General features: G+C 41.0%; 2 protein-coding genes across 2 annotated transcripts; one reads left to right on the plus strand and one right to left on the minus strand.

The window, feature by feature from the left end:
- The first annotated feature begins 2,698 nt into the window (after positions 1-2,698).
- sytl3 (synaptotagmin-like 3) lies at positions 2,699-22,329 on the plus strand. Its single transcript, XM_034161810.1, has 11 exons — positions 2,699-2,869; positions 4,430-4,645; positions 5,566-5,633; positions 7,231-7,282; positions 7,361-7,427; positions 7,520-7,595; positions 12,536-12,657; positions 18,179-18,298; positions 18,447-18,616; positions 21,850-21,952; positions 22,049-22,329. The coding sequence occupies exons 1-11, from the start codon at positions 2,772-2,774 to the stop codon at positions 22,220-22,222; spliced, it is 1,266 nt and encodes a 421-aa protein (XP_034017701.1). The 5' UTR covers positions 2,699-2,771; the 3' UTR covers positions 22,223-22,329.
- Positions 22,330-26,393: 4,064 nt separating this feature from the next.
- Positions 26,394-92,037, minus strand: ezrb (ezrin b). The gene is made up of 14 exons (XM_034161809.1): positions 91,928-92,037; positions 90,724-90,851; positions 79,983-80,066; positions 69,224-69,319; positions 64,373-64,647; positions 63,926-64,009; positions 63,626-63,772; positions 51,104-51,200; positions 50,431-50,594; positions 38,974-39,104; positions 37,183-37,343; positions 36,404-36,496; positions 35,457-35,705; positions 26,394-27,765 (listed from the first exon to the last, which is right to left on the minus strand). The coding sequence occupies exons 2-14, from the start codon at positions 90,733-90,735 to the stop codon at positions 27,598-27,600; spliced, it is 1,761 nt and encodes a 586-aa protein (XP_034017700.1). The 5' UTR covers positions 90,736-90,851; positions 91,928-92,037; the 3' UTR covers positions 26,394-27,597.
- Between the last annotated feature and the right edge of the window lie 23,914 nt (positions 92,038-115,951).

The following is a 115,951-nucleotide window of genomic DNA, read 5'->3' on the forward strand; positions in this document are numbered from 1 at the left end:
CTTTTATGTTCTCCAGAAGTGATTACTACAACGTTTTACTTTGTGGTTTACCACATAAAAAGTAAAGAAGAAAAAGTCTTCAGATGATTCAGAATACGGCTGCTGTTTTTTTTTTTTTTTTTTAACTAGAGCAAGAAGATTTGATTCAAAGGATTCAAAAGGATTCAAAAGAATTTTATTGTCATATGCACAAAGGAACATGTTCCCTGCACAATGAAATGTGTTTACTGCATTTAACCCATCCTAATTGCCAGTTAGGCACAGAAGTCGCCTTTAGGCGCCCGGGGACCAGCTCCAGATGTATATCCTGCCTTAGGTCAACAGCAGGGCTGAGCAAACCATGACCGGCCTCATGACGACAGACAACACACACATAACACACAACACACATAAGCCGGCCCGGTACATGAACACATATAAAAAGCACACACAAGGTAAAACTTGGGAAAGAAAAACCTTCATTGCTGCTGCATTGAATCACACAGCAGCAATGCAGGAAAAAACCCATCAGCACAATGAACAATGATCACACACAACAACAGGACGAGAGACGACGACCGAGATTTGTAAGAGTCCAGTTATCAGACAGAACACCCGGAGGCCGCCTTTAGGTGCCATCAACAGCCTTGCTCGTCCGTTCTGGAGGGAGGAAGGGCCCAGCCCTGAACACTCCACTGTCCACAGTCAACGTCAGAGCTGGAGAAGCTGAGGGCGGGGGAGACCAGGGGAGTGAGGCATGAGCGTTGTTCTTCTTCCAGGAGGTTTTTATCACAGCGGCCTTGAAGTGCAGCTGTGTTTTGGGAAGCTGAATGAAAATCCAGATTAGCAGACGCCTGAAAGATTCCACAGTCTGAGACAGAGTGGCTTTCAATACATCTGAATTAGGAGAGGAGATGTGGTCATTACTGACGATCAATGCGGTTTTCCGGTGCAGCCATCCTACCAGAGATGGTTTCCAATGCGCGGTTGACACCCGCCGACTGAGCTGACACTGCCCTTCCAATCGAGTCAATTATGTGGGGCAGCCTGGACGGGCCAATTATTGCCGCTTCCACTTTCTTAATTTTCCGGTAAACCAGCGCTATGCCCGCTCCACACAGCAGGAACCCGGTCACCACCGTGCCAAATATATACACATCTTCGACGTCCTCCACAGACAGCGTGTAAAGGCACATGACCTGCCATTTCCTCCAACTGTCCATCACGTAACCCATCACATGTGTCCCGGCAGGACAGGTCGGGTCCTCCGCTCCCGAGTGTCTTGTAGAAAAAAATAGTGTCAATTGCGTTCAGAGACCACTTTAAAAGATCCATTTTTGCTGTTTCCAGAAGAGCAAAGCTGGCAGCCTCACAGACAACACGCCACAGAAGCAGGAAAGATAAGCAGGGAGGGAGAAGAGAAAAATGCGACCGTCTCGGCCGAGAGCAAGGAGGCAAAAAAAAAAAAAAAAAAAATCATGTCATACATGATCATCATGATCATATCACACTTGCATTAGACTTCCTTCACTGGCTTCCTGTGAACTCATTTTAAGGTCTGTTGTTGAATTATACCCAATAAAACCATAAATGCAATTTTCTTTCATTCCAACTTTTCACGAGTTTAAATAAAATATTTAAGATTTCTTGTATGTATACAAAAGGTGTATTTGAAAATATTAACATTATTAATATAATGTTAAACTCCACGTTAGTGAGGATTTGACCTTGACCAAGATAATCCATCAACGAGGAGGTGTGGCATGTCAACATGCTGATTAAACAGCCTGATAATTGCACCAGTATGAAATAAAAGGCTAATAAAAATGTCCAGGTGATCTTGAAAAAAGGAAATCGTACCCTGAGGTCTCAGAATGCAGATTTACTCCATTTATCTGGTGAAAAACAAGTCAGCAGGACGTAGAGTGTTTGCTTATCTCACATCTAATTTGTGTCAGTTGAACTGAGGCAGGTACACGATAACTGCGAAACACAAAGAACAATTTCAATCCAAATCTGTGCATAGCCTCAGTGGACCGTCTTGTTGCAACATAGGTCATTTCAAGGTCGTTCACCTAGGATCAAGGTCAAATTGGTGGTCAATACATATCTCAGGAACTATATGAGATACTGAAACGACGTTTTCTGCACAGATTACAGTGGATAATATGCATATCAGACCTCTGGCACCAATAATATAATGTCAACTACATACTTTGTGAGTGTGGCTGATTTTTTCTTATGTCTCTGTTCCCACTTGGTCTGGGGACCTGCACTTAAATTTTGCTGTGATCCCAATGACTGATCTTTGGTAAATTTGATCTTGCTTGAGCAATTCCAGAACCCACCTAAAGTTTGATGAAACTTAGAGGATAGGAGGTGGCAAACTTAAATGATGATCTTTGACCCCATACTGTTTCTATAAGATCTTGTTAATGTAATGTTAATGTATCTTTGTTGTGTTTTTTTATATATATTATCAGGAGGCAGACATATCATTTAATGTATTAAAATTTGTGTTTGCATGTTCATTTTGAGGCTTTGTTGAGCCATGCCCACTGGCTGCCCAGCATGTCTCAGTGCGGTTGTGACGTGTGAAGCTGTGGAGACCCTGATCGGGAAGGTGATGCATCACCAGCCTGCAGTCTCTGTTTCAGCCACAGAGTGAAGAGGACGTCTGAGCCCTTGAGTGCAGTAAAAGGGAGGGAGGGAGGTGGACAGCAACAAAAAGACAGCGACCCACAGATGAGAGGACAGTCTGACAGACTCACACAGGCTGCTGCTGCCTGGAGATGGATTTAAGTTTCCTTCAAGCTCTGGAGAGAGAAAAAGTCCTGCAGGTTCTCCACAGAGACAAACAGCTGCGCGCTATTGAAGAGGACAGAATCAGGTAGGTCTATTTTTTTAAAATCACTTTGGCATCTGAAAATTCTGCTTAACCAAGCTGAATTTCAAAATTATACACTCAGACCCATACCTATTTGGACAGCAACACAATTTTTTGATCTTGGACTTAATTTTTCATCTATCATTAAGAAATACAGACAGTACTGGATGATAAATTATCAAGGAGGCTGGTGAGGGAAGCCACCCAAACAATTCTGAAGGAATTATAGGCTTCTGTGGTTGTGACTGGAGAAACGGAACTGTTATTACAGTAATGTAAACAATATGGGTGGATTCACTGATCGGAATAATTGTGCACCATTTGATGTAATGCACCTGTCTTGTACAATATGACATGCAAAATCAACTGTAGCACAAATGTATAACTTTACCACAACTTTTGGTGCCAGAGATGGCATGATATGGCTTTTTCATGTCTGATACTGATATTGATGGGATTTTCAGTATCTGCTGATAACAATATCAATTTGATACATTTTTTCCCTTGTCTTAAAGCCACTAATACATTTCTCTGGATGTCCTTTGCTAACCTAACCATCCAATAAAGCATCAACTCAAACTGTCAAGCAAATATTCTACTGCACTAACAGAAAACATACATAGCCCTCAACATGACTTGGATGTAAGACTGAAGACTTGGATTAGCTTGGATTTTTTGTTTGTTTATTTGTTTTGTTTGGGTTTTTTGTTTGTTTGTTTTGTTTTCAATTATCCAGCATTTTTTTTTCCAATTATCCAGCATTTTTTTCAATAATCCAACAATTTTAGCCAATATCATACTGATACTGATTCAGTATCAGTATAGGATTAGTGCACCAGTAATTGGCACTTCCAGAAAACCTCCCGGTGATGTCACAACAAGTCCAACAATGATAACAGATCCTCAGAACTGCAATACAAGATGATGACCAAAAGTCATGATTGCAGAGAAAAAAAAATATGAAAAAGCCTTCCACTGTTAAAGCAAAACTACGGCACAATGTCGGAAATTCAGTTTATCACCCTAGACTAGTGAGGGAAACCACCAAGACACCCTTCTGAGCCATCTAAGATTTTCTAAGGCTTGAACCAGGTTCCAAACTTTGACCTTCCATGATGCAGAAAAGTGTGACATTGCAATTGAAGTAACACACACACACATCTTCAAGCCCTTATCCAAGATCAGGTCGCAGGGGGGTGGAGCCTATCCCAGCAGTCATAGGTGTGAGGTGCGGTAACACCTTAGACAGGACGCCAGTCTGTCACAGGACCACATATAGACAGACAAACACATTCACACCCGCACACACACCTACAGACAATTTAGTTTCCAATCCACCTAACCTGCATGTCTTTGGATGTGGGAGGAAGCCGGAGCACCCGGAGGGAACCCACACAAACACGGGGAGAACATGCAAACTACACACAGAAAAGGCCACAGGTGGGAATCAAACCCATGATCTTCTCGCTGTGAGACATCAGTGCTAAACAATTTAAGCAACAGATTTGTTCAAAGAAAACGCACTGACACTCTAAGCTTTATTCTCTCCTGCTCTCCTGGTAGAAGAATGAAACATGAGCTGCTGGAGCTGAGAAGAAGCGGTACTCAGGGTTCTGTCAGGCAGTACGGCGAGCGGACCTGCGCCCGCTGCCAGAGGCAGCTGGGAAAGTTCTGCAACACAGGAGACGTCTGCAGAGGCTGCAGCCATCGGGTGTGCAAAGACTGCCGCATGGGCGTGGGAGCTGCAGGATGGCAATGCACCATCTGCCATGCTTACAGGTACAGAGACAACCGCACGCAGCGAGAACGCCACTCATGAAACATGCACACACACACACAAATTTACTGCAACTACTGAGATTCTGACTTTCAAAACTCTGTTTCCGGTTTGTACTTGCAAGATGAGTTTTACAACTCAGGCTGGTTTCCAGTGAACGTCCCCTTAATTCCCTTTTAACTTCCTCTTTAAGTTCAAAAATGCAACACCAAAAACCTCATCTCTGTCCAAGCTGCCTTAAAACTCTACAGAACACTGATCCCCTTTTACTGGAACTTGAGAAAAGTTTGATTGTTGGTCCATTATTTCACCGAGGTGCTTCAGCCAACTGGCACCAAACTTGCTGTATGCAAGTAGGTTAACCCCTGAATAAGAGGTTTGTTTTGATATTGATCAAGGTCATTGGGGTCAAAGGTCAAAACTGTGATTGATTTACTTCTTCATTTTTAATTCCAAGGCATTGCTCAAGCTTGAACCACCTCTGGTCAATCCTTTGGGTGTAAGTTAAAGTCGCCCTTATGGTCTTCATGGCCATTGAATCTTACAAAGTTTATGTAACTGAAAGATAGCAAGTTTGTCAGGTGTTCGATTATAACAGGGCGCTCTGGCTCTTCTTCCTCCATGTCCGCCGCGGTGGAGATCTCAGTACCCACTGAGACTGTTTAAGTCACTCAGAGACCCCAAGTTTCTATTTGCTCTGAGAAGACCCGGAATGAGTATTTGACCTTTGACCCTGTTGTTATGATCCCATGGCTCTACTGCAGTAGCAGGTCAACATAAGAATCAGTTTTTGACCTATTGATGGGTTTGTCTGTTGGGAATAATTTAGCACAAAAATCAACACTGTACGACCAGTCCAAAAATATGATAAGAGGTTTGTCCTGTTTTCTTTTTCCCTGAAAGTTATTTTTCATCTATACAGAAAGGTGAAGTTCAGGTCTGGAGACTGGTTCTTAGAAGAGCGAGGAAGGAAATTTCCTGTCACCACAGGTTAGTTTATAATACTTATTTATACTTTAATTATTAGCCAAGTGTAGGTCATGTGTGAGTGGGCACTGTTTACTGTATGTGCATGTGTGTGTGTGTGTGTGTGTGTGTGTGTGTGTGTGAGACTCAGAGTTTTGATCCAATTGGGACCAAACTTGGTGTAATGATAGAGGGCAAGTCAGGAACAAAGTACTTTGATCCTGAGACAAATCAGTTAAACTTCAAGGTCACATGCCAAGGTCAAACCTTTGTCCCAAAGCCTATTTTATATAAATATATTGCTTTAAAATACATCTATGGTTGTCCTTTCAAGGTCCCACTCAGAATGGCTATTTTGAGGAACTGGCTAAAAATACACTTACTATGAAAGACTAATCATAAATCAATTAACCATTAATAGCATATTATCAATATAATAGTAAATCGTCAATAAATCATAATATGTCACTTTTCTAGTCCTTCACAGCTAGATTGTGTAGATGGTCACTCTAAAACAATAAATTCTTTAATCTTGTAGGTTACTGTATAAACAATAGCTTAATGAGGATGAAGTGATGAGTTTGTGGTGACTTTTGATGCACCAGATTGATTGCAGAAGCAGTTTTGTTTGGTCTCTTTAATATCCTATAGACATGTCTGCCACCTGCAGAAAAGGTTCTAATGGCTGTCATATATCAGAATCAGAATCGGATTTATTGCCAAGTAAGTTCTCACATACAAGGAATTTGAACTGGTGACATTGGTGCATAAACATGTTGGTGCTAAGAAAAGGAAAAACACTTCTGTAAAAAGTAATTGTTGCATAAACAACAATAAAAAAGAAAAGGAAAAATAATTCTGTAAGATGTAAAGGAGACAAATAGACGAATAAACAAATAGGCAAAACTATGTTCACTGTCAAATAAATATAACAGTGGAATGGGGCTGTGCAAAGGCATGCAGATGTACAGTACCTTTTCAGTGCAGGGATGATTAATTAATCTGTACTTTGTGGGGGTGGGGGGGCAGGGTAAATGGGGGTCTCTGGCATTATTTATAAGCTGCAGACAGAAAGAAGCTGTTTTTGTGTCTTGACATTTTAGTCCTGATGGACCTCAGCCGTTTGCCAGAGGGGAGGGTGACAAAAAGTTTGTGTCCTGGGTGAGAGGGATCGGCACTAATCTTCCTTGCTCGCCTCAGGGCCCTGGAGGTGTACAGGTCCTGTAGGGATAGCAGATTGCAGTCTATCACCTTCTCTGCTGTGGGAATGATACGCTACAGTGAACACAATTTATAATATGTGTAACTACAAAAGAACATAAATTGGGTGTGCACAACGCAATAACTATGAGGTGCTGAAAAATCCCACATGTTCTAAACAACATGCAAATGAAAGTTCAAACCCCACCGTTTGTATGGACCATTCATTCATAATCACTTATGGGCATAAATGTACATAAGATGCTTTAACAAGCTCACCACAACAACCAACATAAAACTATAAATGAACAGAATAATAAAATAATTTATTGTTACAGTAATCCAAAAATCCTTTTGCAGTCCTGTGCCTTCTGTTTTGTCATGGTGGAAATGTCATTTATTAGAATTTTGTATTTCACAGACAGATATGAAACGGTTGGGGAGATGTTATTAAAAACATACAGCGTGCTAAGGTATGATAACACTTTACACCACGTTGTTTGTTGTGTATGCATTTTGCTTTAACTAACGTGTTTTCTTGTATATCGCAGTGTTATATCAGTCATACCCCCCACTCCTCCATCACATTCTGACTATCAGTACCTGAGCAGATCTGGGGTAAACAAACACACAAACAAACAGACATAACACTGCATCTATTTCACCTATGAAAGTACAAAGTGCAAATAATGTTGTGTTTTGTTTGGCAGGATTTTAAAAGTGCAAAGCCTTTGACCTTATCTATGGAAGATTTGGTTACTTCCTTCACCAACCATCTTAATAGGCGTAAGTCTCGCACAGTTCATTTTAGTTTATACTTCAACTACTGATCACACAAACTGTTATGTCATTACAATCTGGATTATTACTCAAAGCAGAGATAGTGAATAAAGCTGGGTTTTTCCAGTTATCCTGGATGAATTTATCCTGACTTCCCTTTATGAATTACAATGGATTCATTCTCATTTAATATTTTTTAATGCTTCCTCTTCTATGTTGATTGTAAGCTGCAGTTTAATTTCATTTGTTCATTTAATTATTTATGGATGTCTTGATCACCATCTGATCTTGATGCTAGTGCTACATTCAGAAACTTCAGAAATTTGTAAAGACCTGACATAAAAACCCCTACTTCCAGAAAAAGTGCATTCATGAGATTACCTTGGACACAAATATGGATAAACTACTTAGCCTATCACAGTAGAGCTAGGCTAACATTATCATTTGTGCTAAATTACATCATCAACAATGTTTTTATCTATGTCTGGTGCTGGTAACCTAATTAATTGTGTGTAGAATGTGAATATATTCCATATACCTGGAAAGTTTTATTAAAATTTCATTTTAAAGATGCATTTTCAACATTAGTAACATTGTTGTCTCAGCCGTCACAAACATGGCTGCCTTGGCGGCATCAACACAGATACCTGGGGTTGCTCAATTTTCTCAGGCGTTTCTGAATGAAAATTCCAACCCGATGGAGCATTCAAAGCATTCTTCCCCGACCTAGAAGTTGGAATCTCTGAATGTCCGCGGATTTTGAACACAGCATAAACCTTATTGGGTACCTCCATGTTTACGCTCCAACATACTAAATCATCAGCTGTTTAGGTTTATTCTTCAGTATTTTACAACCCCTCAAAAAAAGCCCAAACTAAATTAGTACCATAAAAGTTAGCAGTTAGCGGTTAGCAGTAGCTTTAGCTGGATATTTGAGCTGTTTATCGGTTTAGTGTTATCACAGGTACCGTTTTCATTAGTGGACTGGTGGTTAGAAAAGCTAACTTTTAGGTTATCTGTGCCTACCACTGTAAGCCAGGTGAATCAGCGTAGAAAATACATTTAATTTGAAAACTGGAACATTGAAATGCTAACTTTACATCAACCTAGATATCCACATTAGATATTCATTATAATATTCAACTTATTATACGAGGGCTGTCAATAAAGTAACGGTCCTTTTTATTTTTTTCAAAAACTATATGGATTTCATTCATATGTTTTTACGTCAGACATGCTTGAACCCTCGTGCGCATGCGTGAGTTTTTCCACGCCTGTCGGTGACGTCATTCGCCTGTGAGCACTCCTTGTGGGAGGAGTCGTCCAGCCCCTCGTCGGAATTCCTTTGTCTGCGAAGTTGCTGAGAGACTGGCGCGTTGTTTGATCAAAATTTTTTCTAAACGTGTGAGACACATCGAAGTGGACACGGTTCGAAAAATTAAGCTGGTTTTCAGTGAAAATTTTAACGGCTGATGAGAGATTTTGAGGTGAGACTGTCGCTTTAAGGACTTTTCACGGTGCGAGACGTCGCGCAGCGCTCTCAGGCGGCGTCATCAGCCTGTTCAAGCTGAAAACCTCCACATTTCAGGCTCTATTGATCCAGGACGTCGTGAGAGAACAGAGAAGTTTCAGAAGAAGTCGGTTTCAGCATTTTATCCGGATATTCCACTGTTAAAGGAGATGTTTTTAATGAAAGACGTGCGGACGGGTCCGCGCGTCGGGACGCAGCCGGCGCGACGCTCCGCCACAGGAAAAACACCTCTGTTGGAAGCCTTAAGGACAAGTTGGAACATGTCCTGCCTGTTAAACAATTTCTCATATACTCACTCCACTGAAAGCCATCAAAAGCCGCCTGGATTTTACAAATGGTTATCAACACGGAGGTGTTTTTCCTGTGCCGCCGCACCGCGTCGGCTGCGTCCCGACGCGCGGATCCGTCCGCACGTCTTTCATTAAAAAAATCTCCTTTAACAGTGGAATATCCGGATAAAATGCTGAAACCGACTTCTTCTGAAACTTCTCTGTTCTCTCACGACGTCCTGGATCAATAGAGCCTGAAATGTGGAGGTTTTCAGCTTGAACAGGCTGATGACGCCGCCTGAGAGCGCTGCGCGACGTCTCGCACCGTGAAAAGTCCTTAAAGCGACAGTCTCACCTCAAAATCTCTCATCAGCCGTTAAAATTTTCACTGAAAACCAGCTTAATTTTTCGAACCGTGTCCACTTCGATGTGTCTCACAGGTTTAGAAAAAATTTTGATCAAACAAAGCGCCAGTCTCTCAGCAACTTCGCAGACAAAGGAATTCCGACGAGGGGCTGGATGACTCCTCCCACAAGGAGTGCTCACAGGCGAATGACGTCACCGACAGGCGTGGAAAAACTCACGCATGCGCACGAGGGTTCAAGCATGTCTGACGTAAAAACATATGAATGAAATCCATATAGTTTTTGAAAAAAATAAAAAGGACCGTTACTTTATTGACAGCCCTCGTAATACTGTAAATGTTAAAATCAACCAGTAACACATCTGCTGCTTTGTGTAAATAAATACACAAATAGGATTTTCACAGAAATTAAATATTAGAAATAGATCAAACTACAGGTCAGGTACATATCCACATTTTGACGGTGCATTAATGCACCATCAAACACTGGTGATGGTGTAACACTGACGTTGTTACACCATCTACAGATTGACGTTGAACCCCACTCAACACTGCGTTGATTGTCACAAACATCAGATAAAACGTTACAGTTTGTGTAGAATGGTGTATTTTGATCATTGGTGCAATGTCAGAGGAAACCATTGAGCATCGTTATTTGTGTTATCTTGCATTTCTAAATTCTGCCTTTGTGAAATAGCCCGTTGAAATCAGCCTCGATTTACCAAACTTGCATGTTGAAATAGCCACAGAGGAAACGTGACAAACATCCTCTGACTTCTTCAAGCTGCTTCTGCCAGCAACAGTTGAACGAACCGACTTACGTCGATAACCAGCTTTAAAATCAGCACATATTCCCAAGAAACTCCAGATACTACATCTTCTCATCTGTGCCCTGTTATAGATTCTATGTGATTGTTTTGTCAGGAATCTTTTTAATGGTTATTACATATTACATATTCCATATTGGATATTACATCCTTGAAATGCTGCCTGGTGGCTGTAGGGGTTTTTTCTGCCTGCTGAACCCCACCCGATAGTTTTATGTCATGAGTAAACTCAAAGACTGACAGGAGATGGACCTAAAAATTAAGTTACCTAAGTATTAAAAAGATATCTACACTGATGAACAGAGTCAACTAAGACAGCACTGGGGTCTTGAAGCAAAACGTCACATCATGCACCGCTGCAAACAAGAGTCTTGACATTAAAGCCCCATTTACACATAGACGGTAAGAGCTCCCGGAAGCGTCCCGGAAGTTTTTGGCCGTCTTAAGGATCACACGCCGTTATTAACGCTGGCACTAGGGGGCGTGGCTTAGTTCCAGCTTTACCGGGAATCGTCGAAAAAATTATTCAACATGTCGAATAATTCTGGGAGTGCTGCTGGAGAATTCACGTGACGACGGAGACAACGCAAACAACAGCGTTTGATACTTTTTAATCACTGTTTCATCCTGCCCCTTCCTGTAGTGCCGCAGTTTACACCGCCGTAATTGGCAGCCGGTGTTGTATCCCTAATCAACGGCATGTAAAACAGCGATAGAGCCCACATCGGTATCCTCAAGGGCGTTTTAACCGGCGACAGAGGCAGACAGAACGGCGGCGCTAGCGGTTAACGGCATTCCAAACGGCCGATAGGTGGCCGTCAATATAAAAACGCTAGCGCGCTGCATGCAGGCCTCTCACTCGCGGCCAGCTCCAGATATTTTTGCAGAGAAGCTCCAGTATGCCTCCTAAAAGAAAATTGGCAGCGGCAAGGACTTACCAAGAGGTCTGGTTCAGAAGCAGAGGGTAGCCCTGTGGTGGAGGGGGGAAAGGAAGAAGAAGAAAAGGCTGAGGATGATCTCCCTCCCCCTGAAGTGACAGAGGCTTCAGCCTATTATACTCTGGGGGCGGTGCCTATATGCAAAAGTTCCTGGAGTAACGCAGGATTTGCCTGGATAAATCCAGGGGTTCACAGGGCATTATCGGCGGCAACAGAACACCGCCGTTCTCACGCGCATCTTAACCTGCGATTGTAAAGGATAGAACTGGGTATTAACCCCGTTGCCTGACGTGTGCTGGATGTTACGGCGTCAAAACGTAGCTTTATTCGGTGGATTTAGCTGCATTTTATTTGCGTATTTGCGGATAGTACGGCGGCCAAAGCGCCGGCGAAATGCTCCGCCCCTTTCCACCGCGAAAACAGACGGAACTACTGCGAACTTCGGTCTACGTACTGCCCGCCCACAAAACCGTCTATGTGTAAACTAGGCTTAAAGTTAGGTTGTTCTTAACCCTGCACTCAGCCTGCCCCCAGGTGGGTGGATCTTGCCCTGCTGTGTGGATCAGTCGAGCTATGTGATTGGCTGCAAAGGGTGGTGCATTGACGTGGTAAGCGGGTGACATGATCACGTTGTTATGTTCAAGCAGTATGTGTCATCAGAACTTTGTGATGAATGTGTTTGTGTCAGCGTGATAAGCAATAACAGAACATTTCATGGTGCCGAGGTTTGTCCCAGACAGATATGAAGCACTTGGTTTTATCAGTTCAGACTGTACGCAAATGATGACATTTGGGCTTCTGTCATGACTGTTCATAAAACACTCAGGTCAAATCCAGTTTGTCACATTAAGTGGTCTGAGGACATTTGGACATGCGTCATGGAACATTCCAACATGGCGACTGCGTGAACTAATGTACACAATCAAGGTCTTCTTGTATTCTTGACTATGAAGTGAATGTAACATATATAATGCCCCTTTTATTGACCTGTGCTTGACATCTCTTTTCTCATTCCAGAGATTTCCACATCTCAGGATGACATGCGAGGAGACCAACTGAATGACAACAAAAGCAGGAGGCAGCAGGAGTACAGCACCCAAAAAAGCCTCTCAGACACAGATATCAGTAAATCGATCCAGGTAAGTCAGTCTCAGCCTGGGCGTTTGATATCTTCAAATGTCCTATGAAAATGGGAGACGAACCCACTCTACTGTTTAAAACCACCTACCAGTCATATCAGGCACATCTGCTTTGTTTGCATGTAGACATAGTCAAGAAGATCTGCTGAAGTTCCAATCAACAAGAGTTGATTTTAGTCATTTTGAGGGTGGTGTGGTTCTTCATTCCAGGTGTGGTGGTTTGAGTTTTTCAGAAACTGCTGATCTACTGGGATTTTCGAGCACAACCATCTGTGGTCTACAGAAAATGGTCAGAAAGAGAAGAACCATCCACTGAGCTGTGGCTCTCTGTGTAAAATTGGGGCCAGACTGGTTCTACTCGCATAACCAATTCAGACTCGGGCAATGAAAATGGAAAAAAATGTTGCCTGGTATAAATTTCTGCTGTGATATTCAGAAGGTAATTAGAATTCAGCTCAACAAAAGAGCACTGATCCATCCTGTGGCAGTAATATGGTTGTGTTGGTGTCTATTACAACCCCTGGCAAAAATTAAGGAATCACCGGCCTCGGAGGATGTTCATTCAGTTGTTAAATTTTGTAGAAAAAAAGCAGATCACAGACATGATACAAAACTAAAGTAATTTGAAATGGCAACTTTCTGGCTTTAAGAAACACTATAAGAAATCAAGAAAAAAAGATTGTGGCAGTCAGTAACGGTTACTTTTTTAGACCAAGCAGAGGAAAAAAATATGGAATCACTCAATTCTGAGGAAAAAATTATGGAATCATGAAAAACAAAAGAACGCTCCAACACATCACTAGTACAACCCCTGGCAAAAAATTATAGAATCACGGCCTCGGAGGATGTTCATTCAGTTGTTTAATTTTGTAGAAAAAAAGCAGATCACAGACATGACACAAAACTAATGTCATTTCAAATGGCAACTTTCTGGCTTTAAGAAACACTATAAGAAATCAAGAAAAAAGATTGTGGCAGTCAGTAACGGTTACTTTTTTAGACCAAGCAGAGGAAAAAAATATGGAATCACCCTGTAAATTTTCATCCCCAAAACTAACACCTGCATCATATCAGATCTGCTCGTTAGTCTGCATCTAAAAAGGAGTGATCACACCTTGGAGAGCTGTTGCACCAAGTGGACTGACATGAATCATGGCTCCAACACGAGAGATGTCAATTGAAACAAAGGAGAGGATTATCAAACTCTTAAAAGAGGGTAAATCATCACGCAATGTTGCAAAAGATGTTGGTTGTTCACAGTCAGCTGTGTCTAAACTCTGGACCAAATACAAAAATTGAAAAATGCACAACAAAACAAATGAGGAACGAATGGGAGGAAACTGGAGTCAACGTCTGTGACCGAACTGTAAGAAACCGCCTAAAGGAAATGGGATTTACATACAGAAAAGCTAAACAAAAGCCATCATTAACACCTAAACAGAAAAAAAACAAGGTTACAATGGGCTAAGGAAAAGCAATCGTGGACTGTGGATGACTGAATGAAAGTCATATTCAGTGATGGATCTCGAATCTGCATTGGGCAAGGTGATGATGCTGGAACTTCTGTTTGGTGCCTTTCCAATGAGATTTATAAAGATGACTGCCTGAAGAGAACATGTAAATTTCCACAGTCATTGATGATATGGGGCTGCATGTCAGGTAAAGGCACTGGGGAGATGGCTGTCATTACATCATCAATAAATGCACAAGTTTATGTTGATATTTTGGACAATTGAAAGGATGTTTGGGGATGATGAAATCATTTTTCAAGATGATAATGCATCTTGCCATAGAGCAAAAACTGCGAAAACATTCCTTGCAAAAAGACACATAGGGTCAATGTCAATGAGCAGATCTGATTTGATGCAGGTGTTAGTTTGGGGGATGAAAATTTACAGGGTGATTCCATAATATATTCCTCAGAATTGAGTGATTCCATATTTTTTTCCTCTGCTTGGTCTAAAAAAGTAACCGTTACTGACTGCCACAATCTTTTTTTCTTGATTTCTTATAGTGTTTCTTAAAGCCAGAAAGTTGCCATTTGAAATGACTTTAGTTTTGTGTCATGTCTGTGATCTGCTTTTTTTCTACAAAATTAAACAACTGAATGAACATCATCCGAGGCCGGTGATTCCATAATTTTTGCCAGGGGTTGTATTTTGTTGCACCACCTCTGGCTTTTATAACAGCTTGCAGTCTCTGAGGCATGGACTTAATGAGTGACAAACAGTACTCTTCATCAATCTGGCTCCAACTTTCTCTGATTGCTGTTGCCAGATCAGTTTTGCAGGTTGGAGCCTTGTCATGGACCATTTTCTTCAACTTCCACCAAAGTTATTAATTTTGGCAGGTCACTTTCTGTTCTCCCTCCAGCTCTCATAAATAACCAGTATGTAGAGCGGGTCCAGGAGTACAAATACTTGGGGACCATCATTGATGATAAATTGTGCTTTGAGCCCCAAGTGGATGCAGCTTGTAAAAAAGCCAACCAGCACATGTATTTTTTACGGAAGCTTCGGAACTTTCATGTGGGCACTTCTTTTATGAAAATATTTTATTCATGTTTTATCAAATCTATTTTAACCTTTTCTTATATTTGTTGGTTTGATTGTTTGTCCATCAAGCAGCGAAATCGTCTTATGGACATTATGAAGGTGTGCTGTAAAATCACCAGAGGTTCACTTAACGATCTTAATGAATATTTAAGGTCAGATGTTTTAAAAAAGCTAAGGCCATTATAGCTGACCCTGCTCATCCTCTTTGGCATGAGTTTTCACTGCTGCCATCTGGCCGCCGTTATGTTGTCCCTCGGTGTAGAACTAACAGGTTTAGAAAGTCCCTGATTCCAAATGCTATTCGCTATCTCAATGCACATTTGTAAATGTCTTAGTTGTAGTTGTACTGTTGTTATGTTGTTTGAGTTGTAATTACTGCTGCAAACAAATTGCCCCACGGGGACAATAAAGAAACCTTGAACCTTGAACCTTGAACCTTGAAAGATTTTCAATTGGATTAAGATCCAGACTATTTGCAGGCCATGACATTGACCCTATGTGTCCTTTTGCAAGGAATGTTTTCAGTTTTTGCTCTATGGCAAGATGCATTATCATCTTGAAAAATGATTTCATCATCCCCAAACATCCTTTCAATTGATGGGATAAGAAAAGTGTCCAAAATATCAACGTAAACTTGTGCATTTATTGATGATGTAATGACAGCCATCTCCCCAGTGCCTTTACCTGACATGCAGCCCCATATCATCAATGACTGTGGAAATTTACATGTTCTCTTCAGGCAGTCATCTTTATAAATCTCATTGGAACGGCACCAAACAAAAGTTCCAGCATCATCACCTTGCCCAATGCAGATTTGAGATTCATCACTGAATATGACTTTCATCCAGTCATCCATAGTCCACGATTGCTTTTCCTTAGCCCATTGTAACCTTGTTTTTTTCTGTTTAGGTCTTAATGATGGCTTTCGTTTAGCTTTTCTGTATGTAAATCCCATTTCCTTTAGGCGGTTTCTTACAGTTCGGTCACAGACGTTGACTCCAGTTTCCTCCCATTCGTTCCTTATTCGTTCCGTTGTGCATTTTTGATTTTTGAGACATATTGCTTTAAGTTTTCTGTCTTGATGCTTTGATGTCTTCCTTGGTCTACCAGTATGTTTGCCTTTAACAACCTTCCCATGTTGTTTGTATTTGGTCCAGAGTTTAGACACAGCTGACTGTGAACAACCAACATCTTTTGCAACATTGCGTGATGATTTACTCTCTTTTAAGAGTTTGATAATCCTCTCCTTTGTTTCAATTGACATCTCTCGTGTTGGAGCCATGATTCATGTCAGTCCACTTGGTGCAACAGCTCTCCAAGGTGTGATCACTCCTTTTTAGATGCAGACTAACGAGCAGATCTGATTTGATGCAGGTGTTAGTTTTGGGGATGAAAATTTACAGGGTGATTCCATAATTTTTTCTTCAGAATTGAGTGAGTCCATATTTTTTCCCTCTGCTTGGTCTAAAAAAGTAACCGTTACTGACTGCCACAATCTTTTTTCCTGATTTCTTATAGTGTTTCTTAAAGCCAGAAAGTTGCCATTTGAAATGACTTTAGTTTTGTGTCATGTCTGTGATCTGCTTTTTTTCTACAAAATTTAACAACTGAATGAGCATCCTCTGAGGCCGGTGATTCCATAATTTTTGCCAGGGGTTGTATATCAATATGGCTGGGTTTCCAGTACCTTGTTAGATCTATGCCATGATCCCCTTCGGAATGTAAGGCAGTTCTTAAGTCATTAACAGGTACAACCCAATGCTATGGAAGGGTATCTAATGAAGTGGGCAGTGGTAGCATCTTCTGGGTCTATCTGAGGTCCCCTCCTAGTTGGTTGTGTCTTGAGAAACCTCCAAATGGAGGGGTCCAGGAGGCATCCAATTCAGATGCGCAAATCACCCTGGTTCCCTTCAGTAGTTTCAGTTCTGCAAGTTTCTTTTTTCCAAGTCTCTAAGGTCTCGTATCCACCAATCACAGCCTTGATGGCTGATTAATTTCTGTGGAAGCCTCTGTGATGTTCAATATACAGTGGTGCCTGAAAGTTTGTGAATCCTTGAGATATTACACATTTGAATTTTGTAATGACATCAAATAAAAAAATAATATATTTTTGAAAATTAGGCTTCTGCCTATAAAATTTTCAAAAATTGCACCCTTTCAACTCAGTCAAAACTAATCTCTACAACATGATATGACCGAAATAAAAATATAAAATCCAAAAAAGAATCTGTCAAATTTTTACTCAAGAACGTGTTTGATTTTAATATTATTGCCTGCATCAAGGAGATAATATTTTCACTTTTATCTCTTTGACTGTTAGACTGTTAACATTTAACTCAAAAAGTTGTGAGGGGATGTTAATGAAATATGATGAGCAAATTGTAATGTCCTAGAAAAACAGGGGGAAATTTTTGTTTTCAGTAACCAATATGTGGCCTTGGTGTATGGAAGTAAATCTGTGCCATCAGAGTTTGAATTTGAATTTTTAAGGTTGATTTTTTTTTTTAACATAAAAATCAGACTTTTAAGTTGAATTTCTAAAGTTGAATTTGGTTAGCATAAAAAAACCTTCAATCTAAAAAAAAAAATTCAACCTAAAAAAAAATTCAACCCCCAAAAAATTCAACGTCAAAGATTTACTTCCATAAACGTTGGATGACTGAGACAGGGATCGATTGCTTCTCCCTGCTTTTCTGTTTTTTGAGGTTGAATTTTTTTTTTTTTTAGGTTGAATTTTTGAGGTTGAAATTTATTTGAGGTTGATTTTTTTTAGGTTGAAATTTTTGAGGTTGAATTTTTTTGAGGTTGAATATTTTGATGCTAAACAAATTCAACCTTAGAAATTCAACTTCAAACTGATTTTGATGATAAACACTTTCAACCTTAAAAATTCAAATTCAAACTCTGACGGCACAGATTTAATTCTATTTTGGTGCTTACTAAACAATGATCCAAACTCTTTCCAGCTCTGCAAAGGCTTCAGTCTTCCAAATCTATTCAAGAAAAACAAAGACAGTGACGGTGAAGGCTCCTCCACAGGGGCAGAAGAGGAAACTTTCAGTTCTGAGTATTCTGGAGGAAAGCGAGTGAGTAGATACTGACGTACTAACAGATAAAACATAAGATGACAGATTAGGAGGGTTCCAACCTTCTGAAATCCCCAGAGCTCAGCAAAGTTTATCAGAGTGTGGGTTATTTTTTGGCTTTTACCAATAAAATGTGTTGCTTTCTCAGGGCAGTAACAGCAGCATCAGCACCGACTGCAGCCTGTTTGACGGCATGAGTGTGACAGGAGAACTGGAGCTGGCCCTGGACTACAACACCAGCACCTCGTGTCTGGAGATCACAGTGGGAGCTGGCAGAAATCTCACTTGTGGAGACACCAAGAGGAAGAAGTGCCACCCGTAAGCACAGCGTATAGTTACCTCGCTTTCAGATCACTGGTCCCCAGAGGAAATATTCTGCACTTCCTACACAGCCCATCTGATTTGGATGCAATAAGGCTCAAATTAACGATATCAGGCTCCACTAAACCTGCATTAATTGATTCTTTTCACATTCGGTTTGCTGTGATTGACAGGTGTCACAAGCCAAAAGATGGTGACCAAATGTAAATTATATATATATATATATATATATATATATATATATATATATATATGTATATATATATGTATATATATATGTATATATATATGTATATATATATGTATATATATATGTATATATATATGTATATATATGTATATGTATATATGTATATATATATATATATATGTATATATTATTATTATTATTATTATTATTATTATTGTTGTATTTATATTGGGACTGGTTTACCCACTGCTGATACTTCAACATATACTTTTATTGTTCATTGTTCAATTAAGTTTGAAAAAACAACAAGGCTGTGTGTTAGCTGGTTTTGCTAACAGTAAACAAGCGTTTACTGTTAGCAAATCTTGTTCTTTAGCTAGCTTAGCAATACCTGATATTTATTTTGTCTGATATTGGATTTATACTTGCGTTTGCTACATAGCATACTGAAAAAGTTATTAATAAATTTTTAAAACTCAACAACAGAAAACAAACTGACTACAAAGTGGCTATCCATACATAGCCACATTAATAATTCCAAATTGTATTTGTATGTAGCACAGCGATGTTAGAGCTGGGGTTAGGGGTTGTGGTTAAGGATACGTAGCTGCTTCCATAACATATTTTAGGAATCTACGTATCAATTGCAAATACAGATACGTAAGCTTAATCAAGTGGCCTATATTGACCAATGAGAGAGACGCCATATACGAATAGATTTTCAGTATACGAATGTGGCTACTAGAGCTAACTCATAACACTGATACAAGTTTGATATAAATTATTATATCACAAACAAGCCAATTACCCTCCCCAGGGTGGGTTTGATTCAGAGAGTGAAACAAAAACTTCATCTTCACCAACAAAGCTATCAGCTCCCACCTATCCCGGATTCCATAGAAAAGCTGGGGTGCAACTAAAGGTGCCTCAAGAAGAAAGAGCTGCTACTACTACTACTACTACTACTACTGTTACTTGCAAAAATGTAGACGTAAAACATTCACAGGAAAAGGAAGAAGAGTATGACACATTTTCTGATGATGCAGCACAAAAGTGTCACAGGTATTAAAGGCACTGCGCTGCGGTGGTTTGAATCATATTTGTCTAATAGATTACAATTTGTTCATGTAAATGGGGAATCTTCTTCACAGACTAAGGTTAATTATGGAGTTCCACAAGGTTCTGTGCTAGGACCAATTTTATTCACTTTATACATGCTTCCCTTAGGCAGTATTATTAGACGGTATTGCTTAAATTTTCATTGTTACGCAGATGGTACCCAGCTTTATCTATCCATGAAGCCAGAGGACACACACCAATTAGCTAAACTGCAGGATTGTCTTACAGACATAAAGACATGGATGACCTCTAATTTCCTGCTTTTAAACTCAGATAAAACTGAAGTTATTGTACTTGGCCCCACAAATCTTAGAAACATGGTGTCTAACCAGATCCTTACTCTGGATGGCATTACCCTGACCTCTAGTAATACTGTGAGAAATCTTGGAGTCATTTTTGATCAGGATATGTCATTCAAAGCGCATATTAAACAAATATGTAGGACTGCTTTTTTGCATTTACGCAATATCTCTAAAATTAGAAAGGTCTTGTCTCAGAATGATGCTGAAAAACTAATTCATGCATTTATTTCCTCTAGGCTGGACTATTGTAATTCATTATTATCAGGTTGTCCTAAACGTTCCCTGAAAAGCCTTCAGTTAATTCAAAATGCTGCAGCTAGAGTACTGACAGGGACTAGAAGGAGAGAGCATATCTCACCCATATTGGCCGCGCTTCATTGGCTTCCTGTTAATTCTAGAATAGAATTTAAAATTCTTCTTCTTACTTATAAGGTTTTGAATAATCAGGTCCCATCTTATCTTAGGGACCTCATAGTACCATATCACCCCAATAGAGCGCTTTGCTCTCAGACTGCAGGCTTACTTGTAGTTCCTAGGGTTTGTAAGAGTAGAATGGGAGGCAGAGCCTTCAGCTTTCAGGCTCCTCTCCTGTGGAACCAGCTCCCAATTCAGATCAGGGAGACAGACACCCTCTCTACTTTTAAGATTAGGCTTAAAACTTTCCTTTTTGCTAAAGCTTATAGTTAGGGCTGGATCAGGTGACCCTGAACCATCCCTTAGTTATGCTGCTATAGACTTAGACTGCTGGGGGGTTCCCATGATGCACTGAGTGTTTCTTTCTCTTTTTGCTCTGTATGCACCACTCTGCATTTAATCATTAGTGATTGATCTCTGCCCCCCTCCACAGCATGTCTTTTTCCTGGTTCTCTCCCTCAGCCCCAACCAGTCCCAGCAGAAGACTGCCCCTCCCTGAGCCTGGTTCTGCTGGAGGTTTCTTCCTGTTAAAAGGGAGTTTTTCCTTCCCACTGTAGCCAAGTGCTTGCTCACAGGGGGTCGTTTTGACCGTTGGGGTTTTTACGTAATTATTGTATGGCCTTGCCTTACAATATAAAGCGCCTTGGGGCAACTGTTTGTTGTGATTTGGCGCTATATAAAAAAAATTGATTGATTGATTGATTGACTCCCCTTAATTTTGACTACTACTATTACTACCATTACTACTGTTACTTGCAAAAATGCAGAGGGAAAAAGCTCAAATGAAAAAGAAGAGAATAGATAAATATGACAGCATTTTTAGCACACTTGCCGATGATGATGCAGCACAAAAGTGTCTCTCCCCTTAAATACTACTATTACTACTAAAGTGCGCAATAGCCTATGTCGCCTATAGCCTATGAGGTGTCATTTGGACAGGAGAGGGACACACATATACATAGTGGTATGGTATCTGAAGAAACATGGCCCATTTTCTATATACTAATTTGCCATTTAGGTTACTAGTGTTAATTTGACAAACTTTACTTGGGTTATAAAGTAGCAAACTTTTCTTGTTTTTTTTTGTTTTTTGACTCACTGATGAAAAATTAGCAAACATCAAATGCTACACCATTAGCACAATGCTAGGTTGCCTAATTGCCATCAGTGGGCCTAACTTGTGTTTGCGTTGTCTTCATGTGTAGATGCGTTAGAGTCTGTCTTTTACCAGAAAAAAACAAGAACTGCAAACTGAAGACGACTGTGAAGAAAAACACCACTGATCCGGTTTATAATGAAGTTTTAAAGGTAAATTGTTTGTGAAACTACTCTGTTACTAATGGTGTTTTCTGTTAAAGTGTTTGTGTCAAATGCCTGATTTTATTTTATTTTATTTATTTTCAGTATCACATAGATCGCAACTTGTTGCATACAAAGAAGCTGCAGGCCTCCGTGTGGAATTCAGGAGCTCTGAAGAAGAAGGCGTTTCTCGGCGCGGTCCTCATCCCTTTGGACGGCTGGATATTTGAGGATCGGGCGCCCCACTGGTACCCGTTGTGTCCCAGGGTAAACTTTTAGATGAGACATGAGGAAACCCCTCACATGCCCTGTTGTCTGGAGGATGGTTTCAGTCGGCAGCTTACCCTCATCTTCTTGCTTGTAATTGTGGACAGTGTGGATGAGCAGCATGAAAACAACAATCGGCCAGAACGGACTTTGGATGAGCTCCTGCTGCTCAGCTCCCGCAAACGTTGTGGGCGCCCTCACAATAATTTGTTGGCTGTACCTAAATTCATGCAGAACGCTGCAAAAGGATAGCACTAATCGCAATTTAAATTTTGTTCTTTTTCCTCTAACTGTGGGGAGTTGGTATGTCCCAGGATTGGAGTGTATTTTCTTTAAGAACACTTGGGCCATCAGGAAGAAATACATCCTATATAGGCCCTGAGGCCAAACAGGCCGATGCCTCTCTGTACTCTAGCACGAAGCTGCTGATAGCCGACGGTATGCTAGTCCACCTCAGGTCACTTCTCCCTCCAATTAAACAAACGCACTCAGAGAGCCCATACTGCCACCAATGCCCAACAGTACCAAGCCTAATTGAGTTCCATAGTCCAATCTAGTCGACCACCCCTGCCTGAAAATGCCAATGTCCACCAGCTCACATGAATGAATAGACATTTATGCAATCCTGACCCTTTGATCCTGATCATTATCCTCACCCTCACCGCTTGCCTTTTTTGAGTTACCAGCAGATAGGCCACTAACCCTACGTTGTGGTGCAGCATCCGCCGGCATCGTCCATTTATTGCAATATCTCAAAAACTGTCTTTTTTTCTAATTTGGCAAGGGTGTAATATGGGTCATTGACATTGTTCCTGACTAAAAATCATATTCGTAGATTCGTTTGTTTGGAAATGGTGGCCATTCTTATAATGAAAATAGCCATTTTGAACACTTAAGGGCAATTTTCTCAAACACTGTCCGATAACTTTTTTTTTAATTTGTCAAGGGCATAATATGGGTCATTGACATATTTCTCATAAAAAATTATAGTCATAGATTCATTTGTTTGGAAATGGCAGCCATTTTAATGCAGAAAACAGCCTATTTGGGTATTTGGACCCAATTTTCTCAAAAACTGTCTGATAACTTTTCTTTTACTTTAACAAGGGCACAATATTGGTCATTGACATTGTTCCTGTCCCAAAAATATTTGTGTAGATTTGTTTGATTGGAAATGACATTTATTTTTATGCCAAAAATCGCCATTTTGACTTGAGCTTTAACTAAGCCGGTAACCCACGGGGCCCTTGGCACTCTAGTTTGTAATTGCTGACAGATAAGCCTAAACTTTAATCCTGATCATTCATCATTGATGCTGGTTTTTGTTCTAGATCAATGTGCTATATCCTGGTTTCTAATTGCTTTAATCTGTTATCTGGTTCAGAGGAGTTAGGATCAGAGATCAATAGCAGGATCAGATTAAAAGGAATCAGGATCAAAGATCAAAGGTATGCCATAATCCTTAATCTTCTAGACTGTGACCATATTTGGTTGAAAGATCAAAGGGAGCATTGGTGATTGATGACTGCTTTAATCCTGATCCTCACAGATCAAAATAGTGAATAGACTGCATTTATATAGCGCTTTTCCATCTGCACCAGATGCTCAAAGCACTTTACACATCAATGCCTCACATTCACACAGACACACAGATGTCAGGGTGCTGTCATGCAAGGTGCTCACTACACACCGGGAGCAACTAGGGGATTAAGGAACTTGCCCAAGGGCCCGTAGTGATTTTCTGGTCTGGCTGGGGTTTGAGCCGAGGATCATCTGGTCTCAAGGCCAACGCTTAACCACTAGAGCATCACCTCCCTGGGTTGATCAAAGGAAAGATGAGGATAAAAATAAGACTATCAAAGTGTTACATAATTTGACAAAGTTTGAATTTCTATTTATTTATTTTTATAGTAATCTGCTAATAGTTACCTGCTTCTGCTGCACAACCTTTTTCTCCATGACTGTGTGTGGGGGGTTTTAAACCAAAAAAGTAGCAAAGGACGGACTCACTGGTACAAAGACCTTGGACCTTATCATTCAAGTTACAGACTGTGTTCACAAATGGTTTTTTATGAGGATTCTGATCAGCACATAATGTGCCTGGAAAGCTTTGCTGAATGAGGAGTTGGCACCCAAACTCATTGAGGGTGTGTAATTTGTTATCTTGTTTTAATTTTATGTATATGTATTTTATTTGCGTATTTATTATTATTTTATTACTTTGCAGCACTTTGTATTTATGTGGTAAAAATATGATTTATGTGGTACAAAAATAATTTTATTATCATTATTAGTACGTATAATTCTGGACAGATCTCTTCAAGGGGAGAAGACGTCTGTCCAGGTCTGTTTTGCCATCACAAAATATTTGCTACCACAGATATATATGCAAGAAAGTAGCATGAGAGAGTAGGGCATTTTATGAGCTTGATCACAGATCTTTAGTTGCAGCTGTCTGGAAGGTATCAGTATTTGATTGTGGCATTTAATGCTGAAGGAAAATACATGTAAATTTAGTGGGGTTTAATGCCATCTAGTGGTCAGCTTGCAAATTGCAGTATGCCCTTACCAGTCACAGGTTTACGCCTTTCATGGTTTCGGTTTTGCTTTCACATGGGAGGAAGCCAGAGCACCCAGAGGGAACCCACGCAACAAGAACAGTTCACACAGAAAGAACCAGATCAGAACCAAACCCAGGAATGTTTTGCTGTTTGGCAGCAGTGCCAACCCCTAAACCACAGTGCTGCCCAATGTGGAAACTTTCATTTTATTTCACTTGTTAATATACAAGCACATCCATTGCTGCAATTCATTCCAAAAACACTTGGGGTGCTCAAGCATTTGACACTTTTTGTAATGCCACCATTCCTTCTTACAATGCTTAAAATACATTTTGGCATTAAGGATACCAGGGCATCCAGACGTGATTCAGATGTTCTTTTGTACCATTCATCCTGCAAACATGTCTCAGTGTGCAACAGCATGGGGTCATTGTTGCTTTTTTTTCATTTCAACCGAGATGTCTGAGTCCAAAGACGTCAGTGCAATTTCTGGACAAGGTTTGCACAGTAACGTTTTAAGTATTATTTGTGAATGCAGTTCCATATTGTAGTGCTTAAAGGTTTCCCAACATAATCCCTTGCCATGTGGTTATATCAGCTATTGATGCTTAGGCTTTAACTTTACACACAAATTCCTTAAATCGTGTAATGATATTGTGTACTGTAGAGGGAGAAATATGCAAATCCCCTACACTTTTTCTTTGAGAAGCACAGTTTTTAAACATTTCAATAATTTTCTCATATTTGTTGACAAACTGGAGATCCTCTCCCCAGCTTTGCTCCTCAAAGACTCAGCCTTAATTTTTAACTTCATTAATTCCAAAATTAACCCTGCTCCAACTTTTTTTTTTTTTAACTTGTCACAGGCCTTAAAGGCAGGAATTGATGTATATTAACAAAGGAAATGAAGTTAACCACAAAAACATCAAATATCTTGCATTCATACTGACATCAATGAAATAAAGTAAATGTAGTAATCGCTGCATTTTTTTGCATTTTCCATAGTGTCAACTTGGTCTGGTTTGGGGTTACATGCAGACCTAGGCTTTTGAAATGTAAGAATGACTAGCTCATTTCAAACTACAGCGCTTTTCAGCTGTAGTTTGAAGTTCACACACACACACAGGCTATTTTGAATTATTATATTTTGAGTTAGAAAGAAAATCTGTGTGTAAACCATGTCTCTCTCGCTCTCTGAGCCTATTCAGTCCATACCTTGCTTGAACACCTTCTTCCCCATTTTACTTTTGTGAATAAATTTATATGAAATCCTTTCCAGTTTCTGTATGATGGCATGACTGTAATTTGACTTCGAGAGCATAACTGATGTTAAACAATCAGAAAATAACTTGTGATTTAATTCATTTGTGGGAATGTGCTGTATCAGTGACAACCACACCTGCTCCTAATCCATCGCTAATTCAGCAGGTGACATACATGCAGACAGGCAACTCAAGGTTGCTTTTTGGAGAAATATTTAATTTTGGTAATTACAAGGTCATAGCATTTATTTTTGTTTGTTTTTGTAGTTACTGTTATTAACTCACTGCATATTACAGGGTCCATATCTAGAGTTTTTTCAAAGCCAAAGAAAAAAGTGTCATGACACAAGACAACATAGATCATAGGTTTTTTTTTATTTTTTATTTTTATTGCCAATATACTGACCACCTCTTTATAAAATCCTGTTTATATACAAATCAGGTTTGTGTGTCGATTACAGTGTCAGCAGATGCTGCTGCTATAGAGGAAGGACAGATGTTGCGGTTGTCTTGTCTGGGTCAGTCCTTTGCGAATATGCAGCACAAATCCCCCAATCTTAATCGCTTAACACTTACAAAAGCTGTAAAATATTTTTAACGACTGCATCATGGTTTAAAACTGAAGACCAGCTATCTGGGACTGATGAGCCAGAAACAAAGGCTATGTTGGAGAGTAAAACCACATAAGCTCATCTGTCAGTCAACAGTGACATGATGATGAAGATAAACACAATCGTCCCGTTCACCAAAGTGCTCTGAAGATTTTTCTCAAAACACCAATTACCAGAAAAAAGTACCTAAATAGAAATCTCCATGACTGATTTAGTAACAGCTACTGTGGCTGGATATTCTCTACAATAACAATAAAACAATAATTTACAATTAAATTTCTTTAATTTAGTAATCTAACAGAAAATGTAGGGAACATAAGAACTGCCAGTATAGAAAACCTCTGAAACACTTTAAACATCTTATTAGCACAAATATACAAACAGAGATGAAACACCCCTTTTTCATGTCCCATATACAATATAAATATTAATCTAGGCTTCATTTTGAACTGCTGTATAGCACTATACATAAATGGAAGTGTTCAGCACGTACTGGCACCCCTTTCTGATTGGCCGCTTTGAAACAACCTTTTCGCCGACACAACTAATAAGATGACAGAAAGAAACAAGGCGTTGATTACAGTCTATGTGCACATCAGAAAATAAAAAGATAATCTGACTAGTCCCACTACTTATCACACCCCTGGTTAAAACAATAATGATTTGGTCTGGATTGATCACTGAAAACTGACATAATAGAATCCACAAATAAGACTTAGAAAGAGGAAGGATTTGGCACTAAGAACTCCTCAGATGTTTTGCAGAGCTCTGCAGACCGCAGGACAAACTTATTATTACAGGTGTCTCTTTGGAGGCAATGTGCGCCTCCTGCCGCGCCTATACTGGTCCAGGTTATTCTGTATGATGTTGATGCATGTGTGAATCTGAGCGTGTGGTGATGTACGGGGGAGAGTTTGATTCGTGGCTGGTGGAGGCTAAATGCTGGACGGCGCTCATCGTAAGGATTCAAACTCGTCAATCCTCTGCTTGGTGTTGCCCATTCGGATCTGTCGCAGGGTCTTGTATTTGTCTCGCCCTTCCAGCAGGTTCTGCGTGTGAAGAATATCATTTTGGGTCTTCTTGGTGTCATCGCGTGCCTCGGCCAGTTCTGAACGCAGCATCTGATGGTGGAGAAGCAGGCAAGGCATGAGCTAGAACACCAAATTAATACCACAAATGGTGCAAATGACTGACGAGTCCCAATAGTGTCAGAGTCCTGTTCTGTGCGCGTGGTTGAATGACTTAGCCAAAGTGAGTGGTTGGCATTCTGACAAGATCTTGGATCTTTTGGGTTTTCTAAAAATTAACATTGAATCGGTGTGTAACTTTGCTAAAACAATGTCGGACTCTGTAGTTTTCTCTGGGCCCCTCCCCAATCGGACCGGGAGTGACATGTTTAGCCGCATGTTCTCCTTGAATTGCTGGCTGTCTGAGTGGTGTCCAAAAAATGAGGTGGGCTTCATAGATAATTGGCAAAGCTTCTGGGGAAAACCTGGTCTTGTTAGGAGAGACGGCATCCATCCCACTTTGGATGGAGCAGCTCTCATTTCTAGAAATCTGGCCAATTTTCTTAAATCCTCCAAACCGTGACTATCCAGGGTTGGGACCAGGAAGCATAGTTGTAATCTTACACACCTCTCTGCAGCTTCTCTCCCCCTGCCATCCCCTCATTACCCCATCCCCGTAGAGACGGTGCCTGCTCCCAGACCACCAATAACCAGCAAAAATCTATTTAAGCATAAAAATTCAAAAAGAAAAAATAATATAGCACCTTCAACTGCACCACAGACTAAAACAGTTAAATGTGGCCTATTAAACATTAGATCTCTCTCTTCTAAGTCCCTGTTAGTAAATGATATAATAATTGATCAACATATTGATTTATTCTGCCTTACAGAAACCTGGTTACAGCAGGATGAATATGTTAGTTTAAATGAGTCAACACCCCCGAGTCACACTAACTGTCAGAATGCTCGTAGCACGGGCCGAGGCGGAGGATTAGCAGCAATTCCATTCCAGCTTATTAATTAATCAAAAACCCAGACAGAGCTTTAATTCATTTGAAAGCTTGACTCTTAGTCTTGTCCATCCAAATTGGAAGTCCCAAAAAACAGTTTTATTTGTTATTATCTATCGTCCACCTGGTCGTTACTGTGAGTTTCTCTGTGAATTTTCAGACCTTTTGTCTGACTTAGTGCTTAGCTCAGATAATCAATCAATCAATCAATTTTTTTCATATAGCGCCAAATCACAACAAACAGTTGCCCCAAGGCGCTTTATATTGTAAGGCAAGGCCATACAATAATTATGTAAAACCCCAACGGTCAAAACGACCCCATGTGTGCAAGCACTTGGCTACAGTGGGAAGGAAAAACTCCCTTTTAACAGGAAGAAACCTCCAGCAGAACCAGGCTCAGGGAGGGGCAGTCTTCTGCTGGGACTGGTTGGGGCTGAGGGAGAGAACCAGGAAAAAGACATGCTGTGGAGGGGAGCAGAGATCGATCACTAATAATTAAATGCAGAGTGGTGCATACAGAGCAAAAAGAGAAAGAAACAGTGCATCATGGGAACCCCCCAGCAGTCTAAGTCTATAGCAGCATAACTAAGGGATGGTTCAGGGTCACCTGATCCAGCCCTAACTATAAGCTTTAGCAAAAAGGAAAGTTTTAAGCCTAATCTTAAAAGTAGAGAGGGTGTCTGTCTCCCTGATCTGAATTGGGAGCTGGTTCCACAGGAGAGGAGCCTGAAAGCTGAAGGCTCTGCCTCCCATTCTACTCTTACAAACCCTAGGAGCTACAAGTAAGCCTGCAGTCTGAGAGCGAAGCGCTCTATTGGGGTGATATGGTACTACGAGGTCCCTAAGATAAGATGGGACCTGATTATTCAAAACCTTATAAGTAAGAAGAAGAATTTTAAATTCTATTCTAGAATTAACAGGAAGCCAATGAAGAGAGGCCAATATGGGTGAGATATGCTCTCTCCTTCTAGTCCCCATTAGTACTCTAGCTGCAGCATTTTGAATTAACTGAAGGCTTTTCAGGGAACTTTTAGGACAACCTGATAATAATGAATTACAATAAGATTAAGATTTTGTTCTGACTTATGGTATGGAAATTGAAGACTTAACAGTATTCCCTGAAAACTCCCTTCTGTCTGATCATTTCTTAATAACATTTACATTTACTCTGGTGGACTACCCAGCAGTGGGGAATAAGTTTCATTACACTAGAAGTCTTTCAAAAAGTGCTGTAACTAGGTTTAAGGATATGATCCCTTCTTTATGTTCTCTAATGCCATATACCAACACAGTGCAGAGTAGCTACCTAAACTCTCCAACCTTACTTTTCTCTCAAAAATTCTTGAAAGGGTAGTTGTAAAACAGCTAACTGATCATCTGCAGAGGAATGGTCTATTTGAAGAGTTTCAGTCAGGTTTTAGAATTCATCATAGTACAGAAACAGCATTAGTGAAGGTTACAAATGATCTTCTTATGGCCTCGGACAGTGGACTCATCTCTGTGCTTGTTCTGTTAGACCTCAGTGCTGCTTTTGATACTGTTGACCATAAAATTTTATTACAGAGATTAGAGCATGCCATAGGTATTAAAGGCACTGCGCTGCGGTGGTTTGAATCATATTTGTCTAATAGATTACAATTTGTTCATGTAAATGGGGAATCTTCTTCACAGACTAAAGTTAATTATGGAGTTCCACAAGGTTCTGTGCTAGGACCAATTTTATTCACTTTATACATGCTTCCCTTAGGCAGTATTATTAGACGGTATTGCTTAAATTTTCATTGTTACGCAGATGATACCCAGCTTTATCTATCCATGAAGCCAGAGGACACACACCAATTAGCTAAACTGCAGGATTGTCTTACAGACATAAAGACATGGATGGCCTCTAATTTCCTGCTTTTAAACTCAGATAAAACTGAAGTTATTGTACTTGGCCCCACAAATCTTAGAAACATGGTGTCTAACCAGATCCTTACTCTGGATGGCATTACCCTGACCTCTAGTAATACTGTGAGAAATCTTGGAGTAATTTTTGATCAGGATATGTCATTCAAAGCGCATATTAAACAAATATGTAGGACTGCTTTTTTGCATTTACGCAATATCTCTAAAATCAGAAAGGTCTTGTCTCGGAGTTATGCTGAAAAACTAATTCATGCATTTATTTCCTCTAGGCTGGACTATTGTAATTCATTATTATCAGGTTGTCCTAAAAGTTCCTTAAAAAGCCTTCAGTTAATTCAAAATGCTGCAGCTAGAGTACTGACGGGGACTAGAAGGAGAGAGCATATCTCACCCATATTGGCCTCTCTTCATTGGCTTCCTGTTAATTCTAGAATAGAATTTAAAATTCTTCTTCTTACTTATGAGGTTTTGAATAATCAGGTCCCATCTTATCTTAGGGACCTCGTAGTACCATATCACCCCAATAGAGCGCTTCGCTCTCAGACTGCAGGCTTACTTGTAGTTCCTAGGGTTTGTAAGAGTAGAATGGGAGGCAGAGCCTTCAGCTTTCAGGCTCCTCTCCTGTGGAACCAGCTCCCAATTCAGATCAGGGAGACAGACACCCTCTCTACTTTTAAGATTAGGCTTAAAACTTTCCTTTTTGCTAAAGCTTATAGTTAGGGCTGGATCAGGTGACCCTGAACCATCCCTTAGTTATGCTGCTATAGACGTAGACTGCTGGGGGGTTCCCATGATGCACTGTTTCTTTCTCTTTTTGCTCTGTATGCACCACTCTGCATTTAATCATTAGTGATCGATCTCTGCTCCCCTCCACAGCATGTCTTTTTCCTGGTTCTCTCCCTCAGCCCCAACCAGTCCCAGCAGAAGACTGCCCCTCCCTGAGCCTGGTTCTGCTGGAGGTTTCTTCCTGTTAAAAGGGAGTTTTTCCTTCCCACTGTAGCCAAGTGCTTGCTCACAGGGGGTCGTTTTGACCGTTGGGGTTTTACATAATTATTGTATGGCCTTGCCTTACAATATAAAGCGCCTTGGGGCAACTGTTTGTTGTGATTTGGCGCTATATAAAAAAATTGATTGATTGATTGAAGTGAGATAGAGTATCTCATCAATAGTTTTACATCCTCATTGAAGACAACTTTGGATGCTGTAGCTCCTCTGAAAAAGAGAGCTTTAAATCAGAAGTGCCTGACTCCGTGGTATAACTCACAAACTCGCAGCTTAAAGCAGATAACCCGTAAGTTGGAGAGGAATTGGCGTCTCACTAATTTAGAAGATCTTCACTTAACCTGGAAAAAGAGTCTGTTGCTCTATAAAAAAGCCCTCCGTAAAGCTAGGACATCTTACTACTCATCACTAATTGAAGAAAATAAGAACAACCCCAGGTTTCTTTTCAGCACTGTAGCCACGCTGACAAAGAGTCAGAGCTCTACTGAGCCGAGTATTCCTTTAACTTTAACTAGTAATGACTTCATGACTTTCTTTGCTAATAAAATTTTAACTATTAGAGAAAAAATTACTCATAACCATCCCAAAGACGTATTGTTATCTTTGGCTGCTTTCAGTGATGCCGGTATTTGGTTAGACTCTTTCTCTCAGATTGTTCTGTCTGAGTTATTTTCATTAGTTACTTCCTCCAAACCATCAACATGTCTATTAGACCCCATTCCTACCAGGCTGCTCAAGGAAGCCCTACCTAGTGATGGCAATTTCGAGGCCTCATGAACCAATGAGCCACTTCAACACAACTGGCTGAAAATCGACACACTGCTTCGAGGCATTTGATACAGTTTGAAGGGTGACATCTGCTGGATTGTTTTGAGAATTACCCTGAGCGAGTGCTGTGACAAATGTTTGCAGTAATTCATGACTGATGTGGTTTGTCCTTGAAAAATACTAATAAAAAATGTCATCTTCATTATTGTGTCTTTCTTAATGTAATAAATATTCCTTACAGATGTACACATACTGGTTATGAAAACCTTTATTGTAGACTATATGTAGATTCATCAGTCCTCAATATCTGGATGGAATGTGACGGGAAAAGTGAGAAAGATGTGCTTCTGCAACTTGTGCTTATGATACTGTAATTTGTAAATTAGAATAGAGGGGATAGGAGACGGTGATTATGCAACTATCAACAATTTTTATTAAAAAAAAGAATAATTTCAACAGTGCTGGGCTTTAATCGGCTCCTCTTCTGCCTCTCCAGCTTTGGAGAAGACCCGCTCGCCAAAATCACAGCTCTTCAGTCACTCAGCTCAGTCTCTGATCTACCTATGAATATATAGTCTAACCTATAACCTATGTTGATGTACTGTGTGGATAAATGTTGTATATGAATAAATGCCTGTTGTGTGTGGTGTGTGTCTGTCTATGTTAGGTCCTATGTGTATGTAGCTAACTATACTAAATGAACTCTAAACTAGACCTAAATATAAACTAATGCTGTCCCTGTCACGGAGTAATTGGCAATAACACTGTCGCTAGCAGTCTCCTCCTCTCACAAACCCACAGTTTGTGCCGCGATTCAGATCTCATTTAAATACTTGGCGGGTCGTATTGACACGCCCAGATTATTCGACTTTCCTGTGAAGCTCGACACGTGGTGTGACATAACGAGGCCTCGCTCGCAGTGGTCACGTGATGGGGGGCGTGCTCGAAACGCTGCTCACCGACACTTCTGGTTCACAAAGCTCGATGCTGTGTCGAGCAGACTGACTCGAGCTTAACATCACTAGCCCTACCATTATTTAATGGTTCCATCTTAAATATGATCAATCTATCTTTATTAGTTGGCTATGTACCACAGGCTTTTAAGGTGGCAGTAATTAAACCATTACTTAAAAAGCCATCACTTGACCCAGCTATCTTAGATAATTATAGGCCAATCTCCAACCTTCCTTTTCTCTCAAAAATTCTTGAAAGGGTAGTTGTAAAACAGCTAACTGATCATCTGCAGAGGAATGGTCTATTTGAAGAGTTTCAGTCAGGTTTTAGAATTCATCATAGTACAGAAACAGCATTAGTGAAGGTTACAAATGATCTTCTTATGGCCTCAGACAGTGGACTCATCTCTGTGCTTGTTCTGTTAGACCTCAGTGCTGCTTTTGATACTGTTGACCATAAAATTTTATTACAGAGATTAGAGCATGCCATAGGTATTAAAGGCACTGCGCTGGTTTGAATCATATTTATCTAATAGATTACAATTTGTTCATGTAAATGGGGAATCTTCTTCACAGACTAAGGTTAATTATGGAGTTCCACAAGGTTCTGTGCTAGGACCAATTTTACTCACTTTATACATGCTTCCCTTAGGCAGTATTATTAGACGGCATTGCTTAAATTTTCATTGTTACGCAGATGATACCCAGCTGTATCTATCCATGAAGCCAGAGGACACACACCAATTAGCTAAACTGCAGGATTGTCTTACAGACATAAAGACATGGATGACCTCTAATTTCCTGCTTTTAAACTCAGATAAAACTGAAGTTATTGTACTTGGCCCCACAAATCTTAGAAACATGGTGTCTAACCAGATCCTTACTCTGGATGGCATTACCCTGACCTCTAGTAATACTGTGAGAAATCTTGGAGTCATTTTTGATCAGGATATGTCATTCAAAGCGCATATTAAACAAATATGTAGGACTGCTTTTTTGCATTTACGCAATATCTCTAAAATTAGAAAGGTCTTGTCTCAGAGTGATGCTGAAAAACTAATTCATGCATTTATTTCCTCTAGGCTGGACTATTGTAATTCATTATTATCAGGTTGTCCTAAAAGTTCCCTGAAAAGCCTTCAGTTAATTCAAAATGCTGCAGCTAGAGTACTAACGGGGACTAGAAGGAGAGAGCATATCTCACCCATATTGGCCTCTCTTCATTGGCTTCCTGTTAATTCTAGAATAGAATTTAAAATTCTTCTTCTTACTTATAAGGTTTTGAATAATCAGGTCCCATCTTATCTTAGGGACCTCATAGTACCATATCACCCCAATAGAGCGCTTCGCTCTCAGACTGCAGGCTTACTTGTAGTTCCTAGGGTTTGTAAGAGTAGAATGGGAGGCAGAGCCTTCAGCTTTCAGGCTCCTCTCCTGTGGAACCAGCTCCCAATTCAGATCAGGGAGGCAGACACCCTCTCTACTTTTAAGATTAGGCTTAAAACTTTCCTTTTTGCTAAAGCTTATAGTTAGGGCTGGATCAGGTGACCCTGAACCATCCCTTAGTTATGCTGCTATAGAGTTAGACTGCTGGGGGGTTCCCATGATGAACTGTTTCTTTCTCTTTTTGCTCTGTATGCACCACTCTGCATTTAATCATTAGTGACTGATCTCTGCTCCCCTCCACAGCATGTCTTTTTCCTGGTTCTCTCCCTCAGCCCCAACCAGTTCCAGCAGAAGACTGCCCCTCCCTGAGCCTGGTTCTGCTGGAGGTTTCTTCCTGTTAAAAGGGAGTTTTTCCTTCCCACTGTCGCCAAGTGCTTGCTCACAGGGGGTCGTTTTGACCGTTGGGGTTTTTACGTAATTATTGTATGGCCTTGCCTTACAATATAAAGCGCCTTGGGGCAACTGTTTGTTGTGATTTGGCGCTATATAAATAAAATTGATTGATTGATTGATTGATTGACATGCTGGATTGGTTGTCTCAACAACATATGCAGAAGATGTTTTGAGTGAAATGTGTGGAATCTGTACTCTTCTGCAGACATTAGGTGCAGCTTCATACTTCACAGCGATCGCGGCGGTTTGTGAGAGGATACTGAGCGCCTCTTTGGTGTCATGCGGCATTGTACGTGATTTCATGACCACACACTGTTTTACTCACATTTAGCTGTTGCTGGACACGCTCGTTCTTCTGGGCTTCAGTCAGGCGCTCCTCCTCTTTGCGGTGATCGTTGATGCCCTCTGTCTGCAGCTCGGCGCTGTGCGTGCTGTTGTTCTCCTCGCTGTCGCTGTTGTAGTCCATGTTTTCGTACATGGCGGGAGGTGGGGGTGGAGGAGGTAGCGCAGGCACACTCATCACATTATGCAGTTCCGCCTTGGTCTTTAACAAGTCCTCCTGGGCCTCGTGAGCCTGGATGCAACAGAAAAAGGCATTTTGCATGTGAACCTTAGAGTAGATTCTTTATACATTAGCATCAGTGGGCAATTTAACGGTGTGATTATATTTAGATATAAGCAGACAACGACAACGCTATTTTCATATTCTCCATGTTATAGACACATTTAAAGAACACAACCATTGATTGATTATGTAACAACAAAACATATACCAGTACTTGAATTGTAAATGCATGCCATGCATACAGTACAACATTGTTCAGTTGTAAATGGGCTGTTGCATAGCAAAGTTGATAATTATTCATACTTTATATTTTACATTCACCTTCGAAGACTCTATTTTTATGTAACAACAACAACAAAAAAATACACATTCAAATTAGAAATACATTTACGACTGTTTAAGGAGTGAGAGTCCCCAACAGAGACTACGTGGAGAATGTAGAAATGAAAACAATGACGACCCTGTACTAGTGCACACCTAAAGACATGTTTGCAGGAAGAATGGGACAAAATAACATCTGAAATGCTTCACTGGTTGGTGTCCTCAATGACACAATGTCTTAAGTGTTGTGAGAAGGAATGGCGACATTACAACATGTTAAATGCTTGAGCGTCCCCTTTTCTTGGAATGTGCATGTGGGGTTGCAAAATTAGAATGAAGAACGTTAGAGAAAATGGGCACGAGTAGACATTTCGGTTCATGCTCACCTTCATCTGCCATGTGCTGGCCTCCTCCTCTTTGCGTTTCCTGGCGTCCTCCAGCATGGCGATCTTGGCTGTGTGCTCAGCCAGCTCTGCAGCCTGACACCAAACAACAGGACAAAAACCAATTCAAGAACTCTAATTTACTAGTTAGCCAAACTCAGCTACCACTGGAAATTAAGACTGGTTTTGTTCTGTAAAGTGAAATATTCTGTGTGCTTATTTTAGGGTTTTTTGGGGGGTAAAGACAGGTTTCCTATGTAGAGCATTGTTTCTGGTCAGTGCAATGATGTGATTTAAAAGTGCTCTAAAAATGTGGATCATAGTCATCTTGCAAGGACATCAGCATCACCACACACCACTGTCCAGTGACCTCATGACTCCAGTAGCTCTTTTCAAGCACCTCTCAGACAAGTTTCACCTCCTAGAATCCTTTTGAAATTACTCATGAGAGCAATTATTCTGTGAGTGACTGAGGGTGACAGGGTGGTTAGTTTAAAAGAAATCAATGTGTCCAGCTGGACTCCACAAAGTAGTTTTGTCTGGGGTTGCGGTAAACAGGTATCACTGACTGCTCCAGTCTACAATGTGCCTGGTACCAAATAGACAAAATAACAGTGTACTGTGAGCACCTGTCTGAAAACTACATCCTGCATAATGATGCTGCTGAACATGTGTTCTGATGAATGCAAGTTGACGAGGGTGAACTGAGATACTGTACATGACAGAACTGAAACGTTAGCTTGAAGTTCTACAACTATGGATAGTTTCAAAGAAATCCTGACCAACTGCTCCTCAGTCTTCCTCTGGTTCTCGGCCACGCGGGCCAGCTCCTCTTTAGCCCGTAGAGCTTCCTGGCGGTCTGCCTCCAAGCGAGCCGCATCTTCCTCAGCCCTCCTCCTCTCCTCTTCCAGTATTTTAGCTCTTTCATACTGTTCCTCCAAATCTGAAAACCACAGATGAAAGGTACAGACAAATTTATGACACCGGGATTAAATGTTCTCCATTGCTGTGTCAGATTTCATCAGTTGGGCTCCAGTAAGGCCACATATGAGACTGATGCACAGCTGAAAAAATAAATAAATAAATAAAACAGGGATCTCACAGTCTAATTGCTGGGTGATGTGGGTACTACTATAGACATTAGTACTGCACAATTAACAACATTTTCATAGTAACCACATGAGCATGTGTGATGAAGATATCGCAAAAGTCAATGAATAAGAAAAATCATTTTATTTTCACCCAGTATCACACAAGGTGAGTGAATTTTCACTCAGGAAAAAAGTATATTAGCTACGTTAGCAGCTAATATAATCACAATTCACCATTTCAAAATGAGCAAATATTTGCACAAAAACAACAAAGTTTATCAGTTTGAACATTAAATATCTTGTCTTTGTGGTGTATTCAATTGAATATCAGTTGAAGAGGATTTGCAAATCATTGTATTCTGTTTTTATTTACATTTTACACAACATCCCAACTTCATTGGAATTGGGGTTGTATGTATATGTGCTCCCCTCTAGCTGCCACCTTATCGTGGTGGGGGAGTTTGCGTACCCGGATGATCCTAGGAGCTATGTTGTCGGGGGCTTTGTGCTCCCTGTAGGGTCTCCCAAGGCAAACAGGTCCTAGGTGATGGGTCAGACTAAGGGCAGCTCAGAACCTCCATGACCAGTGAAAGATCAAGGGCCGAGACATCGCCCGGTATGGCGGAGCCGGGGTCCCACCCTGGAGCCAGGCCTGGGGTTGGGGCTCGCGCGTGAGCGCCTGGTGGTCGGGCCTTAGCCCATGGGGCCCGGCCGGAGTCAGCCCGAAGGAGCAACGTGGGCCCGCCCTCCTGTGGGTTCACCACCTGCAGAGGGGGCCATGGGGGTCGGGTGCAGAGAGGACTGGGTGGCGGTCGAGGGCGGGCGGCTTTGCTTGAGCTGCTGCCCCCGCAACCCGACTCCGGATAAAGCGGAAGAAAATGGATGGATGGATGGATGGATGGATATGTGATTTTTTTTTTTAGGTTTTTTATTATTATTATTAATAAATTTGTAGTTTGAGGAAATAAATTAATTTCATCCATTTTGGAATAAGGCTGGAACATAACAAAATGCTGAAAAAGTAAAGCACTGTGAATACTTTCCGGATGCACTGTATACGTTTTGTTCCTCTTCATGCTGAATTTTTGGAGTGGTAATACTCCGGGGCAACAGACTGGAAAATACGGTACATATTTAAGTCCTCGTAGAAATGCTACTGTGGGAAAACAAACTGAATAAAGGGAAAAGTATGATATATTTACATGTTAGTCCCTGATGTGAGCAAAAAAAAAAAAAAAAAAAGTACAGATGTGAAAGCCCCGTAAAATATGGCAAGTTACATTTAAGGATTATTTCGGTTCCTATTTCAAACAACCAGCCTTCATCCACTTCATGGATTTACAACGCATCACATCACATTCGGCCACCTGGCCATTAGCTTTCTGATATCATCGTATAAACATACAAATTCTAGCTGTTGGTACATGGAAACGTGCCCCCTGTGTGAAGGAAGAAACGCTGAAATAAAGCCATTCCCTTTACCTTTCTCTGCCTTCTTGGTCTGCTGCTGAAAGTCATAGAGTCTCATCATCAGGTTTTTCTTCTCCCGCTCCATCTCCTCCTTCTCTCTCTCAATGGCCTCCCTTTTCTGCCTCTCTTTTTCCAGCTGGGCCCTGAAGATAACACACAGCTGCCGTGAACCACAGAGACAGCCGATATGGGTGATGTGTGCTAAAGGTGCACTAACGAGAGACGTCTGGTGTGCACGCTTCAAAGCAACAACTGTGCGGCCACTCACAGTTAGGCAGGCAAATACGCACTCAGGAGGAGTCACCATGTTTGAATATTTTATATATACATACATATATATATATATATATATATATATATATATATATATATATATATATATATACATACTCAACAAAAATATGAATGCAACACTTTTGGTTTTGCTCCCATTTTGTATGAGATGAACTCAAAGATCTAAAACTTTTTCCACATACACAATATCACCAATTCCCTCAAATATTGTTCACAAACCAGTCGAAATCTGTGATAGTGAGCACTTCTCCTTTGCTGAGATAATCCATCCCACCTCACAGGTGTGCCATATCAAGATGCTGATTAGACACCATGATTAGTGCACAGGTGTGCCTTAGACTGCCCACAATAAAAGGCCACTCTGAAAGGTGCAGTTTTGTTTTATTGGGGGGGGATACCAGTCAGTATCTGGTGTGACCACCATTTGCCTCATGCAGTGCAACACATCTCCTTCGCATCATCCGTGAAGAGAACACCTCTCCAACGTGCCAAATGCCAGCGAATGTGAGCATTTGCCCACTCAAGTCGGTTACGACGACGAACTGGAGCCAGGTCGAGACCCTGATGAGGACTACGAGCATGCAGATGAGCTTCCCTGAGACAGTTTCTGACAGTTTGTGCAGAAATTCTTTGGTTATGCAAACCGATTGTTCCAGCAGCTGTCCGAGTGGCTGGTCTCAGACGATCGTGGAGGTGAACATGCTGGATGTGGAGGTCCTGGGCTGGTGTGGTTACACGTGGTCTGCGGTTGTGAGGCTGGTTGGATGTACAGCCAAATTCTCTGAAACGCCTTTGGAGATGGCTTATGGTAGAGACATGAACATTCAATACACGAGCAACAGTTCTGGTTGACATTCCTGCTGTCAGCATGCCAATTGCACGCTCCCTCAAATCTTGCGACATCTGTGGCATTGTGCTGTGTGATAAAACTGCACCTTTCAGAGTGGCCTTTTATTGTGGGCAGTCTAAGGCACACCTGTACACTAATCATGGTGTCTAATCAGCATCTTGATATGGCACACCTGTGAGGTGGGATGGATTATCTCAGCAAAGGAGAAGTGCTCACTATCAATCAATCAATCAATCAACTTTTTTCTTGTATAGCGCCAAATCACAACAAACAGTTGCCCCAAGGCGCTCCACATTGCAAGGCAAGGCCATACAATAATTATGAAACACAGTCTACGTCTAAAGCAACATAACCAAGGGATGGTCCAGGGTCACCCGATCCAGCCCTAACTATAAGCCTTAGCGAAAAGGAAAGTTTTAAGCCTAATCTTAAAAGTAGAGAGGGTATCTGTCTCCCTGATCTGAATTGGGAGCTGGTTCCACAGGAGAGGAGCCTGAAAGCTGAAGGCTCTGCCTCCCATTCTACTCTTACAAACCCTAGGAACTACAAGTAAGCCCGCAGTCTGAGAGCGAAGCGCTCTAATGGGGTAATATGGTACTATGAGGTCCCTAAGATAAGATGGGACCTGATTATTCAAAACCTTATAAGTAAGAAGAAGAATTTTAAATTCTATTCTAGCATTAACAGGAAGCCAATGAAGGGAGGCCAACACGGGTGAGATATGCTCTCTCCTGCTAGTCCCCGTCAGTACTCTAGCTGCAGCATTCTGAACCAACTGAAGGCTTTTTAGGGAACTTTTAGGACAACCTGATAATAATGAATTACAATAGTCCAGCCTAGAGGAAACAAATGCATGAATTAGTTTTTCAGCATCACTCTGAGACAAGACCTTTCTGATTTTAGAGATATTGCGTAAATGCAAAAAGGCAGTCCTACATATTTGTTTAATATGCGCTTTGAATGACATATCCTGATCAAAAATAACTCCAAGATTTCTCACAGTATTACTAGAGATCAGGGAAATGCCATCCAGAGTAACGATCTGGTTAGACACCATGCTTCTAAGATTTGTGGGGCCAAGTACAATAACTTCAGTTTTATCTGAGTTTAAAAGCAGGAAATTAGAGGTCATCCATGTCTTTATGTCTGTAAGACAATCCTGCAGTTTAGCTAATTGGTGCGTATCCTCTGGCTTCATGGATAGATAAAGCTGGGTATCATCTGCGTAACAATGAAAATTTAAGCAATACCGTCTAATAATACTGCCCAAGGGAAGCATGTATAAAGTGAATAAAATTGGTCCTAGCACAGAACCTTGTGGAACTCCATAATTAACTTTAGTCTGTGAAGAAGATTCCCCATTTACATGAACAAACTGTAATCTATTAGACAAATATGATTCAAACCACCGCAGCGCAATGCCTTTAATACCTATGACATGCTCTAATCTCTGTAATAAAATTTTATGGTCAACAGTATCAAAAGCAGCACTGAGGTCCAACAGAACAAGCACAGAGATAAGTCCACTGTCCGAAGCCATAAGAAGATCATTTGTAACCTTCACTAATGCTGTTTCTGTACTATGATGAATTCTAAAACCTGACTGAAACTCTTCAAATAGACCATTCCTCTGCAGGTGATCAGTTAGCTGTTTTACAACTACCCTCTCAAGAATCTTTGAGAGAAAAGGAAGGTTGGAGATTGGCCTATAATTAGCTAAGATAGCTGGGTCAAGTGATGGCTTTTTAAGTAATGGTTTAATTACTGCCACCTTAAAGGCCTGTGGTACATAACCAACTAACAAAGATAGATTGATCATATTTAAGATTGAAGCATTAAATAATGGTAGGACTTCCTTGAGCAGCCTGGCAGGAATGGGGTCTAATAAGCATGTTGATGGTTTGGATGAAGTAACTAATGAAAATAACTCAGACAGAACAATCGGAGAGAAAGAGTCTAACCAAATACCGGCATCACTGAAAGCAGCCAAAGATAACGATACATCTTTGGGATGGTTATGAGTAATTTTTTCTCTAATAGTCAAAATTTTGTTAGCAAAGAAAGTCATGAAGTCATTACTAGTTAAAGTTAATGGAATACTCAGCTCAATAGAGCTCTGACTCTTTGTCAGCCTGGCTACAGTGCTGAAAAGAAACCTGGGGTTGTTCTTATTTTCTTCAATTAGTGATGAGTAGAAAGATGTCCTAGCTTCACGAAGGGCTTTCTTATAGAGCAACAAACTCTTTTTCCAGGCTAAGTGAAGATCTTCTAAATTAGTGAGACGCCATTTCCTCTCCAACTTACGGGTTATCTGCTTTAAGCTACGAGTTTGTGAGTTATACCACGGAGTCAGACACTTCTGATTTAAAGCTCTCTTTTTCAGAGGAGCTACAGCATCCAAAGTTGTCTTCAATGAGGATGTAAAACTATTGACAAGATACTCTAACTCCCTTACAGAGTTTAGGTAGCTACTCTGCTCTGTGTTGGTATATGACATTAGAGAACATAAAGAAGGAATCATATCCTTAAACCTAGTTACAGCGCTTTCTGAAAGACTTCTAGTGTAATGAAACTTATTCCCCACTGCAGGGTAGTCCATCAGGGTAAATGTAAATGTTATTAAAAAATGATCAGACAAAAGGGAGTTTTCAGGGAATACTGTTAAGTCTTCTATTTCCATACCATAAGTCAGAACAAGATCTAAAATATGATTAAAGTGGTGGGTGGACTCATTTACTTTTTGAGCAAAGCCGATAGAGTCTAATAATAGATTAAATGCAGTGTTGAGGCTGTCATTCTCAGCATCTGTGTGGATGTTAAAATCGCCCACTATAATTATCTTATCTGAGCTAAGCACTAAGTCAGACAAAAGGTCTGAAAATTCACAGAGAAACTCACAGTAACGACCAGGTGGACGATAGATAATAACAAATAAAACTGGTTTTTGGGACTTCCAATTTGGATGGACAAGACTAAGATACAAGCTTTCAAATGAATTAAAGCTCTGTCTAGGTTTTTGATTAATTAATAAGCTGGAATGGAAGATTGCTGCTAATCCTCCGCCCCGGCCCGTGCTACGAGCATTCTGACAGTTAGTGATCACAGATCACAGATTTCGACTGGTTTGTGAACATTTAAAACATCAGGTAGATGGCATAAGCATTCGGATTGGCCAAATTGCCAATTTGGTACATTCTTAAAAAGAATGAATGCATTGGCCAGCAAAAGCAACACCAAAAGGCCTGCAAGACAACTAAACTGGATGATGGTAGAACTCTCTCTTTAATGAAGCAAAACCTTCTTCAGATCATCTGATCAAGTCAAGAACATTCTGGAGGAGGTAGGTGTATGACTGGTGAAGTCTACAATCATGAATGCAAATACAGAGTTTACGACAGTGTGCAAATGACTGTTAACACTTGAGAGCAAGAAGACCAGATTAGACTTTCGTAGAAAAAACAGAAAAAAAAAAGCCTGCTCAGTTCTGGAGCAAGACTCTTTGGACAGATGAAACCAAGATTAACTGGTACCAGATTGACAGTAAGAGAAGAGTCTGAAGAAGGAAAGGATCACCTCATGATCCAACATGGTGGAAGCAGTGTTATGGCATTGATATGTATGTATGCCAGTGGAACTGGATCAGTGGTATTCATTGATATATCTTTGCATAGTAGCATAATGAATGCTGAAGTCAAAGTGCATGGGTTTCAGACTCCAGGGAGACATTAAATGCAAAGGATTTTCTTATATTACGTATCATATCCAAACTGTATTGGGAAGTGAGGACTGGGTGTCTTCAATATCAAGTCTCTGAATGGGTACCATTGGAATTAGTGGTGGATGATATGGCAGTAAAAATCCACAAGTCAGAGCTCTATTGAGCTGAGTATTCCATTAACTTTAACTAGTAATGACTTCATGACTTTCTTTGCTAACAAAATTTTAACTATTAGAGAAAAAATTACTCATAACCATCCCAAAGACATTTCGTTATCTTTGGCTGCTTTCAGTGATGCTGGTATTTGGTTAGACTCTTTCTCTCCGATTGTTCTGAGTTATTTTCATTAGTTACTTCATCCAAACCATCAACATGTTTATTAGACCCCATTCCTACCAGGTTGCTCAAGGAAGCCCTACCATTCATGTACAATTCATCATAGTACAGAAACAGCATTAGTGAAGGTTACAAATGATCTTCTTATGGCCTCGGACAGTGGACTCATCTCTGTGCTTGTTCTGTTAGACCTCAGTGCTGCTCTTGATACTGTTGACCATAAAATTTTATTACAGAGATTAGAGCATGCCATAGGTATTAAAGGCACTGCGCTGCGGTGGTTTGAATCATATTTGTCTAATAGATTACAATTTGTTCATGTGAATGGGGAATCTTCTTCACAGACTAAAGTTAATTATGGAGTTCCACAAGGTTCTGTGCTAGGACCAATTTTATTCACTTTATACATGCTTCCCTTAGGCAGTATTATTAGACGGTATTGCTTAAATTTTCATTGTTACGCAGATGATACCCAGCTTTATCTATCCATGAAGCCAGAGGACACACACCAATTAGCTAAACTGCCGGATTGTCTTACAGACACAAAGACATGGATGATCTCTAATTTCCTGCTTTTAAACTCAGATAAAACTGAAGTTATTGTACTTGGCCCCACAAATCTTAGAAACATGGTGTCTAACCAGATCCTTACTCTGGATGGCATTACCCTGACCTCTAGTAATACTGTGAGAAATCTTGGAGTCATTTTTGATCAGGATATGTCATTCAAAGCGCATATTAAACAAATATGTAGGACTGATTTTTTGCATTTACGCAATATCTCTAAAATCAGAAAGGTCTTGTCTCAGAGTGATGCTGAAAAACTAATTCATGCATTTATTTCCTCTAGGCTGGACTATTGTAATTCATTATTATCAGGTTGTCCTAAAAGTTCCCTAAAAAGCCTTCAGTTAATTCAAAATGCTGCAGCTAGAGTACTGACGAGGACTAGAAGGAGAGAGCATATCTCACCCATATTGGCCGCTCTTCATTGGCTTCTTGTTAATTCTAGAATAGAATTTAAAATTCTTCTTCTTACTTATAAGGTTTTGAATAATCAGGTCCCATCTTATCTTAGGGACCTCGTAGTACCATATCACCCCAATAGAGCGCTTCGCTCTCAGACTGCAGGCTTACTTGTAGTTCCTAGGGTTTGTAAGAGTAGAATGGGAGGCAGAGCCTTCAGCTTTCAGGCTCCTCTCCTGTGGAACCAGCTCCCAATTCAGATCAGGGAGACAGACACCCTCTCTACTTTTAAGATTAGGCTTAAAACTTTCCTTTTTGCTAAAGCTTATAGTTAGGGCTGGATCAGGTGACCCTGAACCATCCCTTAGTTATGCTGCTATAGACTTAGACTGCTGGGGGGGTTCCCATGATGCACTGTTTCTTTCTCTTTTTGCTCTGTATGCACCACTCTGCATTTAATCATTAGTGATCGATCTCTGCTCCCCTCCACAGCATGTCTTTTTCCTGGTTCTCTCCCTCAGCCCCAACCAGTCCCAGCAGAAGACTGCCCCTCCCTGAGCCTGGTTCTGCTGGAGGTTTCTTCCTGTTAAAAGGGAGTTTTTCCTTCCCACTGTAGCCAAATGCTTGCTCACAGGGGGTCGTTTTGACCGTTGGGGTTTTACATAATTATTGTATGGCCTTGCCTTACAATATAAAGCGCCTTGGGGCAACTGTTTGTTGTGATTTGGCGCTATATAAAAAAATTGATTGATTGAAGTTTAATGCAACTGCTTTTCATGTTGGGTTTTTAAAACTATTTTGTAAATCAATCAACAGTACAACCAAACTTTTTTCTGCTTAAAATAAATTAAAAAATTAAATAAAATACAAAGTGACAAAACAAAATAAAGAGTAACTGACAATTTAAGACAACCTTGTTGAAAAGATTTAACTCAAGTGTGCAATTCAGCAAAGTCTGAACGTTTGACAAAATGGTTCACACGGTCCGGACTTGTATTCAAATCCATACTCTGTGTTTGACAAATGCTGTCATCAGATTTGTTTGTTTTGGCCATGTGGTTTCTGGCTGTCTGTGCTGACACGCTCATGTGGGATGACTCACCGTTTAACTCTTCCTCGTTCTTTCTTATGAGCAGGGTTAGAAAGGTTTGTCATGTCTGATGTGCGAGCCTCATTTCTGAAATATCTGCAAACAACTATCCTTTGCACCGTTTCTGCTTTGTTAAATCTAGGTTACTTATTACTGATGCCATTTTTTTTTCTTAAAGGAACCACCTTCTGCATTTTGAGAACCATACCACTTCTTGCACCAGCTGTATCGCCGTCAATGAAATTCACAAAAAAAAAAAAAAAAAAACAACAACCTGATGTGGGCCAATTTCAGCATGCGGGCGGGGATGATAAACTAATGTTCTTTTTTTGTTTGTTTGTTTTTTTTAAATGGGGTCTTACATGTTTGGACGGTATGCCAAATGAGGAGGTGAAGAAACAGAAGGCAGACAGGATTAAGTTTGACATGAGAAGGTGGGATGATGGAATTATTGGCAGAGGAGTTTTTTTCTATGTCCAAAAAGACATTTCAGCCATTTTTTTTACGGACTGCTTGCTCCCGCATCAGTAAAGACTCCACCACCTTATATCTTCTGTAAAATGATGTGTAGACATTACCTCAGGTTTTATTGATCCAGTCCACAAAGATACTTCACTAATACTCTGTGGAAAAGTTTTCCGCCATTTATCTCAAGTATGGAGGCACTTACAGAGACATTTGGAAGACAATCAATCCTTGCTGTGGTAATTTCACCTCTTAATATAAAAGTAATCCTGTTTGAGTAAGGCTTAAGCTGTAGAACTGCAGCTGATGGAATGTTCAATATAGCGCAATACTAAAGATCTCTGAAGGCAGATTATGCAGACATTTTAATTGTTCATGGTCTAATATCATCATACTTGGAATGACGTTTTAGCAAATGAATAGTTACTTTGTTGCTTAGGGAGACGAAGGCAACATAAACTACATGCAGTGTGATGGAATGACCGCTATGACATTTTGGCTATGTGGTACATTTCTCCAGGCACGATCAGTGTTGAACATCCAAGCACCTGAAACAAACCAAGGGAGTTTGTCCGTGCATCGACTGGCTGTGGCACATGGATGTGTACTTTCAAGAGGCAGGAACAGACTGGTTGTCTCCCCTTGAGGTGGTTTAGCAGTGTGGTGGATGTAGCGGCACAAGGCCTGCTCACTGTGCAACAACAGGAGCAATCCATGAAGAACGGCTCATAAAAGGCGACATGCTTGGAAAACCTAGTGTAACTGTTTTAATATGCCTAATTTTACAAGAATATTGTAAATAGGCATATGGTAATAAAAATACTGAATATGATATTACAGTGCTAATAACAACCGATAATGATTCTTCACAGTTGCAGTAATTGCAACTGGTGGTGCAGGGCTGCTCAAGTTGGTGGGTGCGTTCAGATAGTACTCCTCTGCGTCCCACTGCACTACAAGGTGCATTTAATTATCTTACTCATTTTACTCAATTTGCATGTGTGTTCCAGCATACATTTCCAGCCATGACTCTGTTAGGTTGCTGCAGCAACAACAACCTGACAGCCTTCCCGAGGAATAATTTGATTTTAAAGAGGTTTCTTTCAGGTTCTCATCACAAACCATCTTGTAACTGCATTTGTGCACAGGCCAAGACTCCCAGAGATACTGGAAGCTAGTGTGAGTGTGCATATCTGCATACGCACGTATGCATCCATTAGTCGGAGTTAAAATCCTTCTATATCTGGTATTTACTGTGCTGTCAGTTTGCTGTTACATCACTGTTTGAACAGCTGTACAGAACAGACACCGACCAAACAGCTGTAGCTGAGACCTGATGTGATATTCTTAAATACACACCGACTCATCATTGTAAGCAAATGTAATATTTTGCAGAGTTAACGGGTATCTCAGTTTTTCTTTAAAAAAAAAATTAAAAAAAATCCAGTTTCAACCTCAATTTAACTACAATGGATAAATATAGTTTATCTCTGACTTTCAGCCTTCTGTCAATAAATTTGTTCATGATGTAAACTGAGTTATGTAGTAAGTCTAACTTTAATGTATCCTCCTTTAAATGATGTTTCATCTTGTCATAGTATGAGGTGTTCCAAGTACAGGGGTGTTGCTGAGCCAGCTGGTGCTTCATGGTGTTTCCAAAATGAGTAAATTAAAAATAAAATGAAAACGGAGAAAAAAAAAAGGAGTAGTAATAAGGAGAACAAGGGTGAAAATAGTGTAATGGCTTGATGAAGAGGTGTTTGGCCTTTATTAAAGGTATGAGGAACCAGAATGTGTTGGACTGATGTATTCACACACCTAAATAGTTTGTGGTTGCAGCAGGAGGAAGACGTCCTGATTGCTGAGATCTTCTGTCAGATACCGTTCTCCCTTTGCTTTCGATGGAAGGAAGATTGCAGTTCTGTGTAACCTATACTGCTGACTTTCAACCATAAAAGAAGTTTTCTGATTTTCAGGCTCTCAAGGCCAAATCAACACTTTGACCCCTCAAAGCACCCCAGGCCTGGGAAAAAATAATAATTTAAAAGTAGGCCTAAAGGTGCCTTAAGGCCAAAGCAGATCATCAAGGTACTACAACACTGATTATGGATGGTGTTTTATGTACTAATTGTGCAATTAGTATTATTATGGTTTTAATTATTACTATGGATTTTAACTTTTGATGTGTGCTTTTATGTACTATTTGTACAAACTTTTATCACACAATAAAATGTAATGTTATGACTCAAACTTTACATTCTAGTGGGGGTTCACTCTTGGTCTGTTATGTTTTAGACTTTGTCTTAAGTCATGTACTGTTTTAAATCAATCTTGTATTGATACATTGTCCAGAACAATATCACAAATTATGCCCTACAAGTTATTACATGAAACTGTACAAGTGTCGCCAGAAAACTGTTGAACATAGTAACTTGTCTTTTCCTTACAATGTAAAATCTAATTATTTCAAATGAATTTGGTTTGTTGCTTTAGGATTTTTATGTCTGCTTCGCTGCATTGCTTTTTATGGCACACTAAGCAACCGGGACAGTTAACATGTTCATTTATATTTACCAGAAGTTAAAATATTAAAAATTGTATTTTAGATTAAACAATATTTTTGTACTTACATAGGTTTGTGTTAGGGCACCACGGTGGATTAGTGGTTAGCACTGTTGTCGAGTGTGTACCCACCTCATACCCTATGACTGCTGCGAGAGGCTCCAGCACTGGGTATAGAAAATGGATGGATAGTTTTGTGTGTGTGTGTGTGTGTTTTGGGGGGGGTCAACAGCTTTTGGACTGGAAAGCATCAGCTGTATCTGGCAACAATGATTATGCTCATGCTTGAGCAATGCAAGCAGAACATGTTGGTGAGGAATATATGTATATTTTTTTATTAATATAAAATCTGAGTGGAGTCTGGAAGGAAATGATGTCTACATGTATGCGAGAGTGTTTTTTTTTTTTTTTTTGGAGGGGTGTGGGGGAGTTCTTCAAAATTATTATCTACAAAAGGGAACTTCAGCCTTCAGGGTGTCTTCTTCCTACTATAACCACAAGCAGGCCGACACAGTTTGGGTTTTTCCCTCGTCATACCTTCAATAAATTCCAAACAGCTTTGTCAAGCCACTGCATTTCCTCTTCATCTTCCCCCCCATCCTTTTTTTTTTTTTTTGATTCTCATTTTCGAAACACTGTGAACCAGCAGCAGGGTCAACAGCACCCCCTAGCTGGAACACCTGATACCACAATATGACACTGTGACAGCACTGCAACCATACATGATCTGTGGAAGCCGGTGCTCGGAGGCCCGTTGGGGAAGGGGAACAAGGAGAAGACAATCTGACAAAAGACACAGACTCACTATGCACTGTTAATTTTGGAAGTGAATTTCCCCAGTGTGAAACGAAAAGTAAAGCAGTGTTACTTTACCTGTTGCACTCTACGAACTGAAACTAAATGATCTCTAAGTTCAACTCAGAATAGCATCTGCCACTGGTTAAGCTGTTTCAGTCGGCAAAGAAAAAGGTCAGATTTGTCATTAAAGCCCTGTTGGCCTTAATCTACTTAATGACCTCTTTACCTCTTCAGGGTTTCCCATTATTGTCCCACATACTGATACAATCAATCAAATTTTGTGTAATTTCCTGTGCTGCATGATATGGTCTCACCTAAATATTACCACAAATAGTTATACGATTGTCATGTTTTCATTCAGAAATAAACTCATTTTCCCCTCTCGCCTACCTCTCTATCATCTTCTGATGCTTTTCCTCCTTGGCCTGGGCCTTCATCTGCTGCACCTCAATGCTGTCAGGCTTGCGACGGCGCATGTATAAATCATGGTTGCCCATGCACAGCTGCAGGATCCGCTTGTTTATGCGCAATCTCGGGGCATAAAACACAAAGTCCTGTAGTTCGGAAAAGGATACAAAGTCAGAGAAGTAGAACAACCTGAATTTGGCATTTTCCTGAGTGAGTGTTGGGTTTTGATGATATGTAGCACAAAGTAGTTGAGGATTTAAACAGGTGCAGGAAAATGTAATACTTCAATTAACAAAACCATACAAAAGATGAAAACAACTTAAAGTAGCTTGAGGTGCCATGACTGGGCAGACACCACCGAATAGTTCGAGTGTGACGGAGCCTCATCATTAAGAGCGCTACCTGGAAATGCGCCACGCCTAAACTGATTGGCCAGTGGAAATGCCAAACCCTATATATGAAGACTTTCAACCAGTTCCAGCTGTGGTTGCAGAGCAAAACTTAAATATTCAGACCAGACCAGTGAATTAGAGTTTGACCCAAACTATCCAAAACCACCAAAAAAAAAAAAAAAAAAAAAAAAAGCACCATCAGGAAAGTCTAACCCCTTTTAGATAATGTAGTATGTCTACAAATAACAATGGTTGTTACCCACCGGAGATTTTTTGTCAATGGGCTTGATGATGAACTTCTTATCGTTGAAGGAAATGTTTCTTATCTCACTCCACGGGAAGCCAATCTTTGGGGTCAGTCTGAAATGGAAACAATATGGACATGAGCATCTTATTGCATTACAAGGTCCAATATTTATCAACGATGCTCAGTTGGACAACCCATATTGCCCATTGCTTGATAGTTTGATATTTAGATGATTCATGAACCATCTCTCTCTCTCACACACACACACACACACACACACACTCAAATCACTATCAAACTACCTAGATGAAATGACATAATCAAGATGTGCTTGCACTGGAGACTTTCAGATTGAATTCAAGGAGTTTAACAAAAACTACTGCTTGATCATTTAGGCGTTAATATAACTGACAAGCAGTTTTATGTCCAGGTGTGTCCTCTTTGTTCATAATTCCATGGCAGATTAATCACATCAAAATTTTGCAAAACATTCTGTCAAAACAACCCAAGAGCTTCTCAAGACAAATAAATGGAAATTCTTAAATGGTCCACTCATTCACCTGAGCTCAACTCAATAGATCATGGGTTTCACTTCCTGAAGACGAAAAACAAAACAAACAAAGACAGCAGAAAGACCCACAAACAAGAAACAAGTGACAAAAGCTACAGTAAAGAACTAACAAAGCATCTCAAAAGAGAAAACTAGCATTTGGTGATGTCAGTGGGTTACATACTTAGTGATCGATCTCTGCTCCCCTCCACAGCATGTCTTTTTCCTGGTTCTCTCCCTCAGCCCCAACCAGTCCCAGCAGAAGACTGCCCCTCCCTGAGCCTGGTTCTGCTGGAGGTTTCTTCCTGTTAAAAGGGAGTTTTTCCTTCCCACTGTAGCCAAGTGCTTGCTCACATGGGGTCGTTTTGACCGTTGGGGTTTTACATAATTATTGTATGGCCTTGCCTTACAATATAAAGCGCCTTGGGGCAACTGTTTGTTGTGATTTGGCGCTATATAAAAAAAATTGATTGAATTGATTGATACTTAAAGGCATTCATTGACTGCAAAAAAGAGTTTTATCCAGGCATGAAAAGTAATTTTTAATTTTATTATAATATTTATAATTATTTTACTTTGTCCAATTGTTTGTGCCCTCTGAAAATGGAAGGGCAGTGTACTCTATAAAAGTGGTTGCAGTTCCTAAATGCTTCATGCAATACTTTCATACCACCCTTTTAATTAAATCATAGTTCCTAAATTAATTAAGAACTATGGGAAATTGGTAGGCCTACACCATATTCCTGCTACAGTGGCAATGATATGAATGAATGATTATTTCCTGTGAGCTGGGAAGAAGCAAATGTGAGAAATCCATGCTGGTGCTGGTGTGAATATTGAGGTTTGTGCACAAACGCTCTTGCAAAGCAACTTTGCACTACAATGAAAAGGATGGCGGCATTGACAGCCACACCCGTCTGGATTATTGACTGACCAAGTTTAAACAACCTGGGCACTTGTTTTTTTTTTGCAAGTGAAAAAGTTACCAAATATCCATTGCTAAGCTATACATAATGCTACCTGCAAGATATGCTAACATCAATGTCCCAGTGTTAAATGTTATATTTCTTCCAGTAAGCGCCATCGCTACTTATTAAAAAGTACAAAAGTGCACAAAAATTAAATAATTATGTTAAATCATCCTACAAACAACTGAAAACATTATCTATATTATGTTATGTTGTTCCAGCTGGAAGAGTCACCATCTTTTCTACTTATTTAGTATATAACCCAGTGAAGACTATTTGAAATTTGTGCACAGTGTCAGACAAGTTTGAACACATTTTTGAGCTTTGCATGCAATCAGTGTTAACAAGAACTTTGATGTTGCTTTTGCAGCATTTTTCACTTTGAAACTGTGTCAGCCTGTGGATTCAGGGTACCCCAAACATATAAACCAAAGACAGAGAGAGATGGAATATTTAAGTGAAAGACACCTGGTTTTATATCAGGTAAACAGGAATAATGTGATTTTACATTATCGCTAACAGTTAAACAGTCATAGCTAAAGCATGCTGCTTTAATAGAAATGCTGTGTTCAAATCCAATATTCGATTGCATCTTTCAATGATGTTCACTATTTTTCATATTATTACTGCAAAAAAAAGAAAAAGAAAAAAGTAGCATTTCAGATCATCATCTATAGTCTTCAGATTCTGCTATAATGTATGATAGTAGGATAGATTTTATGCAGTCATCATGCAACTTAATGGTCATTAAAAGCAGTTTAGAGAGCTTTAATGGTGGTAACCATTGACACCCAATTATTCCCTTTAATGACAATTTTCTCACAGATGAGTCGAGCACTCAAAGGCTGGATTACTAATGTCTTAATGTAACTAAGGTTGCAAAAACTTGTGTGTCAAACATCAAATCAAATCAATTTTATTTATATAGCGCCAAATCACAACAAACAGTTGCCCCAAGGCGCTTTATATTGTAAGGCAAGGCCATACAATAATTACGGAAAAACCCCAACGGTCAAAACGACCCCCTGTGAGCAAGCACTTGGCGACAGTGGGAAGGAAAAACTCCCTTTTAACAGGAAGAAACCTCCAGCAGAACCAGGCTCAGGGAGGGGCAGTCTTCTGCTGGAACTGGTTGGGGCTGAGGGAGAGAACCAGGAAAAAAGACATGCTGTGGAAGAGAGCAGAGATCAATCACTAATGATTAAATGCAGAGTGGTGCATACAGAGCAAAAAGAGAAAGAAACACTCAGTGCATCATGGGAACCCCCCAGCAGTCTAAGTCTATAGCAGCATAACTAAGGGATGGTTCAGGGTCACCTGATCCAGCCCTAACTATAAGCTTTAACAAAAAGGAAAGTTTTAAGCCTAATCTTAAAAGTAGAGAGGGTGTCCGTCTCCCTAATCCGAATTGGGATCCGAATTACAATAGTCCAGCCTAGAGGAAATAAATGCATGAATTAGTTTTTCAGCATCACTCTGAGACAAGACCTTTCTAATTTTAGAGATATTGCGCAAATGCAAAAAAGCAGTCTTACATATTTGTTTAATATGCGCACTGAATGACATATCCTGATCAAAAATGACTCCAAGATTTCTCACAGTATTACTAGAGGTCAGGGTAATGCCATCCAGAGTAAGGATCTGGTTAGACACCATGTTTCTAAGATTTGTGGGGCCAAGTACAATAACTTCAGTTTTATCTGAGTTTAAAAGCAGGAAATTAGAGGTCATCCATGTCTTTATGTCTGTAAGACAATCCTGCAGTTTAGCTAATTGGTGTGTGTCCTCTGGCTTCATGGATAGATAAACCTGGGTATCAGCTGCGTAACAATGAAAATTTAAGCAATGCTGTCTAATAATACTGCCTAAGGGAAACATGTATAAAGTGAATAAAATTGGTCCTAGCACAGAACCTTGTGGAACTCCATAATTAACCTTAGTCTGTGAAGAAGATTCCCCATTTACATGAACAAATTGTAATCTATTAGATAAATATGATTCAAACCACCGCAGCGCAGTGCCTTTAATACCTATGGCATGCTCTAATCTCTGTAATAAAATTTTATGGTCAACAGTATCAAAAGCAGCACTGAGGTCTAACAGAACAAGCACAGAGATGAGTCCACTGAGGCCATAAGAAGATCATTTGTAACCTTCACTAATGCCGTTTCTGTACTATGATGGATTCTAAAACCTGACTGAAACTCTTCAAATAGACCATTCCTCTGCAGATGATCAGTTAGCTGTTTGACAACTACCCTTTCAAGAATTTTTGAGAGAAAAGGAAGGTTGGAGATTGGCCTATAATTAGCTAAGATAGCTGGGTCAAGTGATGGCTTTTTAAGTAATGGTTTAATTACTGCCACCTTAAAAGCCTGTGGTACATAGCCAACTAATAAAGATAGATTGATCATATTTAAGATCAAAGCATTAATTAATGGTAGGGCTTCCTTCAGCAGCCTGGTAGGAATTGGGTCTAATAGACATGTTGATGGTTTGGAGGAAGTAACTAATGAAAATAACTCAGACAGAACAATCGGAGAGAAAGAGTCTAACCAAATACCGGCATCACTGAAAGCAGCCAAAGATAACGATATGTCTTTCGGATGGTTATAAGTAATTTTTTCTCTAATAGTTAGAATTTTATTAGCAAAGAAAGTCATGAAGTCATTACTAGTTAAAGTTAAAGGAATACTCGGCTCAATAGAGCTCTGACTCTTTGTCAGCCTGGCTACAGTGCTGAAAAGAAACCTGGGGTTGTTCTTATTTTCTTCAATTAGTGATGAGTAGAAAGATGTCCTAGCTTTAGAGGGCTTTTTTTTATCGAGCAACAGACTCTTTTTCCAGGCTAAGTGAAGATCTTCTAAATTAGTGAGATGCCATTTCCTCTCCAACTTACGGGTTATCTGCTTTAAGCTGCGAGTTTGCGAGTTATACCACGGAGTCAGGCACTTCTGATTTAAGGCTCTCTTTTTCAGATTAGCTACAGCATCCAAAGTTGTCTTCAATGAGGATGTAAAACTATTGACGAGATACTCTATCTCACTCACAGAGTTTAGGTAGCTACTCTGCACTGTGTTGGTATATGGCATTAGAGAACATAAAGAAGGAATCATATCCTTAAACCTAGTTACAGCGCTTTCTGAAAGACTTCTAGTGTAATCAAACTTATTCCCCACTGCTGGGTAGTCCATCAGAGTAAATGTAAATGTTATTAAGAAATGATCAGACAGAAGGGAGTTTTCAGGGAATACTGTTAACTCTTCAATTTCCATACCATAAGTCAGAACAAGATCTAAGATATGATTAAAGTGGTGGGTGGACTCATTTACATTTTGAGCAAAGCCAACTGAGTCTAATAATAGATTAAATGCAGTGTTGAGGCTGTCATTCTCAGCATCTGTGTGGATGTTAAAATCGCCCACTATAATTATCTTACCTGAGCTAAGCACTAAGACAGACAAAAGGTCTGAAAATTCACAGAGAAACTCACAGTAACGACCAGGTGGACGATAGATAATAACAAATAAAACTGGTTTTTGGGACTTCCAATTTGGATGGACAAGACTAAGAGTCAAGCTTTCAAATGAATTAAAGCTCTGTCTGGGTTTTGGATTAATTAATAAGCTGGAATGGAAGATTGCTGCCAATCCTCCGCCTCGGCCCGGCTACGAGCGTTCTGGCAGTTAGTGTGACTTGGGGGTGTTGACTCATTTAAACTAACATATTCATCCTGCTGTAACCAGGTTTCTGTAAGGCAGAATAAATCAATATGTTGATCAATTATTATATCATTTACTAACAGGGACTTAGAAGAGAGAGATCTAATGTTTAATAGACCACATTTAACTGTTTTAGTCTGTGGTGCAGTTGAAGGTGCTATATTATTTTTTCTTTTTGAATTTTTATGCTTAAATAGATTTTTGCTGGTTACTGGTGGTCTGGGAGCAGGCACCGTCTCTACGGGGATAGGGTAATGAGGGGATGGCAGGGGGAGAGAAGCTGCAGAGAGGTGTGTAAGATTACAACTATGCTTCCTGGTCCCAACCCTGGATAGTCACGGTTTGGAGGATTTAAGAAAATTGGCCAGATTTCTAGAAATGAGAGCTGCTCCATCCAAAGTGGGATGGATGCCGTCTCTCCTAACAAGACCAGGTTTTCCCCAGAAGCTTTGCCAATTATCTATGAAGCCCTCCTCATTTTTTGGACACCACTCAGACAGCCAGCAATTCAGGGAGAACATGCGGCTAAACATGTCACTCACGGTCCGATTGGGGAGGGGCCCAGAGAAAACTACAGAGTCCGACATTGTTTTTGCAAAGTTACGCACCGATTCAATGTTAATTTTAGTGACCTCCGATTGGCGTAACCGGGTGTCATTACTGCCGACGTGAATTACAATCTTTTACAATTTACGCTTAGCCTAAGCCAGCAGTTTCAAATTTCCTTCAATGTCGCCTGCTCTGGCCCCCGGAAGACAACTGACTATGGTTGCTGGTGTCGCTAACTTCACATTTCTCAAAACAGAGTCGCCAATAACCAGAGTTTGATCCTCGGTGGGTGTGTCGCCGAGTGGGGAAAAACAGTTAGAAATGTGAACGGGTTGGCGGTGTACACGGGGCTTCTGTTTAGGGCTATGCGTCCTCCTCACAGTCACCCAGTCGGCCTGCTTTCCCGGCTGCTCGGGATCTGCTGGAAGGGAACTAACGGTGGCTAAGCTACCTTGGTTCGCACCGACTACAGGGGCCTGGCTAGCTGTAGAATTTTCCACGGTGCAGAGCCGAGTCTCCAATTCGCCCAGCCTGGCCTCCAAAGCTACGAATAAGCTACACTTACTACAAGTACCATTACTGCTAAAGGAGGCCGAGGAATAACTAAACATTTCACACCCAGAGCAGAAAAGTGCAGCAGAGACAGGAGAAGCCGCCATGCTAAAGAGGCATGGCGGCTAAGAGCTAGTAGCTGCGCTAAGCTAGCAGATTCCTAAAAACACAGTGAATAATGTGTAAATAATTTAGAGGTGATTCAGCAGAGGGAGTGCTTCAGTTAAGGCACGTGAAGATTACACTGTGAAACAAATCGTTATCTAGATCAATCTAACTGTGCAGATTAAACAGCTAACAGATACAGCAAAACGCCGCTGTCCTCCGGAACAGGAAGTGATACAATACCGCAGTGAGAGCCAACCACCAGTAGAGGCAAGCCTCTACTGGTGGTTGGCTCTCTTGGTAGAACTTTGTGGGTTCTCTGTGCTCTGTCACGATGGCATGACCCTGCTTCATGTCAGAGCTTTAAATAAATATACCTGATGGTGATCGTAGCCCTCTGTGTCTACTGTTAAAGTCCAACAAACGGATTTGGGGTGTGGCTCACTCTTCCATTGTGCCAGACTATTTGAGTCAGTGCCAGTCTCATTCAGCACAGTACAACACAGCACTGTAAACACTGACAAGCCAACAGTGTTGTAATCTCGTAAGGCAGCCATCCACCTCCCAGCGAAACTCTGCTCTGCAATCTTACTGGCTGAACTAGAATTTCACTCACTTACAGTTTCTGATACATTATTTTCTAAATGCCACAAGCATGTGACATTTATCTTAGCCATTTAGTACACTCAACAAAAATATAAACGCAACACTTTTGGTTTTGCTCCCATTTTGTATGAGATGAACTCAAAGATCTAAAACTTTTTCCACATACACAATATCACCATTTCCCTCAAATATTGTTCACAAACAAGTCTAAATCTGTGATAGTAAGCACTTCTCCTTTGCTGAGATAATCCATCCCACCTCACAGGTGTGCCATATCAAGATGCTGATTAGACACCATGATTAGTGCACAGGTGTGCCTTAGACTGCCCACAATAAAAGGCCACTCTGAAAGGTGCAGTTTTATCACACAGCACAATGCCACAGATGTTGCAAGATTTGAGGGAGTGTGCAATTGGCATGCTGACAGCAGGAATGTCAACCAGAGCTGTTGCTCGTGTATTGAATGTTCATTTCTCTACCATAAGCCGTCTCCAAAGGCGTTTCGGAGAATTTGGCAGTACATCCAACCAGCCTCACAACCGCAGACCACGTGTAACCACACCAGCCCAGGACCTCCACATCCAGCATGTTCACCTCCAAGATCGTCTGAGACCAGCCACTCGGACAGCTGCTGAAACAATCGGTTTGCATAACCAAAGAATTTCTGCACAAACTGTCAGAAACCGTCTCAGGGAAGCTCATCTGCATGCTCGTCGTCCTCATCGGGGTCTCGACCTGACTCCAGTTCGTCGTCGTAACCGACTTGAGTGGGCAAATGCTCACATTCGCTGGCGTTTGGCACGTTGGAGATGTGTTCTCTTTACGGATGAATCCCGGTTCACACTGTTCAGGGCAGATGGCAGACAGCGTGTGTGGCGTCGTGTGGGTGAGAGGTTTTCTGATGTCAATGTTGTGGATCGAGTGGCCCATGGTGGCGGTGGGGTTATGGTATGGGCAGGCGTCTGTTATGGACGAAGAACACAGGTGCATTTTATTGATGGCATTTTGAATGCACAGAGATACCGCGACGAGATCATGAGGTCCATTGTTGTGCCATACATCCAAGAACATCACCTCATGTTGCAGCAGGATAATGCACGGCCCCATGTTGCAAGGATCTGTACACAATTCTTGGAAGCTGAAAATGTCCCAGTTCTTGCATGGCCGGCATGCTCACCGGACATGTCACCCATTGAGCATGTTTGGGATGCTCTAGACCGGCGTATACGACAGCGTGTACCAGTTCCTGCCAATATCCAGCAACTTCGCACAGCAAAACCAAAAGTGTTGCGTTTATATTTTTGTTGAGTGTATTTCTCTCAGCGGGGCTTTCAGACCTGTGTGCGATCATTCATTCATTCATTGAGTAGGATTAAGGAGCACGATCTTTAAATATGTTGCCAAAGTACAGTTACAGTATTAAAGACAATTAATCAAAGAAATTGACAACAATAATGGTATTATCAATCGTTGGCAAAACTACAGATCTGTCAAGAAGCTCTGTCTAACCAGTTGCTTGCATGCATTAAATATTATTATATCTGAATTGACAAACTGGGCAACTTCTGTACAAGTAAGTGACAAATGTGTGTTAAAACACAACCAACTCCACCCACCCCCACAAAAGTTTGATTCATGGACACGAGGAAGGACGGACAGGGTGATTCCTACAATACCCCCGATAAATGAAGTAGGCAATAAAACATAGGTATAGAATAAATATAAGAAATCATTCAACAGTCAAAACAAAGGTATTAGTCTGACTGTTGAAATAAAGCAGCAAATTAAATAATGCTTTAATTTAATTGATCCTGTGTCCGTGATGCCTTTGGCCTTGTGAACCGGAACTTTACATTTAAAAGATATCCAGATGGAAGTGTTTATAGGAACACTATTCCGTGCAATAGCTGCACAAAGAAGTTTTCCTACTACTACAGTTTTACAAGCCTGAAATATCGCCTCAACACAAAGCACTTAGCAGCAAGCTAAGCGCTAGCACAGCACCTCTCTGATGGTACCACCCTCCTTAGATAACATTCGCAACCATTCGGGCAGCCTTTCAGAGTGGATCATTTGTTTACTGTGTTTTTGATTTGGACATTCTTCTGTGAATTCTGTGCTTAGACTATGGGCGTATAACACAATTTTTGTTCCTGGCTTCTAAGTGTTATATTTCAACTGCTTATGTCTAAAGTCTATGGAAAAATGACTACATTCAGGACAAACTTTGATTTTATTTTTTTAACATTCTAGAAAGTTCTAAAAGTTTCTTGAAATTTCTAGATAATTCTGGAAACTTCTAGAAAATTCTGGACAGTTCTAGCAGTTAAAGAATATTCTAGAAGACTACTCAGTAGTAGTGAAGGCGAATCGAGAAAATTCTTGAAAACAGAAAATTTCAAAATATCATTGTCCTGATCACAGAACCACAGTTTCTGTGGAATAACAGCTATTTTCTATTTATGTAAGGCATAACAGGTTAGGAAAACACACTGTGTACCCAGGAACAAAACAAAAATAAAAATTTGTTAGATAGTGTAATCCATCTAATGACAATGGCTTCTTTTTTTGTATGTTTTAATCATGTTTAATGTCACTGTTAGTATGACTGATGTGTAACTAGAGCTGTAGGCCACACGGGGTGCTTTTATTTTGAAAACTGGCCAGATTCGCTTTGCTCTTTGTATGTTGGCTTCCTGTCTGGCTTGATCTACTCTGCAGTTTGAAGTACCCAAATCCACCTGTGACAGACACGTTGTCACAAAGCACATAGTTAATGTGATTCACCTGACAGACAGCCTTAGTTATTAATAATGCTTAAATGTGGATTCATGGATGAATATGATTGATCAAAACAATCTCTCGAAAATCCACTGCATGAAACAAAACACACTGCAGCAAATCTGGAGGAGGAAAGCCGACCCCAAACTGTGCTTTGGCTGAGCTGCTGCCCTCACTGGGTGAGACAGTGCTGGAAGTAAGTTCGGCTCACATTCTTAAGTGTGGCACAGCTTGAAAAACCAGTTTGTGTAGTCATGGTTACAGCAGAGGACACTGTGGAAAAGAAGCAGTCCTTTGTAGATCCCTGTAGCACGGACGCTGTGAGTCGACAACTTTAAGGGTCAGTTATTTTAGTAGTAGTTAATTTACAACAAGGGTGTAGAAGATAAAACTTGACAAGAGGGCAGTAAATTAATAATTTTAAAAGAAATCCAGCCCAGTAAAGGATCAGAGCCCTCATGGAGGAAGGGAGTAGCTAAACCTGAACCCGCCTTCAAATGGTCTAAAACAGGCAGAGTTCAAGTCTGGTATTGAACACCAACAATCAGAAGCCGGGTGGTCAGTGTGGAATACTGCTGGCAATTTTCCACCAAAGGGTGAGTGACTGAAAGAGAAGCGACTCGGTACTCTGACACACCGGACGTCACTCCAGTAACCCCACAGAGGAGGTCAGAAAGTGTTTTCACCCACCAGCAACAGCAGACCTCAGAACTGACAGCCCACGTTTAGTGTTTATTTAAGTTTTCCTAACAGTTTGACACAATCATCACAGTGATAATCACAAGCAAAGCTAGCTTCCTAAAAGGTGAGCTGGTTGCTGATAATATTTATCCACAATCCTTTAAAGTGCAAGCGTTAAAGGAAAACTAACACAACGATGCCAAAAAAGACAAACATTTACTTCTTTTCTGTCATGCTGTCTGGGAACAAACAGGAGATATAGGTATTTATTAACGTCTAACACGGCTCTGACCCAGTACGTTCACAACTGTACTACAGCTGTGTGGTCAGAGCCACAATACAAAAGAAGAAACCTACGAGGGAAAGGAATCATCCCCGCTGCTGCCCAGCATGCATTTTACTTCAACTACAAGCAAACGGTCACATGCATTTTTCAGTTTAATGAGACGATGTGTTCACATACAACTTCTGTGATTGTTCATTTATTTATTTCTTTGCTGCCATATTAAGATAAATGTCTAATTACACATAAGTGAGTATGTACATAAAACTTCAGAGGCCCCAAATTTGTTCCATGATGGGCAACGAGCATTGGTGGAACCACCTACTGATGTGGTCGGCAGGAATGAAAAGCAGATCAGAGCCCGGTTTCATAAAGCAGTCTAATCTTGTTTAGTCGAATAAACTCACTTAGTTGACTCATTTTTTGACGTTAGTTGTTGCACATAGCACTTAGTCGGCTAAAATTTTACATTACCCGACTAAGGTTTTCAGCCTGGTACAGAGAAGGCTAATCTTACTTTAGTCGACAAATCCTCAGTGTCTTACCTCAAAAATGGCAGCTACCATGTACCACCCCTTCATGGAAGACTCAAGAGCACCCCTACATTGGTCATATCCCTCCAAACAGAGAGCTTCCTCTGCTTCTGGCCGTGGTTGCAGCAGACGACCGTCATGTGTTTGTGACAGTTCTCACACGAGCCACCGGGCGTCGCTGTTACACTGAGCAATGTTGTGTGGACAAAAAGGCTTGACAGAAGTGTAGAAGAAGAAACTGAAGAGTGAAACTGCTAGGCTAAGAGCTAAGTACGTCATTCTGGAGTTTGTATGGGTCCGTAAATGTTAATAAAGCCAGTTAACGAAACAAAGGCTGGATTGTTCATGACAACAACCAAACTGGAAGTAACGAAAACTGTTGCGCATTGGAGCAGTCTCTTGGCAATGGCACGTGTGAGGCCATTATGCCGGTGAAAACTGTTGACTAAGGTAGGTCAGCTAATCTACAAGTTTAACCGTTGATGTGAAATGGTGATTAGAGGAATAATGTTGGGCGACTAACTGTAGTCGACTAAAAAAAGTTTAGTAGACTGAAAGATTAGACTGCTTATTGAAACTGGGCCCAGATGGAGTGAGCTTTAGGCCACCAATCTCATGTCAGGGACGACTTCTGGCTTTTCCAGTTTTCACATGGGGTCACCACATAAGGACTCAGAAAAGATGTTGATGGAATTCCAGGAAGTATGGTGCTTGTACAAATCCTACATAGGCCCACTGGTGCTAGTGCAGATCTCTGGATTCAGTAGGTTGAGTGGATGAGGGTCTACAACTCCCCCTGAACATGACACCAGTCTGATTCATGTTGCTTCTCTCACGCAACCTGGTACCTGTTTACAGCTGAGTGGACTATGACAATGTAGATGAAGTGTGTTGTATCAGTCAGCACAACTTTATGGCAAATACTTGGCTCAAGCAAAAACTGAGCACATTTGAACTTTTATTCATTTCCTTAACACTGTGACACATGTTCCTGCCCTTATAACGTCACAAAGATGTACAGATGCCATCAGCAGGAGTACATGCTCTGTATGATTCACCCTAATTATTCCCGTCACTCTCGCTACTCAGAAATTGGACTACAGACTGCTGCCGTGAACCAGGTCCAGCCAGTTTGTCTCCATCTTTGACTCAGCACCGACTGGACCTGCCCTGTCTACTTCAAACGTCTGCCAAAACACAGTGCTTACTTGTCATTTTTCTCATAAATGTTGAGCCCCAGTGCGTCCACTCCAAGCCGCAGCTCTGTTCCCTTTTTGTTCTTGATATCAAAATAGTTGACTCCATACATTTCCAAGTCTTGCGCAATCTTCAAGTACTCCATCATTGCGTCCTCCCTGCAAGAACGACCAGAGTTCAGAAGCAGGTTTCAAATCAATCTGATCAATAGTTACCAATACAATAGAATGCAAGATAAACTTTTATAAATTAAATCACCCTTCCGTTATTCAAAGTGTGACATTAACAGTCTGTATGAAAAACACGCTCACTTCAGCATGCCGTGATGCTCCTCGTGCCACACCTGAATCCTCTCCTCCCACTGTTCCCTGGTTAAGTTGTGCTGCCCCAGGACTCTACACAAATGGAAAAGAAATTTTGAAACACTGGATTACCAGACAAAGTCAAAAACTCTCATGTTAAATAATGTCTCTTGTGTCTTTGTGAACAACATCAGAGTTTCCCCTCCAATTATATAGCCCCGGCAGCCCACTGGGCCAAAACTTGGGGTTGTCGGACTTAAAATGTTCAGAACAATAACAGGAATCAACAGAGCTTCTGTGGACCATTCTGTCATTGCTGGTGCAACTACTAAATTTAACTTTGCAACACGACTAATACCAGCTCATTTTGAGTAGAAAATTCCTCAATATTTTGCTCTGAAATGTTGGTTTGTTTAGTTTTTCTGGTTTTTAATTTAAAGTAATGTCACATCTCACCTCTGAGGCAGCAGGTTGTCAGAAGTGAGGTATCCAGACGAGTGGGTGTCTTTGCTGAAGTCCCCATACTTAGCCTGGACAGAGTAGGAGGCCAGCAGCACAGCAGTCTCTGGTGGACAGTAAATCTCATCATTCAAAACACTCTCCTTCACTTGAAGGAAGAACAGCTTCTGGGTGACTTCCTGAATCAGCTCTTCACCCACGTCCTCTGGGAAGAACTTCGCACGGAACTTAAACTGTAGTGGGTTTTCCTTCTTCACATCTTGAGAAGACACCTTAGGAGGAATTACAACAGTTTAACAGTTAGGTGGAGGTGATGGTCTAGTGGTTAAGCGTTGGGCTACAGACCAGAGGATCCTCAGTTCAAAACCCAGCCTGAATGGAAAATCACTAAGGGCCCTTGGGCAAGGTCCTTAATCCCCGAGTTTCTCCTAGTGTAGTGAGTGCCTTGCATGGGAGCACCCTGACATCGGTGTGTGAGTGTGAATGGGTGAATGTGAGGCATAACTGTAAAGCACTTTGAGCGTCTGGTGCAGATGGAAAAGTGCTATATAAATACAGTCCATTTACCATTTTTTAAATGCTTAGCAATGACATAGACCTCAGGGACAGTTTGTCAGCTGGTTCTGTGCACCGATGGCTGTGTTAGCTGGTTTGCTAGTTTAGCAACAAGGTAGCTTTCAAGGTGCCGTTAGCTGGCTTTGTATATCCCATTTAGTTTGGTGTGTTAACACGGTTTGCCATGCGTGCTGTCAGGTGTGTCTATTCAACTAGTTATGGTAACATCTCAGATTTGTTCTGTGTAATGTAGCCCTGGTAGCTAGCTATCATTCAGTAAGCTTGATAGATTAGTCATGGTCCTATTGCGTAGTCTCTGTTATAATGGGGGGAACTTTCAGAAGCAGGTTCAGGCTAGCTAACACATGATATAAAGAAAGCCGGTTCATTTGTAGCGTGAAAACACTTTCTGGATGGTCAGACTTTTGTACCAATTGGAATATGAGGGAGATCAAAATTTAATTTCAACATTTTGTGAGGTTATCAGCTTAATTTCTCTGTAATATCACACAAATTATTCATGTTTCCTAATTAACACAGAGTGACTCTCTGCACTTAAAAAGTCCATCTCTCACTGCTGTTAAGGAGGAAACAAAAAACCATTCTGTCCTTGTTGTTGCGGCAGCTGGTACAAGTTGAAATTTAGTTTTTACTTTTTATGACAAGTGACATCACATGGTCCTTGTGAAAATACCATAACAATAATAGTGCAATAAGTAGAATGTGTTAATTGATGTTCTCCATTCAAATTTTAGGTGTCAAACTGGCAACTAGTCAATGTTTGACACACACGTCTACAAACCAATCACTGCCAAGTAAAGGCGGATGTAGCTTACACAGACGACGATATCCAGACATAAGTACGTCATGAATGTTCTTTAATGCAAATTCAACTTTGCAACGTGAAACCAAACCTAACATGTACAAACATCAGCCTTGGTTTGGACCTTTTTCTGGACTTTCAGGTGTGAAAGTACCCTAAGTCACTTTACAGTTACAATAGTTTTAATAGATTAATGGCTGGATTGAGTGAGTCAATGGCATTCAATAGACTTCCCATGACCTAGCATATCAACTATACAATGAACTGTGATTGTTTTTTGTTTGTTTGTTTTTACTAATTTCACAGCATGTAACATAAATTTATTGCTCTGCTAATCTCAACAAGAGAGGATCTATCATTAGCATGTGGTAGAAATACAGCTTAATAACTCTGTGTTTACACAATGCGCCGCTTCCTCTATATTCAAAACAGGAACCGAGTGGTTATGATGGAGAGAATGAGGCTGTATGAAGTTGGGAATATTCCAGTTGAAAATGGCTTTGTGCTGATGAACTGCTGTGTAGAGCAGTGTCAGCACACAGAGAACTTTATTGCTGCTGAAGCACAAGCTTTCCTCTCACTCCAGTTATCCTCGTTTATCATTAAAGTAGAAGGACACTTTCCAAATGTATGCATATCGTGATCAATACCACATTTGCTTAAAGGGAGGTAGGCATTCTTGATTAGGAAGCTTTCAAACTATTTTTGAAAATAGTTTTTTAATGGCACAGAAAAGGAAGCACAGCTGTGAGCATCTGGAATTCTTACCGTCTACAGGCATGACTATGTACCTCTGACCGATGAGTTTAACTGTTGCTATTACTCAGGAGTGATTAGTGATGAGTTCAGGTAGGAGAACCAACAGAAGAAAGTCGACAGTTACTGTGGTTCACCATGTCAATGAATAACACGCTTCCAGTATTACAAACAGCAAAGCAGACAGGACTCCAAAATTAGCTGCTGTGGCGGAAGTGAAACAGTGACCACAGAACAAAATATCCATACTGCAATATGATGACTATTCATTGACAGAAGTTCAAACACTGAGCCCTGATGGCACAGTCCTTTAAAAAAAAGTGTAAATGTTTTGCAATAGCTGGGACATTCTTGAGACATTACGACTACGGGTGAGGTGAGCATAGAAGAATGTGACAAACATATAGGTCAGCAGGTAGCTAGTGGCACAATGACACTGGAATATTACTAAATAAAAAAACTCAAGTACAAAAACTCTTCTGATAGGGGTCATGAGGGTGCTGAAGTATATAGTGGGTGACTGACGCGCATAGCACATCGTGAACAGAACGCCAGACTAGCACAGGACATCTTCCACCCAAAGCAAAGCAGCAGTGTAGTGCTAGCCCTTTTCTTACTGTACATTCCTACACATTGTGTTAGCATTGAGTAGAACTGCATTCATCTGTACAGCCACAACGATGGTAATTGAGATTTTATCAATTAGCAATTCTGATTATTAGTCCAATTCTTCTTTGACTCCCTTATCAAGTCCTGATCAGTTTTTTGTAGCTCTACGTAGGATTTCCGTGCCAATGCGGCCCTTTTTCTTGTTGCTGAATGCTTGGCATCATGATGTACCATCTGATATCATGACAGATGATTTTCTGCAACACCAAATTGTCAGAAAAACATGGCGGCATTGAAAAGAAGAACTGATCATGTCTGAGGCATAAGGTTCAAATGGAATGAAAAATTTGTAACCGGTTCCCTGCTCCCATCCCTACGTGCCCATGAGTGTGATGGGCAAAAATGGAGGTGTGATCGGGTGCAGGAAAAGTGGATTGCCATCATGAGGAAACAGACAGGACCATCAGAAATCCGGTCGAAAATCGAGTTCAGAGTTGTTTTGGTGTTTATAAGGCGCAATACTCAAGTGCACCTTACACAAGTTGGGTTCACAATGCAAATATTCTTTGCTTCTGTACACACCGAAACTGAACTGTCCAAGAATTAAATGAAATAAATCAAATACTAATAGAAAATACGCAACTTCACCTTACTGCTTTACATCAGGGACCTTTGGTGCCTGCTGTCCACACACATGGTTTGATTTGCTGCGTCCAGACTTATTAACTCTCCAGAAGCACTCTCACTTGACTATGCCACACTTCAGATGTTAATGGGAATGAAGATGACACAGATTGGTTTATCACATGTTAAACCTACAACGTACCCATGAAGCCAATAAATCCAACCTCTTTGCACGCTATTTTGCATTCAGATTATGCGTGTTCTAAGTAATGAAGTTGGGCATGCCCCAAATGCATCCGCTTTATCCAAGAAACACAGCACACCAAAGCTTGTCAAGATAAGGCCCATAGAGAACTATTCACTCTCACACATCAATTTAGGAAACTAGAGTATCCACAGAAAAGCATGAATACATGAGGACAACATACAAAGCTCCAGCTAGACTTGAAGCCATGTGGGCCCTATGAGGCTCTATAGGGCATGGTCAAAAACGTATGGTGCAAATCTATTTTGGCATGTATGAACATCTTGACAGTGCAAATACTGAGTGCAACCCTGAGTACTGGGTGCAAGGTGGCTGAATTAATAATCCACATTATTCAGGGGTGTGCTGTGAGCGTTCTATAGGTACATCATAATATCATCCAATCAGAGTGTCCCATGCCCATATGTCCATGCCACACAACACCATGTAGCAAAACAGACAATGGTGGATATTAGCTAGAAAGTTGGACAAAGTAAACATCCATGGGAATACTGGTTCATTTAAGAATTGTTACCCCGCTGTGTGAAGCGTATTCACTGGCAAAACATGCATGTAACCCAAGTTATTTAAGATGCACATTACAGTAGTTATTTTTGGGTTCACTTCAGTTTCAAGTTTCTGTTATGCACTCCTCATTGTGCGGTGTGTGTGGTGAACCCACTTATGTAAGACGTGGCTGAGTACTGTACTCTTACAATGCCACAAACATTAAAAAAAATAAATAATAATAATAAAAATCACTGCTCTCATCTTTCGACTGACGCTTGAAGTACAAACATCATCTTTCCAAGTCATTCAATAACCTGTGGAGATCAAATTATTCAATTATACAAAGTATAAAAGTTTGGTGATGGGTTTTTTGTTTTCCTTTTGTGTGTGTGTGTGGGGGGGGGGGGGGGGGTAATTTAGATCATATTGCAAAGATTTATTTTCACTTTGAGATTAAATATCCCAATTTTTGCGTTTTTAAATGAAAAGCCTATGTTTTTCTTTTTTTCATGACCAGATGTCACAACAAACAAATTTTTTTTAATTAGCCTTATGGTACCCAAATTTAACTCAACTGTAAAAATCAGAACTCTAAATAACTAATTACATTTGTAATGGCATATTACAACACACTGGACATGTTTGTCCTCTGATTCACAAAAGACAGAAACTGAATTTTAAAAGAAACAGGTAAAAACAAAAAGTGCTTACTGTATCTGGGTCTTACCTTTTTCTCTAGTTTTAGCCAGGTGAGATATCCTTTTTCATCCATATACTGCAGCCCAAAGTACCAAATCTCACGTAACCCGATGGTTTTCACTACCTGTACAGAGAAAAAAAATGTTATTTTAGCAATCACAGCATTTTACAGTTACATGATGAACATGACCAAAAGCAGGCAGTTTGGATGAATAAAATTTGCAGGTTGTGGTATGTACGTGGACCATCTTCCAAGTCCCGGTGAGGCCCATGTGACTTCCTACATTTCAAATGTTGGGATGTGGGCCTGACCAACAGATCCACACGTACGATGGTGCCATCACTCCAAGTTTAACGCTGCCTGCCTTCCTCACAAGCCTGTTCATTTGTCCAGTGTCACTTTTCTTTAGGTTGTCTTGCCAGCACACAACAGCATAAAATCCGAGTGTCATCTGCATAATGAGGCATGCCACTTTATATCGTTATAGCCTGTTATAGTGCCTCCTGTAGGCAGATATGTTTAAATTTTTTTGTGTCCAAGTTAGGTGCAGAGTTTTGTATCAGTTCTGAAAATGTCATCTCCACAGCTTCTATGGTCTAGTATTGCATTTAGTGGGGGAAATAATAAGGGAAAAAATAAATAACAATATGAAAACAATAGGGTTCCCAGCCACGCTGGAACTGGGAACAGCGTGGCTCTGCAATGGATGACGACATAACCTAAATAAGGTCAAATGTGGGCGTCTTCTTGGTCTTTTGGAGCAGCTCTGGTCCCAAACAACTTCCAAAAACCAATCCATAAGAACACATTTTAACAGCACATCATTTAGAGGCATTGTGTGTCCAAAATAAGTCCCATCTTGTGTGACAAAGAACAGTAAAGGAGAGCAGCTCAAAACAATGACTGACAACCTCTCTGACAAGTACATCTTGAATCAATAAGACCACTAAGCCCAAAAGGCAATGCTCCTCATTGCTTACACTGCGTTGTGAGCAATGAGGCCGTCCTATCGTCATCATGGAAATGTTTTGCCACTTTGACATTTAAGTGGAAAAAGAAAAAAAGCAGCAACACATTTATTACACATAATTACAAGTAACCAGCATTTTGTGTTTTTCAACATTTCTTTTCAAAGTAGCAAATAATGCTCCGTGCTTGTTTTCTAATTAGCTTTGCAGACTTTAGTTCAACCCAGCTCTCTCGACTATCAGTTACAATAGGTCACAGCGCCCAAGAGCACGATTAGGGCTGGTCTTAAACAAAGAGGTCCTATTGTTTGACTGGTCAGGGGGGAGTGATACTGCATGATGATGAGGGTGTGCTGCTGCATGACTCGCATCCTGTCTGTGACTCCAGCATGCTGGAACATAAAGACAAGGCTGGAGCGATGACAGAGAAGTTAACAGGACTGTTACTTTCTAGCAAAACGTCTCATTATTACATCTAAAAAGGCACATGATGAAACCAGGCTGAATTTCAACATTTAATATGATCAAACCACAGAAGGATTCTTACAGATCAGCAACATGGAGAGGATTTTTGACTGTACGGCTAAAGCAGGAGGAAAAAAAAATGAAAGTTGTTACAGATCTGGAATAGTCACTTGTGCTGTAGGTGGAGCAGCCATTTTCCATTGGCTTCTGAGAGCAACGCGCTTTATGGCCGTCAGTGAGGCAGAGCAATTTTCCAACACCACTGTGCAAAATAACATAAATCCATGCATTTCTGTGTGTGTGTGTGTATACATGGATCTGTGACACATTGTGCACAGCCCTTTTCAATACATCTCTGCCAAACTCCCCACCCAGTCAGCAGGTTGGGTGCTAAGTTGCCTGGGTGAAGTCTGAGTCAACACACTGGTGCTGGGGCCAAACCCATTCCAAACGATAAGCTCCAGTAAAGGTTAAAAAAAAGAAATCTAACTCCCTCCCGCTGTGACCGACGGAGAACACAGCGCGGCCTAACCTGTAGGAGGAGTGGAAACAAAAGTGGCTTTGATTCAAGGCACTTTCCTGGTGGATTGTATTTAGTGTAACAAACAAGCCTGAAACGAGAGAACACTTCAGACTCACTCTCACCTGTGAAGGAGCTAATATGGCCTCAGAACACAATCAGCCTTTTCATGGAGGCTTTGCTTTGGGGTCCACAGAGTGAGTGGCAGAGAGAAGAGTGGTCTACTGTACAGAAACCCAAACGACAGGCTGTTTTTCCCCAGTGAAGAAGGTACAGAAGCTTCATATAACCTTGGCACTCAGAGAAGTACGCATTTTACTGGGTATTTCTGCCAACCTTTTAAAACATAGCTGAACTACTGGACGTCAACCAAAAAACTAGTGAACCAACTTAAATAAAACCCTGTACTTTATAGGGCTGTGAGGATGCACTTGTCTGGTGATTTTATACCATCCTGATATATATTGTGATTTTACAAATTATAATATTATAATTTATTGCAATCTACATATTAAAAGCCATGTGACCTCTATGTACGTGTAACTTCGATCACGGAGAAACTGGAGAGAGCTGACATTTGCCATTTGATATCCTTATGTATTTTGGGTCAAGGATGAACGCTGCAAAAACGTTAAGTTAGTAGGACTAATATTTTTGGAGGAATTAGGAATATTAGGTAACAAAAGTGAACAATGGACGTTGATAACCATTAATCAGTCCCTGGTAACCAGATGAGCTCTGATCAAAGGAAATATCTCAACCTTGCCAGTTGTAAAACATGACATCAATGAAATGTGCCAAATAAAAAATACAATTACTCACAAAACTCTCGTTTTAATTTCCTGTACTTTCAGTTCAAATCATGATAGAAACTTTGCATAATTTATTACCACCCTTGAAAAATGTCACCTACCTATTTTATAAACGCTACCCAATCTAGAGCCCCTGGATCCCTACAGGCAACGCACACTAGTTTGTTAGGTTTTTCTAACACCAGGACATGGGAAAAAACAAATAATACACTTGTAGGGACTATATATCATAACTTATATTTACTGAAACAATGTACATCACATCAGGAGAACTGTACTGCATTAAAAAAACTTTTATGGCTCTGTGATGCATTTTGCTTTCTTAGAATCACCACATTTGTTCCCTTATGTCCCATACAGGGTCAGTTACCTTGCTGATGCGACAGGTTGTGTAACTAACTCCACACTTATCTCCGGATGGGCACTTGCATTGGTAGTACTACCACCACACATTCCTCCACATGTGAAATTTGCCTACAGATTTAGCCACGCAATCTTTGGCTGTCTGCCATTATTTCACTCACATCTTCTTGAAACAGATGTCAGGTAATGATCAGATTAAGTCTACAACAAGTACTTGGACCCTTTGCTAAGTAAAAGTGGTAATTTCTTTCCACAGAGAATCCTTAAATGAAGTAAATTAATTTGAGTTATACTGATTCTGGAATTTAAAAATTGATTTTACAAATATTCCAATACTTAGGGGATTTATTTTTCTTAGTAAATCAATCCATGTACTTTATATTATATTGTATGTAATGAGGGCAGCATAGTGGCTTAGTGGTTCGCACTGTTGCCTCGCAGCAAGAAAGTCATGGGATCGATTCCCACCTGTGGAGTTTGCATGTTCTCTCCGTGTTTGCATGGGTTCCCTCCGGGTGCTCCGGCTTCCTCCCATGTCCAACGACATGCATCTTAGGGCCCTGTCCCACTGGCGTTTAGGAGGATTTGCGCATGAAATGAGGAGACAAAAGCTGAGCGTCCGCAACAAAGGTGGGCGGAAATGACAAATGTCCCGGGGTGGATCAGCGAATACATGAGGAAGAAAAGCGGATATAACAGGGAACAGAAGTGAAGGCGACCGCGGAGGTGCCCCCATGAGGGGCACAGCAGCCGTGATGCACTCGCTTCATCCATGCCCACTCTGTCTGCATGCGCGACATACCATTTGCGACCGTGATGTGGCCATGCTGGGCACGTGTCATATCTGTTTTGCACGCTGTCCCGGTCCGCCGCCAAGCCACGCCAACCCGTCGGTGGCAGATATCAGCGGATGACAGGGGATATGCGGCGCGTTGGTTGTGTATGTCCTGCGTATGTCTTCAGTATGTGTTCAGGCAGTGATGCGGATCTCATCCGCAGCAAGATTTTTGAGCGGCTCAAAAATCCTGCTGCGGATATGTGTGCCTCTGCGGATGATCACGGACGTGTTCGGATGGCAGCCGACTCATACAGGAATGTTACACGGTTATTGCGGTTGTTTGGCAGATGTGGGCCACTTTTGTGCGCATTCCATCTGCAAATCCTCCTAAACGCCAGTGGAACAGGGCCCTTAGGTGGAATTGAAACTTTAAATTGTCCGTAGGTGTGTGTGCGGGTGTTTGTTTGTCTATATGTGGCCCTGCAGAAGACTGGCATCCTGTCCAGGGTGCACCCTGCCTCACGCCCTATCACTGCTGGGATAAGCGAGCCGATCTTGGATGAGCGTGTGTATGCAATGAATGGCTGCTGACACAAGACACTCAAAATAAATGGATGCTAAACAGTGAGCTAAGATGACAGATGCCTTTGGTACAAGGAGAATCCTTTGGTAATGTGGGAATTACTGTGCCACCTGGATAACATGCATCATAAGAAAGCATCAACTACAGCCATGTAACCCTTTTTTGCCAATCATGATGCAGCACATAAATGCCTAATTTATGAGAACCCCCATCAACTGGACCGGGCAAGGATACACCCACGTATCATCCAACTATAGCTGCATTTGGGAGATAAGGCTGGAACACAGGTCTGTCTGGGTTGTTGCCAGTCACAACACAAACCAGTTTTGCTAGGTGGTGCGTGCAGCACCAGCAAATGGTCTCAAACCTGAATCATACTGGGATATCAACATAGTCCTGACAGTTGCAGGATATGAATGTTTCAAAACTTAAGTCAACAGAGGTGCAGTGCCGAGGCCGTGAGTGAAACGTGTAAAGTTGCCGCTCTTGACCCATTTTTCCATTTTAACATTGAAGCAGCAGAGGTTACACATTCAGATTACAATAAAGCTCTTTGCTGTGAAAGGACTAGAAATTTGTTCATGTCAACCACAAACAGACTGCACTTCAATGCCAGTTGTTTTAGTGGCGCTGTAGCAAAAAGTCTTTCTGTCCGCGCTCGCTTGCACAAACCTGAACTTCTACCCTCACCAACAGGAAAAAGACCAAATAGATGTTTTTAATCAGCTCACTGGAGAATATTCATACCAAGTTCCTCATCTGACACTTTGTTTGACCAATTACTGTTCGAGTTGCGTTTGCATTTCTCCTACAGCTTTTTCAAGAAATGCAAGTGAACAATTCTCAGATACAGCTGGGCAACAATCCACAATGATCACAATTAGTTTAGGTAAAAAGAGTCTTTATCATGCTTTGCCATATGCATATCCCAGTCAGACTTAATATGTTGATACAGAGTCCCGATCACCGACGGATTGCTGGCAGTGTCTGCACCATGCTTACAAAACACAGTGAGACTGATGCCCACTGCTGATGATCTGTGAATCAAATAGACTTGTTGCATATTTTAAGTGAAGGAGATTCTTAACATGTTTTTAAAATGTACACTGTGACTCTGAGGTGAAGCAGCTGAACCACCACTTGCCCATTTATCTACTGGCACTGCGCATTTGAAAGTGAAGCAAGAGAGAACGTGCACCAATTTGGTGACTCAGGTTTAATTTATCAGATACCAATCAATCAAATTCCCATCCGCCCTGACTGAGACTACTTCAGTCAGCTTGGGGTATCCCTATTTTAATAGGCGCTCCCGATATAAAGGGGTGGGGAGAGAATGTGTGCCGACATAAACTAAACATCCATAGTGACGCCACAAACTTTGGACTGTCCATATGGTTTTATTGGAATACAAACTGAGAAAAACCTACTGTCAGCATCAGCTTTATGTGTTTCATTCAATGATTGAGGTAGAAAAAGGTGACAGTTCTGCAGAAAATTAAAACCAGATGGTTTAACTATGTTCCCCCAAACAACATTTTTCACTGGTGTTAATCTGAGCACTGTGCCTCAGCTATTATTAGCTGGAGGAAATGCTGCTAAATCTTTCCATATTCTGTGAAATTCTAGACAACAGTGTCACTAACCTCTTCATACTAGTTTCACCATGAGAGAGGAAAGATACTGCTTTCATTTTGGGCAGCGTCACATAGGAAAAGTTGGCTAATGTAGATTACAGCCTCTGCTCATGATCTGACAGACAGTGAAGGCTACTGTGAGAGTATGAGCCCCATCCTGAGAGAAAGAGGGTGCTGGGCTGGAAGAACTTTACCTCTGAAGATTCTCAACAGTGAGGAAGGAGTTCACCCAGTGAGAGACCCACTCAGGCATAAAGATGAAGAGTTGTGAGAGAGTGTATGTTTGAAGGTGGTGATGGGAGCAGAAAGTACTGATCCACTGCTATCAGACGCGATCACGTCGATTTTAATCATTCATTTCATCATCCATGGCTACGTCAAACCAGTCATACAGTTACGTCATCACACTCTTGACTTGCAACAATTTAGCTAGTTTGACAAGTGGGTAGGGCGTCTGTCTTTGTAGCCTCTAAATTATGTTGCTCCTGGCAGCTGTCAAGTTGGGAATTTGGTTCAAGGTGCCGGTGCCCCTTTTAGCACACTGTCACATTTTACATTCTTTAAAATGAATCTCCTCTCCTCAAGAGCTGACAATAAAACCGCAGCAGCACAAGAGATGGCCTCTGGAAGTTGGCCAACGGCGTCTGAGAATGACCTCAAAGACACAGATGTGATGACAGCTGTTAAGTAAAACAAAATGACTGCTTGACGGCTGTGATTCTTAAAGGAGTAGGGTGTAGGCAGATGGAACTGAAACTGTTTGAGGGCGTGTAGGGGAGCGGCAGGCGTTTCTCTTTCAGAGCAACATGACGGGGAAAAGGGCTATGATCAGCCCTGACCACACGGGCCACACCAGGCCTCACTTTTGCCTGGGGAATGAGCTCACTGCTGTTACTCAGCATTTCCACAGGACCTGTTAAATGTTCTGCGTGTAGCTGTGCTTCTGGGGCTGGTGACGTCCAAAGCACCGGTTTAAATTAGACGCATGACAGCAGTGTCAGAAAAGCTAAATGTCAGCTGAATTACTGGACTAGAATGACTTAATGAATTTTAGACAAAGGACGCATTAATTAATTTGACCTTTGCACTAATATAAACGCAGTACACCCTCTCAGGCACGGACACATGGAGTGAGTAATTATTTCTGACACACCCCACTGAGAGCTATTCTAACAATTAGGTGGAGGGATTCAACATAACCTACAAATAGTGATGCCAAAGGGGAACACGTAGGCTCTCAAGTGTTTTCCTTTAAATCACACACATGAACGAGGGTGTGCCTTTCTTTGAGGCAAATGGTGACTCCCCTGACGCAGCCACAATACCTACAAATGGCTACACTACCTACTGAAAAACAAGTTATACAGGAAAGCACTAAAACAATGCCTTTCCTCTCCCTGCGCTGTCAGACAGCCTCAGAGCAGCTCATGCTAATATCATAGCATCTACGTTTAGGCAGAGCTTTGCAGCAGCGCTACACAGCAAGCAGAAAAGTGGAAACGACTGGTCTGCAATATCCCAGCCACAAGACTTACCAATTCGGAAATCGCTGAAAGCATGATGCAGCTTTTTAAATTTTTTACATTTCATATGGGCGTCTGTTAGGACTTGATTAGCCGAGCACACCTGAATGAGCTAATCAGCTTGTAGGAATGCAGGGAGAAATGGAAAATCTGTAGGTTAGGGGTACTTGAGGATCAGATTTAAGGACAACTGGTCTGCAATACATTGCACCCGCTCCTAAATGAAAGCGAGCCTTCATGCTTTCCACCTCATCTATTAGCAAATGAATTTGAATGATACCAGTTCTGAACTTTAAAATTTGATTCTCATGTCATAAAAATAAATACATATATTTAAAAAAATACAGAGTATTGAATTTTGTGCCAACTTTTGAGGCCTCTAAAGTCAATAGAATCTGAGGTGCTGAAAGTAAAGTAGGCAAAATAAGATCTTGTCATTTGAAAATTGCATAGATCTTAGTTTTGGTTAGCAAATATCATAAGTAAAGAGCAGCACCTCTACCTGAACATACTGACCCAATACTTTGCATGTGCAGTTTGCTTATGCAAATTTTTGACGCCAGACAGAACCGTGTGTGCAGTGCACAGTTTTTGTATCTGAAAAGATAACAGAGCAGAGACTTTTACACAAATAAACCAAGAAGTCACATGTAGATTCTATTTAAAAAAGGTCACTAGGAGAGGTGGCCAAGTGGTAGTGCGCTTGGTTTTAGTGCGGAAGGTTCCCGGCTCAAACCCCACCCCTGCCCATTTCTCCATGTAATGTGGAGTTGCATCAGGAAGGGCAACCGGTGTAACACTTCTGCCAAATCAACATGCAGATCCACCTCTGATCTGCTGTGGTGACCCCAAAAACAAAGGAGCAGCCGAAGGGACTTTTGCCTACATGTGAACGTCGGGTCCTGTAGCGAGGACCCGACGTGAGGTACAGTGGACAGACCTCAGACTTTCACATCTGCATCTCCGTGTGCCCACCTTTCTGGTCCTGTCAGGGGTTGCCCGGCATGTCTACACCCGAAACTCCACCACATCCAAAGAAGCAAAAATGTTTGCAAATGTACAGATGTGAGTGGGAAGACAGCCTTAGTGGCAATGGGCACAAGGCAAACAAAAACATTTTATTTTTTATTAACTCTTAAAAAATGTCTTCACTTTAAAGATTAAAATGATTGGCCTGTTTTCCTTAATATTTATGTTTATTATTACACACTTCAGCAGGGGTGGTGGCCAAGTGGTTAATGCGCTTGGTTTCAGTTCAGAAGGTTCCGGGTTCAAATCCCACCCCTGCCACATTTCTCCATGTAATGTGGATTTGCGTCAGGAAGGGCATCCGGCGTAAAACTTTTGCCAATTCAACATGCAGATCCACCTTGGATTTGCTGTGGCGACCCCGAGTGCAAACAAGGGAGCAGCCGAAGGGACTTACTATTGCACACTTCAGTGACTGCACAGTTTATCATTAACAGTTTTGTGTTAATAAACCACTTAAAGCTTAAGTATGACTAAATGCTTTTTTCAAAATTAAATATACCACTCCTTGGGTGGTGGTAGGAGGTAGGAGCTGTGGTGGGCGCCCTTTCTTTTCATTTTTGAAAGGTGGCAAGCCTAAGACAGTACCATGCCGAACTTTCTTTCCTGCATACAATACCACTACATGTGAGCTAGTGATAGTCATTTTGAAACTTTGAAATGTTTTCAAAAAACACCTAAAAATGTTTCTTAATTCAACTACAAATCTAAGGAGTCCTGCCAACCTCCTGAAACTATTGAACGTGATGAAAACTGGATACAAGGTCAACCAACTTGGAATGGGCGATGTCATAACAACACAATGCAGAGTCAACAAGTAAACCAAAGAATGCATCAAAAAATCTAATGCAAAATGTAATGCAACTTTTTAGGCAGAAATTTGTCACTTTTTTATTGAAAAACATAAAACTAGATTTACATAAGTTTAATTAACTATAAAGTTAATAAAACTAACAATTCAATTTTTGAAAATTATTTTATTTAAGTTGGCAAACTCAAATGGTTTAAGGCAATTGGTTTCCTCAAATGGTTTGAGTTCAACTAACTCATTGAGTTTTACAGTGTAAAAACCCAATAGATCCAAGTGAGCTCAGACTGCTCATATATACTTATACAAGGTTTAATATCACAAAGAGCTGTAACAATCATAATCAAAAAGATATTTAAAAAAAAAACAAAACAACAAACTGACCACATACATAAGTGGAAAAACTGGTGAAGCATGAATTATCTTCTTTTGAGCCAGTTCCAAACATCTGTAAACTGACCTCAGTCAGAACGTCTTAGCATGATTAAGTCCCCAGTGATTTTACAACATCTCAATGTTTTTATCGACTTTAATTATGATAAGATGCTACTTTATGTACTTATGATCGACTTCAGCAGAAGAAAGAGTCTGATAAGACGAGCACTTTAAAGCCATAAGCTCCTGTAATCTCATCTGCAGGAGATAACGTTTGTATTTCTTCAGAATTGATGTGAATAAAGTCTAAAAAATATTCAGTGACTTGGAAATGTTCATGTATCCATCTCCCTGACTTGTCTGAAGAAAACTGGCAATAAAACTGATTATTTACAGGTATTATACCAAAGTGTTCCATTACTTATGCAACCCATCATCTTGGCTTTTATATTTTTAATTAATTTATATCAAGTTGTACAGATTTGCTTTCAGTTTGAGTTTAAGGAAGATAATTTAAGACATTTTTAGTTTTTGTGCTTTTTGTATTTGAAATGGCATAAACAAATTAAAATGTGTGAAATACCAAGTGTTCCAATACTTTTGGAGGGCATTGTAAGTCCTGGGGCTCCAGTTTCCATAGTGTGGAGCGGAAGAGAGTCCATAAATTTCCAAGTTTGCATTTTCTGTCTATACCATTTTTTTTCCAGAGCTGCCCCTAAATAAAATAGTACGGACTCCAGGTTAGTATCAACTTTCTTAATAAGCTTTGTGAAAATGTGTGCATTATTTTTGTGATTAACAGACGTGGGTGAAAACATAGCTTCCTCTTCTTCTGCATGTCTAATTTGTGGGTTTTATTGACCTTTTCAATGAAATATAGATTTTTAAAAACCCTTCTGTTACTGATATGCTTAACATACAACTGTACCTGGTCAAACAGCTGCTTGCCAGTGGTGCTGGGCTGGATGGCAAACTCCAGCTCAGCGTCCATCGTGGTGACGCGAACATTGACCTGTAAGGGAAGGAGAAAAAAAAAGTCAACATGTAGTTCAAAACCTGAGCAGAATAAAAGACAGGTCTTTATCAGTAAGAAGTTAAGGCGATCCAAGTGTGCCGGTACTTGTGTGTGTGTGTGTGTTAGGAGGAGGGAGTATTTGCAGGGTAAACACACTGAACTGTTTATCTCAGCTTTCTCATAGGCAATGTTTGAGGGCAATTACACTGCGAAACCCTACAGCCAGTGTTCAACTGAGAACACGTAGCATCGGCTCCACCTTTGAAGTTCAAGTAACACATAAATATGAAGAAATAATTATTTTTCCAGGACGGTAAGCTGCTTGTCAAATGCACTGGCTTCAATTCCACAATCTGGCGCAAGGCGCTGTGCAGCTGGGTGTGAATGGATAGCTGACTGAAGTGAAGCAGCTACTCCCATTCACAGAAAAGGGCCTTTCTTTTACTTGTTAATGACTGGACAGAATGGAAAAAGGCGGCCCATCAAAGTAAAATCTGCTTTATGAGCATAGAATGACACTGCAATGATCCATCCAATTGATGAATGCATGATTTCAGAACGATTACAAATATCCTGCAGGTGACACAGGATATGAGAACAGAATGAGAGCTGATGTCAACCGTGTCCAGTAATGGAGAGGAACTATACTGTCTTTTGTAAGTTAGGCTGGTAATCAGAAAATTGCATCTGAATTTCAAACAAAAGCCACATAATAACTTGCATGTCTATAACGGCTGCTTTGTACACCTTTCAAGTATTGACTGAACTTATGGAAATGGCCAATGAAAACGATACAAAGGGGACACGGGACAAAGACTGAAGAAACGGGAAGACAACTAATAGAAGACTAAAAAGACATCATTCATCTCCAGCTCATTACGAGCAGCACGTAACGTCATTGGTAAACAAATTCAGTGATGACAGTGGTTGACAGAAGCTCTGAGGCTGCACAGGTTGAGAGGTGGCGAACTAATGGCAATCAGATCTTCTTAAAATAAGATCATTTTTATGTCAAACCATAAGCAAAGACTTCCTGAGATGACTTTGGGATGGGCAGTTTGCTCAACTCCTTCCTGTTTGTCTGACACAGCAAATAAATGCTTCACAGAACATCACGTTTAGCTTTTTTTGTTTGTTTACATTTCATAATCAGAACTCCCTTTATTGTCATTGTACCATAAAATTAAAAGTGCTACTCTATTGTGCAAATATAAAAACATAGCACACTGACTAAGATATAAGACAAGAAATTTTCCTTAATGTTTAGGCTAGTTGACAACTTGCAATGAAAAACAAAAATGCCAGTCAAAGAGCTTGATTATATTTAACTCGTGCACATGTTAAAAACATTATTTTGGATTATATCTGTATTTAAACATCCTGCGATTTGACTGCTGGCCTGTCCAGGGTGCACCTCACCTCTCCCCCAATGACCCCTAATTAGAATAAATGGGTGCAGAAACTGATGCACAAAAATAAAAGAAAGAAGAAAATACACCACTGCACTAAAAGGTGTATTTGAAGATTATATTTAAGATTATATATGCATTTTGTGGCCATTTTCATTTTGTGATTTTCCCAGCTGTGTAACCTCTCTTTTATTGCACCCACTGATCTTATCCAAACCAGCTGCACACCAAATCTTTTCTCCGACTGAAATATCCAACCCCCACTCGATCATCAATACAATTATTCTAAACCTCAATGAGTTATTGAAATGTAATGCACATTGTGTTTGTATCAAGCGAGATGTTAAGATCACCTGCTTTGCACAAGGAGCGCACATCTCTGCACAGTGCATACAGCCAATTTTTAAAATTTAAAAAGTCTAGCTAACAAATATATTGAAGCGCGACAAAACGTGACTGTCCAAATGAATCCATCCTTTCAGAGCTGAGTACAAAGAACAAAAGCCTGTTTGTTTTTGAGGAATGACAGCTTGTATGAGTTATCACTCCCATGTCTCATTTATATCAAGCCCACGTTATCCGGTGCTAATACATATTAAACTCCTGTACGCGGGCAGGGCAGTGTGGGTGGGAGGAGGAGGAAAGTCATGCGGACGCCTCTAGAGTTGTCTTTGCAAGTGGCATGCTTCTTTATTTTCCCCCTCCCACAAACACAGTCGTGACTGAAACAACTGCATAACGAAACGAGAGTCTCTCATTTGTGTATGAGGAAAAAATAAGTTTTAAAAATTCTGACATTTCAGAGAATACAGTTAATAGTTTACCTGTTATTGACTTATTTCATCCACCTGCACTCCACCCACAGTAAATTGAAACTTATTTATTTTTTAAATCACTTTGCTTATTGTGTTTGTGCCTTTCTAATGGCCACAATTCAAAACCTTCTGAATAAACTGTCTGTGTGTGTCATGCAGATTCATGCTGCAAACGTATACCTATTATGCATGATACAAAATCACTTTCAAAAATTAAAAATTTCTCAATTCTGTCCTTAACCATCTGATCTCAACATCAGTACCCATTTACAGCTGGGTGCACTGAGACAATGCAGATTATGTCCTTATTCACTCAGCTACCTGCTCTTGGCTGGCCAAAGAAGATGGTCACTCCACTGAGTCTAGTCTGCTTGAGGTTTCTAATCCAAAAATGCCACTGTTGCCAAAGTTCGTGCTCATAGGGCAGGTAAGGAGTGTGGCACCTTCGGGTGACTTATGTTGCATTTGGGGCTGCATAAATAATGAAACTGAGTTCTGACAGTTTGACTGCATGATTTAAAAAAATTTCTATTCCATTTTAGCCATGAACGGTATCACACAATTTTTGAAAATAAGAACACTGTGTATCTCAAGACATTTTCTACTACTCCGTTCATACCAACCTTAATAAATTTTGTGAAAATCTGTTGGTTAAAATACTTTAAACGATTAACAATTTGTATTTTTCTTTTTTTTTTAATAAATTTCCAAGTTTGTATTTTCTGTATGTACCACTTTGCAGAGCTGCCCCCAAATTTATATATTAGGCAGTTAGAATAACGCACCCTAAGAGGACAGAATGGAACATATGAATGTGTAGAACAGTAACACTGAAAGAAACCAGTGAGTGAGTGATATCCGATCTCAAAGTAAATCCTCAAAGGTTAACTCACAATAAATTGAGACCATTCACAGTCAAAGAAAATAACATGGGCTAAAAATACACATCAGGAAACGGCCCAGAGTTCCACAACATGCAGTTTTAATTTGAGGAAAGTAGCCTACATCCATTCATATTACCATATTTAAAAAAAATAAAAAATACAACTTCACAAATCAAACAATTTAATAATTTATGCCAACTACAGTACATTACCACCCTGCTAACTTTTTGTTTTCTCTTTAAGGAGGACAGGAGAAAAGTTTGGCAACCAACAAACAATTTCTAACAGCTCCACAGCAATGAAGGCGCTCCAGTGGAAAAAAGAGATTACGGCACTTTTTGCCAGATGACGAGCCATCACAGAAAAAAAAACAGATGTTCTTAGCCGGTTTTCATTGGCCTTGTTACAAAGGTCACCTTAAAGAAATGACAGGAACATCACTTCAGTAGTTAAAGTGTAACTACGTAGGTTGCACACCATTAATCATTGAGGAATGTTCAGAATTTATCGCCTGGCATAATTTACAAGGTGGCACAAGACTCATTTACAACAGGAGTCATCGCGGGCATTCGACCCTCAGAGGAAATGAGCTATAAATGTCCAGGCTACCAGGTGAGAACACTGCAGGAACAATAACAGGGTGGAGAATATCCCTTCACCACGTCATCGAAACACAAACAAAACCATGGATCACAGCTATCAATTACTGAAAGGAACAAATAAACAATTGGAAACACTTGTGCATGCCATTCGTGGCTACACCTTGTATGGATTGAGTCATTAAATGGAATGTGAAGGAAGCAGGATTCTGGGAGCCAAGGAGCAGTTTCATGACAATGCGTCAGTCAGACAAGTGAAACATGAGTCACAAAGACACCAACTCAAGAGTCGTCACAACTCCTTAAACCTGACCTGACTTACTGACACAGATTGTGGTCGTCTTCTGCTACAAAACTCATTTATTTTCCACTTCTTGTCGTAACACTCGACACTGGTGATGTTGATAGGGTGTTTTTACAAAACAACCTATCGAGTTGTCGTGGGCGATCTCGCCACAAATCCATATCAGGGTATATTCTAAACATCTGGCGCTATTTCAGTACTTAAAAATAAATGAATCAGTGATTGAATAAATGCATAACTGGCCTTTTCAACTTTTTAACAATTGCAGTGCTGCATGTTGGCACTGTCTGCTTTCCTTTTGTTTGCCACTGGGAGCAGTGTCACATATGGTACCAGAAGGTAAAGTGTAAACTACACCCAGAAGAAGCAGCCAAGAGTGTTCAACACCTTTTATTAAATCTGCTCACTAAAATAAATAAATGAATAAATAAATCTAACCAATAGTCAATTGGTTAGATTGGTTAGATAACCAATTGTCACCTGCCTACCCCAGCAGTCATTGAGCGAGAGGCAAGGTGCACCATGGTCAGGCCGCCAGTCTGTCTGATCACTGCCACAGAAGCCTAGAACTCCTTCAGAGTTGTCATGAGTGTCTTGATGGCTTCCCTCACTAGTATCCTTCTTGCACAGTCACCCAGTTTTGAGAACGGCCTACTCTAGGTAAATGTCATGTTGTAGCAACTAAAAAGACAGAGCAAGTGTGAAGGTTTTTGTTTTCTTTGGTATATTTCATGCAACCTTACACAGGCTGCCACTGAGGGGAGCCAGTCAAAAGGCCACAAACTGAACCGACAGTAACCCAGAGGGTAAAGTCAGGGCTCCTGCTTTACTGATAGAACAGAAAAAGAAAACAGACTGCCATTATCATCCAAAAAGGCTGTTTTGTTTTAACAGGGACTGACTGTACTGCTATCAGACACCAGTGATGTCATTTCCACAAAGTGACGCTCCTGACAACCCCAAGGCCACTCTAAACAAACCAGCAACACTTTATGATGCTGACTGAGGATGCAGTAATAGTCATCACAATGGACAGTACTGCACTCTCAGCCAAACAGCAGGTTTTATTTGGGTTATTATGTTTTTCCTCAGTATTTTCAGTTTTGATCAGCCTATTTACTTACATATGCTTTCAGCAGTTACATAACTAGCTTTTAAAAAAGGGGTCATATTGCAAAAAACAACATTTTACAGTGTAATAACAGTCAGGTGTCATTTTAAACATGTATAAAGTCACATTTGGGTGCGAGTGGAAGAATAAACTCTGCTGGTGTCAGCTGGATTTATGCCCGGAGTGGCTCATTTTAGTGTCACACATCAGGGAAGTCCATGTCTGGAGTCTAGCTTCCTCTGTGTGACACGCCTTCCCCGTCTACAGTAAGTGAGACAGATTCTTCAGCCGCTACACTGGAGCGGCTCCCTCTCTCTGTCATGGCAACAGAAACACTGTGTTCTTTTGAGCTGCTTCACCTCCAGTCTATGGGGTATTTCTGACTACAAACATTAATATGTTTTTTAACATACCTGGTGGCTGAAAAGATGTATTTTGACACCTTTAAGCACGTTTCATACATTCTACTCAAGGTTGTGAAGTGTTAAAGATATGTTCATATTTAGTGGTCAGCCAGCTAATCTTTGCGGAGCCACGGGAGGCATCCACGCATGTGAAACACATTTTAATAGAAAGGAAAGAACTGCCACAGTCACACTGACAAGTGGAACAATGCCAGGCTCCCACATGTCTCAATTAACACACAGACGGGCATTTCGAAACAGTGGGAAACATGCCAATGCTGGGTCTAATGTGATCTGAGAGACTTAAGTATCTATCTAGTTGAGTACAGCTACTTTGTGTCTCATTTCTTATTATTACCAGCATTATTATATTTCAGCCATCAGCTGCCCTGTTATCTAAAAAATCAACCAATATTCATATAATTAAAGTAAAACATATGTGGCACAAATCTCCTACAGGGCCGCCAGTCTTGCTGGTGAAATCTGTGTAGACAGAGCGTTCCAAATATCCAATTTTTTGGGATTTTGAACAGGGGAAAAAAAAAAGACCTTTATACACACAAGTGTGGAATCAGTTGATAACTGTGCAAAACAAGTTAGCTTCTTGTCAAGACAAAAAATAAAAAATAAAATAACAAACAAACCTACATTGTGAAATGTCAACTTGAAAATGCAGCCATCCGGCTTGTTATACAAAACAAACAAACAGGAAAAGTTAGTGAAACTGAGCTCATGCTAACAAGATTTTACAAAAGAAAAGTACAGCATGGTATCACCAAGAGCTCTGGGGTGGCAAAGAAAAACACTGTATGTATATCTGCAGCAGTTTTAATGTAAAAATATGCATGTTTGAAATGTTTTTACATGTCCACTAATCAAAAATTTATCTCACATTTTTCCCCAACCAGAAATTTCCAGGAGTGAACTGGGGTGAGGACCATGTGCCGTGTGTGATTGTGAGTAATATCTGGGGTGGAAAAAGGAAAAAGTTGTGTGTAATGTCTTTTTTGTAAGAAATAAAAACACGTAAGCGTGATTACTGATAGTGCACATGATCCCTAAAATGTCGCCAGGTCTGAAATAAAGTCCTTTGTCTGAGGGAGACACCAACTTAAAATTAGAAACCAGACGAGATCTTCCACACACTCCTTTATGATTATGCAGTAATTAACAACAATATAAAATATACGAGTATATAATAATAACAATAATCTGAAAAGTTGCAGTTTCTGTGATTATACATTGGACTGTCTGAGGTCAACATTGGTCCAGTGCCTGCAACTGGGATACTCAGAAAGGCTATTTCGAGAAATTGGTTAAAGATACACCTACAGTGACTAATAAACACTAACAATAAATCATATGTCACCTATCTACTTATCACATGATGTTAGACCTTGGCTGACCTTGAAATGTTGGACTCGAGGTCACTACTATTTAACAGTGTGGAGCCACTATGGATTAAACCTGGATCTGGATACTCACACTCACCGAACAAAAGCAAAAGTCCCAATGCTTTTGCATAGTTTTCCATGTAATAAACACCGTATATAACATTTTGTATAATGGATTTTTTCCACTCACTTTGGACAAAATGTCTCGTCCGTTCGCAATTCATTTTCATTAAAAACCCCTCGTATGTACTGGACAGAGCAGACTGGTCGTGCCCAGTAGCAGAGGTATGAAATGAAATTCAGCACTGACACTCACTGATTCGAGGAAAGCAAACACCGTATTTCTGTGATTAAAAGACTGAACTTTTTTTTCCCCAAACAGTGCTCAGACCTGCCACCTAAACAAGACAGAATGTAATTCAAGGCCAGTGATTATTAACAAAATTCTGCTTGCTGCCTGCACTGTAATGTGCTGTGAGGTTTCACACATATCCCTGGGTGTGGCGAACCAACCCGCTTTAGATCACAAACCTTTGCCTGGCTGCAAACCAGTGTACCTGCTAAATCTGAGGTACCGCAAAGGGCTGTACTTGTCACTTTTCTGGTTTCACTCCTTCCTGTCCCGTCATATTTTAAAAGGTTTTGCAGTGTGCCTGCAGGTTTCATTTCAATCGTGGATCAAATATGTTTGGCAAAAAAGTCCACAAATATGACCAACTTTACAACAAGGAGTCAGAAAAAGATGCTCAAATGAACGGCAATTCATGGAGGGAAATTGTACGTAACTTAGCTTTGGTTTGGAGGTTGAAGATTGTATAAAGAAGCTCATTGAAGGACAAATTAATCCAGAAAAAGCCACCGTTCCTCATCTAAATGTAATCTTTTTAATGCACATAATGTCCGGCGCTAATGTCCGGCAGATGTTTGTTTTTTTTGTTTGTTTTTTTTTTTCAGAAGAAGTTTTGACCCAGTTGTTAAATGAGGCAGGTCCCAATTCAGGATACCGCATAGATTGTTCCGCGCCTCCTGACTGTAACTAATCCATTACATACATACGAGGGCTGTCCGTAAAGTATAGGTCCTTTTTATTTTTTTCAAAAACTATATGGATTTCATTCATATGTTTTTACGTCAGACATGCTTGAACCCTCGTGCGCATGCGTGAGTTTTTCCACGCCTGTCGGTGACGTCATTCGCCTGTGAGCACTCCTTGTGGGAGGAGTCGTCCAGCCCCTCGTCGGAATTCCTTTGTCTGAGAAGTTGCTGAGAGACTGGCGCTTTGTTTGATCAAAATTTTTTCTAAACCTGTGAGACACATCGAAGTGGACATGGTTCGAAAAATTAAGCTGGTTTTCAGTGAAAATTTAACAGCTGATGAAAGATTTTGAGGTGATTCTGTTGCTTTAAGGACTTTTCACGGTGCGAGACGTCGTGCAGCGCTCTCAGGCGGCGTCATCAGCCTGTTTCAAGCTTAAAACCTCCACATTTCAGGGTCTATTGATCCAGGACGTCGTGAGAGAACAGAGAAGTTTCAGAAGAAGTCGGTTTCAGCATTTTATCCGGATATTCCACTGTTAAAGGAGATTTTTTTAATGAAAGACGGGACGCAGCCAACGCAGCGCGGCGGCACAGGAAAAACACCTCCGTGTTGATAACCATTTGTTAAAATCCAGTTGGCTTTTGATGGCTTTCAGTGGAGTGAGTATATGAGAAATTGTTTATCAGCTGGAGATGTTCCAACTTGTCCTTAAGGCTTCCAGCAGAGGTGTTTTTCCTGTGACGGAGCGTCGCGGCGGCTGCGAGCCGACGCTGCAATCCGCCCGCACGTCTTTCATTAAAAAAATCTCCTTTAACAGTGGAATATCCGGATAAAATGCTGAAACCGACTTCTTCTGAAACTTCTCTGTTCTCTCACGACGTCCTGGATCAATAGAGCCTGAAATGTGGAGGTTTTAAGCTTGAAACAGGCTGATGACGCCGCCTGAGAGCGCTGCACGACGTCTCGCACTGTGGGAAGTCCTTAAAGCGACAGAATCACCTCAAAATCTCTCATCAGCTGTTAAAATTTTCACTGAAAACCAGCTTAATTTTTCGAACCATGTCCACTTCGATGTGTCTCACAGGTTTAGAAAAAATTTTGATCAAACAAAGCGCCAGTCTCTCAGCAACTTCTCAGACAAAGGAATTCCGACGAGGGGCTGGACGACTCCTCCCACAAGGAGTGCTCACAGGCGAATGACGTCACCGACAGGCGTGGAAAAACTCACGCATGCGCACGAGGGTTCAAGCATGTCTGACGTAAAAACATATGAATGAAATCCATATAGTTTTTGAAAAAAATAAAAAGGACCTATACTTTACGGACAGACCTCGTATAGCGGATTTAGTCTATTTATACATGTAACGGATTTCGATTATAGTGGACAAAATTCACTGGTCCACCTGAATCCATTATATGCAAGTTTCCAGCAGGGGGCGGTAAATCATCATCTATATATTAAAAGCGAAGTGGCCTCTGTGGATGTGTGTGCATGTGCCTGACTTCAATCACGGAGAAACTGGAGAGAGCTGACATTTGCTTTTTGACAGGCTTATGTGTTTTGGGTCAAGGATGAACGCCGCAAAAACGTAAAGTTGATAGGACTATTATTTTTTGAGAAATTCAGGATATTAGATAACAACAGTGAACAGTGGGCGTTGATATGTCCATTAATCACTCCCTGGTAACCAGACAAGCTCTAAATAAAGCAAATATCTCAACTGTGCCAGTTTAAAACATGACATCAACTAAATGTGCCAAATAAATATAATTATTCACAAAACTCTCTAATTTTAATTGCCTGCACTTTCAGTTTAAATCTTTATAGAAACTGCAAAATATCAGCCTTCTATTTTATAAACACTACCCACTCTGGAACCCATGGATCCCCCCCCACTGGCAACACGCAATTTTTTTAAATATAGAAAATTCTCTGACAATTATTTTTTATTATTATTAAAGTTTGGAAATTTCAACTTGGGCATTTCAATGACATACTAATGAAGAGAAAAATATTTATACAATAACTCGAAGGTTCTCAAGGTTGGGCTTTTGCGTGCGTGCGTGTGGGTGTGTGTGTGTGTGTGTGTCATCACTATAAACATGAGACGTGTGGATGTAATAACAGCAAGAATTTGGATTCAGTAATGTCATGTTTGAATTTATCTTCAGTTCAGTCACCATAAATGTGATTAGTCATTAAAACATCTTTGATCAGTTGTCAGTGTCATAGTTTATGTCATTTATGAAGTAAAAATGCCATTCTGGCAGAGTTCAGCTGTGAAATTAATATCTGTGGGTGTTTGTTCTGTTGGTTGAATAAAACTAAAAATTCAGCTTTGGACCATGGGTTTTCACCAGTCTTGATAATAATAATAAAGTAGCCAACAGGTAAATCAGTCAGGTAGTCAGTAGTTGCAGCTTGACCATGCACTTGAGAAAACTAGTCTGACTGCATCACTTTAACACTGGTAATCCAGTCCAGTCAAGTCCAGTCATACAACCTACAACCAAACATTTAAAACTTTACAACATTTAAAAATAATAAAAGCCTGTTTCTTTACATTATAGTGACAATTTCCTCAAATAAAAGCGAGATTTTGTTGAATGTATGAAGCGTAACAGTTTAATATCAGTTTAAAAGCTCATGAGGTAACAAGGAGTAAAAATATCAATAAAACAAAAGGTTACTTACGGCTTTGGGCATTTTTCCTGTCTCTATGTGAGAAGTTGGGATTTGGGGTCTTTTTAAGAGTTTCCAAAGGAGAGGGAGGAAAAAAAAAAAGAAAGAGTCAGTCGTGTGCTCCTTCTCAGTGCGCCTTCCTGGAGACAGAAAAGAAGAGAAACGAGTTTCAGTCACTTCAGCTCTGACAGAGCAGCACAAAGATGAATCAGACCGCTGCTGAAATAAAAGCAGCTATTTGGAAGTTGCACAACGTCATCCTGGTGGCTTTTCAAAATAAGAGCGCTACATTTTTATTTATTTATTTTTTTTAATTCCATTCCCCCTAACTACGGTGGGGTGATGAATATTTAATTGGTATATTGTGATATCTACAGTAAAACACTGTGATGGACTACAAAAATCCACAACTTTGAGCTGAGCACATATTCTATTTTACACTTTTTAAATCTCTTTATGCATAATTAAATAATAAATAAATAAAGCCTATGCACAGCTAAGGTAAATAACATTTTATCCAATTTGCTCTTTCAAAAGGGAGACATACTGTGCTAAAATTAGTTTTTATCAATTTTTGAACAGTTAAAATGGTTTTGGTGTTTCCTGTTAAACATCCTCACATATTTTCCTCCACCTGCTTCCCCTCTGGGACACACCCACAAGGGTGAAAGACACAGAAACAAATCCTTTATTTAAAGCAACAGGGTAACTGGTCATTTCTTGGAGAAAATAACATATTTTGGACACTTTTTTGTATTACACATTGATATCCATTTTGAGACACCCTGTCAGTCACAGTACCTTCCTGAAAATATGTACCCTTTAAATGTAAGGTTTGTTTGTTTTTTCCAGGCCCCAATATTATTCTGAAACGCTACAGCGGAAGTCATCCATCTTCATTGTAACTTGACGCTAGTGATTTATCAGTAGTAAATTAAAATCCAAGTGGTTCGCCTATGAGCTATAATTTTTTTACTTTTTACGTAATTAACATAACTACACAGTAGCAGAGGCGAACAGAAGTAGGTTTGGGGTATTATGTTATGTTTGATAATCTGTTCCCATGTCTCGCTGGTAATCCACACACCTGTTGACAGAGTTTACTCTTTTACAACACAAAGTGCGCGCAAAACTCAGAAAAGCATCTTCCGCCGCTTCGGACTCCAACCAACCCAGCACACAGCAGTTCATTTACGCAAAAATAAGTAAATCTTACCGGAGTCGGTGAGGTTTTCAGATGAGACGATTTTAATCCGACTTCACAGATTTATCCTCCGAGCCGCACGCGCAATATGGCGTTTCATGAACCTTCTTTCTGAAGACGCTTCATATCACGGTGCCGCTTTCTAGGTGGCCACACTTTCACAATAACCATTTGTGGACAAATGAACACCTGCTCGAACTGTTCGGGGTGCGCACTGGTAGGGGCGTAGCCAGTAATTCATTTTTTTCCCCGGGAAGCTCTGTCCACTATGAAGCTTCATGTTCAAGTGTTTCAAAACACTGAATTGCTTTCTGAAGCATTTAAGTCTTTAATGTTGTGAATACAACTTCATTCTGTAGCAATTGGGCAATTAGTATCGTTTGAGGGTGGGCGATAAATGCAATTAAAAATTAAATTAAAGAGCATATGACACAAAAATTGTACTTCCGGGGATTCACATTAAATCTTGCTAAAACATACCACACAGTCTCTCTCATTTGTCTTCTCTTCTCCACTGGGAACCAAAAAACTGCACTTTTCGCTACTGCTTCGGTGTCTGCAGCCGAAAACAAAACCGTACACCATCTTTCCGTGTGAAGTATTGCTGTTTCTCTGTTGCACACTGGCAAGTTGTCCCCGGAAGTGGTGAAATCCCGCAATATCACACAGTGGTGCAAACAAGACTGCGCTGCCCCATTGTTTAATTTACTGTTTTGGCTATTTCGAAACAGTGAATTGTTTTCTGAAGCAATTATTTTATGTAGCATATGCTTTTTGTGAAGTATTATTTTCAAAGCAAGGATTGCCCACTAGATGTTACCATTGTAATAGCAACACAAAACATTTCCTTAAGCAGGGGATTCATTTAATGTTTTGGGTGTTCAGAAACAGCAAATCATTTTCCGAATCACTTAGCATTCTGAAGCTAAACTGTTTTCTGAATCAAAGGATCCACACTGCCCACTAGATGTCACCATCACAGAATTCAGTATTTTGAAACAGTGAACTACTTCCAAGTGGTTAGTGTTTTGACTATTTCAAAACAATGGATAATTTTGAAGCATTTGTTTCATTTAGTGTTGTGAAGGTTTCAAAGGGTGTATCATATTCTGGAGCATTCTTTCATTAGATCAGAAATTTGCTTGCCTCTACTGGTGGTTGGCTCTCACTGCGGTATTGTATCACTTCCTGTTCCGGAGCACAGCGGTGTTTTTCTGTATCTGTTAGCTGTTTAATCTGCGCAGTTAGATTGATCTAGTTATCTAGATTACGATTTGTTTCCCCAGTGTAATCTTTACGTGCCTTAACTAAAAGCACTCCTTCTGCTTGAATCACCTCTAAATTATTTACACATTATTCACTTTGCATGTTTTTAGGAATCCGCTAGCTTAGCGTAGCTACTAGCTCTTAGCCGGTTTAGCATGGCGGCTTCTCCTGGCTCTCCCGCACTTTTTCTGCTCTGGTGTGAAATGTTTAGTTATTCCTCGGCCTCCTTTAGCAGTAAACAGTACTTGTAATAAGTGTAGCTTATTCGTAGCTTTGGAGGCCAGGCTGGGCGAATTGGAGACTCGGCTCCCGCACCGTGGAAAATTCTACAGCTAGCCAGGCCCCTGTAGTCGGTGCGGACCAAGGTAGCTTAGCCGCCGTTAGTTCCCCCCTGGCAGATCCCGAGCAGCCGGGAAAGCAGGCCGACTGGGTGACTGTGAGGAGGAAGCCGTAGCCCTAAACAGAAGCCCGTGTACACTGCCAACCCGTTCACATCTCTAACCGTTTTTCCCCCACTCGACGACACACCCGCCGGAGGATCAAACTCTGGTTATTGGCGACTCTGTTTTGAGAAATGTGAAGTTAGCGACCACCAGCAAACCATAGTCAATTGTCTTCCGGGGGCCAGAGCAGGCGACATTGAAGGAAAATATGAAAACTGCTGGCTAAGGCTAGCGTAAATTTGGTAAGATTGTAATTCACGTCGGCAGTAATGACACCCGGTTACGCCAATCGGAGGTCACTAAACAATTAACATTAAATCGGTGTGTAACTTTGCAAAACAATGTCGGACTCTGTAGTTTTCTCTGGGCCCCTCCCCAATCGGACCGGGAGTGACATGTTTAGCCGCATGTTCTCCTTGAATTGCTGGCTGTCTGAGTGGTGTCCAAAAAATGAGGTGGGCTTCATAGATAATTGGCAAAGCTTCTGGGGAAAACCTGGTCTTGTTAGGAGAGACGGCATCCATCCCACTTTGGATGGAGCAGCTCTCATTTCTAGAAATCTGGCCAATTTTCTTAAATCCTCCAAACCGTGACTATCCAGGGTTGGGACCAGGAAGCAGAGCTGTAGTCTTACACACCTCTCTGCAGCTTCTCTCCCCCTGCCATCCCCTCATTACCCCATCCCCGTAGAGACGGTGCCTGCTCCCAGACTACCAATAACCAGCAAAAATCTATTTAAGCATAAAAATTCAAAAAGAAAAAATAATATAGCACCTTCAACTGCACCACAGACTAAAACAGTTAAATGTGGTCTATTAAACATTAGGTCTCTCTCTTCTAAGTCCCTGTTGGTAAATGATATAATAATTGATCAACATATTGATTTATTCTGCCTAACAGAAACCTGGTTACAGCAGGATGAATATGTTAGTTTAAATGAGTCAACACCCCCGAGTCACACTAACTGTCAGAATGCTCGTAGCACGGGCCGTGGCGGACGATTAGCAGCAATCTTCCATTCCAGCTTATTAATTAATCAAAAACCCAGACAGAGCTTTAATTCATTTGAAAGCTTGTCTCTTAGTCTTGTCCATCCAAATTGGAAGTCCCAAAAACCAGTTTTATTTGTTATTATCTATCGTCCACCTGGTCGTTACTGTGAGTTTCTCTGTGAATTTTCAGACCTTTTGTCTGACTTAGTGCTTAGCTCAGATAAGATAATTATAGTGGGCGATTTTAACATCCACACAGATGCTGAGAATGACAGCCTCAACACTGCATTTAATCTATTATTAGACTCTATTGGCTTTGCTCAAAAAGTAAATGAGTCCACCCACCACTTTAATCATATCTTAGATCTTGTTCTGACTTATGGTATGGAAATTGAAGACTTAACAGTATTCCCTGAAAACTCCCTTCTGTCTGATCATTTCTTAATAACATTTACATTTACTCTGATGGACTACCCAGCAGTGGGGAATAAGTTTCATTACACTAGAAGTCTTTCAGAAAGCGCTGTAACTAGGTTTAAGGATATGATTCCTTCTTTATGTTCTCTAATGCCATATACCAACACAGTGCAGAGTAGCTACCTAAACTCTGTAAGGGAGATAGAGTATCTCGTCAATAGTTTTACATCCTCATTGAAGACAACTTTGGATGCTGTAGCTCCTCTGAAAAAGAGAGCTTTAAATCAGAAGTGTCTGACTCCGTGGTATAACTCACAAACTCGTAGCTTAAAGCAGATAACCCGTAAGTTGGAGAGGAAATGGCATCTCACTAATTTAGAAGATCTTCACTTAGCCTGGAAAAAGAGTCTGTTGCTCTATAAAAAAGCCCTCCGTAAAGCTAGGACATCTTTCTACTCATCACTAATTGAAGAAAATAAGAACAACCCCAGGTTTCTTTTCAGCACTGTAGCCAGGCTGACAAAGAGTCAGAGCTCTATTGAGCTGAGTATTCCATTAACTTTAACTAGTAATGAGTTCATGACTTTCTTTGCTAACAAAATTTTAACTATTAGAGAAAAAATTACTCATAACCATCCCAAAGACGTATCGTTATCTTTGGCTGCTTTCAGTGATGCCGGTATTTGGTTAGACTCTTTCTCTCCGATTGTTCTGTCTGAGTTATTTTCATTAGTTACTTCATCCAAACCATCAACATGTTTATTAGACCCCATTCCTACCAGGCTGCTCAAGGAAGCCCTACCATTATTTAATGCTTCGATCTTAAATATGATCAATCTATCTTTGTTAGTTGGCTATGTACCACAGGCTTTTAAGGTGGCAGTAATTAAACCATTACTTAAAAAGCCATCACTTGACCCAGTTATCTTAGCTAATTATAGGCCAATCTCCAACCTTCCTTTTCTCTCAAAAATTCTTGAAAGGGTAGTTGTAAAACAGCTAACTGATCATCTGCAGAGGAATGGTCTATTTGAAGAGTTTCAGTCAGGTTTTAGAATTCATCATAGTACAGAAACAGCATTAGTGAAGGTTACAAATGATCTTCTTATGGCCTCGGACAGTGGACTCATCTCTGTGCTTGTTCTGTTAGACCTCAGTGCTGCTTTTGATACTGTTGACCATAAAATTTTATTACAGAGATTAGAGCATGCCATAGGTATTAAAGGCACTGCGCTGCGGTGGTTTGAATCATATTTGTCTAATAGATTACAATTTGTTCATGTAAATGGGGAATCTTCTTCACAGACTAAAGTTAATTATGGAGTTCCACAAGGTTCTGTGCTAGGACCAATTTTATTCACTTTATATATGCTTCCCTTAGGCAGTATTATTAGACGGTATTGCTTAAATTTTCATTGTTACGCAGATGATACCCAGCTTTATCTATCCATGAAGCCAGACAACACACACCAATTAGCTAAACTGCAGGATTGTCTTACAGACATAAAGACATGGATGACCTCTAATTTCCTGCTTTTAAACTCAGATAAAACTGAAGTTATTGTACTTGGCCCCACAAATCTTAGAAACATGGTGTCTAACCAGATCCTTACTGTGGATGGCATTACCCTGACCTCTAGTAATACTGTGAGAAATCTTGGAGTCATTTTGATCAGGATATGTCATTCAAAGCGCATATTAAACAAATATGTAGGACTGCTTTTTTGCATTTACGCAATATCTCTAAAATCAGAAAGGTCTTGTCTCAGAGTGATGCTGAAAAACTAATTCATGCATTTATTTCCTCTAGGCTGGACTATTGTAATTCATTATTATCAGGTTGTCCTAAAAGTTCCCTAAAAAGCCTTCAGTTAATTCAAAATGCTGCAGCTAGAGTACTGACGGGGACTAGAAGGAGAGAGCATATCTCACCCATATTGGCCTCTCTTCATTGGCTTCCTGTTAATTCTAGAATAGAATTTAAAATTCTTCTTCTTACTTATAAGGTTTTGAATAATCAGGTCCCATCTTATCTTAGGGACCTCGTAGTACCATATCACCCCAATAGAGCGCTTCGCTCTCAGACTGCAGGCTTACTTGTAGTTCCTAGGGTTTGTAAGAGTAGAATGGGAGGCAGAGCCTTCAGCTTTCAGGCTCCTCTCCTGTGGAACCAGCTCCCAATTCAGATCAGGGAGACAGACACCCTCTCTACTTTTAAGATTAGGCTTAAAACTTTCCTTTTTGCTAAAGCTTATAGTTAGGGCTGGATCAGGTGACCCTGAACCATCCCTTAGTTATGCTGCTATAGACGTAGACTGCTGGGGGGTTCCCATGATGCACTGTTTCTTTCTCTTTTTGCTCTGTATGCACCACTCTGCATTTAATCATTAGTGATCGATCTCTGCTCCCCTCCACAGCATGTCTTTTTCCTGGTTCTCTCCCTCAGCCCCAACCAGTCCCAGCAGAAGACTGCCCCTCCCTGAGCCTGGTTCTGCTGGAGGTTTCTTCCTGTTAAAAGGGAGTTTTTCCTTCCCACTGTAGCCAAGTGCTTGCTCACAGGGGGTCGTTTTGACCGTTGGGGTTTTACATAATTATTGTATGGCCTTGCCTTACAATATAAAGCGCCTTGGGGCAACTGTTTGTTGTGATTTGGCGCTATATAAAAAAAATTGATTGATTGATTGATTGATCCATGAAGCCAGAGGACACACACCAATTAGCTAAACTGCAGGATTGTCTTACAGACATAAAGACATGGATGACCTCTAATTTCCTGCTTTTAAACTCAGATAAAACTGAAGTTATTGTACTTGGCCCCACAAATCTTAGAAACATGGTGTCTAACCAGATCCTTATGTTGTGAAAGTGTTGGTACACGGACCCACAACAGGGGGCGCAATGAATGGACAATGGAGAAAAGTAAGAACAAGTTTTACTGTTGTGAGAAGAGCACAACTAATACAACAATTAACAATTTGGAGGTGTAAGCCGAAATCTGCTGGTGACGTGTGGGCAGGCCCGAAGGTAAGAGACGTCCGTCCTAGTCGAACCGGAACCACCCAGATCTCCTCTGCCACCGAAACCCAGAAGTACTGGAACCGCCAAGTCCCGAATTCCCAGGTGGCCACTGCCTTCGCTCGTCGGATCCGGTACTGCTGGCGGAAAAGAGCACAAACACACAGGTAGGGATGCGACCGCACCCAGTAGATGAAGAGGGGCGAAGCCGCCTCCACCTCTTGTTACACTAAAGCAGGAAAGGTGAGTACTTATCCAAAACACTTGGTCTTCAGTAGTCCGCTGTCCTGAAAGGTTTATCAAGTATTGTCAAAAACACAGAATATGCTGCAGAGGTGATTACCTTAAACTCAAGGCGATAACTCGGCACTGAGGTGGAGACGCTGTCCTGCTGATATACCTCCTCTGCTGAGTGGAGTCAGCTGTGTCCAGTAATGGGTGACAGCTGTCACCCTGGCTGCTCTCATCAGGCGGCAGCGCCCTCTGGTGCCTGGAGCCCGCACTCCAGGCAGGGCGCCCTCTGGTGGTGGTGGGCCAGCAGTACCTCCTCTTCAGCGGCCCACACACAACAGGACCCCCCCCTCAACGGGCGCCTCCTGGCGCACGACCAGGCTTGCCCGGATGGCGACGGTAAAAGTCGGCCAGGAGGGCCGGGTCCAGGATGAAGCTCCTCTTCACCCAGGAGCGTTCCTCGGGGCCGTACCCCTCCCAGTCCACCAGGTACTGAAGACCCCGGCCCATTCGACGGACATCGAGGAGCCGGCGCACGGTCCAAGCCGGTTCCCCGTCGATGATCCGGGCAGGAGGTGGTGCCGGACCCGGGGTGCAGAGGGGTGAGGTGTGATGGGGCTTTATCCGGGAGATGTGAAACACTGGGTGAATCCGCAGCGAGGCCGGAAGCTGAAGCCTCACTGCGGCGGGATTGATGACTTTGAGGATCTTGAAGGGGCCGATGTATCGTTCTTGGAGCTTGGGGGAGTCCACTTGAAGGGGAATGTCCTTGGTGGACAACCACACTTCCTGCCCAGGACGATACGTGGGAGCCGGGGCCCGCCGCCGGTCTGCATGTTTCTTCGCCCTCGTCCGGGCCCTCAACAAAGCAGAGCGGGCGGCACGCCACACCCGACGGCACTTCCGTAGGTGGGCCTGGACCGAGGGCACACCGACCTCTCCCTCGACCACCGGAAACAGGGGGGGCTGATACCCCAAGCACACCTCAAACGGGGAGAGGCCGGTGGCTGATGACACTTGGCTGTTGTGGGCGTACTCGATCCAGGCCAGGTGGGTACTCCAGGCCGTCGGGTGCGCGGCTGTCACACAGCGTAGTGTCTGCTCCAATTCTTGGTTGGCCCGCTCCGCTTGCCCGTTGGTCTGGGGGTGGTACCCGGACGAAAGGCTGACCGAGGCCCCCAGTTCCCGGCAGAAGCTCCTCCACACGTGTGAGGTAAACTGGGGACCGCGATCGGAGACGATGTCTGATGGTATACCATGCAGACGGACGACGTGGTGGACCAGGAGGTCCGCTGTCTCCTGGGCCGTTGGGAGCTTCGGGAGGGCCACGAAGTGGGCCGCCTTGGAGAAACGGTCCACTATCGTGAAGACGACGGTGTTTCCCTGGGACGGCGGGAGACCCGTGACAAAGTCCAGGCCGATGTGGGACCAGGGGCGATGAGGCACGGGCAGTGGCTGTAGCTGCCCAGAGGTCTTTCTGTGGTCGGCCTTGCCCCTGGCGCAGGTGGTACAGGCCTGGACATAGTCCCGGACGTCGGCTTCCAGGGATGCCCACCAGAAGCGTTGCCGGACGACTGTCACGGTCCTTCGCACCCCAGGATGACAGGAGAGCTTAGAACCGTGACAGAAGTCCAGAACTGCAGCCCTGGCTTCTGGTGGGACGTATAGTCTGTTCTTTGGTCCGTTTCCGGGGTCCGGGTCACGGGTCAGGGCCTCCCGGACGGTCTTCTCCACGTCCCAGGTGAGAGCGGCCACGATAGCGGACTCCGGGATGATGGGATCCGGGGGATCCGACGGTTCCGTTTTGACTTCGTCTTCGTGCACCCGGGACAATGCATCCGATCTTTGATTCTTGGTCCCGGGACGGTAGGTAATCCGGAAGTCAAAACGGCCAAAGAACAGTGACCAGCGGGCTTGCCTGGGGTTCAGCCGCTTGGCGGTCCTGATGTACTCCAGGTTCCGGTGGTCAGTGAAAACCGTGAATGGCACGGCTGTTCCCTCCAACAGATGTCTCCACTCTTCGAGGGCCTCTTTCACAGCAAGGAGTTCCCAATTGCCGACGTCATAGTTCCGTTCAGCGGGGGTCAACCTGCGGGAAAAATAGGCACACGGGTGAAGGACCTTATCGGTCTTCCCGCTCTGGGAGAGCACCGCTCCTATCCCTGAGTCCGAGGCATCCACTTCAACCACTAACTGGCGGCTAGGATCGGGCTGCACCAGAACTGGTGCAGACGAAAAGCGCCGTTTCAACTCCTTGAACGTGGCTTCGCACCGATCCGACCAGGTGAAGGGGACTTTTGGTGAGGTCAGGGCTGTCAGGGGGCTAACTACCTGACTGTAGCCCTTAATGAACCTCCTGTAGAAATTAGCAAAGCCGAGGAACTGCTGCAGCTTCCTACGGCTTGTGGGTTGGGGCCAATCTCTCACCGCCGCAACCTTGGCCAGATCAGGGGCGACGGAGTTAGAGGAGATGATAAACCCCAGGAAGGACAAAGAAGTGCGGTGGAATTCACACTTCTCGCCCTTCACAAACAGGCGGTTCTCCAACAACCGCTGCAGGACCTGACGGACATGCCGGACATGAGTCTCAGGATCCGGGGAAAAGATGAGTATATCGTCCAGATACACGAAGACGAACCGGTGCAGGAAGTCCCGCAAGACATCGTTTACCAACGCTTGGAAAGTCGCGGGAGCATTAGTGAGACCGAATGGCATGACCAGGTACTCATAATGACCTAACGGGGTGTTAAATGCCGTCTTCCATTCGTCTCCCTTCCAGATCCGAACCAAATGATACGCATTCCTAAGATCAAGCTTGGTGAAGATTTTGGCTCCATGCAAGGGGGTGAACACCGAATCCAACAAGGGCAACGGGTATCGATTGCGAACCGTGATTTCGTTCAACCCCCTGTAATCAATGCATGGACGAAGCCCGCCATCTTTTTTACCCACAAAAAAGAAACCAGCACCCATCGGAGAGGTGGAATTCCGGATCAACCCGGCGGCTAATGAGTCCCGGATGTAGGTCTCCATTGATTCACGCTCCGGCCGCGAGAGGTTGTACAGCCTACTGGACGGGAACTCACTGCCTGGAACCAAATCAATGGCACAATCATACGGGCGGTGGGGAGGAAGCGTGAGAGCCAGATCCTTGCTGAACACGTCAGCGAGGTCATGGTACTCCGCCGGCACCGCCTTCAGATTGGGCGGGACTCGGACCTCCTCCTTAGCCTGGGAGCCGGGAGGAACCGAGGAACCTAGACACTCCCGATGGCAGGTTTCGCTCCACTGAACCACTACCCCGGACGGCCAATCGATCCGGGGATTGTGTTTTAGCATCCAGGGAAAACCCAAAACCACACGGGAGGTGGCCTGAGTCACAAAGAACTCGATCACCTCCCGGTGGTTACCTGACACCACCAGAGTTACTGGAGGTGTCTTATGTGTGATTGGTGGGAGTAGGGAGCCATCTAGTGCCCGAACCTGCACAGGCGAGGTAAGAGCCACCAGAGGGAGCCCTATCTCCCTGGCCCATCTACTGTCTAGCAGATTTCCCTCAGAGCCCGTGTCCACCAGTGCTGGGGCCTTCAGGGTTGAATCCTCAAACAGGATCGTGACTGGGAGTCGTGTGGCAATGTGGGTGTGTCCCACGTGAATGTTTTGGCCCACCCCTGGCCCAGTCTCTAGGGGCGGGCGTTGGAGTTTAACCGCTCGGGGCAGTCGTTTGCCAGATGCTCAATCGAGCCACAAACAAAACAAGCTCCATAGGCCCGCCTCCTTTGTGCTCCAGGTGCCCTAAATGTTGCCCTGCTCGTGTCCATAGCTTCGTCAGGAGGGGGAGCCGTAGGCGCACGGAGCGCAGGAACAGAGGAGCGTGGGGAGGGCGGAGCTCGATCGGAACCGGAAGGGAGAGGGACGACGCGTGCCTGGCCACGCCCTTCGCCTCGTTCCCGACGGCGTTCTTCTAACCGGTTGTCGAGTCGTATGACCAGATCGATGAGCCCATCTAAGTCCCGCGGTTCGTCCTTCGCCACCAGGTGCTCTTTTAGGACCAGTGACAGTCCGTTTACAAAGGCAGCGCGGAGGGCAGTGCTATTCCAGCCGGATCTCGCCGCCGCGATGCGGAAGGCGACTGCATAGGCAGCTGCGCTCCGACGCCCCTGTCTCATTGACAGTAGCGCGGTTGAAGCGGACTCTTCTCTGTTGGGATGGTCGAACACCGTTCTGAGCTCCCGTACAAACCCATCGTATGTATGAAGGAGCCGTGAGTTCTGCTCCCAGAGCGCTGTAGCCCAAGCGCGTGCCTCCCCGCGAAGCAGATTTATCACATAAGCTACTTTGCTAGCATCAGTCGCGTACATCACGGGACGCTGTGCGAAGACGAGCGAACACTGCATCAGAAAATCCGCGCACGTCTCCACACAGCCTCCGTACGGTTCTGGAGGGCTTATGTATGCTTCTGGGGACGGAGGAAGGGACCGTTGAACGACCAGTGGAACGTCACTTTCACGCGCAGGGTCCTCGGGAGGGAGAGCCGCAGCGGCGCCCGGAGGGCGCGCCTCCACTTGTGCGGCGAGAGCCTCCACCCTGCTGTTTTAGGAGAACGGCTGCTCGGTCATTAATCGATCCGAGAGGTGAAAGCGTGTGAGGATCCGCTGCACTCACCGATTACCCCTCCCGAAGCCGCCGACGCGCCTTGTTCTTCATTGGCCGTTCACAGCCGGTTGACGCCCCTCGGGGTCCATGACGCTGGCCGAGTTATCCTGTTGTGAAAGTTTTGTACAACGGACCCACAACAGGGGGCGCAATGAACGACAATGGAGAAAAGTAAGAACAAGTTTTACTGTTGTGAGAAGAGCACACTAATACAACAATTAACAATTTGGAGGTGTAAGCCGAAATCTGCTGGTGACGGTTGGGCAGGGCCCGAAGGTGAGAGACGTCCTTCCTAGTCGAACCGGAACCCCCAGATCTCCTCTGCCACCGAAACCCAGAAGTACCTGGAACCGCAAGTCCCCGAATTCCCAGGTGCCACCTGCCTTCGCTCGTCGGATCCTGTACTGCTGGCGGAAAAGAGCACAACACACGGTAGGGATCGACCGCACCCAGTAGATGAAGAGGGGCGAAGCCGCCTCACCTCTTTTACACTAAAGCAGAAAGGTGAGTACTTATCCAAAACACTTGGTCTTCAGTAGTCCGCTGTCCTGAAAGGTTTATCAAGTATTGTCAAAACACAGAATATGCTGCAGAGGTGATACCTTAAACTCAAGGCGATAACTCGGCACTGAGGTGGAGACGCTGTCCTGCTGATATACCTCCTCTGCTGAGTGGAGTCAGCTGTGTCAGTAATGGGTGAAGCTGTCACCCTGGCTGCTCTCATCAGGCGGCAGCGCCCTCTGGTGCCTGGAGCCCGCACTCCAGGCAGGGCGCCATCTGGTGGTGGTGGGCCAGCAGTACCTCCTCTTCAGCGGCCCACACACAACACCTTACTCTGGATGGCATTACCCTGACCTCTAGTAATACTGTGAGAAATCTTGGAGTCATTTTTGATCAGGATATGTCATTCAAAGCGCATATTAAACAATATGTAGGACTGCTTTTTTGCATTTACGCAATATCTCTAAAATCAGAAAGGTCTTGTCTCAGAGTGATGCTGGAAAACTAATTCATTGCATTTATTTCCTCTAGCGCTGGACTAGTGTAATTCATTATTATCAGGTTGTCCTAAAAGTTCCCTAAAAGCCTTCAGTTAATTCAAATGCTGCAGCTAGAGTACTGACGGGGACTAGAAGGAGAGAGCATATCTCACCCATATTGGCCTCTCTTCATTGGCTTCCTGTTAATTCTAGAATAGAATTTAAAATTCTTCTTCTTACTTATAAGGTTTGAATAATCAGGTCCCATCTTATCTTAGGGACCTCGTAGTACCATATCACCCCAATAGAGCGCTTCGCTCTCAGACTGCAGGCTTACTTGTAGTTCCTAGGGTTGTAAGAGTAGAATGGGAGGCAGAGCCTTCAGCTTTCAGGCTCCTCTCCTGTGGAACCAGCTCCCAATTCAGATCAGGGAGACAGACACCCTCTCTACTTTTAAGATTAGGCTAAACCTTTCCTTTTTGCTAAAGCTTATAGTTAGGGCTGGATCAGGTGACCCTGAACCATCCCTTAGTTATGCTGCTATAGACGTAGACTGCTGGGGGGTTCCCATGATGCACTGTTTCTTTCTCTTTTGCTCTGTATGCACCACTCTGCATTTAATCATTAGTGATCGATCTCTGCTCCCCTCCACAGCATGTCTTTTTTCCTGGTTCTCATCCCTCAGCCCCAACCAGTCCCAGCAGAAGACTGCCCCTCCCTGAGCCTGGTTCTGCTGGAGGTTTTCTTCCTGTTAAAAGGGAGTTTTCCTTCCCACTGTAAGCCAAGTGCTTGCTCACAGGGGGTCGTTTTGACCGTTGGGGTTTTACATAATTATTGTATGGCCTTGCCTTACAATATAAAGCGCCTTGGGGCAACTGTTTGTTGTGATTTGGCGCTATATAAAAAAATTGATTGATTGATTGAAGTGAGATAGAGTATCTCATCAATAGTTTTACATCCTCATTGAAGACAACTTTGGATGCTGTAGCTCCTCTGAAAAAGAGAGCTTTAAATCAGAAGTGCCTGACTCCGTGGTATAACTCACAAACTCGCAGCTTAAAGCAGATAACCCGTAAATTGGAGAGGAATTGGCGTCTCACTAATTTAGAAGATCTTCACTTAACCTGGAAAAAGAGTCTGTTGCTCTATAAAAAGCCCTCCGTAAAGCTAGGACATCTTTCTACTCATCACTAATTGAAAGAAAATAAGAACAACCCCAGGTTTCTTTTCAGCACTGTAGCCACGCTGACAAAGAGTCAGAGCTCTACTGAGCCGAGTATTCCTTTAACTTTAACTAGTAATGACTTCATGACTTTCTTTGCTAATAAAATTTTAACTATTAGAGAAAAAATTACTCATAACCATCCAAAGACGTATTGTTATCTTTGGCTGCTTTCAGTGATGCCGGTATTGGTTAGACTCTTTCTCTCAGATTGTTCTGTCTGTTATTTTCATTAGTTACTTCCTCCAAACCATCAACATGTCTATTAGACCCCATTCCTACCAGGCTGCTCAAGGAAGCCCCTACCTAGTGATGGCAATTTCGAGGCCTCATGAACCAATGAGCCACTTCAACACAACTGGCTGAAAATCGACACACTGCTTCGAGGCATTTGATACAGTTTGAAGGGTGACATCTGCTGGATTGTTTTGAGAATACCCTGAGCGAGTGCTGTGACAAATGTTTGCAGTAATTCATGACTGATGTGGTTTGTCCTTGAAAAATACTAATAAAAAATGTCATCTTCATTATTGTGTCTTTCTTAATGTAATAAATATTCCTTACAGATGTACACATACTGGTTATGAAAACCTTTATTGTAGACTATATGTAGATTCATCAGTCCTCAATATTTGGATGGAATGTGACGGGAAAAGTGAGAAAGATGTGCTTCTGCAACTTGTGCTTATGATACTGTAATTTGTAAATTAGAATAGAGGGGATAGGAGACGGTGATTATGCAACTATCAACAATTTTTATTCAAAAAAAGAATAATTTCAACAGTGCTGGGCTTTAATCGGCTCCTCTTCTGCCTCTCCAGCTTTGGAGAAGACCCGCTCGCCAAAATCACAGCTCTTCAGTCACTCAGCTCAGTCTCTGATCTACCTATGAATATATAGTCTAACCTATAACCTATGCTGATGTACTGTGTGGATAAATGTTGTATATGAATAAATGCCTGTTGTGTGTGGTGTGTGTCTGTCTATGTTAGGTCCTATGTGTATGTAGCTAACTATACTAAATGAACTCTAAACTAGACCTAAATATAAACTAATGCTGTCCCTGTCACGTAGTAATTGGCAATAACACTGTCGCTAGCAGTCTCCTCCTCTCACAAACCCACAGTTTGTGCCGCGATTCAGATCTCATTTAAATACTTGGCGGGTCGTATTGACACGCCCAGATTATTCGACTTTCCTGTGAAGCTCGACACGTGGTGTGACATAACGAGGCCTCGCTCGCAGTGGTCACGTGATGGGGGGCGTGCTCGAAACGCTGCTCACCGACACTTCTGGTTCACAAAGCTCGATGCTGTGTCGAGCAGACTGACTCGAGCTTAACATCACTAGCCCTACCATTATTTAATGGTTCCATCTTAAATATGATCAGTCTATCTTTATTAGTTGGCTATGTACCACAGGCTTTTAAGGTGGCAGTAATTAAGCCAAGTGCTTGCTCACAGGGGGTCGTTTTGACCGTTGGGGTTTTACATAATTATTGTATGGCCTTGCCTTACAATATAAAGCGCCTTGGGGCAACTGTTTGTTGTGATTTGGCGCTATATAAAAAAATTGATTGATTGATTGATTGATTAGGTGTTTGAAGCATTTAGAAATTGAAATTATTTTTCTGATGCAGTTTAAGTTTTTAGTGCTTTGAAATAGAGAATTATTTTATCAACTGATGAATCTCCACTGTTCACTAAATCTCACCATTGTAGTGTTTGGAGCATTTCAAAACAGTGAACCCTTTTCTAGGCCAATTATTTTGTTTTGTGTTTTGAGTGCTTCAAAACAGAAAATCACTTTCTGAAGCAACTGTTTGATTAGTTCCTGAACTGAATGAACCCCCACTCAGTCGTGAGATGACACAATCATAGTGTTCAGAATTTCAAAAACAGTGAACCATTTCCTAATATTCTTGCTTTGGGTGTTTCAAAACAATTAATACATTTGTAAAGCAACTACTTTGTGTATTTTTGAAGTATTTCAAAACTGTGAGTCATTTACTTTAGCAATTGTTTCATTAAATGTTTCAGTGTCTTGAAACAGCTAAGTATTTTCTGAACCAAGGAATCCTCACTATTCACTGAGTGGTACAATCATAGTGTTTTGACCTAAAATAGCAGATCATTTTGTTAAGCAGTAGTTTATGTGATCTTACAAGCATTTTAAAACAGTAATTTTGTGATGCATTTGATTTATTTAGCATTTCATACCATTTGAAACAGTGAATCATTTTTTATCAGTGTTTCAAAATAAAGAACCACAGAGCAACCACAAAGCAATTGTTTCATTTTATTTTCGATCACTGTAAACGACTGATTCCTTCACTCATTTCACTGCAGCATTTCAAAATGGAGAATAATTTTCCATACAGTTGTTTCACTTAGTTTTTCAATGTTTCAAAATAGTGTTTCATCTTCTGAAGCAGTTGTTCCATTCTATTTTTGAACACTTCATAACAGTACATTTCTTTGAGGCTTCACAGCTCAGATGTATTTTAAAGCAATAAATTGCTTTCTGCCAAAGTTGTCATTTAGTCTTGTGATCAAGTAATTGTTTCACTGGGTGTTCTGAAAATTTGTGAAACAAAACTTTATTTCTTATTTTCAGCACTTCAAAACAGATTCTTTTGTAAAAGTATCTCTGCCATCACAATTATCAAGATCTATTTAAACCAGCTCAAAAATCTGTCAAATAATTTTATCAAATAAAAAGGCTTTTGTGTCCATTTCTCCATGTATTTCAAATGAAACACTCATGTATTTTCACACATCACTTGGATTATTTGTGGAAGGTGTGAACAAAACACGTGTCGGGTTCAGAATGACTGGAAAACTAAAGTTAAATGTCATCCATCTGTTCATCAGAAACCATTTACTCACAGTTGCATCACACCACAAACTGTTGTGTGTATGTGGTGTGACCAAGGAAACGAGAGGCGTGGTCAGAGGTGAGCTGACCAATAGGATGACGGGATTAAAATAGAGCCCTATATATCCAAGTCAGACCTACTTTGGCCAAACAAATGATGTGGCGCTTTACCTGCTTATGTCATCCTCACTCTTTTTCATACCTTGACTATATTTGTATGACAATTTTTTCATATATAGACACATTATTCATTCATTCATTCAGTCTGCCTGTCTGTGGGATGCAAGATATGGTTAGATTACCCTGTTATGCAAACTAAGTGAACATTTATGAAACTGATACCAGATACAAATAGATAAAACATGGGAAGGCACTTTGAATGTTCCTCTAAACATTTGGACTTCCTTCACATTCCATTCAGGTCCATAAGTAACTGGACAGTGAGACCATTTTCATCATTTTCCTTTCTTGTATATGTTCTGGACTTAGTCAAATCAAATCAAATCAATTTTATTTATATAGCGCCAAATCACAACAAACAGTTGCCCCAAGGCGCTACGGACGCTACTTAGTCCATGCTAAATCTGTTTGGAGTTGGCAGTTTGATCTGTTTTCTTGAATTAAAATCATCACCTTCTATAATCACAGCCACACACGCCTTCAGCATTGTCTGGGTTTCTTGGTGGCTTCCCTCACTTGGTTTTTGAGAACTGTCTGTTACACACAGATTTGTCATGTAACATTTCGTAAGTGATGTAAATAAAGTCCAAGATAGTTCACATATCACCCCCTGACTTGTATAAACCGGATATAGAAGTGATGATTTGTATTCTAAATATTTCTATCCAATTACGAATGGCATCTGAAAGCGGAGTTTTTATTTGAATTTTTTGAATTCTAGCCCTCAGTGTTCCATTTAAAGGTATATTCACATTTTCACAGCTCCATAGGTCTGCTCATATCGTTGCAACACCAGATCTGGTGTTATACAACAGTTCTGCTGCTTTACATGTTAGCATTAGCTAGCTCATTAGCACACTGGCTAGAATTATTTTATACTTCAAAAATTTTCTAGCAAACCTTTGCCTTGACATAAAAGTGCTGTAATTTGTCTTTGTGCAATTTTGAAAATCCTAAAAAAAAAAAAAAAAAATCCACTAGCATTAGCACTAGCTTCTTGAGCATATTGGCTAGAATTATTTTATACTTCAAAAAATTTTTTAGCAAACCTTTGCCTTGACATAAAAGTGCTGTAATTTGGCTTTGTACAATTGTAAAAAAGCTAAAAAAAAAAAAAAAATCCACTAGCATTAGCACTAGCGTCTTGAGCATATTGGCTAGAATTAATTTATACTTCAAATTTTTTGTAGCAAACCTTTGCCTTGATATAAAAGTGCTGTAATTTGGCTTTGTACAATTTTGAAAATCCTAAAAAAAACAAAAACAAAAAAACACTAGCATTAGCACTAGCTTCTTAAGCATATTGGCTAGAATTAATTTATACTTCAAATTTTTTTGTGGCAAACCTTTGTCTTGACATAAGAGTACTGTAATTGGCTTTGTACAATTTTGAAAATCCTAAATAAATAAATAAATAAATAAATAAAAAAAATTCCACTAGCATTAGCACCAGCTTATTGAGCATATTGGCTAAAATTATTTTATACTTCAAAAAACAATTTTAGCAAACCTTTGCCTTGACATAAAAGTGCTGTAATTTGGCTTTGTACAATTTTAAAAATCCTAAAAAAAAAAAAAAAAAATCCACTAGCATTAGCACTAGCTTCTTGAGCATATTGGCTAGAATTATTTTATACTTCAAATTTTTTGTAGCAAACCTTTGCCTTGACATAAAAGTGCTGTAATTTGGTTTTGTACAATTTTGAAAATCCAAAAAAAATAAATAAATTAAAAAAAAAAAAATTCCACTAGCATTAGCACTAGCTTCTTGAGCATATTGGCTTGAATTATTTTATACTTTAATTTTTTGGTGGCAAACCTTTGTCTTGACATAAGAGTACTGTAAATTGGCTTTGTACAATTTTGGAAATCCTGAAAATGTTTACTATTAGCCTTAGCATTAACTTTTTGAGCACAGTCACTACTCTACACAAACTGGCTACATGTACAAAAGTCAGTGAGTATATGGCGGGGTCAAAGTTCAAAATTGAACTTTTGATATGTCCCATGTACAATACCAGAGGAGACAAGCGAGAATTGTTTTACCACAGTAATGTAAAGACAGATTTAGTCTTCTGTTACATATGTCATTAAAGTCCACATGGTGTGCTCTGTGAGACACGCCCACTAAGCTAGTCTGTATGGTTTAGGACACACCCACACAGTCTGAAGGCAATGGGGGCGTGGCTAGCAGCAGCTCCTTTTCTTTTAAAGCAACAGGCATAAAGATAGTTTCACTGTAGAGACCTGGGCCTGTTTTCTGTGGCGGTAGTAAAACCTTTGGACTAAGTCATAGTCAGAGACTCACTAGACCACTGGTTAAAATTTTACATCATACTAAAAAATAACCATGTTATAAGCCATTTTAAACTTCCTGACTATGAGAAACATCCTAAGATGTGTAAAAACTAGTTGTCGTGCAGATAGCCTGAATTTCCGTTGCACATGCGCGATAGCCCGGAAACTCATTTCTTGGGTTAAAATTTGAGTGTGTTAGAATTAAATGCTAGTGAATTCTTGTTTGTGTTACTTAGTAGGGAACATTGTTTTTGGTTTCGTTTCAAAGTGCCAAACATATATATATATATATATATATATATATTATTATTATTTTTTTTATTTTTTATTATTATTTCAGTTAAAATCAGCAAAAACATCACAGATTTCAGAGACTGGAGGAACCCAAGCAATCTTGATAAACTCTTGATCCTTAGCATTACCTCCTACCATGTTGGCCCCTAGACCAGGACTAACAGGCTTAAACCACCACAAATGGACAGGAGTTAGACAGGTCGAACTTGGCTCTTCTAGCACGCCATTTTTCATCTTTGACTAAAGTGTGAGTAAGTGTTTCTCCTTCATAAACCCGGCCCTGGACTTAGGATCAGTGTCATGATGCATAACTAATCCTGAGCTTCAGATCACAGGCTGCTGACCTGACAGTCTCCTTCTGTATTTTCTGTCACTGATGATGAGTCACCGTAAAGCATCCACACACCATCACACTCCTGCCACCTTTCACTGATGCTATAATGTTCTTATTGTACAATTCTAAATGAACATTACAAAACACCTTCATGGGTTTTACTGCATTTGCTGAAAATGTTCTATTTAAGTGATGTTTAAATCCACCATTGCCACCTTGATCACACCTTTATGTCAATCAAACAAAACCTAAAAAAAAATATTAAACTTGTGTGTAAGATGTGGGAATCAGCTTTTTGGACAACTCCAGTCATTTCTGGATGGTATTTCTTTGTCTATATGTGGCCCTGTGACAGACTGGCATCCTGTCCAGGGTGTACCCCCCTCCCCCCATGACCCATGACCCATGACCCATGATTGGAGTAAGTGCTTGAAGAAAAGTGAGTGAGTGAAATAGTGGAGGGACATCGTGGCCTTCTGCCATGTATAAAACAACCAGTAGATGGCAGTCTAACATAATCTATGACCTGCTGACCCTAGATCTTTTATTATTATTATTATTATTATTTAATTTTTTATTGAATGAAAAGTTGCATAACACATACAGTGCTGAATACTGTACATAACTGAACAAAAACTTGCCAGGGATAGCAATAATAAAAATAAATAAAATCGAATAAAATGAGAAATTAGATACAGTTCATACAGTGTGTCCATGCTGATAATGTTTTTACAGCCTTTGTATTTGTACAGGGTCCAATACTGTTCATATAAATTTCAAATTCCTTATGAGAGATAGAGAATATGTTTGGGTTTGTGTTTTTTTTGTTTGTTTGTTTGTTTGGTTTTGGAGAATTTACATTATATTTGTGAAGAAATTTGTGTGAAATTTACAAAGAAAAGAAGACAAAAGAAGGGGAAGGACCTAAATCTTTTTTTTTTTTTTTTTAAGACAACAGTGGAGAATGGAGTTTGACAAATTAGTGTCTTGTAATTATTTAAAATATTAATTATTCAGTGATTATTAATTGATATTTATTGTTTATTGTTTTTCATTATTATTATTATTATTATTATTATTATTATCATCTAACCCAAATAGCATTAAAGGGGTTGTGTTACAAATCTTTTCACCAATTTATGTTACCTGACATCTTAAAAACAGCTAAGTTTGCAGCTAAAAGTATTATATAATTATTTTTACAACAACAATAAACGCTCACGTCATTAAGAAATAAAGCGCTAACTGTGCGTATTACTTTAAATGTAAAAGAGCTTCTACTTGCCACACCCCCCGCTGCAAAAGCAGAGGTGATTGGTTCACTGGGCGTGTCTCAGCGCGCAAATGACAGTGGGAGACTCGTGCACAATATTACCTCAGAATTTTCTCAGAATGTTGGACATCATTTTCCAGCAATTAGCCAGGGTCGCTAGCACAGTTTTCTTATAACACGGTAACTTGGATACGCATGTCACATGTTCAATATTTATTCAGGATATATTGCTGTCATAGTTACAATGATAAGTGATAGTTGATAGTTTTCAGTTTTCACAAAGGATCTTCTGATTTTGGCTGTTGCCACTAGGGGTCGCCAGAAATAATCTTGACATCTTGTCCTCTACATTTTCTTCTGTCATGTCAACCACCTGCGTGTCCTCCTTCATTATGGACTCCATGAACCTTCCCTTTGGCTTTCCTTTTCTTCTCTTTCCTGATGGGGCCATCCTCACCATCCTTCTCCTGATATATCCAGTGATCCTCGTATACTGTGTGATTATTTTTTAAACATTTTTTCAGGGTTGAGTTCTACTCAGCTAACTTTTGGAATAAATCCCTTTCCCCTACCGATCGGGCACACCACTTGGCTAAAGTCAAGAAAAGTCTTTTTTTGTTTTGAATGGGGCTCAGTGGACTCTTAGCCATTTCAGCTCCACTCCTGTTGTTTTGGAGAAGTTTATTTTTTCTGTGTTTGGACCCAAAAGTGCATCGAGCCTGCAGCATGCTCCCTCAAGTGGAGCACAAGGCGACAGAGGCTATCTGTTGTTGAGCGCACCAATGTTTTTCCTTGCGCTCACTTTGATTTCACTGCTGCTCTGCATCAAGAATTACACAGTTGTTACTTTAAAAACAAGTCACAATGGCAACAAATCTGCATTTCATAAGATTATGTAAATTTTGCAAATAATCTACAGATCGCATGCATCCCAAACCATGGGGTGGGGGGGGTCCACACGAATCAACTATGACCTGTTACTCATGAGTGATTGAGTGGAGCTACAAAATTTCTATCAGCAACTTCATAAAAACAACTGTATATTCAGCTCTGAAAGTTTGGGTTTTGATAGGCAGATTTTGATTTATTCTTTTTTATATTGTTATAAAAAGGAAAGTTTGCACAGTGGGACATGTGTGGGCTTGTTCAAGCAGGAACACACAAATTAGGCCATGAGTTTGCATGTGATTTATGAACTTACTAATTGTGTAACGGCTACCAGGACGACACCAGGACGGGTTTACATGCTGTTTTGTTGCATGCCCAAACAGCATGTAAACCCCCTAAAAAGTGCACTTGAAAGCAATTTTTTTTTTTTGTCCTTGTTGTTTTTGTGAGCAGTATTAAATCATGGGTGGCATCGAGTATTTAGTAAAGGAAAGCAGAAATGCAGCTGCTGATTCTGTTAACCACAAGGAGCATTTTGTTTTACAGAGTGAAAGAAAAATAGGGTATCGGAACAGACGCGACAAGACTGTAGGCAACGGTGAAGGTGAAAGTTTTGTGGTTGGCAAACTAGGCTGACAACGGTGAATGCACTCGAGTTTTTCATATTTGCTGCAACATTTAAGCTAGAAAAAAAAGGGATTATAGAAAATTTACTGTGACAACTATATAGAATTCATTCTAGTATACTGAAAGTAAATATGATCAATTGTAGGATGTAACGTCTAATTGGAAAAATTAATAATAAAGCGATTGAAGTTTGTCTGAAAACACCAAAACAATGGCGTGACTGGAGAAGAACACGTTTTTAAATGAATACTAATGAAAGCCATCAGAGGGATGATGCATAACCTGCGTGCACACGTGTTATTCTGACTATAGTGACATCATTTCATAATGTGTTAGTGATGTCACAAGGAAGTCACTTGTGCACTTGCACTACACTGAAAAAGAACCAACTTTAAAAAAAAGGGTTACAATTGGTAAAACCTGAATGAATTAAGTTGTTTGAACTTAAGTTAGAGTTGATGTAACTTACAAACTTAAGTTCAAACAACTTAATTCGTTCAGGTTTTACCAGTTGTAACGCTTTTTTAAGTTAGTTCAACTTAACTTTCAACCATACGCAATAGACTGTCAAGACAGGGCTGAATTAATGAAATAATGAAGGAATAACACGTGCCTGTTTGTGTCGTAGCTTACCAGCCTATTCTTGAATTATTTGGGGAAGTGGTGGACTAAAGGTTAAAGATGAAGGTTTCAGAACAAGATGGGATACGTTCAATTCATGATGGCAATGTAACAACTAGAGCACCACGCTGGTAGAGCGCCAACCTCAGCCAACACTAGTTTCCAATTCCACCAATTTTTACCTTGGAAAACAAATTTTCAAAGTCAAAGTCCTGTTAGAAGTGACTTTTCATAAGCGAAAATATAGACCAAATGGGCTTTTCAGTGTTAAAATCAAATATCCGCTAAATCCACAATACGGATCAGATGCGGATCAAATGTTCATCAGCGTGCAGTTTGCACCTCACTGTCACAAATGAGAGTGACTGAGGCACTTTTGATTGAAATATCCCTTTAACGCCTGAATTTATATAGCTGTATATAAAAAAATGTTTTGTGTGTGATTTTGCCTTTAAGTAGATGGTAAATAATGTTGAAATTATTAATTACACTTTTGCACAAAAAATAAATAGTAATTTTGGTATTTTGGTATTTTTATGTTGCATATTTGAGTCAAATATTGTAGCATATATGCGACAATAGGCGTTAAGGGATATAATGCAAAATGTACATTGAATGGGATTTTCGATATTAAATTCAAATGTCTACAAAATCCACAGTCTGGATCAGATCACTATCAAATGTGAGAGTGATTGGGGCACGTTTGATTAAGATATAATATAAAATATACATTAAATGGGGTTTTCAATGGCCACAATATCTCTAAAAAATCAGATCCAGATCAATTTTGTCAGTTGATAAAGGATACCATCCTACATAATGCTGCCAAATATGAAAGACCTTTGATCTTTTTTGACAGAGTTATGAATTTTTTAACATTTGTTCAATATTATAGGATAGGGATTTTCCAAGATTTTTCCTGATTTTGACCTTTGACCTATGAGCATGAAAATGGAATCAGTTCTTGCCTATTATGATATGATTTTCATAACCATATATAAGAAAATTGCAGGTTCCAGGCTGTTCACAAACAAACAGGTGCAAAAACATAACCTCTGCCCGTAAGAATCCGCATTCATATCTGATATAGAACGATGCTGGTGTAGGGTTAGCCCTTATGTCACTTTACATGCAGGCAGGTGCCTTAAAACAGTAAACAGTTGGAAACCGATGCTGGATATAATGTTACCTGACTTGACTAGAGACAATACAGACAGCTGCAGTGTATAAATGTTCATGCAAGTGCAGCTATTTTGTATCTCATTTAATATTATTATTATTAAATTGTTGCATTCTATCAGATAGAAAAATTATTTAAAAAATATCTGCATCATATATCGGTCATCTGAAAAACCCATAATATATGAACTCCAGTACATTGTAGAAAAGGAATCAGGAGACAACTCCATTTTGGACTTTAAT

This window comes from Thalassophryne amazonica, chromosome 21, assembly GCF_902500255.1.
Source record: "Thalassophryne amazonica chromosome 21, fThaAma1.1, whole genome shotgun sequence".
Classification (NCBI taxonomy): Eukaryota; Metazoa; Chordata; class Actinopteri; order Batrachoidiformes; family Batrachoididae; genus Thalassophryne; species Thalassophryne amazonica.

What these genes read in the sequence shown, in the direction of transcription:
- sytl3 (XM_034161810.1), top strand. Translation starts at nt 2,772, where the DNA reads ATGGATTTAAGTTTCCTTCAAGCTCTGGAGAGAGAAAAAGTCCTGCAG. An exon ending in CACCAACCATCTTAATAGGC is followed by an intron (nt 7,596 to 12,535) that starts GTAAGTCTCGCA and finishes TTCTCATTCCAG; the next exon opens with AGATTTCCACATCTCAGGAT. An exon ending in TTTATAATGAAGTTTTAAAG is followed by an intron (nt 21,953 to 22,048) that starts GTAAATTGTTTG and finishes ATTTATTTTCAG; the next exon opens with TATCACATAGATCGCAACTT.
- ezrb (XM_034161809.1), bottom strand. An exon ending in GCAAGCAGCTGTTTGACCAG is followed by an intron (nt 69,320 to 79,982) that starts GTACAGTTGTAT and finishes TTCTCTGTACAG; the next exon opens with GTAGTGAAAACCATCGGGTT. An exon ending in GGCTAAAACTAGAGAAAAAG is followed by an intron (nt 64,648 to 69,223) that starts GTAAGACCCAGA and finishes ATTCCTCCTAAG; the next exon opens with GTGTCTTCTCAAGATGTGAA.